The 121896-nt window shown below is 39.3% G+C and overlaps 8 protein-coding genes and 1 pseudogene across 11 annotated transcripts in view; 7 read left to right on the top strand and 2 right to left on the bottom strand.

The window, feature by feature from the left end:
• The first annotated feature begins 1702 nt into the window (after positions 1–1702).
• On the top strand, positions 1703–12995 carry LOC144643015 (programmed cell death protein 4-like). Of its 2 annotated transcripts, XM_078502129.1 has the most exons (16): positions 1703–1876; positions 2842–3107; positions 4835–4947; positions 5523–5600; positions 6208–6243; positions 6826–6867; positions 7696–7734; positions 8152–8230; positions 8495–8556; positions 8941–9038; positions 9180–9294; positions 9387–9434; positions 10229–10288; positions 10740–10850; positions 10942–11081; positions 11633–12995. In XM_078502129.1, exons 2-16 carry the CDS (start codon positions 2894–2896, stop codon positions 11682–11684), a joined length of 1287 nt encoding a protein of 428 aa, XP_078358255.1. In that variant the 5' UTR covers positions 1703–1876; positions 2842–2893; the 3' UTR covers positions 11685–12995. The 2 variants fall into 2 exon arrangements, with proteins under 2 accessions (XP_078358255.1, XP_078358254.1); XM_078502128.1 differs by lacking the exon at positions 1703–1876 and having other exon boundaries at positions 2636–3107.
• Positions 12996–18536: 5541 nt separating this feature from the next.
• LOC144641782 (uncharacterized) lies at positions 18537–24665 on the top strand. Of its 2 annotated transcripts, XM_078500808.1 has the most exons (4): positions 18537–18547; positions 19627–19828; positions 20958–21174; positions 22973–24665. In XM_078500808.1, exons 2-4 carry the CDS (start codon positions 19652–19654, stop codon positions 24043–24045), a joined length of 1467 nt encoding a protein of 488 aa, XP_078356934.1. In that variant the 5' UTR covers positions 18537–18547; positions 19627–19651; the 3' UTR covers positions 24046–24665. The 2 variants fall into 2 exon arrangements, with proteins under 2 accessions (XP_078356934.1, XP_078356933.1); XM_078500807.1 differs by lacking the exon at positions 18537–18547 and having other exon boundaries at positions 19480–19828.
• A 4496-nt stretch (positions 24666–29161) lies between these two features.
• LOC144643012 (cilia- and flagella-associated protein 43-like) lies at positions 29162–56580 on the top strand. The gene is made up of 32 exons (XM_078502126.1): positions 29162–29261; positions 30642–30898; positions 31051–31147; positions 31905–32072; positions 32612–32769; positions 34426–34653; positions 35200–35306; positions 35682–35813; positions 36521–36631; positions 36967–37047; positions 37298–37446; positions 39638–39741; positions 40137–40292; positions 41046–41227; positions 42275–42424; positions 42996–43137; positions 43901–44151; positions 44226–44429; positions 45139–45415; positions 47102–47283; positions 48019–48295; positions 48961–49310; positions 49782–50065; positions 50483–50714; positions 51254–51366; positions 52138–52204; positions 52291–52383; positions 52757–52830; positions 53278–53368; positions 54221–54301; positions 55033–55186; positions 56140–56580. Exons 1-32 carry the CDS (start codon positions 29233–29235, stop codon positions 56307–56309), a joined length of 5151 nt encoding a protein of 1716 aa, XP_078358252.1. The 5' UTR covers positions 29162–29232; the 3' UTR covers positions 56310–56580.
• Positions 56581–57723: 1143 nt separating this feature from the next.
• LOC144641781 (uncharacterized) lies at positions 57724–59711 on the bottom strand (annotated as a pseudogene).
• Positions 59712–65834: 6123 nt separating this feature from the next.
• Positions 65835–73697, top strand: LOC144643000 (uncharacterized). The gene is made up of 6 exons (XM_078502117.1): positions 65835–66306; positions 68550–69441; positions 69883–70122; positions 71043–71094; positions 71319–71462; positions 71761–73697. Exons 2-6 carry the CDS (start codon positions 68617–68619, stop codon positions 71949–71951), a joined length of 1452 nt encoding a protein of 483 aa, XP_078358243.1. The 5' UTR covers positions 65835–66306; positions 68550–68616; the 3' UTR covers positions 71952–73697.
• Positions 73698–73915: 218 nt separating this feature from the next.
• Positions 73916–79530, top strand: LOC144643001 (5-methyltetrahydropteroyltriglutamate--homocysteine methyltransferase-like). 2 transcript variants are annotated; one of them, XM_078502119.1, is made up of 4 exons: positions 73916–74655; positions 76150–76290; positions 77444–77590; positions 78617–79530. In XM_078502119.1, the coding sequence occupies exons 1-4, from the start codon at positions 74086–74088 to the stop codon at positions 78815–78817; spliced, it is 1059 nt and encodes a 352-aa protein (XP_078358245.1). In that variant the 5' UTR covers positions 73916–74085; the 3' UTR covers positions 78818–79530. The 2 variants fall into 2 exon arrangements, with proteins under 2 accessions (XP_078358245.1, XP_078358244.1); XM_078502118.1 differs by lacking the exon at positions 73916–74655 and adding an exon at positions 74691–75579.
• Positions 79531–82411: 2881 nt separating this feature from the next.
• Positions 82412–87033, top strand: LOC144643003 (uncharacterized). Its single transcript, XM_078502120.1, has 2 exons — positions 82412–82610; positions 84749–87033. Exons 1-2 carry the CDS (start codon positions 82499–82501, stop codon positions 85576–85578), a joined length of 942 nt encoding a protein of 313 aa, XP_078358246.1. The 5' UTR covers positions 82412–82498; the 3' UTR covers positions 85579–87033.
• Positions 87034–98924: 11891 nt separating this feature from the next.
• LOC144642999 (uncharacterized) lies at positions 98925–105778 on the top strand. Its single transcript, XM_078502116.1, has 2 exons — positions 98925–104262; positions 104673–105778. The coding sequence occupies exons 1-2, from the start codon at positions 103875–103877 to the stop codon at positions 105074–105076; spliced, it is 792 nt and encodes a 263-aa protein (XP_078358242.1). The 5' UTR covers positions 98925–103874; the 3' UTR covers positions 105077–105778.
• Positions 105779–117646: 11868 nt separating this feature from the next.
• The window catches only part of LOC144642998 (cation channel sperm-associated auxiliary subunit beta-like), an 8214-nt gene continuing 3964 nt past the window's right edge, over positions 117647–121896 (bottom strand). The window contains 2 exon segments of the mRNA XM_078502115.1: positions 117647–121092; positions 121094–121896. The exon segment at positions 121094–121896 is cut by the window's right edge and continues 97 nt beyond it. Coding sequence (XP_078358241.1) covers positions 119731–121092; positions 121094–121896 — 2165 coding nt within the window. The 3' untranslated portion in view covers positions 117647–119730.

The raw sequence follows: 121896 nt of genomic DNA, 5'->3' as shown, positions 1-121896 counted from the left end.
TTTCGGACCAAAAATGCAAAAAAAAAGATCCTTTGATACAAGGACCCAACTAGCAAAATATCCGCACGTATTATCCGCCAAATCGTCGAATAAGTTGTATTTACTTAAGCCAGTGAAATTGAATAATACTGCTGAATGAACAACAAATTAACCACCATTAACCACCATGTCCGAGAGGACTCTATATAGTACTTATACAGTATATAGTATACAGTTTATAGTACTGGGATGCTCTTACTTACTTGGGGTTCAAAATCAGGAGCATATGGTTCAAAATTGCGTTTCTTTTCATCTGTTAAAATTCAGAAATGCACAGGAATGCAAACATGAAGCCCCAGTTTTCAAAGGGTGGATAACGCTATTCACTGGATAAATCGCTATCCAGTAGATAATTGTTGGCAAAACAAACTACGCTATCCACTGGATAGTGATTTATTTGATCATTATGGTCAGGTGATTTCTTACACAGCTTGTAGTATCTCTTACTTCCCGGTTTTCTCTTGTATTAAAAAGTCAAATTAAGTTTCAGGCAACATATATTAGGGAGGTTGTTCGGATGGTCCACTTGGGGCTTACTTTCATCCGTTAAATCTAATGACTATTTTTGGGTGGACGTTATTTTCGGAACGGCAGTAAGAGCAGTTTCTCTACTACGGTTTAAAATATGGTTAAACAGTGCGGATCGGGACAGTGACTTTTATTGGAAGTTCGACGACTTTGAATTTACTGACATGTTTTTTTTGTTCGTACTCTGCTGCAACGGAAACGCTGTAATTACTCTACATGATGGTGGACCAAGCAGCTTCCCTAATTTTAGGTTTTTGTTGCCCCCGAAAATTACAGAAATTTGTAGGAAGAGCAATCATCCTGGTCATCTGTAACTGCCAGCTAGAGTACACCCCCTCCCCCTTAGTACATGTAGTCACTCCTGGGCTTGTCGTAGTAAGAATTTTACTGACGATCTATTTGTTTTAACGCATTCAATAAAATAATACAAATAATTTGAGAATTTCAATAACAAGGAAATTTAAAATGACGCTTGTTAAATAAAGAAATAAGATATAAAAAATCTTGTGAAATATTGCCGCTTTTCCCGATTATTTCGTGTGAGAGTCAATCGGACTGTGTTTTTTAGACGTGGAAGTTGTTTCATTATCAGTATATCATACGTTTTTCCTTTGCCTGTTCAACCTTTTTTATTAGAAAAAGAATTGTCAACAAAATATTTCCTACGACATGTGGTTGCCCTTGACTGACATTGCATCATCTTTAGAACGCGTCATTCACGCGTGACCACGCGCACGCGAAACCTTTTCTAGCGTGTAAACGAATGATTGTTGTCACGTACCGGAAACGGGTGACCACTGACAGAGCAGAGAAGAAATGGTATATTTAATTAACACAAAGAGTCATTCATGAAAGAAGTATACGGCGAAAATGTATGAATTTCCTCTAAGACCTCGCGGTATGTGTATCAAAGGTAAAATAAACTATAGAGGCGGCTGTTTGGTGATCTTACAGCGTCCTGCTGAGAGAAAATGTGAGGACGTGACTTGATTAGCGTCAAGCGAGTCGTTTCGCGTGACACGTGATTATTCTGATGAAATAGTCGAACAATAAAGAATAATGGTTTATCCAATGAGAACACGGGGTGTGTAATGTTTACAATTTTCCTTGATTGACTTCAGTTCAAATTCATTGTTTTGACCATACAGTATTGTAGAAGCGTTGTACTGAAAATACTTAACGAGAAAATTTTTAGGTTTTTCTTCAACAAAATCTTCCCGGCTTATGTGGTGTAGTTTGTAAGACCTGGTCAATCAAGCTAACTTGGTTTCTCCTGAGAAGGATTTTGGCGAGCTACAAGATTGAATTGGTGAGTAGGATTTCTAGAAAGTCTTTCCGCGATATTCACTTAGCTTCCTGAAAGCGCGCTAGAAGTGTTTTATGCGTCTTTTATGGCTTGTACACTCCTCGATCACTAAGTCGATCGGACTTCCAAGGCTGGGCTAAAGGTATACATCGTAATTTTACTTTCAATAGAATTCGTTTAACAATATTATCGTTTTGGATGGCTTTGTTATGCTTTTGCGGTTGACTGGAAGCACGTACGTACGTACATAGCCAGTTGTTACATCAAAACGTGGCAAAACAAAGCCACGCCCGCGTGACCTGCGTGACATTGCGTGACAACCCAGTCAAAACATTGCGCGAGATGCACGAAATATTGATGAATTCATTTGCCTGTCAGATATGATCAAAGAGCTCACCCTTTTGTATCTTTATTTTGTGCTGATAAAATTCCATTTGTTTTGATATTGGAGTACTGTACTATTATATTTTGAACTCTGGTAATTTTCAGGAGCCCTGCTGCAATTTTTTAATCGTTTTAAAAATGCAACAAATAGTCCAAATGTGCTGAGCGATTTTGTAAAAACTATAATGATAAAAGTGGTTAAGTGATCCTATTGAAATAACCTACCTGCCATACATCTTGCTGTAAAAATGGCTTAGAAAGAGGAAGAGAGTCTATGGCGCTCCACTCCTCCCCCAGAGAAAACAGAGTAACCCAACCCCTCCCCCTCCCTCTTTATTCTCCAATAGCCAATTAGAAGGCGAGTGAAATGTCACCTGACTCGGCCGCGATAAAAACAACAAACTTTCCAGAATCAGAAATAATAAGCTTCTTCACACTGGTTTGTTTTACTGTATTTCTCGGCCTTGCTTATCTAGTTTGGTTTCTCGCGACCCGAGCTAGCAGAGATTGCCAGCAAGGCTTTTCTGCAAAGCGTTCTATGCTAAACTTTTTCTCTTTCGCTCTGGAACGGTGAAAATGGCCAGTTCCCCTTCCTCCGGCCCGGCAGCCACATTTCCAACTGCCTCCACGAAGAAGATGCGAGTTCGTAGCAAGTCCACTTCTGCGGTTGAAGACGTCAAAGAGGTTCCACCAAACAACGAAAAACAAGTGGTAGACAGTGTTAAGACGAGCTTTAAGAATGGTATTAACGGGACGCAAAATGGCGAAGAATCGTTGTTCGTGAAAGCCCCGAAGGACAAACATCATGATAGAAAATCTCGAAGCGGACGCCGTGGTTTACCGAAGAAAGGTGAGCAATTTAAACTCTCTCTTTTGCAAAGTGTTTGTATATTCCTTTTATGTTAGATTGTGCTTTACTTTGACAGGCGTTTTGTCGTTTAGCTGCACTTGTGTTTGACTTGGATTTCGGAACTTTAAACGAGCTATGGTTTCGTATCAAAACATGTCTGGGCTTCATGAATATTGCATATCGTGCGGTTGATCAGAGCCCTTGCCACGCGGCCGACCAAAGCAGTAAATTTACTTTAACTTGAAACTGCATTTGCTCATTTGTCACTAGCTAGTCAAGTTTAAAATTGAGTCGTTACATATCCAGGACACGTCTTAGCCATTTACAAGTTGAATTTTTGCGGGCATTTGCCCTTGCACCCCTAAAAATTAACAACAAACCTTGGCCGTGATAAAATTTTTGCATGCGTACAAATGTACATGTACAATATTGTGTTATATGAATTAAACATGCTGTTGTGTAAATGTGCTATAATCCTTCAGTGTGCTCTGCTTAAGTTTCCTTATTTGCTTTTAAATAGTCAAAACTTTGAAATTTTTCCAAAGCTAGAATTTCGCTTTCGGGTTTCTTTGCATGATAGCTCGGTAAATCCATCGAAGCGTACAAAATATTGTGTACTGTTCGTACCCACGTGTAAGGTTTAAATGATTGTATTTGCTGCTCTTTGTGTAAGTATTTCTATGGCCTTGCAAATATAGTTTTATTGGGCTTTTTATGCGGGGTGACTCGTAAGTTGTTCGTTACAGACCTTCCCGGGTTTACATTTCAGGTCAGAGAGATGGCAACAAAGATATCCTATTCTGTGGAAAATGTAAACAAACCTTGATCGATGTATATTGTTTATCGCTAATTAGATTGCAATTTTCCAAGGGATAAACGAACCGCAAAGGGTTCCACTACAAAAAGATCTTAGATGAAATGATCCATGTTGTTATCCTTCGTGGTGAAAGTAAAGCCTTCTACACTCGCGGCTCAGCTGTATATACAACAGCTACCCTTTTGATATTGTGTTTACCGAGGTGTTTTTTATGATTCTGGACTGCTTATGATTTTTAATCGAAATTTTGAAGTGATTCAAAGCAGAAATAAAAGTAGTTCTGGGATTGCGATTTGAGCGAAGAAAGAAACAACTTTATCCCAGACTGGAATTGGCTTTTGAAGAACCACAAGTAAATGCAGATTTTGTGTCATAATTGAATGTGGGTTGACTGAAAACAATGAAAAACAAAACGTGGTTTGCAAATTTTACTACAGCTGTAGCTTTGCATGTATTAAACAAGCTTGCTAATCTAGCTCTGGAAACTAGTGATTTTATATTTTCCATATTAAAAAAGAAAAGTAAATACCCCAAACGCCAAGACATGATTTAATCAATTTTCTGTAGAGGGAAATATCTGATCAGCTAAAAAGAAAACACATCAATTACAAAATAACTGGCCTCAGGTTTCACTGGTATGCAAATTTATTTCCAGTAATTGTTGTACCACAGTAATGCAAATCTAAAGACCATTTCATTGGTTGTTTAGATGGACAATTATGGCACCAGCACAGTCAGTCACCAAGTGAACATGTTTTACCAAACTTCTAAAATGGATGTGTCTTCAATAGCCCTGAGTTTTGAGAAAAAAGACTTTAAAGAAATTCATCTGTAGTGAAGTTAAATGTCTAGGTATTCACAAATACCAGCTGGAAAGTTGATCATGTATTCTCTTACATTACAATTTCAGGTGGAGCAGGAGGAAAGGGTACTTGGGGAGCCATTGGTGAAGTGTTGAATGAAGATGATCTCAAGTTTAGAGACGAGCATGATCCAAATTATGAATCAGAGGAGGACGAGGATGTGAGTAATTAACAGAATAGTAATTATAATGATCTACCTTACCTGAACAAACCATCATACTTTTTTCTTTTGTTATTTAAAACCAGTGCAATCTTTTTGAAATTCATGCTAAGAACTTGGATAACAAGCGCTATTAGTTTTCTGTCCCTTACAATCATACACAGCACCTGTTGGCACTGGATGCAGAACTTTATAAAGAGTATGATTTTCAGAAGCATATTGCCTTTTGAATTTTGATAAGTCACATGTAATGCCAGAGTTGTGCTCTAGCAGAGCCTAGGAGCTAATTTGGGCAACTTGCATAGCTTTGCTATTTACTTTAAGAGCTGGACACCCAAGATTTCTTACATGTTAAAAGCCTTTGAGCACCCTTCAGTTATTCTAAGAGCACAGCTTTGAATGTAGCGTGAGATCTCGAGATTACAGGTAAAATGAATTTTCTGAAGTTCTCCAACAATCAGCTTATCAGTAGACCAGTCATAATATCTGTTGCTCAGAATAAAATTACTAGTAACTGTTATTAAGTAATTTATTATAAGTCGTATGTTATGGCTAATGTAACATTAATGTCTTAGGGGCCTTTTGAAATAGAGGAGAGCAAACCAGAGCTGACTGAGGAAGAGTTTAGCAAAAACATCAAGCCTATTGTACAGGTGAATGAGTACATAATGAAGAAGTCTGTACAGTTTTCTCCCCTTTAATTTATACCAGTTTATAATTTGTTTTAAGATGGGATAAAATAAAGATTTTTATTATTCTTACTTCTAACACCTCATTTGACCATATAAAATCATCAGGAGAACATACAAAATATGACACATCATTAAACTGTAGTGTTCATATAGGCTTCACTGTAGTACTTTATTTTGGAACAAAATGACAAGACTTAAATATAGTGGACTGATAAATCCCGTTAATGGTTTAATAACAGATAAAACTCACTGAAATTTTATTCATTTTGAACTTATTGTCTCACTTTACTGGGATAGGAAAATACTACAAAACTGTTAAAATATCTGCATGTATTATTGATAAAACTGTCAAATAAGTTGCATGTGCCCTTTAATCACTATTTCAAAAAGTTTTTCCACTTGTCAGAGAATGTGTAAAAAAATTACTGATAAGAAACTATTTGTTGCCTGAACATTTTTGGGTATGTGCAGATAACTTACAAGTTTATTAGTTCAAAATAAAGATATCATCTATGTAAGGATGCTTGTTGTTTGCAAACTATTTACTAAGTAATTTTTTTTTTTTCAGGAATACTTTGAACATGGGGAGACAGAAGATGTTGCGGTGAGTCATCTTAATACCTGAAAAAAATTACTTCTCTATTAGTATGTACAGTTTTTTTTCCAATCTGCAGTGCTAAGAGTAAGTCAAGCTGCTTAGCAGATAAGATTTCTCTGATTTTACTTTGTTATTGCCACAGTGGAGTGAAGTTTTTTTTTAAAAAAAAGTCCAAACAAAACAATTTCAAGGCATCTAGTGTCAGTAATACTGATGTTATTATCCCAAGATTTTTTTTCATGAAATCTTTCCTTGATAGTCAGTCAAAATTAAGTAATAGGATTAACCCGTTGAGTGCTTTCTGCCAAGTGGTGTTGAATCTCAAGGGTACTCAAGAGATGTACTCTAGAAAGAAAATATCTTGGAGATAATGTACCATACAAGTAAACTGTTGATGTACGTTGCACGAAGATTATATGGTAATGGTGATTATATATCTCAGACAAGATTTTTTAATGTTACATGTAGTTACTCATGGCTTTTTCCTCCCTTCTTACCTGCTTGAAATGTTAGATTTCCAAAGGTTAAGAACAACAAATTGTGTTGCTCATAATTGCATAATAGTACATAAATTTTTTTCTCATATAGATCTCCTTATCAGAACTTAACATCTCTTCAAGGAAATATAAGGTCAGTGAACAATAAAAATGTTTGTATATAGTTTTCCTCAATTAAGCAATAAATTACTCTGTACAGTAATTTTGTAATTTTTAGCTGGCAAAGTATCATTGTGAAAATAAGGTTTATCTATTTATCTATCATGTAGCACAACTCTGTTGTTTGCAAATCGAAAATTATAATGTTTTGTATAAAATAAAATCTGGTTAAGTCATGGAGTAAGTCATTGCCAAATTGAATATGAAGAGTCTGGTTAAGTCATTGCCAAGTTAAATACCAGAGGAACCTGAGGCTAAATGGCAGAAATGTGCAGGGAAAGAAAAAAGAACTTATGCCCAATGGATTTTTAAAATGAATAAAAGTTGCAGATTTTTGGTGCAGTTTTCCAGTTACTTGCCCAGAAGGGGAGTACTGTCAAAATTATGTTTCTATTCTAAAATGTGTGGTACCCGGTACATTTCATTCACTGCATCTTTTGTGATGTTCATTGATCAGAATATAGAGCTTGATACAGGGATATCCTGCAGTCTGGGGCACTCTTGCATGTCTGGAAAACCTGGTTTTCACTAGCGACGCAAGCACAAGCGCAATCTCGCAAAAAGGACAAATTTTGATTATTGTACTTGTGCTTGCTGCAAGCATGAGCACAAGCATAGAAATGCAATGCGCTTGTGCTTTTGCTTGAGTTGAAGCCGCTTTCACGGTGAAATAAGAGCTGTTATCCTTGTACTTGTGCTTGCGTCGCTAGTGGAAACCAGGATTAAGAGTGCTATGTAACATGTTTTCTTTAGATAAGTTTATTAACAGATAAAATTGTAATGTTGTTTTTTTAACATACAGGTTCCTGCCTTGGCTGTTTCTCTTGCATTAGAAAAGAAAGTAAGTAAAGTGTGTATAAAAACCAAAAATAATATGAAACAAGGACATGCATGCACTAAAATATAGTTACAGTGTGAATACGAACTGCTCCAGAACATATTCATACCTCAACAAAGTGAAGGATTAAGTGCATACCATATGTACATGAATTCAGATGCTTTCAGTCTGATCAATCAGGACAACATTTAAAGGGGCGGTGAATGGTCCTTCAAAAAATGTGGTCTCATCGTCTCAAATTTTTTCGTTGACACCTTCTTGGAGTCTCCATTTCTTTTGCAAAGCTGAATAGGTTTTGGGCTCGCAGAAAAGATATCAGTCTCGCCGTCTCGCAAAGTCTCACATTTACCATTCGCACCCCTAATTATAAGTGTGGTGTGGCTTCCTAATTACCTGTATTTTTTTTACTTATTTTCACAGGCCACTCAGAGAGAGATGGCATCGATCCTGATCTCAGACTTGTATGGCAGGCACCTTAGCCAAGGTGACATAGCTCAAGGTGTGTGAGACTGACAGGCAGTATGCTCCAATGTGCTGTTCTGTTTCATAACTAGCTGCTACAAGTTAGAACTCTGAACATTAGGTTTAATATTGCTATTAATAATATTCAAATTTTTAGTAATTTTTTGGCCTGTAAGAATTCAAAACACAGTGTTTTAATTTGCTAAAATTTGTTTCTAATATGATGTGAAAATAACAAATTAATGTAAATTTTGATTTTGTAGACAATAGTGACTAAAAGAGTATTCTGATTATTTTACAGGCTTTCAGCAGCTGTTAGATGACCTTGACGATCTATCTCTGGATACCCCAGATGCTCCTGAGGTGAGATATAATTGTTTGTTTTCATCTTTTTTAAAGGTTAAACTAAAAATAGATGCAGATGCAATGTTCATGCAATGGCCATCTAACTGTAAGTGGATTTTATTGAACTGCAATGCCCATGTCATTGCACCCCTGTCATTCCTAAAGAGGAGCCCCCCCCCCCCCACCTCCCTCCCCTCCGCTAGGTCACTGCATGGTCCACAATAATCTGTACACATTGCAGGCCTATGATGCTAGCTTGTATTGGCTCAAAATCATTTTCTGTGGTCCTAAAGAATTGAATATGTGAAGAGCTGAAATGAGAATTTTGCTGCCTGGCATTATTGGTATAAAAGATATCCAGGCCCATGACTTGAAATTAATTATGTTGTATTTGTTCTGTAGATGGTGGGAAAATTCATTGCCCGTGCCATTGCTGATGACTGTTTGCCACCAGCATTTGTTTCTAATTTGGGAGACACTCCTTCAGGATCTAATCAAGCGTAAGTAATAAATGAGGGAACTTAGTAAACTAAAATCCAGACAAGAAACTTACAACATGCAAAAATGTTTTTAGCATAAATTTCTTGACTAAGTTCTTTTAACAACTGTTTATAAACTTAAGTGGTATTTGTTTAAAACAGCAAAGCTTTGGGTGAAGCAGATGTGCTGCTGAGAATGAAACATGGAATGGTGCGGCTAGACAGCGTGTGGGGTACAGTTGGAGGACGCCGACCAGTCAAACATCTTGTTAAAAAGGTAATTAACAGATTGAATCAACGATCACATGAACTATCAGCAAATTAAAAAAGAGATGACATTAATTATTATGTACAATATTTGCTTTGCAGATGATCTTGTTGCTCAAAGAATACCTGAATTCAGAAGACATTGAAGAGGTAAGTCTCCAATATTTTGCAATTAAAATGAATATTTTTTTCTTAATCTGAGGGCCTAAAAGTTTATGGTCATAAAATGCAAGTATTTTTTTAAGTTTGTGAGCCCCACAAAAATCCACTAGTAAACGTTTGCAAGTGGACATTTCTCCAGCTCCATTACTTAATTTTGAATTTAATACCAAAAAGGTAAGATACCAACATTGAAGGCAAGTACTGTAAGCCATGTCATCTGTCTTCTATGCATCCAGAATGTGTGTGAGCGATCACTGGCTGTTAACACATACTACTTTTGAAGTTTGATTTTTAGCCGATGCTATGCTAAATAGAAATCCAACTTTTTGTTGTTACAGTTTCTTATATTTTATTTTATATTTGTGTATCCAAGGCTTTTATTCGTGATATTTAAAGTTTTCTCTTTTCTGTGCGAGTTTTTTACACCACAAATTCTCAACTTCAGACAAAATGCATATATACGGTACTGAACATGTCTTAGAATACGATGCTATCTCAAAACAATTTCACATGTATATTTCCATGTTGAAAGCTAACCTTAGTCTTAGTTATTTAACTAGCAAGAAATAGTAAAAAATAGGCCATGAAGAAAATAGTTTGAAAAAAACTGCTAGTGCCTTTACTTGTTTTGCAAGTGGAGAGAAATGCCACTTATAGCAATTATTTGCTAGCGGACGAAAAAGTTAAGTTTGAGCCCTGCCTTATAATCTCAATCCCTTATTTTTCCTGCACATCAAGTTACAGTACTATAACTCAAACTGTTCATTGCTGTTTCCATCCAGGCTAGTCGCTGTGTCCAGGAACTGGAAGTTCCTCATTTCTATCATGAACTGGTTTATGAGGTATAATTTTATAATGAACCACCTCTTTTACTTTTGTTTTTGTTCCTGTGACATCCTGAATCAAAGCAAAGTAATTGCAGTGATTTAAGCCCAAAACAATTATTTTTTAATGGAGATGTGCGACGTTCGATGTTCATGTCAGAGTAAAACAAAGCTCCTTTTCTAATTTTGTAAGTTTTTTATCTGTAATTTCTTTTCCAAAGTAGACTATTCACCACCTCTCTATTTTTCAATGCAAAATAACACGTGAGTGAAGAAGCGAGTGCCAAGCACAAGCGTGCAGGCACTTGCGTCCAGTTCTTTTGTGATTCTTTCCTGTATGACGTGCAATGATTGAAGGAAAAGATGAGAAAACAGAGGGCTTTGAACAGTCTATTTCCACAGTAGTCTTTTCTTTGTTAGTTGTTTGCCAGCTTACTAACAGTTTGAACTGATTTTTATTTGTCTACAGGCCATTATAATGGTGTTGGATGATGGCCATGAACGAGTGATGACACTAATGAAGAATCTTCTGCAGTTCTTCTCAAAAACCAACATTGTGAAGCCAAATCAAATTAAAAATGTAAGCTTCATATGTTCTTAAGGGAATGTCTATAATAATTTACTTAAGTGCAGTGACTGTGTTCTTAAACTGTTTGTTGTTGATTTCACAGGGATTCCAACGTGTGTTTGACTCATTCAGCGACATTCTGCTGGACATCCCCCATGCTCACACACTTCTGGAGAAGTTTACTGACATGTGTGCCCGTGATGGAATCATTCCAATCTCCTTTACCATGAAAGTCCCTTCCAGGTATGTATACTGATACCCCTAGGATAATAATATTGTCTTAATTTGCCTTCTGACAGGGTTCGTACGGGTCCTGGAATACCTGGAAAGTTGTGGAAAACTTTTAAACTCAAGTAACAACTGAATTTTCAGAACTAACTTCCTAAGAAATGTACTGACTGTAAGGAGAAATAATATCGAGAGTGAAAGGGTGAATTTTGGAGTCCTGGAAAAATCAATCTGAGACCTTGAAAAGTCCTGAAAAAGTACTGAAAAACTGTTTGAAAAAAAAGGTTCCAACCCTGTTCTGAGTTGAAGGATACCTGCTATGGTATAACTACTTTAATTTGCACAATTTTACTTTGGGCAAAAAAATCTTGGAGCAATGCTTCCTTCTCTCTCTTGGCAAAATACTCTTTTTTAAGATTTCAGAGCATCCTAGGCAATGAGGGTAAAGATTATATTTTAAGGTTATTTTTTCAAGAAATGCGTTATATGTCTAATATTGATTGATGATGCGACTGATAAATTTTTAGGGCAAGTTCTTACCTAAGGATGTTTCTTTTTATTTACAGGGGCCGCAAGCGATTTGTCAGTGAGGGCGATGGAGGGCTAGTGAAGGCTTAGCTCGACTGTCCATGAATCCAGGAAATCAATTGACGAGCCAGGCATAACAATTAATAAGCTCTACTGAAAAGGGAGAACATTCTCGTTTGAATAGGAATCATTTGTACACTGGTATTCCCACGGCACGAGTGATAAGCAAGTTAACCCAGGGTTAAATGGTGATAATTATCTTTCTGGGGTCGTTACTCCCTCCCCCTCCTTGCTCTTCTCCTCCTTCTTTCCTGTGTATCTCAATAGACCCTCATTATAGCCTTGTTTCGAATTACTTTCATCACATCTAGCTGTTCGAAGGTTGAGTGATCTGTAAAAATTTACTTTACTTTAGGAGTAGTCTACATCGCTGCTTGTATTTCTTAATAATCACTGTGTCATCTTTGACTTTATTCTGTAATTTCTGAAATGGCAAGTTTATAACTCTGAACGAATGCGGCACTGCTGTGGTTAAGCATTTCAAACAAGGGTTTCACTATGGTCTTGTGCAGTACTGTTGTTTAGTACTCCATTGTAAATAAGGATTTCGTTTATCGTCTAAATACAGTTTGGTTGTAACTTATTGGGGGAAAATTGCCTTTCATGTTTCATATATAGAATCACTTCTTTGTGCGCAGTTCTAGGGAATTAAAACTTGCAAACCCCATTGACTTGGGAAGTAGACGGGGAAACAAAGTTCTATTACCTTTAGTTAGCTTTCATTTGGGTATTCGTAAATATAATAATTAGGCAGTGGGAGAAGAACTTAATTTTCGTTTTGGAAATATATTGTCCTAGCTGATTTTCACAGTTATCTGTGCTGGTTTGTTAGCGTTTTCGTGGTTTGGTGTAGTTAGAGCAGTTTTCAATTGAGTGTCGTAAAACCAAAAGTAAAGTAATCACTCTGGCCAATAACAAAGGACATAGACAATCCAGTGAACCAATCAAAACTCGAAGAAATGCATGTGACCGGCACGAAGCTCAGGAAAATGTGCATGAACGAGTCACGATTGGTTTTAGTTTTGATTGGTTGAGAAAGTGGCGCGTGATTTTTAAACCAATCACTAAGCGTATTGATGCAAAACAAAAGCAAACGCAAATTGCTTTCGACACAAGTGAAAACTGCTCTAACTAATCAATCACGGTGTTAAAACGAGCCCTCTGTTTTATTTTATTTTGTATTCCACGTTTGTTAACTCATGTTTTACAGTGAAAATCAGCCCAGAACATTTAATTTCTTGTTCAAACATTTTGTCTCCCTTCTCTTACGTGAAAATTGTACAGAATCAGAATCTCTGGCTTACAAAACTTTATAAACAAATAAAAAAAAATTCAAACTCATTGATTGTGGAGGTTTTGATAAATCTTCTAATCTAGCTCTGTTATGGAGTATACATGGTTATGTCATATGAACTTTTCAAAACCATATCTTCATGAAGGAGGGGAGAGGAGGGGGTGAGCGAAACTGCTAGTCTTATAGACACTTCTGTCTTTTCTTTCTGGTAAGGCTGTCCCGTTTACCGTCGAATGCGTTTCCTAAATTTGGGTCGGTCGATCGGATCAAAACAAAAACTTTTAAAAACACAGGCACGCTAAGCGTGCAGGAGTTATTTTTTCAAATTATGGGGTGGCTTGGGGTGAAACTGGGTGATTGTCCTGTTGAGAGGGTTTATGTCATAGGTTGAGCTATTTGTGTATGGCGGCCCACGGAGTCACTTTTTTGTACAAATTTTGCTTGCAAACAAAATAATTTTTACGTGCATTTTGATACATCAGAACTGTTTTATTCAACACGTAAATTTTTATCATTTAATTGAAAAACAAGATCTCATTTAATTATCAAAATGTCACGAAATGACACGTTCTTACTCTGTTTAAAGCGGTTATTTTGTTGCTAGCTTTGAAGCAACCGTAACGTGATACTTTTGTTTGTTACGGAATACTTTTGGCTTTTTGCCAAACACTGTAACATGATACTGTTGTTTTACTCACTTTTGTAACATAACACATTTGTTTTTTGAAAGCGAACGTAACACGATACCCTTGTTTTTCTCGAAAATTAAAGCCATGTCTCCATTTAACACGCTCTGAATAGTCATTGAACGAAAAGTACTGTAATAAACGAAGTAATAAACGAATGAAATCAAAAACCACTCTCTCCGGGAAAGCTCTTTAAAGCACAGTACACCTGGAGTATTTGTTTCCTGTCAGAACTGTTCAACAAAGATTTTGGTTGATTCACAACGTAAATTTTATTCAACAGACACGAACTAATTGAGTTACCAAATTGTCACGGAACGGCACGCTCTTATTCTGTTTTTACGACTGAATTTTTAATTCAGGAGTTCAGTGGTTAGCCGAACGGCACTCATGAATACAGTTGGTTGGTTGGTTGGTCCATCAGCTGTAAACATTTTTTGCAACTCCGCTGACCAGCGGATATAATAGTAGAAAGAGTGTAGCAAGGCGGCCGTATAAAGGCGGCCTTTTAAATTGAAAGGAGTTTTACAAAGAAAACAAAAAGCAAAGAACAAAATCCGGTTGACAATTATGTGTGGAAAGTATTCGACCGCCGAAAAAGTGGACATTAGGAGCCGCAAAAGCGATGTAACGACCGATCTCTTTCGTAGATCTGTCGAGCTAGCGTCGTACATGTAGGAGCATTCGAAAACTAAATCGGGTTTCACATAAGCTTCATTAACGATGGATCTATCTAGAAACCAGAGCGTTGGCTGAAATCGAGTGCGTGGCTGCTTGTTTGCAAGAAAAGGAAAAGCTTTTCAGATGAAACAGCACAATTGCATTTGTACCTGAATCAGTCTATATGTTCTGATCATATATTTATTTACAGCGTTAGTACTTATAACGGCTTACATGTAAATTATTCTGCAATGCATACCTACGGAGCGATATAATAAACAAAACATTTTAGTGCTTCGGGTTAAAAAAGATTAGAGGTAAGTGAACTTTATTTATCTGGCTTACAGTAGATCAAAGTGTGGGATGAAAAAATGCGAAATTCAGTATTTTATGGACCATTTCTCACGATCTGCAGTTGATTCAAGCGGAGGTCAATTAATCACAGTGAATGTATGGGATCAAATTATAGCGCATACCGTGACGCTTACGTCACGCGGTCTCAAACACAGAGACTTGTCTGCTTGCGTTGGGACGCCACAAAGAACAACTCTTTTACAGTAATTGAAAATAGCGTCTTTTCATTGCCAGTATTCGTCTCTTGTTAAAGAAAGAATTGGCGCTAGCTGTCCTGGCAAAGTTCGCGGCCTTCACAACATTTACAGAACTACGTATTGTAAGAATGTTGGGTAGAAAAACTAATGGGTAAGCGGAAAAGGAATCCCTTTGAACTGCAAAACATCGCTTTTAATTTGATGGAAAGAAATGTCCAAGTTTGTTTTGGAGTTGCGCTATAGTGCTGTTTTTAGTAAAATAGAATTCCTCTAATTAGCGCCGCATCGGGACTGCAGCGCTTATTCGGGGGCGGCGCTTATTAACTTTTTTGTCCCCAATGCGGCGCTTATTCGAGTTAATACGGTACTCCCGTTTTTCGGAGAAAAGAGGTAGTTGTTTGAGGCGCAGTGTTCTGATAGTTTGTGGTTTGAATTTGGTAGGGACTGGTTTGAATCCGCCCAAGTTTCTTGTATTGTGTTCTTAGATAAAATAGTTGACTTTCACCGTACCTCTCTTCTCCAAGGAATTAAGCAAAAGTACCCAAGATTGCTTTATCGCCAGTTTTTGCTTGTTTCACATTGCTTTTTCTCCAAAAATTGGATTTCAATGGAAAGAAGCACAATTTAAAGGAAATTATCCTTTTCAATTAACCCTTTCAGTGCTAAATTTCTTTTTTACCGTTAAACTGAATTTTTGGTGCTACGATCCTGAATTTTCCTTAACTTTGCTTAAAAAGCACTTTTCCACAATGCAGCAAGATTTTGATGAAGATTCCATGGAAAATGTACAAAATTGTACTTTAGCGCATGCGCATAAGCCAAATTTCTTCTTCTTTTTTTACGAAATCGTTTCCAATTTTTTTTTCTTGCTCCTTTTCTTTTCGTTTTTCTCGGCTTTGTTATTTCCACTCCTTTTTACTGTATCCGTCCTTCCTTTATACCAAAAATGTTTTGATTAAAACATTGGTAAACCCTGAAAAGAGGACCTCGATCTATTACAGGTGTTTTGGCCTGTTTAAGCACCGATTTTGCGCCAAAAAGTGATTGACTTTTTCTCGATTAGCTCTGTTAGGATGCGACCGATACGCAAAATGAATAGTTCTGTGAAAAGGTCAAACCTAGCTCTATCAGATGCTTATCACCAAAATCTGTTGACTTTCAAATTGATGACGTCACAAGTAGTTTACTGACTGCTCCTCCAAATGTCGACAAAAGTCCACTTTAGCACTGAAAGAGTTAATATGGGCATCGATGAATTGCTGGGACGTGACACAAATGACAATTATCTCATATAGGGGTCATGAATGGTCCCTCAAAATGTAGCAGTGCTCGCAAAATTAAGCTTTTGCTCGGAATGCTCTCAAAATTTGAGTGGGTGCTCGTTTGCTCGTGCTCGCACATTTTTACAAGTGTTCGCATGCTCGGTTTTTAGTGGGGTGGCTTTTCGAAAAGTGCCGTTGCTCGCAAGGCTAATTTTTTCAATGCTCGTGCTCGCAAAGAAAAACGCTGTGCTCACATTGCATGCTCGCAAATGCTCGCAAAAACCATTTGATACCCCTTCATATAGGAAGGGGAGAAGCAACACTCCTCAAGTGCCTACACTGATAACCCATCTGGCTATCCTTCCTATCGGTACAAATACGCAAAAAAAAAATAATCGTAGACAGAAGGTGTAAAAGTAATTTCTATAGAAAACTTAAATAACTTACTGCCATAGAAACAAACATGATGAGGAACGTCTAGTTCTTCTTTGTAACCCTCCAGGATTGACAAATGCCAACTACTGCTTGTTTTCAACGGACAAGATGCTACATTGTAACCTTGTTTTTTTTTTAATTCGGCTGACGACGATAATGCTATACCTTCTTTAACTATTTGGACATCACAAATGTTAGATATTGTGGTTTAAATAAAATTGTGTTTATTTCACCGTAGGATGGGAGCTTACAAAATAACCGGCATTGCGCAAGAACTGCAGGTTGAAAAGATTATAATGCATGAAAGCTACCACAGCCCTGTGTCCCTCGCGCACAACATCGCGCTCCTAAAACTGAAGACCAAAGCAAACCTTGGCGCGGGTGTCGGGCTCGTGTGCCTCCCAGATAAGAACTTCGCCCCGGTACCAGACAAGAGATGCTACATTACCAGGCTGGGGAACACTACAATTCGGGGGATCCCAACCAGACTACCTTCGGAAGGAAGCGTCAGTACCAATCGTTTCCCAAGAAAAATGTAAAGTGGCCTACGGATCATCGAACATTCACGACTCCATGACCTGCGCTGGTTTGGACGCGGGAGGGGTGGATGCCTGTCAAACTGACAGTGGGGATCCCATGTGGTGTGCGAGGTCAATGGCAAGTGGCACCTTAAGGGAGCGTCTATGCCAAAGGTGTGTTACCTGAAAAGCTGGATGCAGAATAAGATGAGCAGCAACTAAGGATAACCTCACGATCATGTTAGATTAGTAACGCTGTTTGAAGAAAAGCAAATGTAGAAATGTGAGGTAGAATAATAAAAACAGCAAGAGCATTATTTTTGTGTGTTTGAGTACTTTTGTCTACTTATATAGGATATTTTAGTAAATTTTCAAAAATGCTTTTGCGTTTCTGTAGATCAACCTTTCTCCAGTCCGGAACAGCTGTGTTTTGATAAGAACTTAACTAAAAAAACAGAAATGCTGACAGTACGGTTTGGATTGAACTATTACAATTTCGCGATATTTTGACAGGCACGGCCATGTATAATGCAGGTTTGTCGTCCTTGGTCTGCATGACTGCATGGGGTTGATTTCTTCCTGGAACTCTGATTTTCATTCATCCTCTTTTATTTATCAGGGTAATTAGCTTTTAAAACGATTTAAAACGATCGTTTTGGAATATAACAAGACAATATGACGGGCCATCGCGTTCAAAATTATATAAAATTTGTTATCACTGCTTGAAGTCGTGCTTTAAAAAGGGAGTCCTGGTAGCCGGTTAATCAAGCAAAAATTTAAATTATAAATTTAAATAAGAGAGTTTATTTTTTGTACAAAAAACGGGTCCCTGTGTTTTCAGAGACATGGTGTTTTCCACAGGTCTCCGCATCCCGACACGCCGTGTTTCCCACACGCCGCGCCGACACGCGTTATCCACTTTAATTGCAAACTGAAAGTCATATGTATTGTGACCTAGCGGTTATTATTTACGGTCAGGATTCCCTGAAACTTCCCGGCGTCTTGGACTAGACGAATTGTAGGTACCCGGGAGAGAGGGGATAACCGTAAGTGTTCCGCATATAGGTTCTTGAAGTATTGAAAATCAAAGCAGTACACTAGTATTGGTATCAACACTCTATTCAAGGGCAAAAGAATCTCTAAAAATTATTTGAAGAAGTCGTTTTATTTCTTTTCTATAGCATGGAAAGTATAGCGAGTAATTCAGTTCTAACAGACCGTTTACGCAGTGTAATCTGACAAAATTTAAAGGAACTCTACCTAAGTATCACACAAGGATCACAATGCCAAAAGAGACAAAAAGGATACGCTTTTTAAGGACTGAAACCTCAATAAGCATACCCTAACATACCCTATCCACATACCCTTGAGCCCATTTATACAGTATGGGAGTATTTTAAAAAACCCTCCCCCCTGGCCATCCCAGTGCCCCTGGTTGATAAAGTGCGCAAGCGCCCACGGGCCTTCCTCTCCGATCAAATTTTCGAGTGAGTATAGTATGTTGTTGGTGCGCTGCATGTTTTGTTTTTATAAAGTTTCTGGGCTTTTTTGTAGCAAAAAGGTATCACGAATTTGCACTAAGCACTTTTCAATCGATTCTTGTCATCTGGGAAATTATCATGTTTTCTTCGTTGCGCGAATTTGATTTAAGCTTAACATTTTTCGAACTGGGATTTCTGTGAGCACACATGCATGCATTTTATTTGAACCATGTCAGTGCTAAATCTTCAGGTAACACACCGCGCAAAAGTTTAAACCCTTACAAAGCAAGACGCTTCAACGGCTGAATCTTGCAAGCTTTACTTGGACTCTTGATCTGAGAGTACTGGCTCGCAAAACACTACTTTCTAGTGCTACTTTCTACTTTCTTCTACCAGAAGTACGTCCCAACGGGACCTTGCGAAAAAGAGGGATGGGGTGTGTGGGAATTTAAGGAGGGGTTTAGGTCTTGAGATTTGCCGACAATCTGTTGTATAAGTCGTGCTAGTTAGTGTTACTGATTTTGTTATGCACTTGTCAATGGTTTGCCCCGGATGGGGGGGGGGGGGGGCAAACCACTGGAATTTGACATCGTAAGTTCTCCCCAGGAAAGGGATTTTGACATCTAAAATGGTCTGCTGGGTTAGAAAATAATATAAGAAGTCAGGAGATATGTGAAATTTGACATTCACTAAATTCCCCTGGGGTTGCCAGCCCCCCCCCCCACCCTGGGGCAAACCATTGATAGGTGCATAAGTGTGCTCCTGTTCAGATTCTGTGTGTATTCTGTCAAAGTTTATGTAATTGGAAAAAGGGTACCACCAATAGAGGTAGACTATACTGACCTGCTAATATTCAGAGTAGCCGGCGCAGAGTTAGGAATAGCCGGTGAAATGCGCTGGTTGCCGGCTTATTATGACAACCCTTATCTGGGACAGACATTTGACATCAGACAACTGAATGTCTGAAACACAAAAACTGAATATTTGGGATTTGCCAGGAGTAGCTCACATTTAAGGGAATAAATAAACTCATAAGTAAACTTTATGCCTGACCTTAAAATGTGCAAGTTACCTTTCTCCTGCAGGATTTTCACATTTCCCCTATAGAGAATGGTTCGTGGACGCAGCTCTGTACGAGGCAGTAGAACACAGAAGGAGAAGAAGAAAAATGAGCAGGCTGGTGGTGACTCAGATGTTGATGGTGAAGAGATAGAGCAGTCCAAGATGGATGAGGTGGCTGGTGTGGAACGTGGACAACAAGTAGAAGATAGAGAAGAGGTTCCTCAGGTATTTATAAAACATGTTTGAAACCTGAGTTGTTACAAGGCCAGGGTCAGACTCACACTTATCACTATTATCCCACTACCTAGTAACTATGGGAACATCATTTTACAAGTTTGTGTCTTATAAGGCGATAACATAAAATTAACTGACCAGTACACATTTTCAGTACACAGGTGGGTTGAGATTCAGGCACTAATTAATGAGAGATGAGTGTCTTGCCCAAGAATACAATGGCGTGTACTAAAACCTGAAACAACAAAACAACCAAAACAAACCACCAAAATGACCAAAACCAAATCACCGAGACAACCGAAATGAAACCACCAAAAACAACCGAAATGTCCAAATGAGCGAAATGAAATTAAATCACCAAAATAAGCAAATTGGCCAAAACCGGGCTAATATACCTGCCAACTCTCACGCCTTACGTGTGAGTCTCACGCCTGCGAGTTGAAAACTTCGATCTCACGCCTACTCGCACTTACGAACCAATTTCTCACGCCTAGTCGAAAAATGTGAGTTATTACAGGTCATTACAACCATAACCAACACACTTTCCAAAAGAAGGAAACTCAAGCCAATGTGAGAAACGAAAACTCCATGTAAAATGAATAAATGACGATACTTTCCCTGAAATCTAAGAGTTTTGACAAAAAAAGCATTGGGAACAAGGCCGTGTTAAGCAAAACACATCCATGCACTGCCAGGATCGGGATATGTTCGGAATGTCTTCGGAATACTTTGGACGTCTTTGGAGAACTTTGGAAATGGTCCTATCATCTTCAGAAATCCTGGCACTCTCAGGATAAAAATCTCACGCCTTTGACTCAGAAAAAGTTGACAGGTATAGGCTAATTAACCGGACTGTGCTATTCAGGATAACTAGCTAGAGTGCAGCTTCAACTCTGGAAAGCCTAAATAGCACTCCGGTTAGCCTAAATAGCACTTTGGTTAGCCTGATTAAGGTTAGCTCTCAATAATTTTAATGGGTTTTGCTGGGTTTTGCCTGTTTTGGTGATTTCAATATTGTAATGCGCAGGAGTCCAGCAGTCCAAAACAGTAGGTTTCTGTATGTCTAGCCTGTAAACGTTTATTATTGCACTCATATTCTTTTCTTTTTGTCATGCTTTAGGGAACAAAGAGTGAATGTTTGAATTTTCGAGCAAAACTCCCAAAAAGTTTTACACAGGGCGTAATGGAGGAGGAGTACCATGCCCTTGCTGTCATAAAAAATGCGGCAAACCTTAAAGCTGAACAGAAGATTCTTAGTTGTGTTACGGAGCGAGCCATGAGCTGGCTTCGCCTGGCTTATAAAAAAATCCACGAAAAAGACCTGCCAAGGCGAGCCTGTAAGTAAACAATTTCAAATTTTATATCACTTCTAATATAGGAACTCCCATATCAAATGATGGGTGTGGTGCCATACTTCTTGATCCATTAATCAAACTGTTTATCTTGACTTTCAAAAACCCTTCTGTGGAAGGCAAGGTGGCTTAATGCTTAGTGCATGCTGGACTCTGAACAAGAGTTCTGGGTTTTTACTTTGGCTGGGTTACTCCTAGGCAAAGCCATTTTGTGATTGGCCTAGATGGCTGGATATTGTCCTGGCCAGGCCTTGTTTTTTATTTTGCATAGTTATGGACCTGGACTGCATTTCAGTCAATAACTCAAATCTCTGGCAGTGCCTCTCCACCCAAGAGAAGAATTTTTGGGGGGCAGGGGTGGGGGGGGGGAGGTTGAAGTTATTTCCCTTCTGTGAGCACAACAGATGTGCGAAAGATATTGTTTTTGGGGGCTGGGCACATAGCAAGAAAAAAGAGAAAGGAAAGAATAGGGGTCACCTGTGATGGACTGCAATTTATTTAGGTCGGGCAGGACCCTTGTTCCAGTGGGAGGGGGAGGGGGGAAGCAACTTCTGATACATTCTCTGATATGAAATCTGAGCGATATTCTCATAACTTACAAAGTAATCATCGTGGTGGAAGTCAGCGGATGCCTCTACGGTGCAGATCCTCTCATTCTGAACTTGCCAAAGCAACAACAACAACAACATGGCAGCCAGTGGGATAGTTCGGGTTACTTTTTCTAGCAGTACTTAAGAGAAGTTTTCTAAGCAGCGAAAATGTTTTCGGAAGGGAATTTGTTGTCAACATGTTGTGTTTGTTGTGAAATCAAATCATTACGGAAATGGTAATGAAAGCCTGGCAATCAAATTTCCCCGTGCTGGTCGGAGCAATTTTTCTTGCTCTGTTGTTTCGAGGTTGTTTGTTGTCATTGTTGACTTAGTCCCGCTTTGTTTTACGTCATTTGTGATCCCAACTTGCGTTTGAAATTCGTGGTACAGTCATTTGCATTTCAGCGCTAAAAAGTAACTTGACATCACAAAATTCCGCGTCTTTCTTTACACGACTATGACGAAATGTTGGAATAAAAACAGTGCATTTACATTTTTAATAAAGATAGTGACCCCTTTAGAATTACTGAATCCACCGCATTGTTGTCTTGGTTGCTATAGCTCCCATTTCGCGAAAAAGTTGGCCTGCTGCATCAACATCCAAAAACCGCTGACTAGAACGTGAATTGATCGTGTTGCAAGTTGTGAGAACATCGCTATTCGGTCCCAGACCTCGTTTTTATCCCCCTGTACTCATTGGCAAATAAGGTGTTATCTTGTAAACCTGTGTTGCACTAGCATACATGATAAACGTCGAGCAGGACCCTTGCTTGTTAATAAATTAACTAAATAAACAAATTCTTGAGGAGGTGTAATAAGCTTTCATTCTCTGAATTTTGAACTTCGATGCTCTAAAATTTATAAGGTAAGATGGGGGATGATTGGATTACATCATGATTGTCTTGGACACAAAATTGCAGGTTTTAATGAAGACAATTTGAGTCTGAAACAACGTGCATAGCAAAACTTAGAAAAAATTTCTTATGAATATTTCGTTTGTCATAGGCTTCAGTCCTCGCAGCTCGTGCATACTATTTTAATAAATACATACATAATAAAAAGCAAGGGTTCTGTATAACCTTAAGGGAGAGTAGCTTAGTTGCTATGAAAACTGGGATGAGAGCAGGCCTCTAGTCCGGTGAGTAGTGTGTTGACCATTTTGTCTTACAAGACCCTGCTGTATTGTTTGACAGGCCGTGTTGAAGAGGCTCAGGTTATGGAAACACTTGCAGCCATTACCTGTACTGAGCAGGGAACTGAGCTCAACACAAGTTCAACGACAACCAAGGGAAGAGAGCTCAGCAAAGAGCGATCCTCCTCTAAAGACTCACAAGAAATCCGTCACTCAAAGCGCTTAGCAGAGGCCTCAAAGAGAGATGAGCCACCAAACAAAAAGACTAAAGCGCAGGAAGAAACTGGTGATAATGATGAAGATGGTGAGGACGATGACGACAAAGATGACACCTCCAATGAAGGAACGACTGACTCTTCATCCACCAGCGAAGAAGAAGTGGAAGGCGGCTGGAAAACCACTTACAAGAAATCGCCACAGCCGAACACTCGCATGACATATCTTTCTCAGTATTTCAAACACCTTCAGACCGTCCTTGGTGTATTCTGTACCGAAGATGAGGCTTTGTCACACACTCGCAATGTCCACAAATTGATGGAAACCATTGATGCCACCTCGGACAACCTGGATTGCCTCCTCGATGCCGACACCATATGGGAGTGGGCAGATGCCCGTATAGAAAGAACAATGGCAGGGCGCACTGTGCAAAAGTATTTGCTCTCCCTTGAGAAATTTCTCTATTTCAATGCATACGAACAGCCGCCCCATCTTCCCAAGTTATCGGAGGCGTCACGGAAATTGGCACGGGGGGTGCACGGTAACTTGCCGAATTGGAGGCGTTCAGCAAATAAAATCGCTGGAGAGAGGCGCTGGAAAAAGTTAGAAGGCGATGCTGAGGCCCTCGACAAGTTCTGCGAGGAAGCTTTAAGAAGAAGAAGACATGCATTCGACGAAAACATCCTCGGGCTTTACAACCCAGTCCCCATGGGTTCACAGCCTCTGAGAACAAGGTGGGACAAGAGAGATGAGAAGGTACTGCTCCGCTTCTTTTTCTACAAGCCTTCAAAGGAGGTAATCCGAAATCTGTGTTACGAGGTCGACGAACTTCAGGAGATGGTTGCCAGGAATGGGTTTGAACGAGTATACGAAAAAGTCAAAACCCTCTACAAGGGCACCAGGAACTTTTTAGGATAAAAGGATTAACGATTCAACAAAGAACACGTATGAAGCCAATTTCTTTATTAATTCAAGTAAATTTTTGGCTTTTCCTGATGACTGTCATTTTAATACACTAGCTTTTCCCCCTCCTAGCGATGACTAAGGGAGCTTGTTTGAATTGTTGCAGTTTACTACACGAACATGCTTTTCAAGGCAGAAACAAATAGAAAAAAACACCTACAACTGACAAAGTTGGGAAATTTAAACAGATGTAATTTCAGCGTTTGTAATTGATATAATAATTGTTACTAGGAAAAAAACATACGAAGAACTCTGTTTTTAAGAGGAACTTGAGAAACTAGGTTATCGTCTTGCGTTGTTTCCATATCACTTCATGCTATGGTCGTTTTGTCGTTCAGTTATTGTTCTGTTGTTGAAAATAACAAGCAACCGTTAATTTTGATTGCCTCTTGACATCTTTAGGTTTTTTAATTGCTTGGCTAAACACAAAACAAGATATTTTTGTGAGAGAGAGTTGATTGGTTGATAAGTCTGGAAACCAACAGACAGATGTCGTTTCTTACCTAGCAACAGTTCTGTACAATTCATTGCAATTAATCTTAACATTTAGCAGCAATTATCCTTGCCACTTTTACTAAGATGTACACCAGCATTGTTTGTTCTAAAAATTAAAAAGATATTTAGCAAGAAGTGTAGCATAATTACAAGGATTTAAAACCCTCAATGACCTCAATTCACGAAAGAAAATCAATCGGCGAACGATTCCGTCATTCGTCCTTTGCTTTTCACACTTGGAATTTCTCCTCCAGCCACGTAGGTCTTAAATATATTTTTTCACAGTATTTAAAGCTATAATCAAAATATTTCGTACAGATTCTAAGAAGAATTAATGGAAAATTCTCTTTAAGTTTAAATTTATGTGAAAGTCCCCACACAATCAATGAGCTGACTACACAGAGGATGATCCACACGTGCTCCAGTCACGTATATGCTGCTTGCCCACGTGCCTAGTTCTCAGTCCACCTGTTGCATGTTGCTTGTATTCGCTCAGGCCGAAGAAGTCAATTTGTTCCTTAATTCCCAGGAGGAAAATGTCAGTTCCTGTTGTGGCATGGTATCAACTTGTCAATTAGCATGCGAGAACTAGAGTGCAGTTTCGTTTTTGCGCGCCGTTGTAGTCTTGAGTTCTTCTTCCAGGAGTAATATGCTCTCTTTCATAGCTCGCACCTAAAAATAAACGTTGCGGTAAAAAATACAACATGAAAAAAGGAATACTGGTGAACTCGGATAACCGTCGCAAGTTTTCTACCATGTAAATTTTTATTTTATTTTATTATGTAAACTAATTAACAACCACAGTGAAAACTGATTTGTCACACCAACTGACCTTGCTGGTTATAAGCCTGGTTTTCACTAGCAACGCAAGCACAAGCGCAAGGATAAGCGCTCTTATTTCACCGTGAAAATGGCTTCAACGCAAGCAAAAGCACAAGCGCATTGGATTTTGTGCTTGTGCTTGCCTCAAGCACAAGCACAAGGGTCAAAATTTGTCCTCTTTGCGTGATTCCACTTGTGCTTGCGTCGCTAGTGAAAACCAGGCTTTGTGTACTAAAAAATTAGAAGCATATGTAACTTTCACCAGGTGTAAGCTCATTTGAGTAAACAATCTGGACGGAATTGCAAGGGAATTTCAATCGGACTTTCAGTAGGAGTAAACTTGATCGTCTTCTTGGGTTTCGTTATTCATGTAAACGCAATGAAGTCGACCGTTTAAAAAAAAGTTATCTAGATGGTTTGATTTGAACTAATGTTAGAACTGTTTCCATATATTAAAACATAGGCACGCTAAGCGTACGTGAGTTATTTTTTGAATTGATTAGGTGGCTTGTGGTAAGGCTGGGTGTTAGTCCAGTTGGGATGGTTTATTTCATGGGTTAAGCTATTTGTGCATGGTGCATCGCTGACTACATAGCCCCTTACTACGACTAAGAGGTCTAAGAGGCATTTTTTGGGAAAAAATGCTTGCAGTCAAAACAGTTTTTACGTGCACTTTGTTAAGTCAAAACTGTTTCGTTCAATAGTAAATTTTAATCATTTAAAAAACAAGAACTTATTTTAATTAAAATTGTCAAAATGTCACGAAATGGCACATTGTTATCTGTTAGCGCTTATTTTGTTGCTAGCTTTTTACAGCCCTGACGTGATACTTTTGTTTGTTTCAGGATACTTCTGTGTTTTTGTCAAACACTGTAAAACGATCCCTTTTTTTAAACGCATGTAACATGACACTTTTGTTTCTCTCACTTTTGTAACATGATATTTTTGTTTTTCCTGAAAACGCCATATCTCCATTGAGTAATCGAAAAGTAATACACGAAGTAATAAACGAATCAAATCAAAAACCATCTTTTTGGGAAAGCTTTTAAAGTGTAGTACACCTGGAGTATTTGTTTCCTGAAGTAAACGTAAATTTTCATTCAACAAACAGGAACAAGAACTAATTTAATTATCAAACTGTCACAGAATGACACGCTCTTATTGTAGCCTGTTGCCGCTATCGATCGTAGTTAATTTTTAAAGCAAAACCGTTTTAAAGTCAATACCGATACCGGTTAATTAAATGTCTAAACGTGATGTATTTAAGGTATAAACATAAACGCTACTTGCCCGAGAGTCAGTGAATCGAGCAAGACGCGGCAATATTACTATTTAGGAAGTTTCTTTGACACAAACTCTAAAAACAAGAGGCCACAACATCCTCCGAAGACAATTCCTTACAATTTTTAGGACTTTTTGTAAATATACGCACAGTATTAACATCACAATGAGAACATTAATCTTCAAATCTTCTTTGTGCAATTCTTTATGCAATTTCTACTATACTGTCAGCAAAACTAGCCCGTCCTAAACAAACGCTCGAATAAGTTAATAATTTGGTGTTGGGCCTTTTTCTGGCGGCGTGTGCGTTGTAAGCAGGCGAGCGTGACGAAAAATACGTTTCAAATCGGGGGTTAATTCAGAACTCACCGATTCTGCCTCCTACAAATCTAAAATCTTCGAATGAAATCGCTCGCTACAACTGTGTCAGATTACTTCCCCTTTATAAACTGCAATTTCATTGGTTCTGATAGTACCTCTATCCTGGTTGGTGTGACAAACAAACATACTTTACTGACTGACTGACAGACTACACGGTCCATAGCGCCGACTGAAGAGTATTTTTGGAAAAAATAACTCAAAAATCGGGAGCAAGCTGGAACTAAGCGCCTGGAAACAACGAAAAGTGGTCACAAAATTAAGATGGCGGCAATAGAGAAAAGAAAAGATCGATACTAGTGTAGTGGTTAATGGTTAAACTCAACCGAGAAAAGCAAAAAGAGATGAACCACTAACACTTTTGCGATCTGCAAGCATCCACGAATTTGATATTTATAATATTACAACTTTTTTTGGAAAACTCCAAGATTTGGGTCGGTCGGACGACGGTTAAGAGGAACAAATTTGCAAGGATTTTGTTTTAGTAGTTCCTCTGCAGTTATGGCAAGTTGTGGAGTGAGTAAAGCATCCTGCAAACTGAACATGCTTCAAATTGACGTGACGTATACCATTGACAAAAACAAGATAACTTGCCAATGTTCTAACAGTATGTTCTAACAACAATGAAACATTTCACCAGTTACTGTCTTAGAAATAGGTTATTTATCACCTTTTTACGCTTGGGTGGTTGATTGACAACTGAACTCGAGAATGACCGGGGCCCGGGGGGGAATCCCCTATAAAAATGACGGGGGGTGCTCCTCGGAATATATTTCGAAAAAAACCCTCTAAAAGCTGAGTTATTGAACTTCTGTTATGTTGGTGTGGCTTTAATTCATTTTTCACCCCTAGAGGTACCCTTCTAAAATAAAAACTTAGTAGCACTGACAATTTTTGTAATTGTTATTAACAAATAAAATTTACAGTTGAAGCTCTCTTAACGGACACTCTCGTAAGCGGACAGCTCTACTTACGGCCACCAACCAACCAACTTCACATCGCCGTTCGTGACAATGATTTTAGATCAGTATCCTAAAAGGCCTCTGAAAGGTATCGCGACAACCCTATCGGCGGTCATTTTATGTCTAAGCACTAAGCGGTACCAATCCACAAATTTCACCCCTAAAAGGTACGTCGAGCACCCCCGTCATCTTTAAAGGGGAGTCCCCCCGCTGGAGAATGGTCAGGTCAGGCCCCTGTTATACCGGAACATCTTGTTTAACCAGTTGGTATATGTATACTACTTCCATTATGGTTTAATTCTAATCCACCCTGATCGACCGTCCGTCCGTTTTCGAGAACGGGCCCCCTCCTTATTCCAGGGCCTGGATTATCGGGCAGCCCACTTAGTTGAAGGTCCGGATCCGCTACTGAAGTCCCTCCTCGGCCTCGGCTAGCCTGTTTCAGGCTCTCGGTAGGAACAGGCTACTCCTCGGTATTCAATAGAACAGGGTCGTAACCAGGTATATTTTTTCATCGCTGATCCCAAATTTTAATTCTAAATTTTGATTCCTGATCCCCAAAATGTGGCAACATTTGATTCCTGATTCAATTCTGATCCCACCTGATTGGCCGATCCGGATCCCATGACTTGTGACCCGGTATTCCGGGTCCATGATCCCGATCCCGAGGTCCCAAGGCTGTGATCCCCTGATCCCATATACCTGGTTACGACCCTGAATAGAAGCTCTTATAATATATATTGTACATCTTTTACTGAGTTTTGTTAGTACCTGAGAGCGTTTTTTCTATCTGAACACGAGACTTAATAAATCCCCGTTTAATTACTACCTAATCTAATAGAGAGGTTAAGCATGACGTGGGGCATGACGTTAGGCAACGGCAAAGATAACTTCTGATTTTGAGTTCTTTTCTTCTAATTCGTAAATAAAGCACAGAAAAATGGAATGATGTCTCCTACTATTCACTGCAAATATAAACAATTTCACTCTACTGTATACAAAACTGAAGAGAGACGGCAAAAGTTTCATTTTTGCCGTTTGCCGTTTTGCCGTAATCAAACAGCCGAAAGGAGACTGGTGACTGACGTGAGAGGTGAGTGAAAATGGCATTGGCCAGCGGAGTTGCGTCCATAGCAACGCAGGGAAATAGAAAATGGCGGAGATATGTGGAAGGTTTACTAGTTTGCTTGTTTTGACCTAAAAAATGGATCAGTTTGGAACTCTTGAACTCGGGTAAGAAAAATATACATATTTTACTAAGTACCTGGAAAAATGTTATACATCTAAATCAATCAAGGAAGCCAAAAATGTCCTTCAAAGTGATAACATTGTTGCACGGATAATTTTGGGACATGTCATAATAAAAATGTACTGGGACGTTAAACTGTTGCCCGCTGCAGTCAAAGAGAAGTACATCTAGCTAAATGAAATACAAAATTTATGACAGATATGACGGAACTCCGTCATTTTGATAAAGCGTTATCATATTTTTCTCCAAAGAATATAATACAACTCGTATACAAGCAGGGATGTAAAATTGAGCTAATATATGTCAGCTAGTGGAAGTTTATCTGCCTCTAAATATGGTTTATAAGCCAGCAAGCATTTTCAACAATTATAGTATAAATTCAGCAAAATGGTAGTGGCGTTGTTAAAACTGATGTGATGTTTTAGAGTATTTGTTTGGGTGTTGTACAGAACATGAACAGTTTGTGTTTGATCATTTGGCCAATTGTGCCAGCTTTATACACAGCTTGTAACTTGTTTGTTGTATTTAAACCCTGCAAGACTTGAATTGACAAACTGTTAAGGCTGTTGATATATTTGCAAGGGTCTCAAGTTTGGCTTTATAATAATTGATACTGAATTTTGTGTATATAGTACATGTACCATATTGAACTTTCCAGATCTAGAGCTATCCCATTACACCAACTTTCAGTGTTATGTGCACAGTGGCTTTCTAACGACATCCATCTTTCGATATTCTAAACAAGCAAAACAAATCCAAATCTACCAATCACAACCCACTATCATGACCTTCTGAACTTGTGGGCTCATTTGCATGAAACCAACACTGGTATGCATTGGTTTTGATTGGCTCATTTCAAACAGCACATCAAAAGACGATGTTGAAAGATAGATGTAGAAAGATAGCAGCAGCTGGTATGCATGTAACACTACGGGTATCGAATGGTCTTTGCGAGCATTCACAAGCATGTGAGCAGAGCGTTTTTCTCTGCAAGCACAAGCATTGACAAAAGTTAGCCTTGCGAGTAACGAGCACTTTTCAAAAAAGCTACCTCCACTAAAAACCGAGCACGCGAGCACTTGTAAAAATTTGCGACCACGAGCAAATGAGCACTCACTAAGATTTTGCGAGCATTGCGAGCAGAAGCCTAATTTTGTGAGCACTGCAAAATTGTGATAGACCATTCATGACCCCAAACACTGAAAGTGAGTGTAATACTCCCAGTATTCAATTTGATTTCCAAGTAAAATGTTTAAGTTTTTGGGAAAAAGGAAGACACATATTGACTGGTCAATAATATGCACTAATTTAATTGTTACATCAACTTGTTATGTTATGTCCTTTTACCATTTTAATTCAACTAGGTGGGCTCAGGGATACAATGGCTCCCCAGCCTTATTTGTTAACAGAGACACAGTCTGCTTTGTGTGTGGAAACCACATAAAGTTTGTAAATACAAAAGATAAGAGAGAGTCAGTGCTTTCAAGTCCTGGAGATGGAGTTGGTGCTTTTGCTGTGAATTCTAACTATAGTAATGTTGCTTTTGCCGAGTTGAAAGTCAGTCCCAGGCTGTTTGTCTATGTCTTTCCTGACTTCTCAAGACCACGTGCAATTCTAGAAGGTGAGATTAATGATATTTTTTGTAACTTACATGTATGTCCTACTGTTGATCTTTATTTCCTTTTCTTAGATATTAATTTTATTTTTATGTATTGTTATAAGTTACCGGTACTAGTACACTACAGTACTTATGTATTTTTTGGTGTGCTTTAGGTGGTGCAAGGCTAAGTTATTCCTGTATTGCATTTGCAAACAACAGTACCATTCTAGCAACACATTCAGGCATTCCAGACTTTCAACTAACTGTCTGGTAAGGTTTAAACTGTTTTGTAAGTTTCTCACAAGTTTTAAATACATGTGTATGTATTCGAAATTATTATCAAAATCTCTGTGTTGTCTGTCATGTTAAACAGTGTAAATATCAGATATTGACACTTGGCTCAAGTCAATTCCAGTTGTTTTGGGAGTCCGGTGTTTCATCCTCCTCCCAAAGGTGGTGTGGGGCGAGGAACGCGGGCTCACAAAACGGTTAGAAAACAAGCCTATGGTTCACCCTGTTAGTAAAGAAATTGCAATAATTTGCACAAAAAAGTTTTTTTTTTCCTGCATTTGCTGTCAGCATGAGTTGCATGCTTTCTTCACAATAAATTGTATTGTGTGGTTCCAGAAAATGTTCATACTCCCCACAGAAGGGATTGAAAATTCCTGGGGGTGGTAGGCGTCTCAAAGGCCAAAAACTTTAAGGAAATGTTTGAAGATTTATTGGAAATATTTCCAGAGGGTGGGGGTCTTAGGAAAAATCCTTTCCGCGGGGGAAGTATGGATAACAATATTGTTTATGGAACTACACATTTAATATCTGGTACAATTATATATATATATGTCTTGGTATAAATGATCTTGCTTTTGTTCTTTGTAATAACAAAAGTAAATACTGGTTTTGTTAGAAGTAAAATATGACACCATTAACTCATCTAGCTGTCAAGAATGTATCTAGGATGTAAATTAGGCTATCTTATATTTTATTTACTAGTTTAAAATTGACCATGGATTGTTAAAAATTTCAGGAACTGGTTTGACAATGTGAAGCTGTGCTTAATTGATGTGGGAAGGCATTTGTGTTCTGGCTTGTCATTCAATCCAACAAACTGGCGTCAGCTGTGTACTGTGTCAAGTGACGTATTAACACTGTGGAATATTGGCCAGCTGAACACCAAGTACTCCTTAGTCTCAAGGTCGGTATTTTTCCAGATGATTTTACTACATAATTTAGTGTTTTGGTTTGTTTCTTAAGGGTTGCATGAAGCTCGTCATTAGGTCAGAGCTTATCCCAGTTATGGGATTCTAGTCCATTGCAGGGTTCATCCCCAGCAGTAAATTTGCTAGTACCCATTTATAATACACCTGGGTGGAGAGAGGCACTAGGAGAGTAAAGTGTCTTACCTAAGAACACAACGCAGTGCCCCGGCCAGGGCTTGTACCCAGACTGCTCAATCCAAAGTCCAGGCACACTTACCCTTTGGCCACTGCACCTCTAATAGACTTTGTTTTTTTTTTTGATTTCTCAAATGCTTAATTTCTTCAACCCTCAGATTACTTGAACCAAAAGTCATTTTCCTTCAATTTACTTTACTAAGTTAAACACTGCAATTTTACTGGTTATCCCAATTTCTTCAACTTCCATTAAACCAATATTTGTTTGCCTTGGAGGTTCTAAGAAAATTGGGATTTCATTCAAGTGCTTTTAAACTGACGCATCATTGTTATGTTGTAGTTCTCTAAGGCTCCCTCAAGCTGATGGCAGTCTAGAAGACGATGAATTTGAGGACTTGGGGCTGTCTGTTAGTCGTATGAGCCATCCTGAAGGATATAGAATTACTAAAGCAGCTATTGCTGGATTAATTGGAGAGGCTGTCAAGGATTATGAACCAGGTTGGTATTGTGTCTCCACAGTACAATTTACTGAATGTAGTTTAGAAAAGTAATCAAAGTTCTCACATCTGAATATTAAGTGCCATATATTGTTTAAAAAGTTCCTTATGTTTTGGGCCTAGCCCTTCATCAGTGGAAAAGTCAAGTTGATTTACGTTGGAACTATTAAGACAATATGGCACTTAATACTCGGATGTGAGAATTTTAATAATTATTATTTTTGTTTATATAAGTACAATGGCCATGCAGCACACAGAGGGGTAATGAATGGTCCATCCCAATTTTGCAGTGCTCGCAAAATTTCGCTTCTGCTTGGAATGCTTGCAAAATTTTAGTGGGTGCTCGTTTGCTCGTGCTTGCATATTTTTACAAATGCTCGCATGCTCGGTTTTTAGTGGAGGTAGCTTTTTGAATAGTGCTCGTTGCTCGCTCTGCTCACATGCTCACAAAGACCATTTGATACCCCTACACAGGATTTTTTTTTCATCAATTGGATATAATTTTGTTTCAGATCATCTTGAATAACTGCCAAAATCTTCTTGCAGACCAAAATACTTTGAGGAGAATAAAACATGACTGTGTTGATTGAAAAAACATTTGTGTTTGGAAACACTTGTCAATGAAAATTCTTTATTGGTGGGGAATCCAACCAAAAAGCTAGCATAGGGACGACAAAATTTTTAACTCAGGGTGCGTTTCTTTGGGAAAATCCAAAATTGGATCATTGATCTCAGATCACACGGATGCTTTGCTCCCAAAGAAACGGAGAATTCGAAAATGGAGTTTTTGCCATGACAACCCCATAAACACATTTCATGCAGAACATGAAATATCAGCACAAATTTATTTTCCATTGAATGTATCCTAGCAAAAATCATTTCAGCATACAAAATATTTCCCAAAAATCACACGTCGAAATAGTTCTTCTTAAGCATCAAGCGAGAACGCATCTGAGAGCAAAGAATGTTTGCAAAATGATCAATGCAAACTTCACTCGTGACAATTTCAAAAGGATACAACTTCTGTAGGCACACGGTGGCTGTTCTAGAAAACCTTTATCCAGTTTAAAATGACACTGGACTTCATACTGATCAAGCAACCATTTCCTTTTATCGTAAATTATTTTTGTATTTTGATCGAAATAAGCGCCTAAAAACTTACCGTATGACAGTGTTTACAAAGAGTGAAGCTGTATTTTCACAGCAAAGACTGCTGGGCCAATGTACTTTTTTCGAATCCTTTCCCAAAGAAAAGCATGGATCATGAATCCTAAAAATCCAGATTTAGATATGATCTGATGTATCCACCTGAGTGTGGATTCTTCAGATCATTGATCCGAGATCTATTAATTCATTTTCAGATATAGGTAAAGAAACGCAAAATCCATTTTTGAATACAAGAATCCGGATTTGGATTTTCCCAAAGAAACACACCGTCAGAGACCCACGACCCCTTGCTTTGAAAAAATTATAGTTAAGGCCAATTACTGTCAATGGAAAACCTGCATATGTATGTTTACTACTAACAGTGAGCATAGGTACATTGTAGACCTACACTGTTGCTAATGAGTAGCCTCTCTTGTTCTTCCATAATTGAATACTCTGTAAGTACTGTTGATACAAACTCAGATCATTCTGAATACTCTTTCTGTTGCAGGCGAGAAAAAGGAGAGGTATCAGCCCATCAGCCACTGCTGGACACCAGACAGTAAATTGTACTGTGGCTGTAAAGGAGGTCAGGTCATTTGTGTTGACACGGAAACCAATCGAGTTACCATTGTATTAAACCCAAGTGTTCAGGAATCAGAACGGGACAGAACAGAGACTTTATCTCTGTTGAGAAAGACAACTATGGAATCTATAGCAGAAACTGAAGAAGACCAAGGTAATATTATTTATTGGCCAGGGTTTTTTGCAATTCAGTTTCCTTTCCTTTTTTAATTTTCATTGGAAAAAGTATTGTGCGCCTCATTTATATTGTTGTAAAAATTTTTCTTTCAAAAGGAAATAATCTGCTAAAATATGGTCAAATTCATATTTTCTAAATTATTATTTTAGAATATTCCTTCTTCTCTCGACTCTGTTTTTAATGTGTTTTAATGTTTTAATGTGTTTAATGTGTTTTTATTGTGTTCAATAAAAAATCAACTACATGTACCAGTACATGTAATATCAGTATACGACATATGACAATTATTTCATAGTAAGGATTATCAACAGTTTCATTTGCCAAGACCCAATTTGTAACACATGGAGAGTACTAAGTGATGTACACTTAATTTTAAGTTTTGATGAGCATGAAGTTTTTAGTCTCACCCCCCCCAATACTTGTTCTCTCATGTTTGCAGTATGTGTACAAATGAAGACTGTGGAATTACAGTGTATGTTGAAAGATTTTTAATTCATTAATTATTTTTCTTGTTATATGCAGTACCTGATAATGAAGAGAAGCCCAAGGAAACTGAAGCAGTTGATGTAGGACCAGGCTCGGCAGATTGTCTTGCCTTGCACAAGAAAGGACTTTATGTGGCTGGCCAGGTCTGTTATGATCAGACTACAAGTCCTCTTTATTAATGTATTAACATTCAAGTTACAGCAGATATGATCATCAAGGAGAAATCTCCAAAGGAGAGTTGCTGGCCAATTGACCAGAACTCAGTAAAAATATTTCATAATGAGATTTGAAAAATAATTCAGGGTGCCACATGTTATTATTTGTTGTTTGAGTTGTTTATATTTGCCATAATTTACTTTCCAGAGATCCCCCAACTTTGTTAAGCAATACTAAGTTCAAATTATATAGTGATGATCCAAGCTCATCTCCTTTTATGCATTTCTCAAATTATTGAACTTATTTTCAGAGCTCTTTATCTGATTTGCATTTGATTTTGAAGTGGATTTGATCTCTTACAGAATGGATTATTAAGGTGCTTGGACATATCAACCTCTGAGCCTAAAGTTCTGGAGCAGATAGACATTGGTTGTGCAGTGACTAGTCTTAACTGGTCACCAAACTATCGTACGATGGCTCTTGGCAGCTCTAAGGTATGAGAACTACATCTAAGAGTAAAGTAAGTGATATTTACACCTGTAAGTGCAGTATGAAAATAGACAGTTCATCCCTTCCTTGATATACAGCCTGGTGCAAACATAATAGCAAGTTTGGGAGAACTTGAAAAGTTTGTGTGAACTAAGCTATAAAACAACTCAGTTTCATGTTTGCAGCAGGTAAGGTAATGTAGAAATATAGCTGATGCCAGATAGAGTACATGTATGTGTTGTAGTTCGAAATGATTTTCAGGTCAAAATGATTTCAAACTAGTTTGATTTGCATTTTTTTTGTTAACAGTTATGGTAATAAAATTAATTTGGAACAAGGAAGAATACAAATCAAACTAGTTAGAAATAATTTAACCTGAAATTCATTTTAAACTACAACATATGCACATCTTTAACCAAAGTTTTATAGTCAGTTATTAAACAAGTTGAATGATTGTCTGGTATGACTTTAAGTCAACATGCACAAGGGGAGGCATGGTAGCTTAATGGCCTGTTAATTGAGGAGCTTGCAAACATCATACAGTTATAAAATTTTAAGTCAAAAGGTATGATTTCTCCTCTTGATCAGAATTTTTCTGATCACAAAGAGAAATCATACTTTTCGACTGCCTGATGGGTAAAACCAAAAGTTAGTTAAACTAATTAAATAAATATGATTTTATAGCTCATTCATAACATTATTATTTTTTCAGGGATCTGTCCATCTGTATGATTCTGAGGGTTCTGTGTCAGAGCTGTTTGATGTTCATAATGCTGAGTTTGTTGGAATTGATTGTCTTATGGCAGGAACTCAGTACTGTGTGGTTAGATGTTCTTTCAAATAGCAACACTTAAGAAATCTGTACAATCATACATGTTTTATAAATGATATTGTCTTTGTTAAAGTACTCCTACGTGTAGCTATAGTTATTACATTTGACATAAAGTATGTGATTAAAATTCAAGGCTGCAAAAAAAAAAACTTGTAAGATGGGTGAAAAAGTTTGGACATTTGAATGAAACCCCTTTGGTTATGTGTCATATTAATTTTCCCTCCTTTTAGACTAATTCACTTTTATTTGATATATTATATAGAAATGTGTAGGTCTCTAAAGAGTAGCATCTTTATTATGAACTTATTCATCTTACCTGTTTTCAGAGTTGTAAAGCAGATGGCCTGTTAGAAGTGTGGGATATTCAAACTAGCAGTCTTGTCAGCAAAATCAACTTGGATTGTCAGGTACAGTTTATTAGAAAATTTACAATAATCTACATTGACATTTTGCACTGACTCAGACTGTTAAAATAAAAGATCTAGTTTAAAAGCCTTGCAATGTGTTTATTTGCATCATGTTGGAAACAATAATCATAACAATAAAGAGAAATTATTTTAACCAGAAAAAATAGAAAAGCCCATAATTTTCACGTCTGTATCAGCATCACTATGATCCTTGTAAGTTATATCAAGCCATGTCTTCTTTGATCTACAGGCTTCATGTATGCAGTGCAGTCCATCCTCCAGTACAGTGGCTATTGGTTCCATGACTGGCCATGTGTACTTTGTAGAGATGACTGATGTAGAGAAGCCACGCCTTATTTACAGAAGTCACCTTCACCATGGTCCTGTTCTACAGCTAAGGTGTGTTTGAGCAGGAGCCCATCAACTGGAGCCTCCATACGTACTGTACCCTTGAGTCAACCCTTTCCCGTATATTTTTATTTTTAGAAACACATTTCCCGCGAAAACATTGCTCCTGTGGTCAGACCACATGCAGCGTAGCTAGGGCGACGATGTAAAAAAAAATGGCGGCCAATGTCGTACGCACATTCCCTGTCCGTTTTCCTTTATAACTTTGCTTCTTTCTTGATTTTACAGCCGAGAGAGCCTGGTTTACTCGTGAATGAATAACAAATAAAAGTTAATTAATAAACCACTTTTTTGTCCTTGAAAATGAAGTCAGTTTAGCCGTCATGCCGTTGATCGGAAATATGTAATTGCTTCAGTTGCTTGTTTGAATCTTACCGATTTCTGGTTTGCACGGACTTATTACATGCAGTGTTAAACGTAAACAGTACTGTGAGATTTGACGCTGGATTTGTAAGATCTATTCCCGAACGAAAGCAGAAATAATTTAATATGGGCCGAGCTCTGGCAAACGCGTGTTCTTTGATTAGGCGACGAACACTACAAACGTGATGACTTCGATGTACATTTTGACTATCCGTATGCGCCAAGATCCAGCCAATATAAGATCATCATGCTTCGAATAAAACCTCAGGAAAATGATATGTGTTTGTTTCTTCTAAAGTTGCAACTGGAATTATGGTAGAGATCGTTGAGTCGCTGTTGCAGAGGTGAGATATTGCGCATCTTACAATTTTAAAAATATACGCGTACAGGCCAACGGCCTGAATGTTACATCTTTCTTCGGTTAGAGACCGTGTGATCCGCTTATTTTAATCCCCGTACATTTCTTTCGCTTTGTATGTTTCCAAAGAGAACTCTATGCCTGTACTATCTAAAGCCGAATGGGCCGTTTAGCCGGAACGGCTGTTTAGATTTTTATTCTAATGTTTGTCTAGTGTCTTCGCCACGAAGGGTTCACAAGCTAGCGCTTGTCTGAATTATTGTCACTCAGAGTTTTGAATGCCTTGTAGAATTTGATTTGCAATGTGTTGGTACAGGCCAAAGTGCGTACCTTGTTTATAAATTTATACCATTGATACCTCCGTTTAGTGTGAATGTTTACAACCCAGTAAAATTTATTGTTCACAACAACGATTAGAATCGATCAACCTTTTATCAAGCTGCCTTCTTATCGGAAGAATTACACGGCAAATAATATTGACCGATCGGTCTCGGCGCCTTTCGATTCGAATAATTGTTCTTACTTTTTTGACAGACCTGTACAAAATTCCGCAGTTTTTAGTCATAGCATTACTTGATGTCTTCCTTCGAAGAAATACTGAATTTAGAGGACGACAAGTAACAACATTCTGCAGTCTTTCCTTCATTGTCTTGTTTCGCTATTGTTTTAGATATCACAGCTTGCGTAGCCACAGCGGAATGCGACAAATGATTGACAGAGGTGCGAAATCTCCCGCGCGAGACCCCAGGAGATTAGTTCTAAAAATAAATTAATACGGGAAAGGGTTGACTCCAAGGGTTAGTATGGGAGATGAAGGCTCCAGTTGATGGGCTCCTGGTTTGAGTGACTGCTGTGCACGTGTTATCAAGGGCTCCAGCACCTGCTGGAGCTCAGCTGACTGCTAAGCTGTTATGAGTCACCAGCTTAAGTTCATGCAGCTCCCATTAAGGGGATGGGTAGCATGCTGCACAAGGGCCGCCACCTACTTCAAATCCGGCTTTAGTTACTGTAATCTCCAGTTATCCTACAGTCAGTATACAATAATATGTTTCTGCATAAAATTATCAGATCATACCATTCTTCATAAATATGAACATTGATTATCTGAACCTGGATTTTTCAGATTTTTCTTTTGTCTGGGCTTAAATTTTGAGCCTCTCTATGGGTATTTCTGGTGTAATTGAAGAGGCAAAGATCACCACGGAAAAACGAAGATCTGAAGATTGAAGCGAAGATCCGAAATTGACCAAAATTAGCGTGATCAAATTGAACACAAAACTCGTAAACATTACAGAAAATATCTGTAATTTCTTAATTTTGGCATTATTTGACCACATCTCACGGAAAAAAAAACGAACGAAGATGAAACGAAGATCTGCCTAAAACTGATATTCAATCCAATGATGTTATCTTCTTTGGTTGTCCTCATGTTAATCCTTTTTGTTTCACTTTTCTTTGTAGTTATGACTGGGGTGGTCAGATGTATGTGACAGGCTCTAATGATGGTCATGTGTTTGTGTGTGATGCAAGAGTTAGCAACAACTTCAAGGTTCTTGGACATTTAGGTAAACACTGAGTGCCATTTCTTAGTTCAATTCTAAGTTGTTACTTTTTTCTTGCCTATAACCCATGCCGAAAAATACCAGATATACCCTGGGTTGATGCAAGCCTGGGGCTTATTAGGGGTTTTGGGTGGGTTGGTAGCTGGACGATCCTATATATGTTCGTTAGAAATCCCGGCCAGGTGCCATATGTGGGTTGAGTTTGTTGTTGGTTCTCGCCTTGCTCTGAGGGTTTTTCTTCAGGTACTCTGGTTTTCCTCTTCCCGAAAAAATCAACAATTCCATATTTCATTTCGACCTGGATAGAGGGCCCGCGTGAAAACCATGTGGCTTCCTCTCTAAACGCCTAACTATAAAATGATGTTAATTATTGACTTCTTGTTTTCTTGTCAATAAAGATCTGCAAGGCACAGTGTGCTCAATAACTACTTTCAATGCTCGTGAAAAAGATGGCCAAGGACCTTGGAAGATTGCAGTGGCGTATCGTACAAGTGATAACAAACAATTCGCAACAAAACTACTGGAATTTGAAATCACCACAGACATTTTGAATGGTATGTTCAGTTAACAATTAGGCCACTGCGCCTCCCAAATAATCATAATGTATATATTCTCAAATATGCCACAGGAGAGTCAATGCGTCAAGTTTTTCACTTTGTATTACAAATTGAGTTTGTTAGTTAAGTCAGTCAGGCAAAGTGAACCGTTGTTTAGTTTACTCGCATACACGTGGTATTTCATGAAAAGGTCAAGGAGGGTGTACCGGTAATTTAATTTTCTCTCAAGCACCAGGGTGTTTTGGTATTTACAGATTGAAAAGAGAATTTCCTTCCTATCTGGTTTCTGGTTAAAAGTTGGAACCACTAAGATTATTAAACCGATCAATGAGATTTCAAGCGAAGGTTCTAATAAATTTGCTATTAATGGAGGTGTGATTTATAAAATCAGTTAGTTTCATCGCAATATGTGCAATCACCGTCTGTGTAGATCCCATATCTGAAGAGTACTTTCTTTGTGATGACAATCCTGTGGATTAATTTTAATGGAAATTGTTGTTGCGGAAGTAGAACGAGATTGCAATTTCAATTTGAGCCACGTTTACCTCTATAACACAAGAATTTCAATGCGGCCCACTATCCTTAACATTGCGCGCAAATGAAAAAAAATATTAGCTATTTTCTGCAACCTTCTGGTTATGAAATCTCCACCTCAACAATTTTAAGTTTACAAAATGTCACAGCGTGTGTCCGGGCAATTAAAATCTCAATATAACTCCTTTATTAAACTTTTTTTTCTTTGTTGAACAGGAGCTAAGGAAGCATTTCTGAACAAGACTCTTCTGTACAGAGATGAAATGGTGAAGAAGACTATTCACGACTTGGCATCTCCGTGTTACAGTCTAGTGTTGACCAGCCCACAAACTGCTTTAACAGTGGCACATGCGAGAAAAGAGATGGTCAGACTTACCCTTAGTGCAGGAGAAGACAAGGTAACAGGGCTTAAGACTACTCAGTTTTTCTCTCCGTTTGTGATAATACCTGTCTGCTTCCCTTCGTCCAATTGTCCACTTGTAGATAATTCTGTTAAGGTGGTGTTACACGGGACAACCTTGCGACAACGGTTTTGAAAAATCGAACACCGTGCAACATGGTACCGGGACGATTTTTCGCGCAACTTTTGACTTGGCAACATGTTGCGAGTTTTTGAACCCAAGTCAAAAAGTTGCAACGTGTTGCCAACATTGTTGCGCGAAAATTCGTTCTTGCAAGTTGTCCCGTGTAAAACAACATTTATGTACAATGTATCAACAGTTTTGTTAAATAATTATGTGTAATTGTTTCTATGTTCCTCAAAGATTGTACAATCTTGAAAAGACCTTGGGTTTCGTCAGAGTCCTTGAAAAGTTCAAATTTTATTTTGGCTAAAAATACACAAATCATAGCACCAACTTAATACTTTCGCACTATCGCGGGTGAACGCTTTTTTGGTACAGCCTATTGGACGTAGCCGAATAAACAATGGCTTTCTAACCTTGGAAGGCGCAGTGGCCTAATGGTTAGAGCGCCGGACTCCGGAGCGAGTGGTCCGAGTTCGAGCCAAGGCCGGGGTCACTTGTGTTGTGTTCTTGGGCAAGACACTTTACTCTCACAGTGCCTCTCTCCGCCCAGGTGTATAAATGGGTACCGGCGACATAAAATTATGCTGGGGGGGGGGGGGCACCCTGCAATGGACTAGCATCCCATTCAGGGGAGAGTAGAAATATTCCTAGCCGCTTAATGCTACGGAAACCGGGATAAGCTCCGGCAGTGTGGGCCGCTTGGCTCGTGGCTTCTCCTTTTTTTTTCCAACCTTCTGATTGACTGTATGGGTCAAGCCATAGAATTAAGTTTGGTATGTTAGACAGTGACTTAAGCTGTCGTTAGCGAGAAAATCTAGGTGAGCCCTTTCAGCCTTAATGGCAGAGGCTTCCATACACCGACTATAGGTATCTGCCTTTTGACCTGTTCATGTAATAACAATGATTGTTTGTTTTCAGGCTGTTCCACCAGATTCCAAACTGCAGCCATCTGGTTCATTCCCTGGTCATGAGCTGCATGGCGGACATGTCACGTTGTCTCCACATTTAAGGTGGCTCGGCAGCTGTTCACCTGATGGAAAACTTCTCCTTAGAGCTGTTGGTGCACTGGTAAGACGTGTTTATATTTCTTGCTTCACTTTGGGTTTCTCATAGATTTATTGTGGTGTTAGCCCTACGAATTTGGAACTGTATTGAAAAGGAGCAAGATTAATATTTAACGACTCCATTTCATCTACAAAATATTTACGTGCGTCAGAAAAGCTTCATTCGTTGATCTTGTGTAAAAGCTTCAGTTTATGTCTCCTTTCTCTCAAAATAATGAATCGGAAAGCTGTGAACTTGTCGACAACTAGAAGATAGAATTAGTCTCTCCGTTCCACTATGTAATAAAAACTCTCTCATGAGCAGAGTGAAGGACTATACTTTGATCGAGTTTTGATGTATTTTGAACTGAAGTTGTGGAAACCTTTTACTAAAAATCCAACTGTAATACTACACATGCAAGTCTCTTTAAATCAACCATTTATGTACGCATTATACTAAAAGCAAGCGGAAAGCGAGTATGATATCAACTGCTTGTCAGGGAGGTATGATATCAACTGCTTGTCAGGGAGTTCGCACAAAAGTTCATTTACAGCTCTCCTAGTCAGTCAGTAAGGTAAAATATCTGCCTTTGCAGGACCGTACATTGCGCATCTCAGGGCATCATTACAAGCGAGGTGGAGCAAGTCATTTGTGTTTCACTGGTGACTCACAGCGTTTACTGAGTACAGGGGCTGATGGAGTGCTAGCTTGCTGGGTGTGGAACTTCTCATCAACAGGTGACATAACGACACTTTCATCTATTGTTAGCTATTAACCCTATCCAGACGGGGGGGGGGGGGGGGAGAGGGGGCGAAAAGTGCCCACACTGACTTTGAACGTTTATAACTTTTTTAAGATTCAACCAAACGCTGCCAAACTTTGCGAGTTTATCTAAAATTTATTTGGAAATAATTTGGTAGGATCGGTTGTTGTGTCGGGGACTTGACGTTATCATGGCAACGGCATTTTGACAGGCATGTTTCCCCAAATTTGTAATTTGCGTGTTCCTATTAATTTAAATGCAATTATTTTCACATTTTAAGGTTTTTTGGAACCGTTTTATTGATTTTTGAGTGCTTTTCCGTAATTTTGGGTGATTTTCTGACGTTTTGGAAAAGTTTTGAAATCCAAATTGGCGGATCTAAAATAGCGGCTGTTTTGACATCATGATGTAATTGTCACGTGATGTGACGTCATCATCACACGTGACGTATATCAAAAGATAGATTTTCGGACATGGGGTTAAAATACCTTCAGTGGTGGTTTGATTTGGTAGAACGGTACTCCTACGTTTCCGCAATTAGCCGAGACAATAGTGGGCAAACCAATCTTCTGTAGAGGGTTTCTGATGCTGGCAAGACTAAATGGAGTAAGACGTAACGTAACGTAGTAGTGAAGCAGTGTGAAGTAACGTGCATAGACTGTGGTGATCAGTTCCGTCCGATAGCTGACGAAACAAGCCTCGTGCTAACAGATGCACTTTACCTTTTGTTCGTTCAGGTAGAAACAAGGCGACCGCGGCTATCGAGGCTGCGCGTGCGCGGGCCTCACTGCTGACCACTATACGAAAGGACGAGGATAGTCTGGCGGCTCAGCGGGTAGATTTCGTACCCAGACCTCTCTCGCCAGTTGAAAAGGCAAATACTGAGGCGAGCGAGAAACAACAGAAGGTTGTCAAGGATGGTATTTACACTACCCCCACCCCCACCCCCTCAGAGGACGCGACGTGGCTTGAGAAGGCTGTCAGTGAAGTATGGAGAACTCGATAATCTTTACCCTAGAGGTTCTTTTAAGTGTTTTATTTAAACATTATATTCTTTTTCAGACCCAACGTGAAGAGGCAAAAAAGTTCGCCGAAATAAAGCGGAAGTTACGTCAGGAGATCCAAGAATTACGTCACACCGTGCTGCAGATGATGGGCGACAACCAACAAGCACCGGAACTAGAAAGAATGGACAGGCACGAGTACAACTTGGATGTGGATCAGCGGCAAAAACTGGTGTTAGAAGGAGAAGAGAAAATCAAACAGGTTTGATTTGAAAGATCTGTAGCTTAAGCCAGATTGAATAAAAAGCTAAACAATTACAGTGAAAGTAGCATTATAAACCAATTGCTTATGTGGAGTCGAGTGAGCGACTGATATGTGACGAAATTAATGGCTGTCCTCTCACTACAGACGGGTTCTCGGTTGGCGTTGTGTTTATCAGGTCCGCCTATAAACGCGGGAGACCGTCGTTCGAGGACTCGCCGGCAAACCATATTCTCACATACTTAGTATATCTACAACCCCAGTCAAAAATGTTGGGAAGTTGGCTTAGTTTGCGCTCCCCCCTCCCCCCTCATTCAATGTTGAATTATACCAATAATCACACCATATTGTCTATCATAATGTTCAGTAATACTTCAACATTGATATGGGGAGAGGGGGGCCCATACACACTTTGTGCGTACCTATAGATTAGATGTATTCAAAAGTTGTTGAAATCACAGCGTTCATCTCCAACCTTCCCAAGATTATTGTCTTGGTTTGTAACTATGGTAATCTATAGAGAAAGAGGCCGAGCGGTTTAATCATATTAGAGTTTTGTCGTCATCTAACCACACTAAACTAACAGAGACAGTAGGAAAAGGCTGGACGAAAACGTGACAACGCGCGTGGAAGGAACTCGGTAACTTTATACTAAATATCATTTCGGCCCTGACCCTATTAGTTTATTACCGGTTATTATATCCAACAGGTCCGTGATGAGATAGACCTGGCCAATCTTGCTAACCAATACTTACGAGACATGATCAAGAAAGAGTGCTGGGATGCCATGGTCGTGAAGGGACGATCAGTAAACGCCTTCCATCTTCCTCTGTCAGTCTCTAACTACCCGATGAAGGAGCGAACTAAAGCTGAGCTGGAAGAGATACAATATGTCAGTAACCAGAGGAAGATTGAACAGGCTGAGTGTGAGGCCAGTAAGGATGTGGTGTCTGGTCCGACTTCAGCCAGGAACACACCGCTTGTTGGTAAGAGTTTTAGCAAATGTAGGTCTTTCAAATGAAGTATCAGTGAAAAGGAAAAAAGCTAACAGCGAAGTTAACAGTATCTCGCAACTCTCCAAGAATGCGCTCGCATTCCGAATTCGCAGTCGGTTTATCAAGTGTTGTTTGGTTTAATGTTTCTAAAAGTACCTAGATAGCTTCAGATTCTTACTCTCCGTTTCAAAAAGCTTGCTTATGCCAGTTTTCGTGCGCAACTTGAGTCCCAGGGTTTCAAGTTCCTATTTTTTCCTATTTTTTGGCCTGCCTCCTATTTTCTCCTATTTTTTCATGAAATTCCTATTTTTTCCTATTTTTTAGGGTTTTCACAGGTACACAGAAACATTGTGAAATATTTGAAATGAAATTGTCAATAAAATTGATAAATTCTACAAAAAACTGAAACTTCATGTCAAAAAAGACCGCTTTGAAGCCTTTATGAGTGATTTTCTTCTGAAATTCGTGCCCAGACTTTCTCAGTGCTTTTGATAGCATGCAAGATAGTGAGGATACTCTGATGCGAGAGGAAGAAGTAGTAAAAGCAGACTTGAAAGCGGCTGATGAACTAATGATGCCCTTTCAGCAACAGCTGTCAACAAACAAACTGTTAATGTAGCCACAATGATGCTTGACACTGCTAAGACCAAGCGAGACCAAGTAATGCAAAGCTTGGAGAAAATAGGACAAAAGAGAAAACTGTTGACTGACAAACAGCACAGACTGTTAGAAAAGGCCATGTCCTCAACAGCAAATGCTGCCAAAAACGAGAGCAAAGCTAAGGTTACCCAATCTGCTAAAAGACCCAAAACAGTATAGTGTTGGACTTTTTGATTGTTGATTTTTCAAAGTCGTGGTTGCAGGCTTTTATTGTAAGAAAGACATACATTTGGTGAAAGTGAACATTACATTGTTTCGGTTTGTAAAAAAATTAGCTTTTCATTCTCACAGTTTTAAAGGTCTTAATGACTTAAAGTAAAGGCATCTTGTGAAGTATCTAATGAAATTTGGAATCTGGTAATTGTTGTAGGATGAGTTGTGCTTGGTAACATTTGTTTATACGGCAATACATTGTGGATGTATGCCATTGTGCCTGTTAAATATTAAAGCGTTGGGTTGTGAAACAAAGTTGCTGTTGGGAGTGTTAAGAGGATAGAACTCAAAGAAATCCTCCTATTTTTTCCTATTTTGGGGTGAGAATTCCTATTTATTTCCTATTTTTTGGACATTGTCATTCCTATTTTCCTATTTTCTAAGTGCCATTTGTCACTTGACACCCTGGAGTCCTTAAAATCGTAAAGCCAAGACATGGAAAGACCCTGGAAAGTGAATTTGGTGTTTGAAAATCCTTGAATTTTGTTATCCTCTCAAACACTCCAGCATTTCAATATGAAAATATGATGATGATTGTGGTGCGTAATGTAACAAAGTTTGGACGTTGGTCCTTGAAGATTCGTGAATTTTTGGCGAACTTTTGGTATGAATCTGAACGTTACATGTACAAAACACTGTAAAACACAAGATTTTGCTGCCTTTGGCCGTTTCTTCATTCAAATTTTACGACGATATAAAATATTCTTAGTTTCCACTAACCCTTTTTGATCAGTTCATAATTTGGGCTAGCTCCTGTGTTTCTTCTGTTATATTTGTCGCTCATTTCTGTTCTTTTAAAATCAGATGAACGTCACGAGTTTGAAGACGAGGATGCTCTGGCTGAGGATGAAGGAGAGAAGTCTGGGGATAACCCTGCTACATCCGGGAGTCGTGGCACTGCTTATGGTGGCGGAAATGAACTTTTTCAGAGTCAGTTCCAGCTCCACACGGTCCAGCAGAAACTCAATCAAATTGTTTTGTTACAGGTAGAGATAATATCAACAAACTGAACTTAAACAAATAGCTGCCACTATGTTTTCTTGCCTTCACATTAATTAGTCTAGAAAGAGTAAAGAAAAATTATGTGTCCAGTTGCAATTTTTTCCATTCTATCCAGTAAAAAACTGAAAATTATCTTCCGTTCTATCTTTAATTCAGTCAAATTCTAGAAAACAGCAACTAAAGGTGGCTCGTAATTATTTAGACATTCCCTTTTGGTATTCTATCGCATTCGTACCAATAATGTTTAGAAAAAACTTTAAGAACAAATTTGTATATGCTGTACTAAATAATGAACAAATTGAGGTCGCTGTGACGTCAAAATTCTTTGCCATGGAAAAAATATAGTTTTGTCTAACTGACAAAACAAACATTACAATTAAAAAAAAAAAACAAGTAGGTAGAGTTCAGCTCCATTTAAATTTATGAAAAAGTAACGTACCTTGCAACCCTGCCCTTACTTTTGTCTTTTGTGCAATAACACAGTGATTAATGAAGATGAATTGTTCAACAATGACACGAGCATGGGACAAAGAAAAAAATCTGAGTCCCCGACTGGAATCGAACCTACAATGATTATTGCCCTATTATTGTCAATGTTCCACATTTTTGTTTTTATTTATAGTCTAGCAACCCTAGTCTAACAAATGGCTGTTACAAAAACTGTATCTGTTGCAGTTTGCTACAAACTTGTTTACGCTTTCTCTCTAAACCCACACCAGGACGCCATTTATAGAATCAAAGTCGCTTTCAACAAGGAATTCGACGAAGTTTTCAAGCAGAAAGAAGCGGAGATTAAAAGAGTCAAAGAAAAGAACGACAGGATTAGGAAGATTCTAGGTGACCTGGAGATTGATGAGAACGTGTTTGAACCTGAGATGAGTGTGGATGAGAAACCTGAACTGTTGTTAGAAGTGAAGGATGGTGAAGTACCGTTTGAGAAGTATCTTAGTCCTGAGGAGAAGTTACGACTTGAGGAACAAGCAAAGATCGAAGAAGGTTTGTAGCAAAAAATCCGTTCGACCAAAAAAACCCCTTGCATTTCGGGTGGTAGGCCGCAAGCGAGTAATTTTACTGCAAAGTTTGGACATTTTATGGCGTCATTTCTATGTTCTCTAAGTTTTTAGACCATGGAAAAATGTGGTCGATTTGTTTTCACAATAACACTAAAAATTCAGTGGTGAATTAGAGGGAAAATCGGAGCGAAATTGCGCGCAAATGGCTGCTCAAAAAGTCCCTTTTTGCTGAGTGGAGCAGACGAGTTTGTCGGATATTTCGCCCCAAATGGCTCAATTTACATTTATGAACTTGTCGATTTTATTGGAAATGTCGCGATAATTTTCAAGTTTTCAAAACGTTGTCTTCGCGTTACATGCGCGCGCGAGAATTCTTTCAATGTCAATTTCTGAAAAAATGGATACCTCGCTGTTCTGTTGACTGTTTTAATGTTAAAACCATAATGGTATCAGCATCATTACACCACAAGTAGTCTAGTGGATCAATCAGAACTCGTTTTTCGCATGGGTGGCAAGTGCGGGAAAATGTATGCATGTGATTGGCTTAGTGGACGATGTGTTCACTCTGCACGAGGATTTTAAACCAATCATATAACAAATAAAACACACAATTAAATTTCGGTGTTCATTTTCTTTCGTCTTTCTTAGAGCGGCGCTTGGCTGAGAAAGGCGACAATGCACGTGAGCGGGCGTTGATGATGATGATGCAGGGAAGACTAGAAGCCAACCCTGAAGACGAACTGAAGAAAGATCTGGTACCACCCGAGTTCGTCACCAACAAACCTCAAGAGGAATGGAGCGAGGAAGAGCAGAAGGCCGCAAAGGACTTTGAGAAAAAGAAACAACAGCTACAGGAGGACCGGGAAAAATACCGCAAGTCACTGGAGACTGAGCTCAAGAAACTACAGAGTGGAATCAGTGATGCGACCGCCTCGTTTGACGAGAAACTGAGCCAGCTGTTTCAGAGGAAAGTCAAGACAGAGATGGTTATTTATCAGGTTGGTTTTGGCTATTCTTGTTCAATAATTGATTTCACGTCACTGATGCGTTAACTTAAACAATGTAGCCTTAGTTTGTCATTTTTTATTCCTTTCTCCTTTCCCAAATCTTGAACATTTTTTTAATTTAATCCTTGGTAGACTATTTTTTGGAATTCCTTTCTGTTATATATTATTACATAATGATATAAACAATATTTTCTCTGACATGACAGGAAAAATTGTTCTCAATCTACCAGATGAACCAGACTTTTTAATTCTTTCAAGTCGACGAAGTTTGCAAATTTTCCTTACTGGAAAATACTCGTTTGGCACTAGTTAATAGAAGTTGAAGAATAACTTTTACAATAATTTCACTATTTTTTTTTTCACTGACCAGTTTAGATTTTCCTAATTCACACCTTTGGCTTTTGTATTGATATTTTGACAAGAAGACATATATTGATCACTTTTTTGATATAATACTCATAGGAAGATCTCAAGATCCTTCGTTTGATGGTGTCCGTACTGACTGAAGGGGAGCTGGAGAATCAGGAAGCTGAACTCACCCGCCGCATGAACGAGAAGAGAGAAAGAAAGACTCAGACAGCTGGAGCCTTGGCTGAAGCCAAGCGTGAGGTGGATCACTTCCGTGACTCGTATGAGATCGTGTCAGCTGAAGATAAAGCGCTGGATAAAGCCTTCAAGAAAGAGTTTGCTGACCAAGATGTACATACAGTGGAACAGTTATATAAACTGTTTAAACGAAGGCCTAGGTGAGGAAAACCCGGTGTTTCCGAGTCGCTTGGTCGTGAAGACGCTTTCTTGTATAGTGTGACGAAACTACTCAGGGTGGGTAAGACGGGGTAGATACTCAAGACTGCGATTCCACGAGTGGGCGTGGTTGTTTGACCGGTGGAATCGAAAAACAGTAGAGAGACTTCACAGTCTACGGTTTTGTTTAATTCAATCAAATAACGCCATAGCAGAGTAGGTTTCCAATCCTTGTCATCAGCTTATGTCAAAAGTATTTTAAACTTAGGCTATTTCCACTGCTACAACACCACAAACTGTAGGCCGCGCAAGTAAGCGGGCCATGCCTAAAAGGCATGTGTTCTGAAACCTAGAGCTCTTGCATTCGCGGAAATGATCGTTGTTTTTGTGGCAAATGCTTTTCTTTATTCTTTTCTCAGAGGTCAGAAACAGCTCAAGGCTGCCGCAGAATCACACGGTGATCTCCCAGAGAGTGGAAGCCCATTTGGTCCCAGGCCGTCCTCCTCGCGCACTAACTCTGTTGCCATGAGGAGCCTGGAGCGAGCAATGGACGAGCTGGATGATGAACAGCACATGCCTGAGGGGGTTGAGCCCGCTGTCTGGCAAAGACTGGTGCAAGCCAGGAGGCAGAAAGTCGAGAGCGAACAGCAAGTACGTTTGTTTATTTTAATCTCTGTTTACCCAACAGTCTTGTGGTATTGAACGTGATGATGAGCAGTACAGTCAACTCTCTCTTAACGGACACCTCTACAAGACGGACACCTGGTGTTGGTCCCGTCCCTGCCGTTATTCAGTCATTTTACTGTAACGAAACTCACTATAAGACGGACACCTCTCTAAAACCGTCGAGAGTTGACTGTAATTTGAGAAATCTTTTTGGCCAATTCCCATAACAACTTAGAGTGAAATGTCCGACGTGGCAGTTCTTCTAGTGAACTCTCCTTCTTGGTCACTCCGTAACCTCTCTTTTTTCTTTGGGAGTAAGGACTGCTCAACGAAATTGAAAACTTCTTCGTATGACTCTGAATATCTCATGCAAATCAATATAAAGCTTCTCTTGTCATCATGCATGTGAATAGATCTTGTGATCTGGGCACTTACGTGAATCACAAGAGCTGAATCAATAGAAGACATGAAACAGTTTTGAAGTTATAACACGTTGGTAATATTTTCCTTTTTTCCTGCTATAGGTTAAAGCCAAGGCACTGATACTGGCTGAAATGAATTCCTTCCTGCAAAGAAGAACAGAAGAGGATGAAAAAGTCAACAGAGGGCTGGAACATACTCTGCAGGAATTACAGAGGTAAAGAAGATACTCCCATCGATATTTACTTTCCAGTCATTAATAATGATTTTTTTTTTCAAATAGCGCTTAATTCTCGACTGACCTATGTGGAGAAATGCGAACTGATGAGTTCATTTAGTGATAGTCATGTTAGGTGAAAATTGATTAAAGGTCAGGCAATTATATCTTTCTAGTGTGCGGAGCCCTTTGGTTGTTGTTGTTGTCAGGGATGTCTGCCTTGTAATATGTCCCTGGTTCCATTGCAGACATCCCGTGGCTCCCCCTTTTATCAATGTTTTACCTTTCTATCCGCATCATCAACTGCATCAATTAAGCAAATGTTTTTCAGTCAAAGGAACTGGTCACCTCTAGTTGTCCCCATTACGGCTAACCTGCGATCAGGCATTCTTTTTTCCATGATTTCAGGTTGCATTACGGCAAGCTATGTGATAACTTTCGGAAAGCTCGAGCTTTTTTCTGATTGAACAGTAACATTCGGGACCTCTTTAAATTGAATCCCAATAACTCGAACCCTCAGTAACTCGAACTCCCGCTAACTCGAACCTTTTTCGATTCCCTTTCAGGTCATTTTCTTACTAATTTTACCCTGGATAACTCGAACTCCCGATATCTCGAGCCTTTTTCGATTTCCCTTGAAGGTTCGAGTTATCGGAATTCGACTCTGTACTTTGACAAAAGAGTACTTGTTGCCAAGTCCGCGTCAGTTAATTGATTCTCGTTCTGCCAGTCAATTCCCAATAATTAACATCTTATTATATTCTTGTTTAGGTTGCGAGATGAGAAAATGAAGTTTCATATCAACTTGGAAGTTCAGTTGTTGCTCAAACAAGGACAGGTTGGTCTTTCTATAATCTAAAAAACTATCGTTCGGTTTGGTTCTTTACATAGTCGACAAGTAACAATTGTTTTGTTGTATTTCAGGTTGAGGTATCTCCAGGCCCTTTCATCACGGACTACACAGACAGTGCTTTGATTCACCGCTCAGTTGTGGAGGATCTTAATGCTCAAATAACGGTAACAACACTTGGCTTCTTATTGCAGTCTTGTTGTTGATGTCTGCTTGCTTACTATTCTATATTAATTATTTAATTCACCTTTCTGTTGAAAGTAACGGTGTTTTGGCGAAATAAAGCGGGACAGGGTTTAATCTATGAAGACATACTCCATCCATATCAAAAAGTGAGCTTTTAGTTACAGAAGTTACCCCCAGTACCTTGAGTGGATTTAGTCCACACCTCAAATTTTTCAAAGCGCGGCTTTAACTTGAAGCTTCTTTTGATCGCCATTTCACCTTGTTACAAGGAGAAACTGAGTTGTTTAATACAAATGTGTGATTTGCTCTGTTGAGATCTCAACTTGTTCTTGACGTATGCTTACTGTTCTATAGACCCTCGGCAAAGGAAAAATTGCCACCATGGAGGACAGCAAAGAATTCAGGAAAGGAATCCATCGATTGGAATGGTAAACACAATTTTTTATCCCATGTGATAATCGCACACTAAAAATAGCTTGCTCAGATTTCTTCGGTCGACGTGTCGCTGGTAGATCAATATGACACAGCAGTGTAAATATTTACTTTGTATGTAAGTATTTATGATGTACAGTTGAATCCCCATAACTCGGACCTCCCGCTAACTCGAAACTTTTTCAATTCCCCTCCAGGCCCCGATTCTTCAAAGGGTGAATAACACTATCCACCGGATAAATTGCTATCCAGCGGATAGGTGCTCACGAAACATAGTACGTTATCCACTGGATAGTGATTTATCTGGTGGATAGCGTTATCCATGCTTTGAACAACCGGGGCCAGGTCATTTTGATTTCCCTTTGAAGGTTCGAGTTATCGGGATTCAACTGTAAATATTTACTAGTATATAATAACCATAAGAGTATTGCCGTCGTTTGCAGGGAACACAAAAAGATGGATATGCAGTCAGAGGATCTCCAGGCCAAGATTCGTGACATTCAGTTACTGAGAGTCACCAAGGAATTGCAACAGGTTAGAATAGATACTGATAGGTTGCTAAGCAACGGTGACGTGTCCTTATTGCGTCAGGCTATAGTTGTGTTGTGTTCGTGAGTAGTCGTGTGGCTTGTGATTGGGTCATGACAGTCAAAAACTCTTCGGCTGCTTCACGAGGATTTGTCGAGAACAGCAATTTACTAGTGCCTTGAAAATTCTACTGAAGCAATGCATTGCAATGATAAAGAAAAGTAACTTTTCACTTGCTAACTTCAGTAACTTTAGAATCCCGTTCTCTTTTCTTGCTTCTCGCGATGATCTATAAAGAAAAGTAAGGATAAGTCGTACTTCAGTAACGTTAATGTTAAATTGAACAAGTTACCTTATCAGTTGTAAAATAGGGTTGGTAGCTGTGTATGGTTGAGAAAGATCAAACGAAAAACACAGCAAATACCATAAAACCCAGTTATAAGCCCTGGGCTTATACAACTTCGTAAGGGGTTAATGGGTGGTGGGGCCTATATCCAGGGTGGCTTATAAGCGGAATGAAAAAACGTTTCGAAACGAGCCACGGCAGTGTTAACTAGTGTCATCCAGCAGAGGGGGGCATGCCGCTGTTTTTTTGTTCCCAGGTAGATGGGCCTATAACCAGGGGGGTTTAAGCGGGGGAAAAGAAAACAAAAAATAAAAATAAAAAAAGAATAGAAAGAAATTGAGATTTATAGAAAAATTTATAATTATAACGCACATGGTTGAAGAAATTGTTTCAAAATTCGATCGACAATTTTCCAAAAACTTGTCTCCACTGACTGTTTTAATAAATACATAAATAGGGACAGCTTGTGCTAACTCTTCAAGTAATGTTTGTTTGTTTGTTTTTCGCCCCAGTTCCTCTCGGAAGGTGACCAACAAGCCCGACAACAGCAGGAGATTGAGACTCTGGAGAAGACTCTTACGCTACAAGAAAAGGTCAGCGGTTTCTTCAGAAGAATTGTTGATAGTGCTTTTAAAGCACTAAGGCATAGATGAAAACTGCGGTTGCGTCAGTTAGTACTATAAACAATTTAAACAGGATATTGTAAGAAATAGAAAACAAACGTGAATTGGAAATGTCTTGAGTCTACGGTTTGTTTTTACAAAGCTGTTTTGTGTAGAACTTGTGTTTATTTCCTATTTGTAGAAACTCAGCCGTGTTCTTTTGGAAATTCGCTAATCTGATTAGTTCTCCCATTATTCTAGAAGGTAGAAGACGATTTCACGCGCGTTGCTCTTAAAAGGAAAATTGTTCTTAATTTTGGCTTGAAAATACGTTTAATTTGCCGGTTATGGACTGCAATCTTTTTGAGTGTCTACTAAAACAATAAGACTATTCGCCCTCGTTTTCTTTGAGCGATAGTCAACTTGGCTGCGCCTCGTTGACTACTCGCGGTCTCGTAGTTTAATTGTTAATTAGATAAAAGGTTTGTACCGATCTGATCGCGATTTTTCGGCGCTCATCTTCGGTGTAAGAACCTGTGCTGAAACTCAGCAGTGACGTAAAGCAAAGAAGGACCAAGACAACAAAGAGCCTCAAAACTATATCGAGCAAGAAAACAGTAGCTCGAAAACAAAGAAAAATTTCACAGGTTCTCACACCGATGTAAACCCTTTTTGTGGTATATTGTGGTTCTTACCCGGTTTTCTTTTTGCTTATCGTTCAGATGCATCATCGTAATGTAAACGACCGCAAGGATACTATAAAGAACATCAAGCGATTGATTCGTCGCAAGGAAAAAGACAATGAACAGCTCGACGCTGATTTAGAAGAACTTGCCTTGTCAGTCGCCGAGCGAAGGAACGTCAATGAAGCAAATGGTATGTGCAGTGTTGTTTGCTGCAGTCACTCTTATTTGCTTCCTTCGGTGGTTTCACATCTTGAAGGAATTTGATTTTGTGTTCAAAGTATTGTTTAACTATCGTTTACTTACTACATGTGTATTGTTTAAGTTCGATAACAAGCGCTCTCGAAAATAATCCAACAAATCTCACACGGAAAAAAGCCTTCCGATCAAAATATAAGATCCCCCCTTGATACAAACCATGATCTTGTAAAAAAGAAAGACTGTGTTCGAGCCTAGTGGCCCATCAGGCAGGAGCTTATCCCGATTCCCATGGCACGAAGCGACGCTAGTCCATCACAAGGTAACCCCCCACCCCCAGCATTAAATTCATCGGTACTCGTTCCTACACTGGTTGGGAGAGGGACTGTGAAAATGAAGTCGTTAACAGGTGAAAGATCATGGCAATTTCAAGTGTCTTGCCCGATAACACAGCGCAGTGCCCCGTCAGGTCTCGAATCCGAACCGCTCGACCTGGAGTACAGCGCAGCAACCATTAGGCCACCACGCCCCCGATGTTATATAAAGGACTATTTGTTTACCTCCTACGTGTCCGAGGGCAGACGTTGTTTGAGTGTATTGTTTTTATCGTTATAACTTATTTCAAGACTACAGTAGAGCTTCTTAGCGTTTCGCATCGTTATATCGTATTTGAAAAGTTGCAGGAGGAAGTCTCCTTCTGAATATAAGCCCAAACAATGTTGAAACGAGAATTCTGTTCGATGATCAGCCCCTCCGAGCCCACCAGAAAAAGCCTTTTGAACAAAAATAAGCTCTGAGGTTATTATCAGAGTTTGCAATATTTCAATGTCAGTGCGTTTTTAGACACAGATAAAATATATACATGATCTGAAATGGGCAATCGCTCAACCTGAATGAAGAAATGTCAAACAAGTAAAACAAGTTTTTTTTAATTGTTTTTTTACACAGCTGCTGGTCGGAGTGACACTGGAGCCGAGCGTCGCCTGCAGGACATTGTGGCACGGCGCAAGCTGGTGGACCTCGCCAAAGCGCAGGCGCAGGAGGTGGCGGTGCTGCGGGCAGAAGTTGAACGACTACGCATGCGTACCTTCCCAGCTCTTGTGCAAATTGAACATTAAAAGCTCGCTTGAACTGTAAATAGAGCCAAGCCCAAGAGGTGCAGAGGACATGTAGTATTGAGTTTAAACGAGCACTTGTCATTTTATCAGAAATACTGTATTTAATTGCATTGTGACATCGGTTTACACGTACGGTATTTTCAAACTGAAATTCGTGCCACGTGTGTAATTCTTAACATTTTTAGTTTTAATTTTTTTTGTGGACAACCATTGTTACCTGATGTAAATGTATATAGAACTACCAAGGCTGAAATAAACTTGAAAGAGTGTATTTCATATTGTTTATATTATGTTTATTTACTTGTTTTGTTTGTCTGCAGCAGATTCTAATATTGAAAACATTCACTGAAATTAAAAATTCCTGAATGCTTAATGGCCACTGTGAATGAACCTGTCGTTTCCACACAACCATAACCACTGTCACAGGGCCATGCCAAAATGATAACTTTCGGCTTGCGACCACGCCCTCCCTTCTCCTTAATTTCTTAGGGATTTTACCTTTTTTCAGATCAGCACATTAGCCAACTAAAACGCCACAATAAAGGCGGAAAATACGACTGCGTAGACTCCTGATTAGCGGTGGACTGGATTCGATGTTCTTTACGTCGTCGTTTTTAGTCGACGTCCAGGCGAAGACCAATTTCCTTCACAATTTCCGTTCTTTATTAAATGTCTACTTTGGAAAGTATTTCCGAAGACGCTTTTTTAATCAAAAAGGCAATAGCAAGACATGAATGTAGAAACAAGCCCACCCAGAACGCACACGTGTGGACAGGACCTAAAATAGGAAAAACCCAAGTGCTTTTTGTAAAGGAGAGGAAGCCAGAAGGAACCGTGCCATTTTGCAATATCCGCTCCAGGAACAGAGGCTCGGTTAAAAAAAAATAACTACTAAGTTTTCGTTCTTGTAAAAACACCGATCACTTTGTTGACTAGTAGGAATTTTAAACACAATACCGAGGCCTTTTGCTCAAATCACCCCTCCCATAAAATTACAAATTCCCAACCCCAATATTTACCACTGACATCAAATGCCCGCACTTCTGGGCACATTGATGAGCCAAATGCCCGGGGTATGCCCTGGGAGGAGGGGGTTGTTGAGGTTTTGATTTGATGGGTACATTTTAGCTTTAATGATCTCGTATTTTGTGGAGAAACTTGTTCAAGTTTAGTATTTTAAGATATGTGTACACCAAACTAAAGAAACAATGACACCGTGAAAGCACAAACCATGAACATGAACAATAAGACCGAATAGGGTTCTGGGTAGACAGCATTGGTGCAAAGCTTAGTAATATTTCATTTATTTATAATCAAGATTTTTACCTTCTTTCAAAGGTTTAAAGCATGATTTATGCAACCTTGCTAATTTTAATTTTCATTCTGTCACAGACGACGATAACTTTTTGTCGACTTCTCAGCAAACATTTGGTTCCCATCGTTTATGTCTATGCTTTTCATAAAACAATATTTTTTCATTCATACAATCATGTATGCACAACATCCATGTCATTTTTTCACTGTTATTAATGTTATTTGTTTGAAACTTATCATGTAAACAAGTATCCACACTTACAAAGTTTCATGCTTCTTGTTTCATTACATAACCTTACATTAACTTATTTAAAATATCAGTAGTGGGTCCCTGGCATTATATTTTTCAAAAAACGAGTACCATATCTCTTCCATGTCTATAAGGTACAGCAATACGTCCCTCAGTAGTCACGGTTATCCCTTCAAAACCAAAACTACTTTCTTCAGGGATTTGCGTGCTCCGTACGAACTGACCATCTTTGGTATATATTTTCACCTGCAGGAGATGTCTTCTTCCTCTTACAATAGCGACGACGACCTGTTCACTTGCTCGGTGAAATGCAATTCTAGGATCCGATTCTAACGAATAACGTTGATATTTGTATTTAAACGTGCTGAGATGGTCGCCATGCTCACTGAATATGTGAACACAGTAATCGTGCTTGTCCACTACCATAACACGGCCATCGTTAGCAGCAGCGATATCATTTGCACGCCACAATATGTCCCCAAACGAGCGAACAAACTGACCATCAGTCTCGTACACATTACCATTACATCAACCACATCATCTGATGAACTCAGTACCAGTACTTTTCCACTGTCGGTGACTGTTAGTTGGTTCCCTCTCCTCACAGGAAACCTATGATGCAGTTCAGCAGTATTGTTTAATACGTAAACAAATTTCTCATCTATTTCAGCTCGCTTTTTCAAAAAGACTAGTGCATAGATATTGTCGTTCATATCAGTGGCAACGTCAGCAACATATAACTTTGTATCTACGTCATCATTAGGGGGACTGAAAAGTGTCATAAATGTGCCTGTACTGTCAAACACCTTCACGTTACCATCCACGTTTATACCCATCCCCATATTCATTGTCCCCAACAATGAATTGCCCGCTGGAGTTCGTAGCGATACCGTTTGGTTGCTTCAGCTTGTGCTCTTCGTCACCCTCCCGACCAAATGACCATGGTGTCACACAACAGTGCTCCATACCCTGTTTTCGCAGAACTTCAGCTACTCTTGCGTCACGCAATGGATCAATTCTGTCTTCTCCAGTGTTAACAGCAGGCCAGATCCAGAGATGTGCGTCTTTCCCGACTGTTTGCGTGACATCGTAGATGACACGATGCACGTGACAGACACTGGAAATGATCTTCCTGCGTTGGTTCCCACCAAAGAAATCCCAAAATGACACACCTTTTCTGAGCTGAATTTTAAAACTATTCTGAACTGCTGACAAAGAGTTAAGTTTTTTAATGCATACTCTACAGGGTCTTAGTGCGACCGCGGGATTGTCTACTGTTTCTAGTATTGTTGCCATAACTCGGACCTTCATAGCTAGAATACGGTCAGACGTTTCCAGTGCTTCATTATTTAAGGCTTCTGTTGCTTTTTGACAAGCATTTTTGAAGCTGTCTTTTGCGTTGGAAAGCGCCTTCGTAGCTGAGTCACCCAGGTCAGTAAGCTCCAAGGTCGTCATTCCTTCCTCGAGAGAAAATGTTTCAGCACAAGCAGCTTGTGTAGTTACCGCGCCGTACTCGCTTCTGGACCTTGCCTGATCAAATACTTTGTACAGGAACTCGATTCCTTCTTCAAAGAAGCAGCTACTTGATAGCAAATCTTGCCTTGGTAATACATCCAACTTGGACTTGATATTGTCGATTTCACGCACGATCAATCCACGAAATTTTGGATCTGTTACATCGCCATCTTTCAGCTCCGCTGCCTCATGCTCATCTCTGCCTTTATTCAGAAGCAAGCCAATTGTGGCTTTAAACACAGCTGTTACAATCGAAGACATAACCGTCAATAAAGTCGAAAATCGTTGCGTGCTCAATACTAGTATACAAATGATCCTGTCGCGGCGTGTCGTCGCAATCAATTGGAAACATTCCAGAAATTAGGAATGAAGAAAAACAAATACAACATCAGATTTACATAAAGGTCATCATTTTTTGCAATTGACCTGGAATGGACTTTACAGTATCTGTAAGCGAAATCCTATACGTTTTCTTTTCAATTAACTTGCTTTTCAAAAGTTTCGTTTAAATTTATTCATAAATATTTTTCCAAAATTTCAATGAATGTTTACAAAAAATGTAGAATACCTATGCGTTTTGCTCCAAATCTAAAACCGGAGCAGTTCAGTCTCATTACAGATCTGAGCAGATCGATCTTACAGAGAACAAGTTGTTGAAGTTCTCCGTTATCCTAAGTTTTTCTTGACCCATAACAGCTTTCCATTTACAACTTCTTGCTCTCAACAAATAGGATTAGGTTTGTGTTGCGTGCTCGGCCGATTTGGAAATTATTCTTCCCGGCCTAGATTACTCCATGAATAGTTTAATAGTAATATGTCACGAATATGTCACATGTTTATCCAATAAGTAAATTCAACAAGTTCATGGTATTTAAATGCACTTATTGAAAAGCTTGTGAAATAATCAGCAATATCAACATGTGAGTGTTGACTGTGCTATTGTCAGTGGAGTAAATATCTGCGGATTAAATTTTACAGGTGTTTTTGTTTATTATCATTTATTATTATTATTATTTTCCCAAATCTAAAAACAATTAAAACCAAAAAAATTAGAACCCGCACAGTTTGACGCTACACGTTGTTTGAGAAATTAGATGCATAAAGATCTTTTCACCTCCTTGTTTTCAAGTTCGTGTGTTGTGATGTCCATACCTTATTTAAAACGTCCAGTCCATTCCAAACTTTATCGGTCCTTCTTCTAATCTGACTGATCTTGTTGTAGTGATGATTGACAGGTGGGCATTCTATCGGCTTAGGTCAAATGAACAGGAAATAAGATGATATAAATAGCGAACGGTTTTCAAAGTTGCGTGCTTTTTCCCTTTTCACTTGCACTGGGGGTTTTGTCAATAATCTAGTCAGTTAAATTTGACAACCTGTCAGTGTTGAGTGTTCCTCGTCTCGGTCCATAAACTTGCTAAAAAGGAACAAGGCCAATATCCTGCCCCCGGGATCCTGCCATCTTACCCACGCTTGGTCAATAACCCATATATAACAACATATGTATAACAAATCACCAGGATAGATTGTTATTTTGTTTCAATCAAAAAGAGGATGTAGGTGATCTCTTGTAATCCTTTCTACCTACAAATTGTAGAAATGCGCGCACAACACTAAAAGCTGTGTTAAAGCCTATTTACCAACTGGGTCAAACCGCAGAAACAAAGGAGATTCATCAGGACGGCCAACATCTCTTTGTCCACTTAATAACTGGCTTGCATACGGCATCAGTGCAAATTCAAATGGAAACTATGTGTTTTGGAGCTGAAGAGAACTTTGAGGAGAAAAACCGACGAAATGTGAGCAATGTAAAGAGCTCAAGCACAGCCCCGAACGCAGATGCTCCTTGAGTGCAATCTTACTCTTGACCCTCGTCCCGGGGAGCGGGGGGGGGGGGGGTTACTCCCCCAAAATGCCTAAACGCATATGTGCCACCCGACGGGGTCGGGATTTTGGGCTCCCGATCTAGCACGGGGTATCCATTTTAGAAACGATTTCTAGAACGTATGAAAGTTTCAAATTATTAGCAGCCAAAACGGGGTGTTAAAACGATTGGCCTTTTTCAAGAACTGGGAATCATTTTGAATGCAAATTCTTTCCAAAACAGGGTGCTACTTTGGAGACCGGGGCGGCACATACCCACCCAGAACATACCTGAGTACCCTCCGGGACCCTCGTAAAGCTATTGCGTCAAACAGGAATGCTATGTCTTCTATAAACAAAAAACTTTTGACTGTTTTAATACAATGCAATTTTAAATTCTTCAACCCTCGATTTTTCGAACCTCCCGATAACTCGAACGAAAAATCGCCGCTTGCCTAGTTGCTTCACTCAGTCGAATACTGTAATTTTATTCCCGATTTCTCGAAGCAATTTTCGTTTCTCTTGGAGACCCAAGAGATAGGGGTTTCACTTCAATGTTAGTAATGTTTTCTGCTGTCCTTCATACCGAAAAGTGATTGAGTTATTTTTTTTCCCAAAAGTAAGTAGTCGTCGTAAGGGACTACTATGTGATGAGTGAATGAGTCATGTATGTCATACCAATCAGGTTTGGGCTTCTATCAAGAACCAATCAAATCAGTTGCCGTTTATAAAAGTGCATCCTAAAAAGAATTTTGCTTCGTATTTGAAAACGGCCATCTTTGTTCTTCTGTCTGAAAAAGAGTAAAACATTAGCGTGGTATTGTATATGTCGCCATTTCTGTGGGCGGATTTTATCTGGATTTATAGGCCGAGGACTTTGAACCGTCGTAGTGTTTGTCATACACTACTTAGTCCAGTCCCTGTACACTCTTTTCTGCGCGCCCATTACAGGAGTTGATCCCAGGCGCCTACTTGATCAAGGCGTAGACAAAATATGCAACCTTAGGCCCTTTGGTTTCTAAGACGGATTCAATGATTACTTTTTTCATTCGGCATTCGTTAAATTAATCGGTAATATTAATGTTAGAACTGGCGTTATTTTTGAGAGCAAAGGAGAAGCTATCGATGTCGCCGTGATTGCAAGAGCAACAACAAGACAAAAACGGCCTTTCATCGCAGAACTCTGGGAAACAATGCACGAGGCTTTCGTAATGAAATATGCAACAACTTGCACCGGCATTTTTGGTGAAAAATTCAGAACAACCAGGGAAGAAATATTTCAGCTGCACTGCGCTTTGAAAACGGTTCCGAAAGAGATGGCTTTTGATTTGATTTGTTTATTACTAAATGGCTCTCGAGCGTATTAAATAGATACATGGCCTTTTCGAGACTTTAAAACATAAGTACACGTTACATTCGTTTTCAAGAAAAAACAAAACAAAAGTATCACGTTAGTTAACAGAGGAAAACAAACGTATCATGTTACAGTGTTTGGCATTTAATACTTGCTGGAAATCTTCTAAAGATGTTTGGTACAGAAGCACTACAAATATTGCTGTAGACTGTGGCAGCAAGGGGAAACCCAAATTTATTTAATTAGACTTTGAGGCGTCAAATTGGTTCTTTCGCCTTGTTGGCGAGCGAGTAACGTATGTACGTCGCACCAACCAGATTGGGGCTTGTATCAAAGAACTATTCAAGTTACCATTTAGAAAATGGTTGATGCTGCTGGGAGGCTAGAGTTGTGTCTGCTTGTTGTAGTTTGGTTACATTTTGCAACCAACCAAACTTGTTAGTTGAGAATTTTCATTCACCTACAAAATGCTGTTTAACATCTTAAACATGCATTTATTCTCTCCCACTACCTAAAATCGAGCTTGAGCCTAAACTTTGACAAGCATTCACGATAAAGGGAAAACTGAAAATTTGCCTCAAGAAAAGAAAGATATGGGTCGAGAACTATACTTTTTATAAGCTCAAAACTCGATATCTCGGACCTCAGGGTACCGGGTGTACGTACGGATAAGTTCTTAGTTCAAACACAGGGCGCCTAGGTTAAGTTGATAACGAGATCGAAAATATAATAAACAGCCCGCAAAGTCGAATGCTTCGTGACTTTTTTGAAACATTTAAAAACCGCATTTTTCAATTTACGCCACATGGAAACCCAACCTCGTTCACAGGGCTTTTCCCTTGGTAATTTGGCAGGGGCCTTGCAAATTACCAAGGGAAAAGAATGAATGAATGAAAGAAAGAATTGTAGAATCGATGTAGAACTTTAATAAGTGTTTTGCTGTTATCTGGAGATCGTCAAATGACACGCAAAATAATCATTCCGGCGATTTCTGACTTCGTGTTGATTGATTGATTGAGTTTGCCAGTTACGTTTAATACGTGAGTTTGGCAGTTTCAGTTAATAAGTGTGCATGAGTTAAAATAAGAAACAAAAATAGAGAATACATGAAATATAGATATGGATGGATATAACATACTCCTGCATTCAGTGGTCAGGAACCATTGGAAAACGTCATCCAGAGCAGGGCCCAGTTGTCCAAAGGGTGGATATATAACACTATCCGCCGGATAAATCCCTATTCAGTGGATAAGTCTTAACAAAACATACTGGGCTATCCACTAGATAGTGACTTATCCCGTGGATAGCATTCTCCATTTTTTGAACAACTGGGGCCAGACCGTGGATATGGCTTGATCACACCCTGACAATGGATCCTGCAGTTCTTGTAAGAGTAGACCTGGGCATTGGAACTGAAGGAGGAAGAGGTAGTCTGTTATAGGCGTTCGGTTAGCTGAGGAGCAGCGCGTAAAATGACAAGCGAGAAAAAAATAACGTGTTATCCCCATTTTTCTCGTCGTTCCCCCAGCTTACCGAATGCCTGAAACAGGCTAAGGAAGATGGGGTGGCCTGGACTTTCAAAGTCGTTTGCTTCTCATTTACTGTTCGGATCGTGCTAGCTCGACTTGTAGCCAAAGTCTATCTGTGGCCAATAACATCAAGGAGGACGATGTTAAGTGAGCTGCACGAACATCAATTTTGTCCCCAGGGCGCTTTTTCCTTCACAGCCGGAGAGGCGAGACCAGGGCCTTAATTGTCCCGCTCTGAAGGAAAAAGCGCCCGGGGACGAGGTTGGTAGAAACATGATATTGGATGGGAGATGGCTGTGAAATTAGCGCAAAAAGATTGGTCTGGTGCAGTCTCTTGGAGTCCTTGTAAGGTGATTATACATAGTCAGGAGTCCATTGGGTAATGGGCTCCTGACATAGTTGAAGATGTGAAGTGGCTGAGGCTCTAGTCATCACTAGGCAGGAGTGCAAAATCTTAAAACAAGTATCACGACTGGCTCCCACTGGCTAGTAAACTGATGACTCTCTTTCCTTTAAACAGTGTCTGCGACTTTTTTTAAGCATCAAAAAGATAATGGCAGTATTCAGAAAAGTAACAAATGAAAGCGACCCTTTCTATGACGTAGGCAAAAAGCGCGCCTTTCCTTGTATTGCACGTGGCCTCTTACGCTATCAGAAGACGCCAGCCGAAAACAGAAACAATCAAAGGAAGAAAGATAAAGGCAGGCAGGGAGACAGGCAGACATAAATACCTAAAATAAAAAACGAGAGAGACGTGAAGACACTGGTGAAGACAAAGGGAGGGAAATCTCGCCCGCACATCCTAACACCTCGTCCTAGTTTCTTTTAGGTTGGGGGTGTCCCGTTGTTTCATCTTTGCGTAAATTTCCTGTCGATCCTATCCGTCACACTGCGCCACGGCAACCGATCGGCATCAAAATAATGTCAAAAGGCCATCCCTGATGATGATCATGAATTCCAGAAAACTGAGACTTAAAGTTTGCTTATACCCAAAGGAGACAAAGGAGACCAAAGAAATACAGAAAAACTGGGCCAGTTTCTTTGTATTATAGGTAAAGGATAAACCAATCTTGAGATAGCGCTTATTGGAGTAAGGGCACATCTTATCAATGTCCGACTGCGCTGGCGGCTGAGAAGTGCTACAAGCCGAGACGAGTTGGTAAGCAGCCAATAACATGACATGTTGAAATGTTTTGGATGTTCACCTCTGATACGGCTCTTTGAGAGGCTCCTTGTCAGCCAAAATAGACAGATGATGTGCTCGGATGTGCTATGATAAACACAATCGCAGAGATTAGAGCTCTGTAAGCCAATCGTTGTTCTATTTATCTGATTGGACTCTTGAAAAAGTGATCAAAGTCTGGGAAATATTGTAGTCATCTGTCAGTATGGAGCCTTCTTAGGGCGAGACATCCTTCCTCCCCTCGGAGTAATCATTTTATTTTCATTGTTTATATTCTCTACGTTCCTGTTGTATCGTATTTTAAAAAATAAAAGGCTAGCAAAGCTGTGAGGTCGAGATACGTGTCAATGTTTACGTCGCCTAACACCTTGGCGAGGCAGATGGCTCAGTGAATAGAGCTCAATCAACATAGTTAATATTCATCACTTCTGGCTTTTAATTTTTGGCGGCAGCAAGCGAGCGAAGGTGACGCGAAGCAGATGATTACGGCATGCTACCGAACCACACATCAGAAAGCTCTTTTCCGTTCGAGTCTCGTTAGGGCAGACGAATTGAGCAGGTAAATCTCAGAAATTGGCTGAGTCGTTCTCGCACGGCCACTGCTTCGCTTGTGAGCACAGCAGGTTATGCGAGCAACCAGCAACGAACGGCTTGTGGGCAGGCGACGGATTGGTTGAACAAACTGACAACTACTCCGCAGATGTCGAGGTCTCCTTACAATAGCCTTTTGTTTATGGTGCCAAACTCGAGGATATTTGAAATGCAAAACTCCGGCGGCAGCCTATGAGGTCGAAGGAAGATAATACCTGGTGTTTTCACGTCCTTCCGCGGTGGCAACTTTTGATTGACAGCCCTGGCTACCGCCCTTCAGGGATGACGGAAGCTGCCGTGTAATCATTTTCGTCAGCTTCAAGACCGCGACCGAAGCAACCTAATTTAGACGGTCTTTCCCTCGCCAATTCGTTCTTCTTTGAAATACCTATAACTAGGTGAGTAGAAATTATATATTTTTCGTTGGAAGCAGCCTTTAAGTCGTTAAGTGGTGAGAAAATCGAGTTGAAACGGATACCATCGTGCGCTGCTGTTTGTGGCTGGCTGTGTATGGCGGGCTAATTCCTGACGGTATCTCGTGAGCTTTCTCGCTCGGTCTCTCCGCGCTAAAAATCATTTTCGTCAAGGTGGAAGTGAAAAGTTTACTCCTTCCCATCTAATGACGGTATCGACCCAATTTTGAAATATTTAGCAGTCGTTGTCTTCAAGACCAAGGCAAGTCAATTCGGATGCCGACGCTAGCTCCTACCGCGAGAAGGATCAAACATTCACGACACAGCAGCAAATGAAATTAACTCGTTCTGTCTTTTGATGGAGTCCATCGAATTGATGAAGATTACTCCAGAGAATGAAGTCTTGTGTCCCTTCGTGAGCTACAAGTTAGCCAGTGACTGAAGACAACTGTGTTTGTAGTCTGACTGCGGTGGCCGAATATCGAGACAGTCGCGGGGTCGTTGAAGTCGCTCGCGTCAAAATGATAACAACAGCTCTTCAAACTCGTTTTCTTTTTTCCCATGTCTACGGGTAGTAGAGATGTCATTTTAACGTGGCTATTGATGTATAAAACGAGCTGTAATTGTGGAGTAGACAGCGACTCGAAGTTTCGTTCTCTGTGAATGAAATCTTGGTGAATTCTTCAGCGGAGATGATGAAGACGGTCGACCTTACCCCACGTGTCATACATATCCTTCCGCAGGAGTTTTCAAACCCAACAACGACTCAGAAGTAGAAAGTACAAATTGCTACAGGTTCAATCGAAACACTATTTCGCTGGTATAATAGCAAGTATTTTTGGATTCCAGGAGAATATTTGGAAATTTGACGAAACCGGCTGGGGGTCAGGATTTCCAAACCACGCAAGCAAGACGAGAGAGATTTATTTTTGGCTGTTGACGTCAAGCAGTAATTCTCTGTTTATTTGTTTCCATTCCTGAACCGGGTTAAAGGGGAAATTGTGTTTTCTTTATTTTAAATCTCCAATTTATAGACTGCAATATAATGTTCACGAACTGTATTTTACCGAGCCTTTTAAAAACAATCGTTTGTTTCCGTCGCTGTTTGTTCAAAGCGTATTGTTTACATTCAGTTTTTAAACGGACAAGCAGCTAAAATGCTGAAAAAGTTCTTGATATCCGGCTACGCTACAACAGTATCGCTTGCCTTTTAGCGACTGGTTGTTTTTTTTCTTACTCAGTGCCACAAAGGAAAATACTCCCTATATCTCATGGAAGTGATGGAAAGCTATGCATGAAAATATTTAATAATATATTTTGTCTAGTAATCTGAGCCGTTGCATTTATAACCATATACAATATATTGAATATTGTGACAAGTTATGAGAAACACTCAAGAGGCCATGTGCAATTTTAAGTTGGAACAAATTTATTTTATTTAGAAATTATTGCAAGGCATAAATTTAAATTTAAAGATTTGATTACTGTCCCCCTCCCCCATAAACTTAATTATAACCTTTGTTTATACAGTGGGTTTTCCCTGTGCAGACCCCAAGAACGGTGCAATAAAAAAGATAACTATAAAACTGAATTTTGCAGTACCTTATTCTCACTTTATTTTGCGAGTACTAAATTACGCGATTTTGAAAAAAAAAAAACCCGCGAAATTTAACACTCGCAAAATATAGGACACGCGAAGATTAAAATTGCGATATTTAGTACGTATAATTTATAACAGTTATTCCACCATGTTTCAGCTTTATGTTTATGAGTTTTTCGTTTGATTTTGTCCATCAGTTAACCGGCCACTCCATTACTCTCACTGTCCAACCTGTCCTCTGCCGTTAAGTTCTGTAGTTTTAAGACTGTAGAATACCTAATGCTTTGTTATGTTAAGCTTCTGTTTCCTGTTTTTTATGATGACTGATTATATTTATCATGTTAAAGTTCTAAAAAAATCGCAAAATTTAATACACTCCAATTCTACCTTCCTCTCAACATCGCGAAATTTTATACTCGCAAAATATGGCTCTTGATTATTAGCGGAATTTAATACTCCCGAAATTTAGTGAGAATAAGGTAGTAATAAAGACAATATAATAAACAATTTTTGTAAGAATCAAAGCTACAGCCTCAAGTAATCAAAATTCTATAGAGCTATATAATTAATATTTTAGGTCTTTTGGTATATATTTTTATCAATGTTGTTACTCTTGTTACTTCCACAGATTTCATTCAGTTCAAACTAATTAAAGGAAGAGGTCAAATAGTGTCACTGTTGTTGTGGATATAGTGATGGCGTCCATGGCGGCAGCATATCAAGACTTCTCCAAACTTAACCCAGAGCCTACGCTGCGCAAATGCACTCCATTCTGTGACAAGAATAAAGAGTGCCCAGAACACCACGAACTGTTAGTGGCTATTGTCAACTGCACGGACATGCTGGGATCCTTGTCAAATCTTGACAACTTGAAAGAAAGTGTTGAAAAATATACCAAAGGTGGATGGGGAAAAGATGATGACGTACCGGATGCGGTGTTGGAGAACAGATGTCCGCTCATTCACTGGGCGGCATCCTTAGGGAAGTGTAATGCCCTAGAGTGGATGCTTGCCAGTGGATTTAGCCCTGTGGCAAAGTCATCAGGCAATGGTGAAACTGCCCTGCATCGAGCCATCCAGCTTTTGTACAAATCAAGACCGAAATTCACAGTGAAAGAACTCAACCCAAAGTTTGCAAAAATGGTTGGCCTGCTAAAAGAAGCACTGTTGATAAAAGATGAGGCACACGGAGATACTCCTTTGCACACTGCAGCAAACATGCTGGTAAACGGAGACCACAAACCCAATTTCTTTTTGTCCTGTGTTGAGGTGATTGTGAACAAAGGCAAAAAGATGGGGGATTACTCAGATGCCATTCTGAATGCCGTTAACAATGATGGGGAGACAGTACTGCATATTTTAGCGCGAGGTGAAAAGCATAAAGTTGAGTACTGCACTCAGGCCATAAGGTCACTTATTGTCGCTGGGGCTGACAGAAGTATCAGAAACAATGATGGACAGACAGCCTTAGATATTGCACTCGCCAATGGAACTGAATCCTTAGTGGAGGAACTTATCAGGGTAGGTACCCTGTACTCGTTATTGCATGTATTTTTTCATACTTATTTTATACCTGGTCCGCAAACAGTCAAAATTCCAGTTGGCAAACATCCTTGGGGCTTTAGAAGGTGCTTACTGTGGAGTTACATGTGGGAAGTGTCCAATGATGGGATGTTGAAAATGCATGAATGTTGAGGTACATGTATGAAATGGACAGCATGCTGCCGGGTATAAAATCTTATCCCAGTAAGAGACATCTTTTTTTAAATATAAGTGTGGTGCCTCTACTTTGGACAGCATCCACTGTTCTTTAAGGACACCATATTATCTGTACATAAAGGTCACCTGTGCTTATGGCTAAAGCAGTAAGGCAGGCATACGAAGATGTGAAATGCGAATTATATACATGTACCTAAAAGACAATCTTGTTGTAAACTTTATTTATTATATTAACATTATCAGGTGGTTGAAACTGATGAGTCAGTACTTGATGACTTGTCTGTTGCTGAGAGCAGTGGAGACCTGGGTTACTCTGGCCTTGTCACGCCGTCACCTCCTCTCAGTCTTGACGAACATTCGCCTGTGAGTGGAACAGCGATGGATAATGAGGACGACGACTCACTTGGCTATCCACGTATTGCACATGTGCAGTCGGTGAATATCAAGGTAGAGCCACTGGATGATAACGAGGATGCTGATCAGGTTTGTATCAGATTGCTGATACAAATTATTGTGATGTGCCATGTATTTAAGTGCACCTGATTAGTGCAGTGTCATGTTGTCAATATGTTTAACGAGAGGGGTGAATAGGTATCTAGGCAAATCTGCCGATCCGTTGTTATTTTTTGGCCAAATCCGTCAATCCGCCACTATTTTCGTTAAAATCTGAATCCGTATTACTTGAAAACTTTCTGTGGTGTAGTTTCACAGCAACGGATAGTAGATGATGTTTTTATGCCAGTTTTGCAAGAAGTTTTGTTTCATTGCTTGTTTTTTTGCAACAATTCCGATGAAGACCAAACAAAGTGATCTGAACTCCGTTTTAATAGTGTCCACGATCCAATACTTTCTGACATGAAGAGCCCAGAATCCAGGCAAAAATTCTCAGCTAATCCGCTGTATTTTTAAATCCGTGAATCCACTTATTGTTTCTCAAAAATCTACATCCATGTGCTTTTTTTAGGCCAAATCTGTTGATCCATGAACCTATTCACCCCCTCTTTAACTCTTGGTCTCAGTTTGAGCCATGGGAAGGGACATTAATGGCAAAACATTCAACTGTCACCAAGCCTTTTTTCTCCCAGGAGCATAATGCTGGGAGTCGAGGGAGGGGGGGGGGGGTCTAAAGTAGAAGCATGCAGTGGGCTAGCATCTCATTCGGCAGAAGTAAAAATACTCTAGTCAGGTTAAATGCTATGGAAATTAGGATAAACTCTGAGAATGTAGGTCACTCTGTCCTGAAGAATGCAGACTCTACCTTTACCAAATAGGAACCCAGAAACCTGAAAAATACCTGAGTCATGTACTGTCACCCTATTCAGCAAGGGAAGTAATAATATGTGTGAGTTGTGATCTTTGCTTCTTGTTGTAAATACAATCTATCTGTATTCCATTTCTTGCAGCAAATTCAGCAGCTGCAAGAGGAGCAAGCTTCAAGCAGTGCATCCTGTTCAGGTGAGTTCTGCACTGAGCAGCAGTAACATGGAGTATAATGATGATTAAATTTGCTCCAATTTGTTTTAAATTTATGATAGAGTTTTTGTTTATCTCTATGTATGGGTTTAATCCCGAACCAAAGGTTGTTTATGGTAGTGTGACACACAAGGCTAAGATGGGTTTTGTGCGCAAAGCACATGCCAAAATTAATAATTAATAGAACAATTTTCAATTTTTTGTAGGTTTATGTTCAGACTTTTTAGGCAACTCACCATTACTTAAACACCTCGGAGAAGCAGGGTTACTGCATGACGTCTCAGCATTACTAGCAAGAGCTCGCAGTAGAGATGAAGGCAATCTTCGGAAAATACAAATTCAAGCAAAAGGTGAGTTGTGCCTTTTTTTAACTATTACTAATCTTAAGCTAGACAGCTCAGTAATACAAAAATCTTGTGTATCTTGGACAGCTTCCTGGTTAAATCCTTACTTGAACCAATTATTCTTGGTTCTTGTGGGAAGAATTGACCCTTGATAACTCAATCTTTTAAAATTTAGAAACCTTTTTGAGTTACCATGCAGGAACACTAGCTCCTTGAAAAAAATTAAAACTTTCAAAAAAGTTGTAAAATAATTTACTGAAATATTAACTTGAATTGTCCCACCAATGTTTTCTTTTCCTTGCAGAAGTTGATGCTCAAATCAATACTAAATTAAAGGAAATTGAGAGAATGAAACTAGAAGTGTCCTCGCTGAAACTGAAAAGAAAGAGATGTGATATTGAAGTTGACAAACTTCACAAGAGACTTACGTCATGTGACAGTGCACTCAAGGAGATCCCAGGATCTCACAATGCGACAGCTCCGACAGGCATGTAATTGTTGTCAATCTGATTAATATACTGTTCTCAAGGACTGGTCTCTTGTTATTTGGATCGTCACGGAATTTTTCTCGCTTAAGTGTTGTGACAAACCAAATAATGGCTACGAAGGAGACCTCATCTGCAATATTTGTATAAATAGAAAAAGTATGTTGTAGAAATTTGACAGAGAATTCACTTTCCATATGCTATAAAGATATTTTATTGTAGACAAGGTAGAAGTCATTATTAGTTACACTGGATGACACAAGGCAACAAATTGTTTTAAGTAAGGTATTTATTTGATGGAGTTCATAGAATGCCAAGTAAAAATTACACATGCATTATATTGTTAGGTCCGGATCTTTCTGATATAATTCAGCTCTATTATTAGCATGTTAGCCACCTCCATGATGGACAGTCTTCACTTTCCTCCCTCTATGAGGGTTCCGCTCAAGTGTCATTATTACAATCCTGTAGTACTTTGGTTGTTTCAAAGGAAGGAAACGGCCAAGTCTAACTTTAAATTTAATTAAAGACTTCCATTAAGGTTTCAGTAAAGCTCAATAGCAACTGACGGTGAGTAGATGCGATGTGGGTTCGTGGCAATGCCCATTTTCAGCTATCTTATTTCATGCAAACTTAAAGATTTTCTAACTTAATTTTTGTGAATTATTTTGGTCTAGTTGGGAGGGGGTACTCCTTAAGTGTACTATATGGGAAGGCTCCACCCCAAAGTGTACCTTATTCAGGCTGTACATATATAAATGGTTAGGGATTTGAAAGTTGGAGTAAAAATTAGGAAAGGCTAGGGAGAACTTGGCTCATCCTCGGTGTAAAAACCTGTGAAACCCACCAGTGACATAAAACAAAGAACAAACAAGGGAACAAAGAACCTGTATTGAACAGGAAAACAATAGTTTCAAAACAAAGAAAAATTTCACAGGTTTTTACACCAAGGTAAACCCGAAAACTTTCATTTAGGTATTTAAAAGGGCCTTTCAAAATGTCTTGAATAGACCCACCAACGCGGGGGGGGGGGGGGGACTCCCATATTAAAGGGATGGATGCTTGTTGGAAATTTTGAAAATAACCCCTAAAAGAGACAAATCTGGGCGTGGCTGAAGCTATTTTCGACCCCTAAAAGATGCCAAAATTCTGAAAGGAGAATTTATAGTTGTATATTTCTCCATGTATAACTCTGAACGAGACCCTGACGGCTAAAAATATTGCCATTTTGCCCAGAACACCCTAAGTGAGACCCAAAGTCCGAAATTTATCACCCTAAGAGAGACGACAAGCATCCCTGCCCCTATCATATGGTAGTCCCCCCCCCCCCTGGGCCCACCAAACGGTTGATTTATCTAATTAAGTGAAGAGTAAAGAAAATAGATTTAGCATCCCTACTGTAGGCATATGAAAGAGTTAAACGGTATTATAAAAGGGTAATTATTTCGAATTCGGGGCTTAGCCTCCCTATGTTTGATATTTTTGAGTAGCCCCCTTTCCCTCCTCCGGCCTGGGCTACTTAATATAATTTGTCTTTATTGTGTTATTAATATACCCTGTACAGGGCTGGTTTCCTGATAGTCTTCTGTTGCTTGCCTTGTTAATAATTTGCTGCAAAATTCCCAAACGAAAGACCTGATTTTTAAAAGGCTTTATTTTCAGAAAAGAAAGTAATGTACATATGAATTCAAAATATATATTAAATTTTATTGCTCAGTTTGAGCACTAATTGAAAATAAATAATTTTTGGTAACAAGCTTGCTCCATGTGTTGTGTAAATGTAAGTGGTGAAAATGTAATTTGGGTGATAAATTCGTGTCCAAATTAACCTGCGATCAGGCGTGATAAGTAGGGAGGGAGGGCATGATTTCAGGCTATGTCCAAATATGCACCAAACTTACCAAAATTTGGGCCGCGCCCATCGAATCTTACATAACATGGCTTGTCACGCTCCCCCGCGGTTGGAGAAAAGATTGCGTGACGAGCTAGGTTACTGTTCACTTATATTAACTGCTGTTCACGTGTAGAATATCAAATTTTAAAAGCCTTCTCCTGTGAGCTTTTGTGGTCCCTGTGTTAGAGGTGTTCTTCAAAAATTTCTGACGAGCGTATTGATAAGTTGAACAAGAACCAATGCCAAAGAAATGCCACTATCGACCACAGTAATAGGCAGCTTCCCCAAGCCTTCTTATCTGCACATCCCGGACTGGTTTCGGACATCTCACTCAGGGACGTTCACTGAACAACATAACCGTTTTCTGGAAAATTCCTCGGCGTCTGAAACAGAGGAACTGATAAAGAGAGCAACCATAGAAATAGCTGATTTACAAAAAGAAAGTGGGCTTGATGTAATAACTGATGGCGAAATTCGGCGCGAATCTTATATTCTTCACTTCTGCAGGGCGCTCAATGGTTTTGATTTTCACAATCTGTTTTCGAAAATCTGCCGTGACGGGGCAGTAACAACAGACGTTCCTCGTATAGTTGGCGAGGTGACACCGAGAGAAGGTGAAGCGTGGGTATGGAAAGAGTGGAAAGCTTCACAAGATTTGTCGACATTACCCATGAAAATCACTCTGCCAGGACCCATGACAATAATAAACTCTACTGAAGATCAGTATTACAACGACGAGAAAGCGTTAGGCAGGGTTTTGTCAAAGACAATCAACAGTGAAATCAAGGCTCTTATATCTGCAGGATGCAAATATATTCAGGTAAATTAATGGAGTTCATTTTGAGATCGGACAAGGTCCAGTGCCTGTTCATTTGTCACACAACACTCACGCGATGCGTCACGCTTTTTAAATCGTGCATGATGGAATGACCACAAAAACATTAGGATTTTAAAATATTCGCTAGAAAAGTTGGCGTATAATCGAGTATTTAAACGTTCCATCTTTATAATAAAAGATGTTTAGATTTACGTCCGCTAAACCCACAATTTTCTATCGAGATTTTTTTGTTCTGAGACTTTTGAGGGTCGAATACGGTAGCTTTTCGGGAAGTCAAGATTGCGTGACAAGTTCAGTCACGAGTTGTAGGAGGCTAGAAGCGAGGTCGTAGAGATGCCGCTTCCAACTACCGTCATCGGCTGTTTCCCCAAGCCTTCGTACCTAAACATTCCGGACTGGTTTCAGCCAGCGCACTCAAGCACCTTCGCCGAAGGCTACAATCGCTTCCTGCAGAATTCTACAGCGTCTGAGAGGGAGGCGTTGTTTAAAAGAGCCATCGAAGAAATAATTGAACTCTGTACCGAAGTAGGCCTTGATGTGATAACCGATGGAGAAGTTCGACGCGAGAACTACATTCATTATTTTTGTAGAAGGCTAAAGGGTTTTGATTTTCACAATTTATGCCCTAAAACTATTCGCGAGGTCGAAACTGGTACGTTTTTTGTACCTCGAATAGTTGGAGAGCTGTCACCCCTGGAAACTGAACCGTGGGTTTGGAAGGAATGGAAGATTTCGCAGGATTTATCGGAGAAACCTATGAAAATCACTCTGCCCGGACCCATGACCATCGCTGACACAGTCGCTGATCAATATTACAACGATGATAAGGCTTTAGGCTGTGTATTAACAGAGATTATAAACAAAGAAATCAAGGCTCTTGTATCTGCAGGTTGTAAATATATTCAGGTAAGTAGCGCCCATGTCCTCTCCGCAAAGAAGGTGTTCAAGTATCCTGTAATATGGGGTCGAATAAATACCATACGTAACGATTTAACAATTATTTTTGAATGGTTCACTCTCTAAAGTATTTATGAATTACAAACGGAGGATCCTATTAAATATGTGGTTACAGAAAATGTTCATACTCCCCCCACAGAAGGGATTGGAAATTCCTGGGGGAGGGAGCGGTATCAAAGGCCAAGACCTTTAAGAAAATGTATGGGGGATCTTTGGAAAAAATCCCTTCCGTGGGGGAGGTATGGATAATTTATGGAACACAATTGCCAAATTTGTACAGAGGGGGGATAGGGTGGGAACCCAGATGAAGGGGGGGGGAGGAGCATAACTCTAGAAGAGGTGGGAGAAAAGAGGGAGGAAGTTGGATTCCCAAGGTGGTGGGAACTGGAAGAAAGAACGGAGAAGTGGGAATCCCTAAACCAGGGGCAATAAACTATAAATTGCAATCCATTATATTCTGTAAAATTTGGAACCTGTGAGCACATTTTCTTTTTGTTTATTATTCTGCCCTGGTAACAGGTTGATGAACCAGTTTTGATGAGGTATCCTGAGCAAGCTTTAGAGTATGGAATTGATCAACTCGCAACTTGTTTTGATGAAGTTACAGCTTCAGATGTCGTCAAGACTGTTCATTTGTGTTGTGGCTATCCTAACCATTTAGTAAGTTACCATGAAAAAATTTACCTAATATACTGTCTGGATGTAAATTAAGCCATTATGATTAGTGGCGTTAAGTTTAATGAGTTGTAGCAGTAGTTTCCCCTATAATGTGTTGTTATGTATGAATGATGGATAACAAGGGCCTTTTGACCATATTAAGGCATCTTGAAAATTTGGCGAATAATAAATTTAATATATTATTAAACTGACAAAAACCATTACTGAACAGCTATTTAGACTTTCTCAGAGTCCTTCAACGCTTGGTGCAAGTCTAACAGATATTCTGTTAGATTCATTAAAATGCCGGGGGGGGGGGGGCACTCAAAAAAGTTTTATTTATGTAGCGATTAATAAATTAAGACAATACAGCCATAAGCTATGTCTGTTCGAAATATTCAATTTAAAGAGGCCTTTTTTAAATATCTCAATGACAGAATTTCCTACCATTTCATATACCTAAACTTGTGAAATCCCTGAAGCCAGAAAAAGGTACCCCTTTCAGGCGGAGTCCCCCCGTAATTATAAAGTACACTGAAATGTTTTAAAATTAGGAAAAAATGGTATTTACCTTTCTCTAACTTAAATGGCTTCATAACAATCACACCGCATACCTATCAAGCATGTCCATGTTGATATTTTTTAACCATTGCCATATATAGGCGTGGTGGCCTAATGGTAAGAGCGCTGGACTCCGAATCGAGCGGTCCGAGTTCGAGCCCTCTCGGGGTCACTTGTGTTGTGTTCTTGCATATAGGGCAAGACACTTTACTCTCATAGTGCCTCTCTCCACCCAGGTGTATAAATGGGTACCAGCGACATAATGCTGGGGGGGGGGAACCCTGCAATGGACTAGCATCCCATTCAGGGGGGAGTAGAAATATTCCTAGCCGCTTAGTGCTACGGAAACCGGGATAAGCTCCGGCAGTGTGGGCTACTTGGCTTGTGGCTTCTCCTTTATATATTAATAAGCAGCAACCAGTCAGCAGATGAAAGTGATGTTCTGCTTAAGTAATCTTTAAGTGCTTTCTTTTCACCTTTTTCTAATCTTGTAAATGATCAAACAGATGCTATCAATTTAGAGGAACCCTAAAGGAAAATTTAGGAGAGGACCTGACCAGTAATGTTTTCACCTTTTTTTGTTTTTCCAAACTAGGATCAAGAAGACTACAAGAAGGCTGACAAGGATGCATATCTCAGACTGGCTGATAAGCTGGATGCAGCAGGTTTTGACGAGATTTCCATTGAGGATGCTCACAGACACAACGACTTGTCATTATTTAAGCATTTTAAAAAGAGCAAGGTATTTGAACTTAACAACTTTCACGTCAAGCCACCTTGTAGTTTCTATGCCTACTGCATTACATGTGATCCTGATAAGCCACATCACTAGTTAACAACCTGTTCTGCCAACCTGACAGACAGACAGACAGACAGACAGACAGACAGATAGACAGACAGACAGACAGACTAACTGACTGACTGACTGGCTGTCTGATATGATGACCAAAGTGTGCTTAAATGACTGGCAGACTGAAAACTGATTGATTTACTGACGATTTTCACAACTCTGACTGACTGACAACTGAGTAACTGACAACTGACTGATTGACTGACTGACAGCTGATTGACTGACTTAACAAACTAGCTGAATGATTGACTATATGATAGTTGTCTGACTGACTGAAAACTATCACAACTGATTGACTGACTGACTGGCAACTGATTGTCTGACTGACTGACTGACTGACTGACTACTGACTGACTGACTGAAAAATGATTGACTGACAACTTACTGACGACTGTCTGAGTGAGTGAGTTAGTGACTGACTGACTGACTAATAACTGACTGACAGCAAATTGACTAACAACAACTGTCACAACTAACTGACTGGCTTACAAGCTGAGTGATTGACTGACTATGTGATAATTGTCTGACTGACTGTCGACTGAAAACTGTCACATTTGAACGACTGACTAGCAACTGATTGTCTTCTTGACTGATCATGACAACTTATTGACTGACAACTCTCCGATGACTGTCTGAATGTGTGACTGATTGACTAATAACTGTCTGAATGACAGCTAATTGGGTGACAACTGTCACAACTGATTTAGTCTGATAAGCTGACCGACAGCTGATTACCTGATTGACTGATAACTGTCTGTCTGACTGACTGACTCAATGATAACTGACTGACAGCTGTCACAACTGTCTGACTGACTTCATGTTAGCTTAACATGTTTATTTTGGTCCAAAAACAATATTAAGCAAAATCAAAGTATCCAAGACACTGTACAAACTAACTTATCGTTTTCACATCTTCAGGTTGTTCTTGGTGTTGTGAAGGTGGCCAGCAGCCGTGTGGAGAGTGTTGATGAGATTCGCACCCGTCTGAAACAAGTTTTAACAGTTCTACCAGCCGAACGCCTGGTCGTCGCTCCAGATTGTGGATTAGGGTTCCTTTCAACTGAACTTGCAAAGCAGAAACTTCATAATATGGTTCACGCTGCAAAGTCATTGCCTTAACTTCGCGAGTTTGTAAATAAAATCAAACTGCAGTAGTTATGCAACATCTATTTTTTTTCCAAAAATGATGTTATAGCGCAATATATAATTCCAGTATAGTTTTATAACAGGGGATATGAGACCATCATTTCCTTGGATCCATGTTATTACTCTATAATTTTGTGATGTCAGCAAACGGTAAACTATAACGTTTACTGTTTGTTTAACTAGCGTGCTGCTTCCCTATTTAGGCAAGATTATTATTCTCTAATTTTGTTAAACGTGAGTTGAATGGTTTGTTTTTTCCTGTAATATACGCGTACGCCTTTGGGTTTGGGAAAAAAAGTATTTTTCTGACGGCTATTTTTACACGCTGAACGGAAAAGGGCGTACTTTCAAAAGACTTTTCTTTAGAACGCCGGTGAATTAATTAAGAGTAGGTGCGTAATATTCCAAACCAATATTGGATAAAAGTGATATAAATAGCCGTTTACTTAAAAACAACTTAAAATTGAGAAGCTATCTTCACTTTAACATGCTGGACATTTCCGGAAGTAACGTTACCCAAAATGTTGACATTAAGCTAGTTTTGAACTTTTTACATTGGCTACCGGGCAAATTTAGAGTAGATTTTAAAGTTATTTTATTTACATTTTAAAGCAATTTATGGGCTTGCCCCAAAATACATATGTGAACTGATTAGCATTAAAGTTAGTAACTTATATTATCTTCAATGTTCAAGAGGTTTGCGTCTGCAGCCGCCAAAATATTTGACTACAGAGACACAAGGAGACCGTTCTTTTTCGGCGGCTGCTCCGAAGTTATGGAATAATTAACCACAAGAGTTGCGTAACGGGAGCAATACGACGTTATGCGGCAAACGGCAAACGCGAGCTTGTCTTTCATTGTTTTACCTTTTTATCGAATTCAAAAATTAATCCCTCATAAAATTAGGGAAAAAATCACACATTCACGAAAAACACAAAACTACCCCTTTCCGCGTACGAACGGCAGACGGCAGAAGATGAATTTTTGCCGTTCGCGAGAAAAATAAACGTCATACTTAATCTCTCTATTAATAGATTTTAATCATTGTTAAAGACCCACCGTTTAAGAAAAACTTTTAATTAGATTTTATTTTTCCCCATATCTACTTACTTTACTTAAGCTTTCTATTTTATATACTTTTTAATTTGTTAAAAGATAGAAGAGTACATATTTTAAGTATTTTACTATATTGTAACGTAATTTGCAGCAATTTTTCAACGTGTTATGCACATTTGATCATATTAACATGTATAATTTGAGCACTTCAAGTATTATTATTATTACTTTTATTTATTACCATTATTATAATTATTAGTAAGAAGTTCGTGTTCCGTAAAAACTAGCTGAATTTCAAGACGTTTCTTCGTCCGTAATCTAGCCTGTTGCAGGCGTTAGTTGGAGAGTAGCGCGAAGCAAGTGAAAAGAAAGACAAGGAGACTGAGGGGGAAGGGGGAGAAAGATAGCACTTTCTTCTTGTGTAGTAATGACTAATGATACATCTCGAAATTATAGACCCGGCGGGTACCCAATCTTGGGCGAGGATGTACCACTCGTTTCTCGGAAGGCCTCGTCTTATTTCAGATTATTTTAAGAATATTGACGACATTCCACTCCTTCAATTTCACCAAAATCAATATATGATGTTTCTGGATTGACGGTTTAGTTCCCTCCACTCCGAGACGTAAGAGCACTTTTCATAAACTTCTTTTAAATACAAAACACTGTTAAGAAGAGCAAGGTATTTGAACTTAACAACTTTCAAGTCACAGCCACCTCTTGTACACCAGTTGACACATATTTCTCAATTTTTGGCCGCTTGTAGGCGAGCGAAAAACTGATTCAAGCGAGCTCGCTCCACCTTGCTTCCTTCCGCCGGCAGTTCCAGTCTCAATATTCAAAGACCTGAAGCTAGCGCTGAATTCGTTTTAAAAAGACGGAACTGTCTTACGCTGCTTCTGAAGTACATGTAATTGTCAAATGCCTGGAGTCAGTGGATGGCATGTACGTGATTAACTTAAATGTAAACAACAATAATCAATTTAATTGTAGTGGAAAGTGTTTTTCAATAATCCTGATATTGATATCGCAAAAGGAACACCCAGTTGCAATACTGTTCATATTTACCTATCATGCTACAGTTGTGTACGTAATCAACGGAAATTCACTTAATAACAGCTATTTTAGGATAGGTCATTTTTGAGGTAGGTCAATACTTGGAAGAGTTTCGAATGGTTCTTAGTCAATATGCTTTGTAGGTAGTGAATATGCCATTTTTGGAATTTTGTGGCCATAAGTGGAAGAAAGCGTTAATACAATATTAGCGTGTTTTGTTCGTTCGTGGGTTGTCAGAGGGGGGAGGGACAAAAGGGTAAATTTCCCTCCTCCCTACTTTTTTGCGCCAATTTCTCCCTCCTCCCTATTTTTTTAGTCAAAATTTCTCCCTCCTCCCTATATATTTTTTAGCTGAAATTTCTCCCTCCTCCCTAATTTTTTTGGCCATTTCTCCCTCCTCCCTATTCTGCACCTCCTCCCTCTTGTCATCTCGCGTGTCTTGTCATTTGCAATTGTTGGTCACGTATGTCAAGGTTAATTCGATTAACAAGATATTTATTTTGCATGACTACCATGACTAATTGTGGTTGTAACTTTAAAGTTTGTGGTTGAAACCCTAGTGTGTGGCTATTTTGTAAAAGCCTATGAGTAGTACCTACATGTAGTGCTTTTTAATATACTGCAGATTGGCAGTACGTGAACCATTTAAATTCAAGATTTCAAGCTGTTGGGAAGTTCTTTGACTTCTTTCACAGGGTTCTGTTTCTGCGTTTTGCAAGATGAAACTTGTATGTATTAATGTTTGAGTCTATGTTTTTATTTTGAACTTGACCACTTATGGTAGCAGAACTAAATAGACTAGACTCCTACGCACAGGTTTCTTGGTTAGCCAACACGTTCAGGCTTTCCAAAGAAATTTTAACTTCAAGCAGGAGCGTATCTGCGCTCAGAGTCTGGAAATGGCTAGAGCTGAATGATCCAGTCACGCAATCGTCTTTGGTGACGAGCCCATGGGCCAAAAGGACATTTGCGTAGGAGGCCAAGAGGTTGCGTAATAATAGCCGCGCCTAATTATTGAATTTCTGCACAAGTGGCTGCCAAGCATAACCTCATGAACTCGCGGAACACGTAATATGTTATAAACAGCTATGTAAACAAATATATCTCAGGAATAATGTTCCATTAAGAGATTATGATTTTTGAAGCCTTTCAAATGGCTACCAATATTTCCTGTCTTGGCTTAAATTCATTTCATCTGGAAACATGACAAGATTTGCATCAGAATTGTAGCGCTGAGGCATTTTATTCAGGCGTTTTCCTAGGACCGCCAAATTGGGTAAGGGTTATAATTTACTTATTGCACGGCATTAAAAACCCTCCGGCAATTTCCGACAAAAATATTGCAAGTGTAGTTTTCCGCGTCGGACTCACCTCGCAGTGAGATGATGGTGTAGTGTAAACAAGTCACGCGGGATGCTGACCGGAAGTGCGTAGTCGGGTCTGGAATCGCCTGTGCGATTTGTGTATATAAGGCGCCGACTCAGAAATATTTAACAGACAAGTTATAACTGCGAAACGTGGAACTACAGCATAACCTTCAAGATGAATATCGCGATTCTAGCTGGTTTACTTGTGGCGACACTGGTCTCTCAGAGTTCTGGAGCGGCAATGATTCCTGAACACCCGCAAACAGCTTTCTGTAAAGCGGATTTTGGTGAGGCCTCATTTGATAACGTGTATTCTGTATATCGTACCCCGTTATGCGGATACCATTTAGATGTTGGTGTTTGCGTGTAACCTTACGCGTTGTAGTAAATTGTACAGTTTCGTAGCCGGTTCTTTAACAAACAACGGAAGGACGAGCAGCCTTCAGATGCTAAATTCATAAGAAACGTGTAACTAATCATTGAAGAGCCCCTGAAGAGTCCGAAGCACGATGTTTATACAACAGTACCTTCGTGTAATGCGCCCAACCGCCCAGCCATTAGCTAGCTAGAGAATTACTAATCCCAGTCGGATTAAGACAAAGAAAACTTTTTTCCTTAACAATAATAGACGGATAAGAAGACAAACAATGTGTTTTTGTTCAGTTATATAGAAACACGTTTAAGCAGTTTTAGCTCAGCATGAGGGCATTACTTTACAGTTTTCATCCTGTACTCTTCACCCTTTTTGACATTTTCGTGATGTAAGAAACCGAAGTACCCTGTAAGCAGAACTTTCCTTTTGTCAGTAGAGGGATTCGCGATTTCGCATGAGAGTGCTCACGCCGAATGTAAACTTATTGTAAAATCTGATACCTAGACTAACCATATTTTTCCTGTTGGTTTATCAAAAAGACCGCGAGTTTCCTTGAAACGGCCTTGCACCCCGGGCCTTGCACTGAATACGAACAAATCATACTTCGGTGTTTGTTAAATCTGAAAACTAAGCAAAATCGGTCGTAAGATTACTTATGATAAATAAATTGATTTGCTTCTAATAGAGTTTGTCTCGGGTCAGTGGTTTTCTGGAAAGGTCCTACGGAAGTCGATATCACGTCGTCTTCTCTTCATAACCAAAGTAGTTGAAACGATATAAATTGGGACATGTTTTATTTGCAAAATCCATGCATTCCATCACGCCTCGGCTATTTGTGAAAACGGTTCTTTTCAATTCCCGCTAAAACAGGAAAAATTAAGTCCACCATGTTTCCTTGTTTCTGTGCTTACATCGATTTTAATCGCTTACACTTCCTTTGTGATTAGAATTGTACAATTTTTGACACGATTAAGTTACCTTTTCAGTCAAGTTCAAGATACGTTTGTTTACCGGAGGTATCTATGTACGAACTTTTGGCAAAGATTCAAATTGACGAAGCAGTCTCCTTTTCGAAGAGGGCAAAGCCAGTGCAGGCAGATGTCACGCACCTCCGTACAGAGGCGGGTTGCGCTTGAATTGATCTCAACTGAGCAGGAACGAGCACCAAATAAACGAGATTAGAGGAAATTCCGCCCACTATTGCTAAGAAAAATAACAGCAAAAAAACAAGTATAAAAATTACAACACTAGTGTTTTGACCATATCCTTGAAAACAGGAAATGAGTTGTGAACCACAGGATCCGCTATTAAATGCTAAGTCGCCTGGCCACAGCACTAATCAAATGACAATCCTACGCCTACGGATGTCGCCAAAACAGCTTGTGTTTTTGGACTTTTAAACGACCGAGTGAAATAAACTGTCACCTCGAAAAGGAGCCTGATCGGAAGTTTCTATTTTCTGCTCACCATGAACGTTGTCTGAAACGCTGGTATCCTTCCTTTTCCGTCTCATGGCAATCCCGCTCGAAGTATAAGCATTCTAGCTTAGAAAACCATGTTGTTGATTTTGTGTGTACATGTATTTTTGGTAATGCGCATAGAAAATAGATTATTTTATTACTTTAGGTACGTGAAACAATAAAGGAAAACGAAACCTTTACGTGGTAGCAGAGACATTTCTCAGGCCTAAAGGGGGATCGATAAACACTTGACACTTGAGAGAGAAATTGCGATCACATCTAGCCAATGACAGCAAACGCTAATAACTATCTAATCCAATCATACGCACTGGTTCCGAGCGCGGGAAAACGCGCGTACGGCGAGGCGCGACTTCTTTTGTCTGCTCCTGATTGGTTTAAAGAGCAACAGATTGAATGTTAATGACTGCTTACTACCATAGAGATGGTTATCAGAGAATAGTTTAAATAATCAGACAAATTTTCTTTCTTTCTTATTCTAAGTATAGCCGAGTTGGACTCCATAGTTATTTGTGGTTATAATGAAGGTCTGTTAGAAATTTTCTTACCATTGCTGTCATATCTTTCTTTACAGTTGTTCGAGTCAAAATTCTGGGTAAAATAAAACAGGACGACGATCCACCCACAACTGAAGCGGCAAAGGGATTGCTGAATGACGTTTTTACCACTGCTCCAACAACTGAGACGTCTCTAACAGAGGACCCAACTAAGCTGGTAGTCATGAAGAGCTCTTCACCTCAAAACTTTCAGAAACCAAGTGATACGCCACCCGAATCAGAAGATGGTTCACTCCTCGGTTCGCTCTTAGGCCGACACAAGCGAAGTGTGGGGATACGTGGCGTTCCACCTCCCGGTGGAAACCTCCAATATCGCGCTATGGGAGGAAAGCACCGGGACAAAGGAATGATGTACTACGATGTCTTGATCAAGAAAGTCTTTAAAGGTGAAGACAAAGTGAGGAAAACCAGAGGAACTTTTATCGATGCTGCCAATCCATCTCGTGTGTTTGCAAAAATTTATTTCTCGAGTCACCATGGGCAGGATCTCGAGCCAGGCGTTGCTTACATGCTTTCTGGTAAAATCATGGACAATGATCTAATCCTGCCTTCGCGTGGCTGTTGGTATGAGAAGTGGCACGACTTATCTGGTGAGGAAGTGCACGGTCTTCATGGAAAGTACGCGGAAAACTGCGACTGCCCCATCAATGTCTGCTTTGGATATCACTGTAAAATGATGCAGTCCTTCAAACATTCAGGGTGTGGCTGGCAGCTGCGTAACTTCATAGAGCCAAGAAGAGATTGTGCAGCAAAACATAACATGTGTGCAAAACAACATGGTGCGTGCCAATGGACAACGGGACATGGATACCAATCGTGTATGAGTCCCTCGGGACTTTACCCGTGAACATTTCAAGGCCCTCGGGATATTTCCCGAAGGAATCTTTTTATAATAAGACGTTGCTTTGTGCAAAATTTACAGGAGATAGATAGTTATGAGGGATTTCTTTGGCAAGACAAAGAAGTACAGTGGAACCCCGCCTTACGGCCACCTCGGTAATACGGCCACCTCGTTATTACGGCCACTTTTGTTTGTCCCGGCAAAATGCCCTTACATTTTCTTATAATAAAACCCCGTTAATGCGGCCACCCCGTTAATACGGCCAACGGCCACATTCTGAAAACCCAACCTGTACAATCCTTTATAATTTTACCCTGTTAATACGGCCACTCGAACCAAATATAGCCCTTAATAATTGACCAAACAAAACAAATACAGTACTCGGGAAACAAAATTGAATGACACTCTTTTATTCAAACCATCTGTAACTTGTCATTTAATTAACTGTTTTGTGGTTTACCGTACCCAAATTCGCAAGTAGCCAATCCGAAGCGCGATCTACTGTCCTGATATCCTACGATATCAAGTCACTGACCTGATATGCCACCATATCACGGTCACTTTGAATTAAAGTAGTGTTTCTGTACGATGAATTGAAAAGAGGTTTTACCAATAAAACAGAAACTAGTATTTTTAATTAGCTGGTGTTTACCGGTCGTAAAATGACTAAAATGAGAAAAACTTTCTCGCCAAAACTAAACTTGAGCGCGCTCGCCAATAGACCATATTCGTATTCTCGGTATTGGACTGGAACTAGCTTGCAATGGAGGCTCATGCGGGGGAATATCATTAAAAACAGCTTTATGCCATTTGCATTTGAAAAGATTACCCGCATTAGCCTCCATTGCAAGCTAGTTCTAGTCCAATACCGAGAATACGAATAAGGCCTATTGCGCGATGTTTGCCGACGAGTACTGAAACATTCACACTGAAACAATGGAGTCGGAGTTTCCAAATTTTTCGCTAAATTTGGATTTTGAAAATTTAGGGAATGAAACTCCAAACAAACGAGTAAAAAAATGTAAGAAGAGGACTTGATAAAAGTGTTGAAGACCAAAAAAGTATCAATACAAGCAGGTCAACACATTTTGTACTACGTGTCTTGCAAGCATGGCTTCAACAGATCGAATAATATCACCGGATTTTTGGCTGAATTTGGGTACGGTAAATACCTAATAGTACCTTTTTGGTACGCTTCGGCGGCATATCAGGCTCGTTTGGTCTCGCCATGGGTATTTTGGCTCGACTGCGTCTCGCCAAAATACGAACCATGGCTCGACCAAACTCGCCTGATATGCCGCCAAAGCGTACCAAAAAGGTACGATTAGGTATAAAAACTGATCACTGAAAAAGAAATAAACTTACAAACAGTAACATCAGCTTAGCTAAATAACAAAGCGATTAAGTCATTGTGCGTGTAGTAAAAAGAGAATAAAAACGAAACTCACTGATTTTTTTCAATATCGTGAACATGAAAGTCAATTGATGTTACTCATGTACAGTATTATAAGTTAGAAAAGTCGAGACCTTTATTTTGAGATAGCCTAGCTTGTTCACGTTTCCTTTTTTCAATCCAATAATGTTCATTTTTCCATGCATGAATTGTAAATGTGCTGATTTAATCTTCATTAGTTTTTAATGATAGTACTGTATATTTGCAGTCGTGATGTTTATTAAAGAACAGTTGTTTAGAAGTACAATTGTGATGTGTATCTGTCAAGACGTCACTTGAAGTAGACCACTCATAAAATTTGACCCTACCCCGTTAATACGGCCACCCCCGTTAATACGGCCAAATTTCCATGGCCCGTTGGTGGCCGTATTAACGGGGTTCCACTGTATACAATTTACGTAAATGAATATGAATGTATAACACAAATTAAATTTGCAAGCCATTTTTCGTCCTTATGTACAGATATCGTTTAAACTCAATAAACTTTGATAGACCTAGAGAATGATAACAAAAAAATGTGTTATTTGTCTGTTCGTTTGTTACTGCAGGGTAACGTTTTATACCATTAAGGCTTTTTGGGGTTAGGTCCAATTACCCAGCGAGGAAGAAAGAATTAAAACGAAGGCCCTTTCCAGTTGTTTATAGAATCTAGGCACAGGAGTTTTTTATGGGAGAAAGGTTGACATGCAACTCTTTGAAGGTTTCTCGAGGCAAACTTAGCTGTAAATTTGGTTAAAAAGAATTTCGAAAAAGAGCCCTGGATTCGTGATTCTTTGCTCAACTTTAAGTTCAGATAAGCAAATTTTTGGTGACGGCTTCTATTGGGGAGAAACTTCAGAAGGAAATTTGTGTTACAAATCTGTTCCAGTTTATATTTGGATCGGATACTTTTTATATTTTCTTCCCAAAATCTCGATTGTCTGAGTGCGAATCTTGTATTACATGTACAAAAATTTTAGTTTCCACCTTGCCACCCTAACGGCCTTCACGATTGTTCACTTTATTTGTGTACGAGTGGCACAATGTTTACCTCGTAAATCTTTGCTCAAGTGACCAGAGCAATACCAGTGCGCTCAACATTCTGTATCCTTTGAAAGTTTACCCTCCAGTTTCCGAAAAGAATGCATTTACACCCACTTGTTCATAAGAAAAGCCGCCCCTGGTCGGAGGGTTGTCCTCTCCGGCCCTGAGTAATCTTTTACCGCTTTGATGTGAAAAAAGGCCCTCCCGCTTTCCCGCATGCTCTGTATATCCAAAGTTGTCAATGAATAAAAAAAGCCAAAGCATTCATGTGGAAAAAATGTTGGCTCCCCCTCAGGGTCACCCTACCTTCAAAGCGAATGACCCTCCACCGAGGGTCTTCCCGTCCCCGGACCAACTTTGAGATTTCTAATAAAAAGGTTCCTAGATATTTATAAAGAAATTTCTGAAAAGTTCTCTCGCCCTGTATAGCTCGGTATGGAGGGTAACCCTCTTACCAGGGACAACTTTTCTCCATTATAAACAAGCTCTAACACGACAGTACGATTATACAACAGCTGCATGCAAACAGTACAGTTTCGCTTGTTTGTATTTTTCTTTGGTAAAAGTATTGCACCCAACTTGAGTGTCGTAAAACCAAAACCAAAGTTATCACTCTGGCCAATCGTAAAGGACACATACAATCAAATGAGCCAATCAAGACTCAAGGTAAATACACGTACACGTCGGAAAGCGCGGAAAAACGTGTGCGAGCGAGTCACGATTGGCTTTGCCTTTACTTCTGATTGGATGAAGCAGTGGCGCGAGTTTCTTAAACCAATCACCAGGCGAAGTACAGACAACTCTCTCTAAACAAACACATATATAAGACGGACACCTTATGTTGGTTCCGTCCCTGCCGTTTTTCAGTCATTTTACTGAAGCTTAACTCCCTATTTGACAGACACCTCTCTGAGACGGACAGATGGAGCTGGTCCCGACTGTGCCGTCTTAGAGGGATTGACTGTATTGCAAAACGAAAGCAAATGCGAATTATTTTCGACACTCAGGTGAAAACCGCTCTTACAAGCCTACTTCATTTCAAAACCATAACAGTATAACTGAAAAAATACGACCTGACAAAAGATTAAAAAAACCTGGAACAACCTTGTCCAACTAGGAATGCATCGCAATCAATGGATGTAGTCATTACATTAATTGTCTCGCACTATTGATGTCATAACACCGTGTTGTTGAGATGATGATGTCTCTTTATTGTGGATTTCAAGGATTTGACCGTGTATCCTACTGCCGTGACTTGTCAGTTTCCTAAAAATTCAATCCTTCACTTTGCCATTATCTCCAATCACCAGCAAGAATGCAGTTATTTAGTACGTTTCTTCCTCCAACAGTTTCTGGACGAATACACTGATGATACAACAACTCAGATAAGGTTTAAAAAGAGCTCTTCCACATCTTGGAAGTTGGTGTGTTCACTTTCCTTTGATTTTAAAATTAAAAAAAGTGTTTATCCCTTAGAAGTGGCAATCCAGTATCATCACCACGCTTTCGAATCACCCTGCGTGATGGAGCTGGGAGGTTGCCTCTGGTACTCGGACCAAATCTTAATTCATATTAAACGGTCTCGCGGATTACTTGATAAATCAATCTTCCATTATCGACCTACCCCTAACGTCCTCGTTCGTAGGAGGTTGGCAACAGTAGAGTAGGGGAATGCCCTGTTGGGGTGAGGCACAGTGGGACTTAGGTCCCGACCGTTGTGAAGGCCTGGTAGGAACCCTGAAACAAGGCAAGGGGTTATGGCAAGTCTGCAGGGGGCTAGCCAATACCCTCAGAATCGATTTGTGTCTACGAAAACCGAAACAGACCCTTGCATTGGGATACGGTGGGTCGCCAGAGGGAGGACCATTCCATGGATGGTAGCATGACGCTTGCTAACCAAAAACGCCAGGCAGTCTGTGAGCCGAAACTCTCTCTTCTAGGGCTTAATTCTATTTACCAGAATTGGTTGATGGAACGTAAGCACGATGTATGAATGTGGAAAAGCTGTGCAGGGGGCCAAGAAAATGAAACAAAATAAAACAGATTAGCGAAATCAGATGGATGGGAAGTGGCAGTTTGGTACTAGCTGATGGGACAACTTTTATATATTCGGATCGAAAAGATTGACAATACCAAGCTGGCGTGGCTCTCATGTTAAATTGATTTTCTGCAAAGGCACTCATGGAATGGAACCCGTTGAGCGAGAGAATTGTTTATCTGTGCTAGATTCTATTCCAAGTACAGCAACTCACAGTTATGCAATGCTATTTACCCTCAAATGCAGCAGATGAGGTTGAAAGCTCAATTTCTACGAACAGTTACAGTAAAGGTGGCTGCAACACCAAAGCATAACTAGTCCAGTCCCTGGACTCTCTCTTCCGCGCACCCAATATAGGGGTTGAACCCAGGCGCGAGAAGAGAGAGTCCAGGATAACTTGAAAGAAAAAGCATGCGCCGTTTTCCCCCCAAATCGGGGGGAAAAGCATATTTGGCAGCACTTTTGAAAACGCACGCGCACAGATAATGAGTTCAACTACGCGACCGTGTACTAAACAGAAACACCATAATAACTTAAAAAAAGCCTAGGTTGTCGTATCTGCTAAAAGCTAGCGGCCAGAAACACTAGTCACTATCCGTAAACTATTCCTGGTAATTTGTACCTGTTCATTGAATATGCTTTGGACGCAATTTAGCGCAGTTTCTTCTTGCATTTAAGTCGCACGCTTGGTCGCGTAGTTGAATTCGTCATTTGAGCGAGCAATTCTAACCCTAGCGTGCGCGTCCTACGAAAGTAACGCCATACTCCTCGTTTCTGATTGGCTCGTTCTGAGCATGCACCTGCAAGTTATCTTGGACTCTCTCTTCTCGCGCCTGGGTTCAACCCCTAGAAAGGGCGCGCGAAAGAAAGAGTTCAGGGACTGGACTAAAGCATGACGTACTGCTGGTGACAGGAAACCTAAATGCTTAAGTTGGAAGAGAAGACCACATGGGAAAACAGGGCTCTGGACACATGTCTGGAGAAATGAATGAGAATGGTAAACTTTTTGCAGACTTCTGTGGTTTAAACGGCTTGCATAGAGAGATTGATAGGACCACATGGACATTTCCAGACAAAAACGGACCAAAAATCAGATAGATCACATTACAACTACCGTAAATGATCTAATAAACGTTCGGGGCGTCTATTAGATTTTAGGGCTCCTGAGGGGGGCGTTAAATAGATATGAGGCGTTTATTAGAGAGAGGAGTTTATTACAATTTTACTGTAACAACGTCAACAAAACAAAAAAGATGCGTAGTTTGCTCGCGGAATACGATAGAAAACAGAGTGCGAATGGGAGACTTATCTAATCTGCGCAAATGCAAAGCCTAGAGACGTCGTTCATAGTTGGTCATAGTTCGATATCAATGTCTTTATCGTCATAGGAGTCAACCATGTTGGCATCGTTGGCCTCTTCGATCTCAAGCAAAAACTAGATAAATTACATGATTTTACTTAATGTGGCGTTTCCTTGGCTTTCGAAGTGATTCTTAGGAGGCGTCTATTAGACACGGGGCGTTTATTAGAGAGGGACGTCTAATACAAACTTAACACGTCAGAAGAGGCGTTTATTAGATATTTGAGAGTGGGCGTTTATTAGATTATTTACGGTAACAGCAGATGGAGAACCTCTCGCCTCGACACCAGGGTATTTAGGGGTGCGGATATTTTGAAGACATGTTGGTAGGCGGTAGAATGCGTTTAAAACTAAGAAAAGTCGCTAAAGAGTGCGTAAGGAGAAAACTATATTCCGGATAAGCTAAAAGATCCAGAAACCCAAAGAAAGTTCAGTCGAAGATTTCAGAATAGGTTCGAGCTTCTGCCAATAATGAACGTTCAAGGGGAAGAAACAGGGGTAAAAGATGTATGGCAAAGTGTCAGCAGCATATATCTGGAAACAGGAAGGGAAGTTTAGGAAGGTCCTGCACCGAACAGATTTTCACTCTAAGGAACATAATAGAGCAATGTATGGAATGGCAGGGGCTCTGCACCCGAATTTTATTCATTTCAAAAAGGCTTTTGATAGTTTGCATCGGAATTCGCGAGTCGCTATAGAAACGACGGTCAGGTGGCAATTTTGAAATAGCAAAGTGGTCGCCAGTAGCCGGGTTTGCTTTTTCAAACTATAATGTTGAAAATCTTAAAGAAAAAGCGAAAGAGGGAAATAACAGGAACGCAACCTGAACATGAGTGAGAGCCAGGGCCAGACATCTTCTATTAGAAAAAAATTGGGATTGCTTGAGACTTTGGAGTAAACAAAGCTCGAACGAATTAAAAATGTAGTAACGTTCTGAGTGAGCTGAGAGCGAGCAGATTAAGTGTTTTGGCATATTCCATGCAGTAGCTGATATAAACAGTTAGCATGCCAAGATACAGCCACTGGGTTGTGTCTATACAGTATAGTAAAATATTTGTTTACAGTATAAAAAGAAAAAAAACTGCACAGTTTGGAAAGATGTATGCCGGACAGCAAGTTTCATGTAACTATGAAGTTGTATATAATTTGAGTTAGTGGATAAAATGATAAATTTGCACGTGGTTGCTTGGAAGACATTAAGATCTTTCACCGTTTCCGAACAATTCACCGTTTGTGAACAATTTTAATAAACTTTAAAATGACACGCGTTACCAGGAGACAACGACCAAAAGTTACAGATACTTATTGCAGGATTTCAGAACAAGTACCAAATTTCCCTGTGAAAACTACAAGTCGCTAAAGAGTCCGTAAGGAGAAAACTATATTCCGGATAAGCTCTGTTGTTCTGTCCAATATGATTTAGACCGTTTCTTTTTCCATCTGGATTCTGGATCTTTCTTCCTTAGTATGCGGAAAGCTACGGAAGTAAAGCAGATCACCCCAGTAACCAATATTTGAACTAATCTTCCGCATGACCGGAGCAAGAACTCTGGCTTGAAGTATGTGGAGTTGCACAAGCCAAAATACAGTAAAAACCTTAGTATAAGAGCCTGGTGGATAAACGCTATATAAGAACCTTTTGAAGCGTTCATTCGTATTTGGGAAATCAGAAAATAAAATAAAAGTTTTATATGGCAATTCGACAATGAAGAACCTCTCATAATTCCAATTTTAAAATTTGATATGCTAAAATAAATCAGAGGACTCAGAGCAGGGAGTGTTTTTTTTTTAGGATAAGTCTTACTTCTTAACACAATTATGTTTCTTAAGAAAGAGACCACACCCATAAAGACTAGTTGTTGGCCCAACTATTTAGATATATGTCCATAATTAACCCACATTCTCAGTAGACACCAAATACACCCCCCCACCCCACCCTTAATTACCCCCCCCCCCCAACCAACTTTTTTTTTTTCCCCTTCCTTTTTTTTTTTTTTTATTTTACCCTCTATATTTCGAACTCCCGATATCTCGAACCTTTTTCGATTCCCCTTGAAGGTTCGAGTTATCGGGATTCGACTGTACATAAGAACCTTTTTAGACTAGCTGGGAAAAAATTTAGGTTCTTGTACGTGGATTTTTTACTGGATTAAGTAATAAAATTCCTTATTACTACAGCAGTACACCCATGTAGGCTTGCATTTAACATTGTTTATTCGGTCACACTTTGAGTGACATTTTACTTCTAAAAGTGTAGTACCAAAATCGCCCCTACTAGAGAAAAGACAGAAACGTGCTCCAGTTTTTCCTGCGTCATATGGTCACCTATAGCTACATTTCAACGTTTATATTATGAGCTTTTATTTTTATATATTTACTATTGTGCTTAATATTGGCCTGACATGTTTAATTCCATGCGGAGTGCTTTTAAAACAATGTGTCAACAAGAATAGCAAGAAGCCTCGACTTACTCCTTGTTAGGAATACTTCACGAGATCTTCAAAAAGCAATGGTTTGTTAGTTTGCTTTGCTGCAAATTAATCAACAACTTTATTTTTATACATTGTGCAATAGTTTAAGAGCCACGGCACCAGACGTATATTTCAGTCCAAGCGCTTTCGTTCGTGAATGGCAAATCAGTTGGTTTTTCATAATCGGTTGTAGAGTAGCGGGAGTCTAAATGCTTTGTTGAAGGTAATTGAACTGGCACCACCGACAAACCTTTCGTAGCTGTTTTAGCAAGGCTAAGAAATACTGTCTCGTCATAAAAACCCGTTTACCTAGTATATAAGTAGATTTTGTGTTGCTGAGGAGAATAAATTTTCTGATGATGGGTAATGTTAATATGTTACTGAAATGTGATAAAAAAAGGACGCGACCAATACCAGGGTTGATTGTGGTTAAGATAAAACATGATTTTATTCTGTCGTAAAACTTAAAATGTTCTCCATTATTTGATGTTAAAGGATAATGCCTATAATTTTTCAGCATGAAAGCAATTTTACTGTATTTGTAGCTCTTTAAGTCACCGTTCCATAACCAATAAAACCGACATAATGACTTGATGATTGCGACAAATGCTGCTATAACTGCTTCTTTTAAAGATATTTGTCACAGAGAAATGACCATGAGTCTAATATAAGGCGTATCACATCAGGCACTTGACAAATCCTGTATAAATACAACGAACCGACGCAAATCGCTCATTTTCTGTGCTCTTTTTACGTTGTTACGTTTCGGGGATGAAAGAAAAAGACGAAAAGATAAATTGGACAAGCGACCTACAGCATAAAGGACGCAATACCTTAAAACGATTCTGTATAGCACTTGTTGGAAAACATGTTTTCAAGCCTGCATCGCGTGCTTGTTGGTTTTAGCAAGTTTAAAAAATCTATCGCCCACTGAACGTTCGTAGCACGCTAGGCTCTGGGAAACACGCGCTGCAAACCTCACCGCTACCTTACTTGAATTTCTGGTAGCCGTTAATAACAAGAAGTTTAGTCTTTGTTTTAGTGGTATCTTCCCGATTCCACAACAGAACGAGATGCCGAAAGCATGCAGTATGGTGAGTAAATTCATCGAATCGATGCAGATTTTATTTTGCATACTACGTATTGAATATTTACCGAATACAGTATTTTTGTTGACTCGAGTGACTATACCTTTGCTAGCTATTATCACTAAGGCCACAAATGTGAACGGAGTGAAAGTACAATTGAACAGATAAAAAGAAAGAATTGCTTCGAAACAAAAGCGATTCAGATCGCACTAAAGATTTTTAAAAATATTTTTATAATTCAAAGATTAAAAACCAACATTGATTTACAGCTTTGTTTTAATTGCAAACGCAGTAAGGGACGTTGAGGCAATTTTTGTTACATTTCAGTCTCTATAGCTAGCTGCCGTGATAGAAGTGTTCAGTTGCTATATAATAAATAATTTTTTACCACAGTGTTATAGAGTTTAAGAATTGTACTAGTTCTAAATAGAAAGTCTTTGCAACGTGTAAAACTCCCACTTTGCGTCAGATGGGCTGCCTTCCGGTAAAAGAAAGGTGTAAACGATATTTTGATAAGCAAGATCGACTTTATAGGTGTTTTAAAAAAATACTTTGTTGCCGACGTTATTCTCTCCAAAATTTTACTCAAATGAAACGACGTACACCTCGTAACTAACAGTGGTTTATTAGTAAGCATATTTTGTACAAAATTCTTTGACCTTACAGAAAACGCATTTTTAGAAAATATATGCACATGAATAATCAGTTTCAAAGATGATTTTATAAAAGGAAAAAAGCCACGAAATGTCGTACTAAATCAGAACGAAAGAGCGGCCAAATCGTCAATTTTTAACTAAAAATCGTATTGTGTAATACTTTTACACGCTTTCTATTTGCTTACTTTGGCTCAACCAATACATCGAATCTAAAGTGATCAAAGAATACAATAAAGACAAAGCTGGAATTGGAGTGCTCTACAGAACGGCGCTGTCATTTTCGCGCAATCTATCAAGTTGCCGTGGTAATTCCGGCTATATTGTTCATCGACTCTGTACCTTTTGAATTCGTTGATTGAGTGATACAACAGAAACCTCACGTTCAAAGTGGTTTATGAATAGCGAGAACAATTTTCGAATTAACGCATTGTGTTCAGTACATAGAACAGTTCTCGCCATTGTACCTCTCACTTCCCTACCCTATGTTTCGATCATAAAGTTAGCGAGATAAACCAAAGCACACTATTTCGTGAAAATTTTCTCGAATTACCTCACTTTAACAGTTCAATAAAGCCTTAAAAGAAAGACCTTAGGGAAACATTTATTTTATAGCTCAAAATTAGTTAATTTTTCATTCTGTTGTCTGTTAACCAGCCGAGCATTTGTGCTAGCTTTTTTTTATTTAGCGATATGTGAAGAGGGATCTAAAGAAAGATTTCCATAAAGGACAGATGTGAAGGTTTAAACTTTTCTTTTTCATAAAAATATATTGGTCGCTAATTTGGCGACAGAATAAAACATATAGAGTCTTTAGTGCGTTAAAACAGTTTGTGCATGGGTGTTCTTTCTATATTTCTTTTCTCAGTATTCATTTCTACCTACTTAATAAATGGTAGTAAGAGAAAAATGGAAGACATTCAACAATTTATAGCCTTGACGTGCTGCTTTCACTTGCACAGCAAAAGCAAAGTTTTACTTTTTATTGCTGTAATTTTTATGAGCTCTTGTTAGTATATGAAGAGCAGAAATGTGAATCAAAGGAAGTGTTTAAAGAATCACATATTTGCTCAGGTGCCAATTTTTAGAATACTCCCGTTGTGGCTTAACCTTTTCTTGAATACTCGTGTCAAGCTAGCTGTATAAGAAAAAAAGACATCAATTCATACGTCCCTTTACTCAGTTATAAGTTTGCTTTGCAGGGAGCAAAAGTAAAAAAATTCGTTCATTTCATGTGTTTTGTTAAGTCTAAGTGTCAGTTTAAATATTTAAATGTTCATTTTTCTGCTAGGGTGGGAACTAAAGACACTTTATTTTCTGGCACTAAAAAAACACAGCCTTGTCAATGTTAGAGCTATCTATTGCTAAAAACCCCGACTTGATTCGAAAATTAAAACTAAGAATTTTTACAAGTCATTTGCTTATACCTTCCAACTGTCAGTTCACGTTTGTAATTTGCTTTATACACATCTGACATGGGTTTAACGAGATTAAGCCCATACTGTCAGATAAAAAGTTCTTTCATAACATAACAAATTTGGAATTTTAAATCTAACGCAGTATATTTAATTCTAGTAACTCAGGCTACTTTTCAACGCTACCGTATGGTATACTGGCATAGGAACTAGGTTATGCTGTGATTTTTCCCCTACATTTTACTTTGGTGTCAAGTGTTCTTTCTCGTGGAAGTTTTCTGAGCTGGCATGGCTAATGTGGATGTAATCCAATGAAACCATTCAACTAACACAAATACAAGGATTTTAAAAATACAAATATACCTTTTTCTACAGCACAGCACCACTTTATTTTGTATTTTTTTGTCGCAATGAAAAATCAAGTCATTTAATCGAGTGCTGCACTATATTATACAATCACAGAGTGAGCGTTGATTTTTCTTTACTGTTTCGAGAGGATTTACCGTATTTCAGTCAATTTCTTGTTTAACCGTATTTAACATTTTAAACACCCTTTTTGAAAAGCCAGCAGTAATTTTTAGTTGTCAACAAAGCCAGAGCTAGTTTCCGAATTTTCACTCATGGTAAAGTAAGCACTCATACGAACCGACCTTTAATTAGGACTTGACATGAAAGATAAGAAGGCAAAAAAAAACGCAATTAATGAAAAAAAAAAATTACTTTTGGATATGCAAGTGGCATCCGAGGCCACAGGGAGTGAAAGAAATACCGATTATATTAGAATACCTGAAGGGGATAAAATGAATAAGTGTCGTAAAAACAGCAATCGGTTTACTTAAACAATGCTTGGAAAGACAACCGAAAGAGAGATTGATTTCTGTTAATTAAACCTACGCTCGCAGCTGCCTCAAGGAGGAAGAATAAAAAGCTATCGATAAATTAGAATATGAAAGGTGGAATAAGATAAGGGGTAGTTAAACAGTCGGTGTGCCGTTTAATGTCAGAGGAGGTATTGAATTGAACAGCAATAAAACATTCATTAATACTGCGATGTTTTGAAACCGCTGTCGTTAACATTTTAGCTAACTGCCGTTTTATGGAGCTGTAATTTATCGGTTTTAAAAGTGCAGCCATAAATCATTGAACGCTTCGCAAAGCCGTCTTGCCGTAATTTATGACCAAAGAGAAAAAGTGCAATCATAAAAATTAAGAACTGCTTCGTTTAAATTGCTAAAAAATAGTTTTTATCTTTGATGCTATTTGCTTGATTTGAAATCTCTATCGATTTGCTTGTGGGAACTAAATTGGACGATATGTTTCAATGGCGGTCTTAGGGTACTAACTTGCCAACCTTTAGTGATGTATTTTGATTTCAATCTCCACATACATATCATACACCTGTAAGCTATATATTAAACGATAAAACTTAAACTTAAAACTTTTACAGGTTGTTACTAAGTAAGATTCACACAAAGGAGATTGTGTTTTTTGTAACAAATGCTGAACTGTAGGCGACCAATTTATTTCAGTTCCACAACTGAAAGAAACCTTATGATGGAAAAATAGTTTAACTTTATTAACAACTTTACAGTTTTAGGTTAACAAAACGTGGATTACAATGGATTTTATAAAATATTGTGTTTTTATGACTGAAAAACGGATAAAATATTAATAAGCTGAGTCTCGTTTATCTCTTATCACTGGTACAACAATTTCTTTCACTTTCGCAGGCAACTTAGGTTCAAATATACCTTCCTTATTGTTGTTTTGAGGACTGTGTGTTAGCCTGCAAACCATTACTCGCGGCATGTTATTATCAATGGTGTGCCTACTCTGTTCAGCGTTATGTTGCAGGCCATAGACTCTGCTGTATTGTATATCGTTGTTAGTTTATAGCAGATTGTTTGGTGAAATTGTTTTGGCAATTAAACGGTTAGATAAGAAAGGCAACTGCAGAGTATTTCACATGGAACAGAAACGGTGAAAATTAACATTTACGTTCGTTGGTGGCTCACTTACTTAATTTTTCACTCCCAAGTTCAAAATTGAACAAAAAATGTAACAGATGAGAAAAAGAACAACATATAAAAGAACTGTTCAACAGCTTTCATTTGAATAGCCGCACACTGAGGTCTCGTACATGGGCTTTTAAAAAGCAAAGATCACCTTGTACAGCATACAGCGTTAAAAACAATATTACATGAAAATAATACTCAACAGCTCTTATTTGAATGGTAACATACTGAGATATCAACCACAGATTCAAAAGTTCCAACTAGTTTAATTCACTCGAGGTGTGATTCACGGAGTGAAAAAGTTAAACACAGCGAGAGCGAGATCAAACGCAATATAATTAAGTGAAGCGAAAGTCAAACTGTTGTAAAGTATAACATTTGCAAAGCTTCTAGAACCATAAAATTAACTGAATAGCCGTCAATTAAATGAAGAACTTCGTTAAGGTTTCTTTGGCTTTTAAACGTCTTCGTCGGTGGCTTTATAGGATTTACAACAATATTTAAGGGCTGTAAACTAACAAAATCTGTGCGTAAGTGGTAAGAAATTTGTCGGCAAGAGTTTACCAGATTTTTTTAATAATAAAAGAAAACGTCTGCTTGAAAAGCCTAAGAAGTGATGGCCTTTTAATGACGAGTCGGTTTTACTCAGTAAATTGATGTGGAAATGTACACATTGCAGCTTTTAAAAAATTATAATTATATTATTTTAGTTTCAAATACATAACATTGATTGTTATACTTAAAATTCTTCTTTTAAACTGTTACTCCAAAGAACAATGAATAAAATCTTTGGTTAAAAGGACGCCGCTTCTAATCTAAACTTCCAAAACAATCTTGCGACAATTTACTGGCAGGCGCCGAGCGTCCATCTTTATGCGAAATTTAATTGCATGAACGAGTAAAGTCAAGTGTAGAGTGTACACTCAGGATAAATTTTGTAAAGTGTGTCACTCTAGTTAAACTTTCCTTGTCTTTAGTTGAGTATAAAGTTGTTAAAACGTATCCTTAAAGTGTGGTATAGCAAATAAGAGCAGTGTGAAGTAATTGGAATATTCAATAGCAAGGCACAACTGTTTTTTTTTCAGCGATTTAAGGGCGTTAGTGTAGCTGCTCGTTATTTTTGATTTTTTTTAAGTCGATCTTCAACAACATATTATGCAGTTTAGACCGACTATCTTTTTTTTTGCAAAATTTTTCAGAACGGCCAGTTTTAAATTAAGAAAATGAAAAATAAACAGAAAGTACGCGCAGCAGGATGTGTGAAAAATTCTCTTATTCCCGAAAACTTGGGCACGATAAAACTGAGACACTACGGTACAATTTGATCTCCAATGGTTGTTTTTCAGATAAACGAGGTTATACTTTTCTACTCAGACATGGAAATTAATGTTGCAAAACGACACGAAGCTTTCATCATGATTTTGGTTAAAATCTTCATTAAAACCTTTTTTATGAAGTATTTAGACAAAAAAGTTATGTAAAATAGATACCAAAGAAAACTGCCGTCCGAGGTGTTCAAAGCTAACGATGAAGTATTTCACAATACACCTGGAATCAATAGGAAAAAAAAGATGTTAAAGATTTACCAACATAGAACCACTCAACTTCAGATAAATGAAGATAATCTAATTTTGTTTTCGTTTGCATTTTTATTTTCTGCCATGGTTGGGAAAACGCTTAGGAAGGTTTTGAAAATGGAGTAGGAGAAGGATAAAGTTTATGGAGGATTTCAAAAGATGACCGATCACAACACTTTTATTAAATGTTACGGATAAAATGTTTTTATTGCCTTGGCATGTTTCTGTTTTTCATTTTGTGTCTGCAAAATGTAGGCTTTACCATACTTTTGCTTCACGAAGGTGAAACTTAACTAGTAATTTAGGAAGCACCCATGCATAACCTTGTTGCAGGGTTTCATAACTCGTTATCATCTCATATCATGTTTGCAGGCCGTTAGCGCCATAGGAACTTGTTAAATTCAGCCTTTAGTAACTGTTTGCCACACGAAACCCTGTCTAAAGACGTAGTAAAGTATTATACATGAGCTGATGTAAAGTGTTTTATATATTAAAACAAAAATAGCGTGAACTTGTTCCATTTCTACTAGTGCCCTAAAATTTCATAAATGTAACCAGAACTGACTTTTTCTAGTCTCTTTTTTACTAAATTAAAAAAAATCCCGACATTTCCTCTTGCCTAACTTTCTCGCATTAACAAAGAGTTTTATTTCATGAACGCTTCGATGTATATGCATAACAAAAGCAAGTTCAACATGGCCCCCACAGAGCAATCCCGCCAGGTTTTTGGTCGCTGGTTAGATGAGTACATTTAAGGAAACAGTTTTTAAAAAGAAATTCTCTCAGCTGAAAAGTAAGGTAGTTAAAATATCTTACAGTAATATGTTTTCAGTTTGTTAGTTTTAGAAACTCGGTTAAGATATTTTTAAAAGCTCAATTGCTTAGAGAGATTAATTTGCTTAACAAATACGCGATATTTGCTAAGTGTATTGTTTGTTCAATTGGGGGGAGGAGATGTGGAAAGGTTATTGCGGCAACAGAACTCAGTGCTTATATTGAAATCGTGTAGCTTCTCTTTTGGGCCTTTGATATGTCATAGCATTTCCGGTACGGTTTGAAATGAAAAGAAATTTAGCACCAAAGCGAAGCGCTGTTCTCTTTCTCTTCGACAAAGAGCTACATTCTTTTGTTTAAAAAATTTTAACACACGGAAACTACACTATCAACCTTTATTCACGTTTAAGGCGACACAGTCGAGACCTGATGGGTCGGAATATTTCGTTATGAAATCACAAACTGGAAAGAAGCCGGTTTTCCAGTATAACTACATAAATATCAGATAAAATCTTAAAAATATTGTTCAAATCTGGGATTTACAGTTTTCACGTCGTGCCCTTTTCTTTTAAACGCCTTTTTAGTGACAGTAGTCGCCTAATCTTATAACGATGAATTACAAAATATGAAAATTGCTTCAAGAAGTTCGCAATAAATAAAATGACTGTTTCTCACAACACCTGCCTCGGTTGTTATTTTACTTAAAGGACGTCCGACAAATTACTTAGCGTCCTAGTAAAATTTCAATCTTTTCACTGTTTCTGGTACAAATGCTCACATATGCTGTATTCAGCGCGCAGGAAAAGTGACACGAATTTCTCGAAAGCAAATAAAACCTTACACGAAGAATGTGAATATTAACAAGAAATTTAAAGAGATTTATAGTTTTATTATCCAAACTGTGTTATAAATTAAGGACATGACACATCATTTTAAAAAACCTTTTCAACTGTTTATTTTTCCGGATGTCTTGTGTGAGTAAAATAAAAAATGGTAGAAATAGTGTGTTGGGTGTTTTGATTTTAATGTTTGAGGCAGTTAGGAGAGTGCCATCGCCATTTTGTATAATCAATTAAGACTTCGTGTTGATGTAAAACAAGGATGAGTCATTTGATGGCTCGGCAAAGAGCTAAATGGATGTATTCAGTGTTAAATCACGACCTGAATGGTCTTAGCTTTTCATCTTACTGTCAAGGTTACATTTCCATCTTGTTTTCACATTTCATTCAGCAAGGGATTTTCATTAGTCTAATATAGGCTTCATTGTTAGAAGCTTTTATTCTTATATGGAATGGGAGGCCTTTGTTAACACCTCTAAACAAATCACAACAAAATTATGTTGAATTCGACAAGTGAACGTTGATTAACGCACAGGCCAAACTCGATTTTACGAGTTTGCTTTTATCACCAAACCATGCTTACCCTAAACTCACAGCTGTTAGCGCTCTTACTTTTAATTTCTTATCTCGAGCAATTTATCGACTGCCGAATTCACCAGCAGTCTTTGACCAAAATTCAAGCCCCTTTAGAAAAAGCATTAAAAGTTTTAACGCCGGTTATCTTCACTGAAACAGTTTGCAATCACCAAAATACTCGTTTATGAAAAAGCTTACACAATTCGCGCCTTCAATCGACTTAACTCAGTGAAAATTGTACGTTTCGTTTGATAACAAAGCGTGCGGTGCTTCCGGAAGGCCCGCAAGCAAGGGATATAAAACGTTCCGAACTTTATCAATGTTTACGCGAGGCAGATGTTAAACGCAGGAAGTACTCGTTCGCGAACAAAACGCCGCACCAGTCGCTAAACAATTTAAAATCTCAGCAAGATTCTATTAATAAGGGATTGTTTATTCAGTATTTGTAAGACTACACCAAAATACCGAGTTTTTCGAAGAAAACATCAGAATTGAAGTCTAAAATGATAAGTGTTGTCAGTTTGCATTTTGCACTCTTGTTATTCACTTACAGGGCAATCGATACGAACCCTATTCAAATGAAAACTTGGGTTGATGTTTTGCAATACTAAATGCGACAAAATTAAAAAACCCTGAATATTTCCTTTTTTGTTTACCGCGTTCTTTGACCTGACAAAAGATTCGAAAAAACAATCGTACGAATTTCACCGCATCAGGTGCATAAAACTACCGCGCGGTTTTTATTTTAATTTTACGCGAGATCTTTCTATATTTTATGCTTCCTAGAATCTGGCACTCAAATTTCCTAAAACCGCCCATTCTCACACAAGGCACAGTATTGAGGCTTTTACGTTAATTAAGGCCTTTTCAATACTTAATAATGCGTTTACAAGACGTTTCAGCCCAGGTGACATACGTCACGCTTGTCTGGCGTTCTACATTATTTATAATACAAAAAACAAATTTATAAATACCCTCCGCGCACTCAACCCAGAGGCTTATCTTTTCATACGCGCAACGATGACAACCGGAGCGATGCAGTCGCAGAATTTTTCCTACTTCGGCAGCAACCTGCAAGGAAAAGACACGGGCTCTCACGCTCAACAGTTAGATTTTCCCTACACTCCATGCCGAATGCAGTCACCAAATTATTATAATCAGTCGCCGCTGCCGAATTTTATGTCACCCATGCCTCAGGGAAGCCTCGGTCAAGTGAATGGATATACCGCCGAGCCATCCTCGTACGCAAACGCACCGATTTCAGGGCAGAATGCAAGTACGATTCCCATTGATCATCAGGGCTACTACTCGCCTCAAGAAGCAGGTCAGAACTGCTCCTTCCATCAATACGCTTGGCTGAAAAGCACCTCTTCAGCGGAGAACTGGTGGCATAACTCGAACGCGGCAGGTTAGTATTTCAAGACTTCCTCTTACAAGGTAGACACGCTCGCTCGCGCAAACTAAGCCATTGCTGTTCGCTACAGCTCTTGTGTTCAACTCTGACTCTGTGAAATGTTTGTCACATAACAAACAACTTATGCGGTTTACAAGCATTAATTTGGCATTAGTTTGACTAATTGTTGAAAATTTGTCCTCGAACGACGTACTGTGACCGCACGGACGATATTTACAGGCTCCTAGCGCCGCGATATTTAACTGCTGACGATACTTGACGCGCCATAAAACTGTACTTAATAAGCGATCGCCATTAGTCAGCATTTAACCGTGATTTAACATGAAGATTGCTCCTTTTTCTCGAGAAAGTTTGCTTCTGTGTTTTCTCGTTTTTAATTCTTTGCTGTATGTTGCTTCCTACAGGAAACGCGGCTTGGAATAGCAGAGGAGCTTCGGAGGGTAAACGCAAAAGAACAGCCTACACTCGCAAGCAGTTACTGGAACTAGAGAAAGAATTCCACTTTAATCATTTTCTCACCAAAGAAAGAAGGGCTGAAATGGCCTCTCAGCTAAATCTCACCGAAAGGCAAGTCAAAATTTGGTTTCAAAACCGGCGCATGAAATGGAAAAAAAATTCCCAGGCGATGAGTAAAAGCACAAAGCCTTCCACCGGCTCACAAAATTCAAGCGCAGCTACGGTTCAAGACCTACACATTCCTAATCCAGTATCACAGTCCTTGAATACAACATCTATAAACTCGCAAACATCCTTGGACAACGCTACAATTCCTAGCTGTTTGGCAGGCTATCGAAGCCACCAAAGTTAAGAATGTTCCATGCGCACTCAGTAATTCGTTCACAATTTATCACTGAAATTGTATTTCAAGAGTCGAACGCATTCAGCTTTGACATTTAAAGAAACATTTCTAACGTTAGGATAAAGAACAAATTTTCCTTGGTTATAAGGGAGGGAGAGAGAGATTTTATTAAGAGATGCGATTATATTAAGTTGATTTTCAATAATGTATTTAGTAAGAAATGAATGAATATTCAGCGTAGAAAGTTGACTAGTCTCTCATTAGCAAGTTAGTTCGGAAGTGAATCGTTGCTCTCTTTGAACACGGCGAGATGAGTCACGAAACAAAGCCTTAGCTTGTCCGCGTTCCACTGTACATAGAAACAAAAAATTATAAAAAGAAATGAGATGTAAATATCATTTCCGTTCAACCGTATTTCCATCTCGCACTCATAATTTTGACATTTCGTTTTCAAAACTTAAGAGACTTCTATTTATGCAAGAAATATTCTTACAGACAACAACCCTCGGAAAGGGAACGCCGTTATTTACATCAGATAAGTTTCAAATCGCTTTAAAAGATCAACACATGTATTTAATTTCTAAACGTTACACATTTTGGGTCAGTTTAGGTCCTTCGAAACAATCCCTCTATTTGTGTATGTTGTGTAAAGACTCAATAAAATTTTCTGTGTCAATATTTGTTGAGCAATTAGAGTTGAGACAACAAGAATTGTAGTAATATTTATATCAATGAGATCCCGGGCAAGATCCTAAAACCAGTGATACGAGTTCACTGTTCCGCTTCCCCCCGAAGCAAAAAAATTAACATTCCGTGGGAGGCAAAACGACAGCGAAAATTACAGATTTATAATTGTACTCCACCTCCAATGACTGCCCTCTTAGCAATTTTGCGAATTATGCCAAATCAGTGTGATGGTTTAAAAGTTGAATATCTACCTCAGGGAATTTATAATTCGATATTGTGCGAGACACGGAATGGCTCTATAAGTTTGCCTGAGTTTCTGCTAATCATTGCCGTTGGATTGAACTGGAGTCGAAATCAAACAAAAGTGCAAATTTGGACTACTTAGGTCCTTTTGAAAAGCTCGTAAAAGGGAGGCGTTAAATTGGGGCAAACGTGAAAGGTTCTAACAATAGGTGAGAAAATAACAGATAATAAAACAAAAGAAGGGACAACGGTTCAAACCAATGCTAAAAGCCCTGCAGTCCAAGCAGCGCGTTAACAATCAAACCCATTGAAATCTTTCTAGTGTCGTGGGATTAAGACTTCGGTGAACCTTTCGCGCCCGTCTCACTCAATGCATCGCGTACCGGAAAGGAGCAGTCAGGCTAAACTTGAAAGACAAAAAATGTCCACAAGATTTTTTTCTGTTTCATTTCAACTTCACTAAGTAATAAAAAGCCGTTCCACGCTGGGAATCCCGCCTTCTTATTCAGTATTTAACACCTGATCAAAAGCCGAGGTGGAGTTTCTCTTCCTGTATTTAATACTAGATTCGTTTAAATCGTACAGCACTCGGACGTAGCACATTGTTCGGTAAAAGCACAAAAGACGCGAGAAATTCGCCACCGGAACCCATCATTTATAGCATAAAACGAGTTATGTTTTTCCTCATGAATAACAGTGCAGGTTGCTCTTGTACAAATCCCTGTGTTTCGGTTTTAAAAGCTTTACATTTAGCATACATTGAACGGCCGCACCTTCTCCGCTTTGTGAACAGTGTAGTTCAAAGTAACTGTGTGAATACTGCGTCAGATTGATTTGTACCTTTTATTCGAAGAAAACACAGGGGTGTAAAGAAACTCAAGCTCACAAGAAACCATTGGCGTTTTCCTGTTAATTATACTTACATATAAGAACAAGGAGACTGAACGAATTAAAATGGCCCGAGAATGAGGTTAGTGAACTCATTACGTTCAACCGAGATTCCCCAATACATTTTGAAATAAAATTAAGAGTTCCCGCCAGTTTTGAATACATCCGAAAAACTCTCAAGAGAAATTTAAATACCTTACGGCATTCTCGGTCTAAATACACAACCAATTACTCGTACTGAACGAACAAGGTTTATTTTTCCATCTTATTAGATTATTAAAGAAGATGTTATAAAGGAAATGTAACCTGCTCGCACGTGTGTTCTTCGGGTCAGTCATTATTTTATTTCAGTTCACTGCATTTAAAGATACATGTGTAGTTTAGGGCAGGTGGGACAAGCAATTTAAATTCTTTTTGTGAATTTTCCGTCTTTGGATATGTAGCGATCCAGCCAAGGCTTATAATTTTTATAATTAAATTGCTTAAAGCAAGAAATCCGAGTAATTTTTTATCAAGATGAAGCAATGGCAAACTAGTGAATTTGTTTTGAACATATTCCCTTTAAAAGAGCTACCAATCTCATTTGCATTCTGACCAAAGAGAAGAGAGCGTCGAAATATTTAGAAAAATGTTGCTACTAGAAAGACGATTCTTAAGAATTTGCATTCACAATATTCAATAACCACAGTTCAACCAACACTTAAAAGTAAGATTTATATTCCAAAGTTTACCTTGCTTATGTTGCCATGTTTCTACTAAGTTTACAATAAACAATTATCCGTGCGTCAATATTAGTGTAGGAGCACACAGAACACGAGAGCACTTTTGCAGATTGTCATTTCTTGTCAGCCACAGACAAAAGTTTGAATTCAAAACATTCACCTGTAGGTACATAAAAGGTCTTACTCAGCACAGCAATTAAAGGCTTTACCCATGCCAAGTATCACTGCCAACCAGCTATCATTTGGTTATTCTTTCCTATATGTTAAATAGCAGTTGATATTGAAAGCATTGCGAGCTGCTGGTGCAAGTGGAAAAAAAATCCTTAAGCGTCGAGATGGCGTTAAGTTGAGCGCAAATACAGCTCTATCAGTTCATAACAGTGCAGAAGTCCAGCGCCAAACGATATTACTTCAGTATCATACAAACCATGGCGTTTTTCCAAAAAAATGTTATCTCTCCCTAAATGAAAAAGCTATCTGTTTTTGGCTGACCCCCGAGAGGCGAACCACTTTCGTTAACTGATGATATGTTTACCGTGTTAAAACCGTTAACCATTGTTCGCTAATGGCTTCCAAAGAAAACTACCCGGCCCAGCAATCGACAACCAACAAAACCCCGGCCCCTCCTCCAACTCAGCTAGTCAAAATAACGCGTCTTACCAAGCCGCGATGACTAGCCAAGAAATATAAAAGAAATGGATGTTTATTTTTTGTCCACATGTGCTCAACTCTATCCGCATTCTAATTTTACACCAGGAGCGCATTCATGCAAATGATGCAGTGAAAAAGGCCAATGAAGTGCGTGTTCTTGGAGTTGCTTAGCTCCAATGAAAACACGCAACTTCAGATGACTCAGATGTACCTGCCAGTTTCGGTCTGCCACTTCTGAAGTCGGTGCCTTTTAATAGCACCATTTTTGTTGTCAAACCTGCCCAGCCGACAGGAAAAGCTTCCTCAAAACCCACAGCATAAATAAAGCTCATTTTCAGCAAAAATGATCAAAATACAGACGGGTGGCTCTTTGAGTTTATCCCGGATAATTATATGAGGAAGTTAAAAGCCATGCGTTTTAAAGGTACGACACACCAAAAACATTGCCCCTGGCTATCCACGTGTGCTCGGCTTATTTGCATGAAAAACTGCTTCGGGTACTCGAGCGCACATCCGTTTGTAATCAAACTTTTACACTTAAGTTAAAAGAACTTGAAAATCCGGCCCTTAACGTCAAGAAACACATTAAATATAACAGCACCGTGCTGGAAGAAAGTGATCTTCAAAGTTAAACACACTGACGTTTTTTAAAGCTATTTTAGGATATGATAAGCGTATAGCGTGATGAGCGCCTGGCCAAGAGTTTGCAAATTTAGGCAAAGGGCGATATTTTGACAGTTTTGCTATCGAGACAAGGTTGCATGGATGAATGAGGGCTTCAAGGATGTGCGTCATCATAGCAAACTACTTCTCACGCAAACTTTTTTAAAGCGTTTTTATTTGTCGTCAATTCTTGCCAATTGTTTATTTTTCACCGTTACAAACATTTGTTAACTTGTTTCTTTATAACACTAGGTTTCTTACGGTAATGGATGAGTTTCGTTGCTTTGCAACCCGTGTGGTGGTTTTAGCCTCAAGATATTTTTAGCTTTTTGGTTTCAATCGCCTCAAGGCGTCCTTATCGAGGTTAGAACAAGTGCAGAACAGTGTTGGAGAGTCACGGAAGCGTCCCTTACCAAGTAGATACGCTAAGATCCCGATAAAACAGGCACAGGCCAATTAGTCTGTCTTTTCTCTGAAAGTTTTCGTCTCGGCTGTGGTTGTAGTTGTTAAGCAGATAGCTTGAGCATTAGTCGACCCGCACGCGACGGCAAAAATCTCAATATTTCAATTGATATTGTGCTTAGACTCTTAAGCCTCTTGAACTAATGGAACCAGTACCGATTCTCGTTTCTCAAGTGAAGTGCATCGAGGTTCATTAGGCAATCGATATTAAAGAAATATGCCACATCACGGTAGCGCACAAAGCCAAAAATAAAAGACAATTCCTTTGATTTAAGCTTCTTTTAATTTTAGTGCAGAAATTGCTGTTTGTCTACCTCGTTGTGTAGCTGGTATACTTGACACATGCCTAAATGAAGTAGCGAAACACCTTCGTATAAAACTTCTGAAAAAATAAACTTGAGTGCTTAGAAATATGCGTAGGTTCTAGATGCTTGGATTTCTGTTTTATTTGCTCGTGGCTTTAAAGTGTAGTCACTACGAAAGCGGCTTTGAAAGTATAAAAGAAGAGATGTCTCCAGTTCCAGACTGCGTGACTACAATTTGCAACCTCATGTAACTGACCTCGCCAGTATCATCTATATATATCGATAATATAGTGTCTCTCAGTCATGATGCTTCAAATCTGTCAACACCTGAAGATTTATGACCATTGCAACTTACTTAACTGCAGTATTTCAGTTGAAATACGTAAGCTTTGATTCTATAGCTTGTACTAAAAAAGCTGACTTTAAAATGATACCTCTTTAACGTAACGTTTTACCTCAATGCACTCATCTAAGATCCATAACAAAGTCAAATATCAACTTTATTTTTAGTTGCCCATCTAAGCGTGTGTCCTAAACCAACAATGCATTCATTGTACAATAAAACAAAAGTAAAGAGCGTGTTTAGACAAGTCAAGAATTCCTTCATATTCTGCTATACAGACTACTTGTCTGCTAATTGGCTTATCAGATTTATGGCTCATCGATATATAATCGACAGGGTGGCTCTTGTGCAATTGATCGTGACTTTTGACCATGGCCTGTCAAGAAGTTTGTCAGGCACGAAAACCAATAAAGTGCAATATTGCGTGCGCGCGTCGTGTGCGGCAAAAGACTGAAATGTGTCCAGTCTGCCGACCGTCCCCCAGTATCGTGCCGGCACGCTTTCTTAATTAACCAGAAAAAAGAATAGAAACTTCGGCTTTTCTTTGTACTTAACTTATATAACTGCTCCTTTTTGATTAACAAATAATCTTGAGTTTGAAACCTGCTTTTCTTATTAAAACGGGAGCTAAGAAAGGTTGCTTATTAGACTTATTAGGCCGGCGGTTGATTCTGGTTTCAATGGCATGAAGCGACTGCTAGTATCGCTGCTACCCTGGGTGGGATGCTGGTGCATTGCTAGTTCCCCCCAGCCTCCAGCATTTTTTCAGGTTGCTCTGGGTGAAGAGGTCTACTGAGAGAGAGAGTCTTTTGCTCAAGAACACAACACTCGGGCCAGCGCTCGAGTCCGAACCGCCCGATCCGGAGTCCAGCGCACTAGTTATTAGGCCAGCACAACTCAATATATCTTTAATCATAACATATGAATTACCAATCTAGTTCTGGTTCTTGGACATTTCCTCCATGATGGTAAGCTACTCAGTGTGGTTTGGGAGACCACTCTAAGAATCTTAGAATCTTTTGACTTAAAAGCAGCCTTTTTATTTTATAAAAATATTTTGTAATTTTGTAATTTTTTTAAGTAAACTTAGGTGATGAGTTTTACCGTGTGAAAATAAAGATTATCATCAGATCATCTAAACAACGTCTGTAGACTCAAGAAAAGACCACTTAGTATTTGTGAAAGGTGGACTCGACTCTCTGACTGCCTTCCTTATCCTGCTTTTTACGTAATCGGGCTGCAATTTTATGAGATAAATGGGCTCTACTGCTCCCGCCAGTTGGTCTGCGGTCGCATTGTACCAAATACCTACATGGCCTGGGATGTATTTTGTTTGGTAATCGTTTTTAATTTTGCTTATGATTTCCACACAAGGTTCCTTCACACGACTAGGTTTCAGTCTGGTACGAGGCTCAGAGTGTCAGTGCCTAAAACCACTCTGTAGTCCTCTGTAACGTTATTTTTCATCCAGGTCAGAGAGTACATGTATTGATAAAGGCCGGAAGGAAGGAGCTGGTTCTGCCTCGGATTCGACCGACCAAGCTGTAAGGTTAGCAAGGAATGAGCGATCCGTAGAGATGATACGGGGGGAGGGGGTTTTTTTCGCCGCCAAAAAAAAAAAAAAAAGCCCAAAAAAAAAAAAAAAAAAATTTTTTTTTTTCTTCCCCTCTTTCAATTTTTTTCCTTAAAAATTTTTTTTTTTTTTTTTTTTTTTTTTTTTTTTTTTTTTTTTTTTTTTTTTTTCACAAAAAAGGGGGGGCTAAACCCCCCTAGCCCCTCCCTCTGCGCGGTCCCTGTGATAGCTACTTGCCATCATTTGACTTTTGACTTCAGCAGCAGCTCTTGACTTCAGCATTATCAATAGCAATGTCTCTCCCTCGCCTAGTCCTGTTACCTACTATTATATCAACAGTTTTAAAGTACCACATGCTCAAGTACACCCCATTATCCCTAGCTACTTTCGTCAACGGAGCATTAGGTGATTCTCTGTTGACTGACGTATTCCTGAGCAACTTAGAGTCTGTTTAAGTCTCGGGCTGTAAGTTTGCTGCATGTTCAAGACTCTTATGAAGTGAAGGATAGCTTCCCATAGTCTAGATCACGTGACGCACCAGATTAAAGACCCTTTATTCCACCGCGAAGTACAGTAAAAACCCGCGTATAAGAACACCTATTTTGGCGGTCTCAGGCCCTGATCCTGTTTCTTATATAAAGGGTTATAATCTGAAAATCCAACCCTGTTTAAGATAGAATGCCTAAGTGTTCTTAAAAAACCGTTTCTAAGACATATAAGAGAACATCACTGGCTTTATTATTATAGATGAATTAAGCTAAGTATAAATGCAAACAATCGTAAGTCCTAATATTGAAGAAAATTGATAAATTCAAGGCAATCTGTACTGAATTTGGGTGAACTACATCTCTGTGGGCAAAGAAAAGTAGTGTTGATCTTTGATATTTTTCCATATAAGAACATACTTTCCTTTTTCAGGCTGAATGTGTTCTTATATAAATGGTACTTTATTTCCTAAAATCAGGCCCTCGGGTGTTCCCGTTAATCCACTTGTTCTTATACGCGGGCTTTATTCCACTGCCAAGTATTCTAGAATATTTCACAATCAGCGAAAGCGAACGTGTATTTGACGATAAAGCTACGGAGGTTCTTTTGCAGGTTTAGAGGATATAGCCTGCCATTTTCTGATGTTTGTCTAAAGTATTTTCTGGCACAATACTTCATCCTGATCCGGGACTGACTTCTGAATTCAAATCTTCATTCCCTTGCTCTAATAATGTTATGGCGTCACGGTGCTACCTTTAGCGACTTGACCTTGACGGAAACAAAGTCTTTATGTCCAGAGGTGATTTTAAGAGGTAAAACTCGAAAGAAAGTTTAAAAAGGGAAAAGTTAATCTTTTCAATCGCCATACAGAATTGCATGGTCATCAACAGTAAAATCACGGATAAGTAGATCAGCATACGCAAATATCTTCACCTTTAGCTGTCACTGAAATATGGCAAAAATTCAACTGTGTCAAGTATAATATTGAGCTTTTATCTTGTACTTTTACTTTCAGGCGGTATTGGGAGGAGGCTTATTTCCGGGGAGGGCATTTAAACGAGTTATATTTCACCATGCTTATAATTAGAGTTTTACCATACTGACGTATGATCGGTAGTAAATGCTACGGGGACCTTTAATTGCAAAGATCTTAATGTAATCTCAGAATACGTTCCCATCTTTGTTGACGCAACGATTCACCTGTATATGTCCGCGAAAAAGGCAGCACCAAGATACTGAGGTATCGAGGAAGCTTCGTCTCAAGGAGACGGTTAGACTTTCTCAAAGCCCGTTTCCGGTAGTAAAGTCATCTCGCGACTTGCGTTGCTCGCTTCTCGCGACTTCGTCGCTCAAAAGAGTCGACTTGTGGCAAGTCTAGGAGACGGTCTTCTTGTTTATTCATGCCTAGTTTTACGGTGTGTACTGTCCGCCCGAGACCATTGGAAAACGGGTGCTAAATGATGCTACCTAAAAAACTACTGTAGGAACTTGATTTCACTACTTACGGGAAATAAGCCTCAGTCAGCCATTATATCACAGCTGTTCATTTTCTGTTTCAGGCAAGGGTTCAAATTTGTCACAAAATAAAGCATCAAGCTGCCATTCATGATGAACATCTTGGAACATTCATTGTTTTTTCTGTGAATATATTCTTAGGGGACAGACCATGAAAATAATATATGATATAGTCCTCACCACTCACTATGTGGTGTTAAAGAATGATAATAATGTTGAGGAATAACGTTTAGTACAAATTTGTATAGGTTTTATCAATGAACAAATCTTGGTTGCTTTTACATCAAAATGTGTTGCCATGCCAGCGTCAAAAAAGAGGTCAAAGATACCCTATTTTAAACCTTTGGACAATATCTTATAAACAACTTTTGTCTAATCAGCGTGGAAAATTGGGCTGCGCGCCCTCCGTTTCCAGGCTGATTTATCTTCTGCTTTTCTTCTTCTGGGCCCAGTTGTTCAGGTGGTCGCTTCCCCGGATATCGCTTCCAGTGGTGTGCTCCTCTTGCTTCCCGATGTGATTTTCCGGTGGATGCGTTCCCCCTCCTGGGGCCTGATCTCCTCGTTTGTTAGTCGCTTTGACCAGTATATCATTAATATCCGTCGAGGACTCTTGTGTAGAAAATTGTCCAGATTCTTTTCATCCGTTCGAGTCATCTTCCAACTTTCCTTCCATACAACAACACTGTAATGACATTAACCATGAAGATGTTGGCGAATTGACTGTTTCTCCAGGTTTTACCCAGCTTGTTGTATGCTGCCCTTGCTTTCTGAAGTCTTGCTTTAATGTCACCTTCCGTACGCCTGACGTGTTAACACTTGCACCGAGGTACACAAAACTCTTTATGTTCTCGATGTCCTGCCATCCACGTTCAACCTGAGGAGTTTGGTCTTAAATCTTCAAACTGGTTCTTCTGGGTAGAATGGACGACTCAAACCACCCTAGGTTGCATTGCCACTCTGCTTTGAATGCATCTGAATGTACGTTTGCTGATTGCATGTGGTTTGGAGGCTGCTAACGGTACATACCGTATTTTCTCGATTACGCCCCCGGCGTTTTTTCAACTGGCCCGTTGCGATGGGCCGGCGTTTATTTGTTCAGGGTTTTTTCTGCCCTTGTTTCTAGAAGATTTTTTTCATTTTTTTGACTGCTTTTTAGACATTATTTTGCATTTACCTTATTGTTTAGGGGTTTTCATCACTTGAGACCCGCGTTTTCGGGGCCTGGCGTATCGAGAATACGGTATTTGTTGTATACAGCAACTCTTGATGTGCTATCTCATATAATTACTGGAACAATAATAAATAGGATCTATGGTTCCTACCTTTCCAAGTCTTAAATTCTTTTTCTATCTTTACTCAGAGTGTATGATACGGTATGGATATAACACTGCATGGAAAAGTCATGGATTGAACTATTGCCCTTGTAGAAAAACAGACCCCCAGGATGCTTGTCATGTGAGGAAAGTTGTTTCAGGGATCATTTAATTTATACCAACCAACTCCTGCCGAGTAAGGCCTAGGCTTGTCCTTCTCTATCCACAAATAATAGGGTACAAGTGTTCAGTCCCTTCATGATATCGTGGCTGACATTAATCCTCCTTGCTTTACTTCAGATCCCGCGTATGCGAGGAGGACGACTCCTGTTCTCTGTAACGAGGATGTTTTACCTTTTGTTATAAGTTTGGTAAAATGTATCACCGGCTACTGACAATCGCCTTTTATCCTCCTGACCTTTCCTTTGTACTTTGTACGAGGTTAAGCGCTTACTTTTAAATGGAAACACCGGCTCTTGTTCTTCTCTACCCTCTCTCTGCAATGGGAGACGGGTACCCTGGGTTTTTCCCGAACTCTTGCTTTGCATGTTCAGGAGTTCACATTTCAACTATGTACTCTGGGAATAACGATGTGAAACGAAGTTTCCAAAAACTTTTTCTCTATTCAGTACGTCATCAAGTTTAGTTATTTCTTATCTGAAGCCAGGATTTTTTTTGTCTGTAGAACGTGGACAAAATTCAATATTACCGTCATTTAGAAAATCGACGGAACGAAAAAGTTTAACATTATAGTCATGTCATCATCATCAGGTCTCTTCGCGCCAGTAGGCGCATAAGGCCGTATTTATAGTCATGTGGCGTATGCATACACAACTGCTGTGGCGCGCCAAGCATCTGCTTAGTAAAAGGGATTTCACGGGTACTGTAGTGGGTGACCGTGACTGACGCTGAGGTTAGGGTTGGTCTCGTTGGCGTTCTTTCTTTGCAGTGCTGCACAACTGGTAAGATATCGTTCTCGTATGGCTAGTGTGTGGCCGCCGACTGCGTCGATCTCGGCCTCTGGGGCTCTTCAAAAGTAATTTTGGTGATTTTCCTGGAGGGGCTGTAAAAGGAAACAGAAAACGATCGAAAGTTCAGTCGAAGAAGCACAGTAATAAGGCACGCGAAAACGCAGATTCCAACAATGGGTGGAGGTAGAAAAGAAGCAAGTTCCACTGACATGGTACGCGGATCAGGAATCTGGATCTTCCGTTTAGTGTGGCGGGTCTATGCATGCGCGACGTTGCGTATCTTCTGGCAACAAGACAAAAAATTGTCGGCCATTGTTATCCAAGCTGAAAATAGCACGCGCGATCGCGAGAAGCAGAAACTTACGACGTCAGGTTGCCCATAAGGTAATACGTCAGTTTACTTTCTAACACTGGGGTAACGTTAGCAGCTAGTTCTTGTTTTCTGAGAACCTGCCTGCAAAAGATATTGTTTTCCGATTGAATCTAGAATGTGCGAGCTGGGGCTGCAAAAGTAATCAATCGAAAGTTTAATAGTGCTGCCTTATAACCAACCAATAAATATTTACAAAAAGAAATGTCTTATGCGCGTGTACTTACTTACAAGAATTAATTTAATAGGAATGTTATGTAACAGTAACATGGAGTTTTAAATTGTTTACTTTATGAAACAAATCCCGTAGGGTATGCATATATGATTTATTTAGTAAACGTTCTAATTGGTAATAAACTCACACTACACACACTGATAAAGACACTCAAACGTGCCTAAGGAATTTACCCCATGTATAATATATATAATTTTCATTTCCCGTCCGAAAGGAATGCTCGTTAAAACTGCGGAAAAGCACGAGAGCGTTCCAGTCCTTGCTGGGTATTGCTGCTCAATTCATCTGAATTTAACCACCGAACTATCATGTCCTTTTTCTTGCTAGCAGAGTCCTCGTCAGCTTCGGTATACCCCAGGTCATGACATATAAGTGCTTCTTGGGTCAAGCATTTGCGGGCAATTACTTGCCCGGGATGATTCAACAAACTGTTCTTATCATTTAATCCCAAACAGTGTGTTCCGACAGAACTGTTGTTGTTTGTAAAATCAGATAAAGGCCTCTGCTCGAAGTCAGCCACTGAGATCTGAATAGCTTTGACAGAAGGTCGGTCTGTGGAGGGATTTTCGTACGTCTTGTTTTGAAGTGCGGATGCGTTAACTTGTACTTTGCTTGGGATCCATTCCTTCGTAGCAATTTCATTGTTTTCTCCGCGTAATGAAAGAGTGCGCGCCCTTGTTTTTATCGTCAGCTTCGGTAATGCATCCTTGATTGGCGGTAACTCGGCCGGGGCACTTGTTCGGCGTGGTCTAGATCGAGCTTCGTTCCAAACTGGCCTTGTGCTATTCTCAGTACTGACTTGTTCCGCATTGTTCTGCTCGTTTTCTTTTTTGATCAAGCCACAGGACAAATCGAGCCTTCTTGTCAGCAGTGTTTGTTTTCCGGAGACACGGCTTAACGTTTTGTTATCCATTTGTCGCAGAGCCCCAGGCTTTAAAATGAAAGCTACCTCAGCTTGGAAGCCACAGAATAATCAAAACGATAATGAGTTACTACCACTGCTGTTGCAGAGGGCAGTCATGGAAGTTCAAACGTCGTTACTTGTGACCGGCTTTTCGTTCCCATGAATAGCAGACATCTTTTGGTTAAGAGTTGTTTGTTTAGCAGCTGCTAAAATACCTCAGCTATTGAATTGTACATAAAACAATTAACTTCTGTACACAAAGAATAAAGAGTTTTACATTTAGATGTACTTAGCCCTTTCATTAATGTACATGTTTTTCTGCTTACACGAATAATTCAACATGCCAAAATTGTTAGGAATTGTAGACAAAATCGCGCCTTTGGCTTATAGAAAGCATATTCTCACTTAGTTGTGTTCTAAGATCTTATATTATTTTGCTTTGTTCATTGTTCTCTTCCATAAAGGTTTGATGCCAGTCGGCATCGACATCAACATTCAGTGTACTGTACAATACTTTCGAAAAGAATTAATTTCTCCAACAAAATGCGTAGAAGTGTTCTAACTCGGAGAATTTACGTCTATGGCCATAAATACGAAAAGTAATGAATAAAAAATGTTATTAACATGCCAGTTTGCAACCAGAATGGTCTGGCAGTGGATGCTTTTCAGAATCTTATGCAAATAATTGATCCTCCGGGAAATAAACAAACATGCAAATTACAAAAATTTAATGCTTTGGAATCACACTTTCACTTAATCGAGTAGTGTGAATAATGCCGTATGAATCTCCCCTATGTTTATAGTGTTTCAGGTTAACGTTTCACCTCTAAACACATTGAAAAAAAAGAACCAAAAACTTTCTCTACATTTCTGTGCTTATTTAGCCTTTTCTTAGTCTGCAATTAAAGTTGATTGTTTTGGAGGTCCGTTAATGTTATTAAACGTGCATTAATTTGTTTAACAATAAAAAGCATATGTAAGTACGCCAAGAACTGAAGACAAACTTGTCTTCATATAAGAGACGCAAAATGAAACTGCTAGCCCGTTAAAAAAAGCGATCCTAATTTTCTTTAAAGATATCGTATAGTTGTGTGATAATGTGAGCCGCGAATAAACAACTTAAGAAAAAGCCCTCTTTACAATTGGGTAAACCAGGGCACTAAAAAGGCCAAGAGAGCTCAGAACATGTCGACTGTAGTTTCAACAGGATTCGAAGTCTGTGCGATATTGGGTAATGCCCTAACAAAAACTATATATGAAGCCACAGAGAGTAGGAAGCGAAGATCACTTATAATCGACCCAAACGTTGCTATCGCCTTCGTCACTTCAAAAAGTTTTCTTGCGATCGGGGAGATTATATGAGAACATTACACGCGGACGATCGCTAACGTCTGCGGCGATTGGGGCGATATCACGATCGCTTGGATTGCCCGTGTTCTATCCTTCTACCTTCTCTTTCCCTTCTTTGCCTTAAAACTTCAATAACTGAGAAGATTGGAGGTCACGAAGCTTTTTCATTAAAGGCTGCCATTGTGTTGGATCTAGGGCTAAAATGATTGTTTGTCGTAGGTCTTCGCTCATACCATGCGATCGGGACGATAATATGAGAACCCCCGTTCGCTTCGAATCGCTTCGATCGCCTTCGATCCTCTCAGTATTTGCAAACGATCGATGCGATAGAAACGATCGGGGCGATCATTACACTGTATCATTTAAGAACCAACCTTTAAGGAAAATTCTTCAGTTGGTGATTTTTTCGATCCAAAGTCAATGAACTTTATTCCATAGATAATGTTGATAAGGTAAACCAACAGCTGACAAACTTGCAAGAAGTACTAATAATAAAATACTACCGTATTTCTCGTCTGTAATTGAAGCCCGTTGCGACAGAAAAAAGAGCCCACGCCCAGACTGCGGAAAGGAACCTTAAAACGCATTGTTCAACCAGTACTACTAGAACGAAAAATGGGCTTTAATTATGACTTCTGGTCGGTTTAATACCTTGAGTATACATGTAGGCATATTCTTGACCGCAGAGAAAAGGAAACTTACGAGAGTTAACTTCATCATTTCAAGTTATCTTAACTGATTTTTCTGAAACCGACAGAGAAAAAAAGCTGAAAACTTCTGTTAACATTTCACAAGATACGACTAAGTAAAATTCTTTTAGCATTGTGATCGAAGCTTGTTTTCGCCAAGCAAAGAAAGTTCTTTTTTTATATACAATAGAAAAACAAACTGGCCGGCAAACAAAAATCTTGTCCACGCGTTTACAAAAATCGTAAATAATCTGAATATAATCAAGACACAGTCACAAATAAAGAAGTTAGTCCTAATCGTTTTTCATCTTCTTCTTTCCATGGAAGTATCGCGTATAAACAAAAAATAATACACTTGCGAAACCCATTCCAGTGCAGGCACGTACCACATCATTTACTGGAAATGGTAAAGGAGTATCAACCACGAATACCAGGAATTCGTCCGTCAGGGAACAGAAGGTGTAATTCTCTTGTACGACACGAGCACGGAAGTGGTACAAGCCCGAGCCTTCAAACTGTATAGAGCTGTTTAGGTCCTGTTTTAGCACCGGCGACGATATACCCGAGAAAGTTAAGTCACTAGGTGAAAGTATTATGAAATCCCTCCTTTGATTCAGTTCTTCAAGATAAAACGGAAAGCGTAACGGTTCTTCTTCTCTGCCCTCTTGTAACACAACAAAGCGCGGGGTGAGTGTTTCACTGAACATCATGCGGTATACAGTATCGATACAATCGGAATGCTTAACAAGAGATGAGCCTCTCATTTTTTTAGTACATCCACAATCACAGCGGCGATCTTTTCCTCTGCATTGTTTGTATCGCAGTGTGCTTCGTGTTACGGCGTACGTGGTTTTGTAAAGAGGCTTCTGTGGGTCGACGTTGTAAGCATTTTTAGACATCGGTATTGCTTTACCTCGCGGGGAGGGAGCTCTGTAGTTGAAAGGCAGCTTCAAATTCCTCACAATCCCTTTGGAGTCAGTGATTTCCGCACTTAAAAAGTTATCCAGAGCGTATGGTAAAGGGTACAAGAAACGCAGCTTTTTAGTCGGTGGACAGCCCCCGTGCACAGTGTAAGATGCTTCCTTGCATAACAGAGACGCAGTTTGGTGTAATCTCACGGAAATCGATGATATTCCACTTATAAACGGTCTTTTTGTTAAAGTAACATGTAGGGTGTGATTCATGTTGGAATACTGGTACGATGACTCTACATAAAACAACAGTGTGTTCCCAATATACACTCTCAGCAGAGGTTTTGTAGGGTTCTCGTCGGCAATTGCTTTGCTTATGGCGCGGAGAGTGAATGAAAGGCTCTCGCTGGAATCCAGATGGTAGAGCTCAAGTCTGCTGGGCGGCTCTTCAATAAGAAAATGTCGACACTCGTCTTCAGCCAGCCACCAGCCTTGAAACTGAGGGTTTGGAATGTAAGGGATGTACGAGTCGATGCTAACGTCTGCCTTGTAAACACCCCAGTTGTCCGTATAGTTTCCGGGTATAATACTAGCTGAGGTCATGGCAACAGATGCGACTGTTGCAATAGAAGCGATCAGACCCCATCCACGCCCGTGTTTCAAAACATCCCCAACGTTTTCGCTTGAAAATGAGAACTGGTCATCATTGACTATCTCAACTTGAGCGCTGTCGATATCCGTTTGGCTGTACACGGAGTACAGGAGAGCCTACTGGACGAAAGGCATAAAAGGGACGCAAATCTATGAGGAACCAAGTTCCTTCTTCATATTCACCGAGGTAAGTTCCCGTATCGTTCTGTGATGCTGGTAGCCTTCCTGTAGCAGATGAAAGACTATTACAAGCTGTTAGAATAATGCTTATTCCACTGGAAAGCCGAACTGTTTTGCCGATGTCTTCACCTCGCCAGCCTGAATCATTCACTGAGTTTCGCAGCTGTAAATAAGCATATGAACCAGTGACGTTTATATGAAGGGTGTAGTGGAGGGCAGGGGCGTCTGATTTGTCCACGGGCGCAATTGGTTTGATGATGAGACCAGTGACAAGTGCACTAAAATCACTTGTATCTGAAGTCCGCTGGACTCCAGTAATCAGAGCCGAACCGCCATTTCGTGTTCGCAGAATGCGTCCAACATCAGACTGCTGAAACGAGTCAGGACATGCAATATGATCTGAGAAGAAGGCGTCGCCGCAAAAGGCCAAAAATTCTGCTTCCCTTCCAGTGACAAAATTAGCAAGAAGTGGTCTAAAAAGGATAGTCCTATCGGCTCTGATCTGTGAAGCTAAATCGATGCTGTAAGTTTTAAAGGTGAGCTGAGAAGAGGTGTTCTGTATACAAATTATGTTGACGGACGTTTGATGTTGAAAGTTGACAATCTTGAAGGAGCAGTTGGAAGATGAAGACGCCGGTTCAATCTGACTGACTCGTGGAATGCCCGACCAGCCACTGTATACAACGCCATGACTTGTAACCAAAACAAAAGCGTCTC

This window comes from Oculina patagonica, chromosome 2 (assembly GCF_052425735.1).
Source record: "Oculina patagonica isolate OP01 chromosome 2, crgOcupat, whole genome shotgun sequence".
NCBI classification, from domain to species: domain Eukaryota; kingdom Metazoa; phylum Cnidaria; class Anthozoa; order Scleractinia; family Oculinidae; genus Oculina; species Oculina patagonica.
Note: the sequence above shows the minus strand (reverse complement) of the source record. Positions and strands in the feature narration are given on the sequence as shown.

What these genes read in the sequence shown, in the direction of transcription:
- LOC144643015 (XM_078502128.1), top strand. Translation starts at nt 2,834, where the DNA reads ATGGCCAGTTCCCCTTCCTCCGGCCCGGCAGCCACATTTCCAACTGCC. An exon ending in CCTTCAGGATCTAATCAAGC is followed by an intron (nt 9,039 to 9,179) that starts GTAAGTAATAAA and finishes TGTTTAAAACAG; the next exon opens with CAAAGCTTTGGGTGAAGCAG. An exon ending in TCAAACATCTTGTTAAAAAG is followed by an intron (nt 9,295 to 9,386) that starts GTAATTAACAGA and finishes TTTGCTTTGCAG; the next exon opens with ATGATCTTGTTGCTCAAAGA.
- LOC144641782 (XM_078500808.1), top strand. Translation starts at nt 19,652, where the DNA reads ATGGTTCGTGGACGCAGCTCTGTACGAGGCAGTAGAACACAGAAGGAG. An exon ending in ATAGAGAAGAGGTTCCTCAG is followed by an intron (nt 19,829 to 20,957) that starts GTATTTATAAAA and finishes GTCATGCTTTAG; the next exon opens with GGAACAAAGAGTGAATGTTT. An exon ending in AGACCTGCCAAGGCGAGCCT is followed by an intron (nt 21,175 to 22,972) that starts GTAAGTAAACAA and finishes ATTGTTTGACAG; the next exon opens with GCCGTGTTGAAGAGGCTCAG.
- LOC144643012 (XM_078502126.1), top strand. Translation starts at nt 29,233, where the DNA reads ATGGATCAGTTTGGAACTCTTGAACTCGG. An exon ending in AAATCAACTTGGATTGTCAG is followed by an intron (nt 37,048 to 37,297) that starts GTACAGTTTATT and finishes TTTGATCTACAG; the next exon opens with GCTTCATGTATGCAGTGCAG. An exon ending in TTAGTGCAGGAGAAGACAAG is followed by an intron (nt 41,228 to 42,274) that starts GTAACAGGGCTT and finishes GTTTGTTTTCAG; the next exon opens with GCTGTTCCACCAGATTCCAA.
- LOC144643000 (XM_078502117.1), top strand. Translation starts at nt 68,617, where the DNA reads ATGGCGTCCATGGCGGCAGCATATCAAGACTTCTCCAAACTTAACCCA. An exon ending in TAGTGGAGGAACTTATCAGG is followed by an intron (nt 69,442 to 69,882) that starts GTAGGTACCCTG and finishes TAACATTATCAG; the next exon opens with GTGGTTGAAACTGATGAGTC. An exon ending in ATAACGAGGATGCTGATCAG is followed by an intron (nt 70,123 to 71,042) that starts GTTTGTATCAGA and finishes CATTTCTTGCAG; the next exon opens with CAAATTCAGCAGCTGCAAGA.
- LOC144643001 (XM_078502118.1), top strand. Translation starts at nt 75,007, where the DNA reads ATGCCGCTTCCAACTACCGTCATCGGCTGTTTCCCCAAGCCTTCGTAC. An exon ending in GTGGCTATCCTAACCATTTA is followed by an intron (nt 76,291 to 77,443) that starts GTAAGTTACCAT and finishes TTTCCAAACTAG; the next exon opens with GATCAAGAAGACTACAAGAA. An exon ending in AGCATTTTAAAAAGAGCAAG is followed by an intron (nt 77,591 to 78,616) that starts GTATTTGAACTT and finishes TCACATCTTCAG; the next exon opens with GTTGTTCTTGGTGTTGTGAA.
- LOC144643003 (XM_078502120.1), top strand. Translation starts at nt 82,499, where the DNA reads ATGAATATCGCGATTCTAGCTGGTTTACTTGTGGCGACACTGGTCTCT. An exon ending in TTTCTGTAAAGCGGATTTTG is followed by an intron (nt 82,611 to 84,748) that starts GTGAGGCCTCAT and finishes CTTTCTTTACAG; the next exon opens with TTGTTCGAGTCAAAATTCTG.
- LOC144642999 (XM_078502116.1), top strand. Translation starts at nt 103,875, where the DNA reads ATGACAACCGGAGCGATGCAGTCGCAGAATTTTTCCTACTTCGGCAGC. An exon ending in GCATAACTCGAACGCGGCAG is followed by an intron (nt 104,263 to 104,672) that starts GTTAGTATTTCA and finishes TGCTTCCTACAG; the next exon opens with GAAACGCGGCTTGGAATAGC.